The sequence below is a fragment of the Nansenia antarctica genome (assembly GCF_963989245.1).
Source record: "Nansenia antarctica genome assembly, chromosome: 20".
Classification (NCBI taxonomy): Eukaryota; Metazoa; Chordata; class Actinopteri; order Argentiniformes; family Microstomatidae; genus Nansenia; species Nansenia antarctica.
Genome location: NC_137693.1, coordinates 15,996,273 through 16,140,451, shown reverse-complemented (window position 1 = coordinate 16,140,451; position 144,179 = coordinate 15,996,273). Strand labels below are relative to the sequence as shown.

The following is a 144,179-nucleotide window of genomic DNA, read 5'->3' as shown; positions in this document are numbered from 1 at the left end:
GAGCCTTATAGTTTAAATTGTGTTGACATTAACAATATAGGGGTAGTGGGCAGTACAACATACATTTACAGCGCCTATAGAAAGTCGTCATACCCCTTCACTTTGTCCACATTTTGTTGTGTTATAGTGTGTTATTCCTATGCAAATCAGAGACACTATAAAAACAAAGATATCGATTACAAAATTACATGAACTATTATCCTTGCATTAAGATGGACTCAATTGATTGATTGATTATACTTTATTGTCCCCGAGGGGAAACTTGTCTTGGGCATGGTACTTTCATGCTTCAAGTGCAACAGAGACGATACATACAATATACAGTAGACAAAGTAAACAACAGGACAGCAGCAAACATTGAGTGACATTGGCAGCAGTTTCCACCTGGACATGGCATCATTTGGTATAAATATATATTGCACATAACCCTTCAAGTGGTGTTTTCGAATATTGCACATGGCCCTTCAAGTGGTGTCTAAGATAAAGTGCAGGTGCTGGTGATCATCAATTCTATAACACAACAAAATGTGGAAAAAGTGAAGGGTATGATGACTTTCTATAGGCACTGTATGTGCAATAATCTACAGTGCAAACATTGTAGCAGCAGTAGATAAATATTAATATACAAATCAATATACAAATTAAATGTAGCAGCATGTTGGTCAGTGGTCAACATTATAGCAGTATAGCATTATAGCATGATAGGAGAGCAGGGTGAACAGTCCGTGTGTTTGAGAATTGTGTGGGTCTTCTTCAGACACCTGTTGGTATACAATGGAAAATAATCCTGTTCATCACCTGAAATGTGAAATGCAGACGACTGCTGTAGATGGATAGAGATTTTAATCCAGGTTAACTGCACACTCCAACCAATTCAAGGGATCTGAATTCACAATAAGGTTTTTACAACTTTTTATTTTCAGTTTATTGATAAGTTGTTGAAAGTAACTGTCCTATCATACAAAGTATAATTTCTATTTAGTGCGTACATTTAATTGAAATTCAACTGACCCCAACCCTGCTAGTGACACCACATATCCTTTCTCCTCCTGTATTTGACCAGAGAAGTAACACTGATAGGCATTTATTTTCAAGTTCATTGTTACGTCACGTAGGCTTCGGTTCCTGACATTGCAGCACAAGACAATAAAGCAATAGGCACAATTCAAGATACAAATAATGACAATAGTACAGGACATAAGTGACAAATAAGACAGGATACAATTAGCAGTATCCAGACAATTTGAGCAGTACAACTAGTAATAAAATAGATAGTTCAAGTAGTAAAGTGGCTGTGAGTCCGTCTGCTTGGGGATGATAGTCAATAATTGTCGACAGTGGGCTTGTTCACAAGGCTGATCGCCTCGGGGAAGTAGCTGTTGGTTATCCTCTGACTTTTGGCCCTGAGGCTCCGGAAGAGGCTTTGCCTTTTGGACGGCATCGGTTCAAACAGGCTGTGGTTGGGTTGGCTGGGATCTTTGATGATCCTCCGGGCTTTGCTGACACACCGTCTGTCGTATATATCCTGGATGGAGGGAAGCTCACATCCACTGTTGCGCTTGGCATTCCGCGCCACACTCTGTAGCGTTTTTTCACACAAGACACCTTCATCTCCTCATCCTTGTTCCTCTCCTGACAACTCCATCCATAAACATACATCACTGATCTGGATGACTGAGAGTAACAGCAGAAAGGTATCCTGCAGCCCTTTTTGCCAATTGAAGGAACATGAAGGGGAGAGGAGTAGATGAGACAGGGTTTATAGAGAAAGAAAGGACCGGGCTTCTTTGAGTTGTCTAGGTAGGTGCAAAACGGGTACCAATACAGTACATGTATTTCACAGCAAGTTTATACAGGAAGGCTGTTGCTGCACATAGACACAACAAAGAGACAAAATACATTCTTGATAAGTCTTCAAAAACGGATTCTTAGTGAGCATGCATTTGTGGGGCAGTTTAGTTTCTTGTTTATTTGTGTCCATGTGTTGGGATGGATGATATTAGACCTACATATTTAAGGGATTTAACACAACAACAAATGAACACAGTGTCACGCTGTAATCCATTCAGATGTTTTATTCATGATTTATTTGCGGTCTACTTCTAGTCCTTATTTTTAGTCCTTATGTTTTCATTAGTTTTTGTATTTGTTACGATTTAATGATTTTACCCAAACACAGAAGACATATTCAGAGACCTTGGTTTCAGCACCACCCTCTGCACCTGGGTCCTAGACTTCCTAACCAACAGATCCCAGCTCGTCAAGTTGAACAACCGCCCCTCCTCCACCCTGACCCTGAACACCGGCCTGCCTCAAGGCTGTGTGCTGCTGAGCCCCCTCCTCTACTCCCTCTTCACCCACGACTGCGTAACGATGCACGGATCGAACTCCATTATCAAGTTCACAACACCACAGTGACTGCAACGTGTCCGACTGGAAGGCCCTGCAACGGGTGGTGAAAACCGGCCCAGCGCATCATTGGAACCAAACTCCCTTCCATGGAGTCACTCCAGGCAACCCAGTGTCGACGGAGGGCGGCAAACATCACCAAGCACACCTCGCTCACCAACCACGGTCTGTTTGACCCCCGACCTTCTAAGAGACTCAGGAGGTACAGGATCCTCAGGTCCCACACCAACAGTTTCTTCCACAGAGCTGTTCTCTGATAAACAATCCCCCCCTCCACACACCCCGCTGAACTACGCTGAACACACACTATGACTATGACTCTCAGTATCCCCCCCCACCTTGGGATACTATGACTATGACAATGAAAAAATGACAATACTATGATGACAATGACAATACTTTTACACATTGCATATGTCTCCTGATGTAGCTTCTTTTATACTTCTGCACATTAGTTACTGTACATAAACTAACTCACTGTACTAGCTACCCAACTGTACATAGCTCATAACTGTATAGCCCATAACTGCATATATCTATATCTATACTGTATATTGCATAGTTACCTATCACTACCATTCTTTGTTCTATTTATATCATGCTCTTCTATCACTATTTGCACTTTTGGTTGGATGCTAAACTGCATTTCGTTGTATAGTACTCGTACTCTGCGATGACAATAAAGTTGAATCTAATCTAATCTAATCTATAGTCGCTGAGGACAAAACTCCCCCCCCCCCCCCCCCCCCCCCCCGGCTCATGAGCTCGGCATCTGTCTACTGGCCCCAGCAGGAGTGGGATCTTTGTTACAAGCTTGGGAAGCACCTCTTTCTCACGTCTTGCGCTGCGTGTAAATCAGTGTGTGTGTGTGTGTGTGTCCATAGTTAGTTTAGAGAGCGCTATATGTAGGCTATTCCGTGTGTGTGCGCGTGTGTGTGTGTTTGTGGAGACAAAGAGGGAGGGAGGATGATGGATAGAGAGAGAGAGAGAGAGACACAGAGAGAGAGAGACACAGAGAGAGACACAGAGAGAGACACAGAGAGAGAGAGACACAGAGAGAGAGAGAGAGAGACACAGAGAGAGAGACACAGAGAGAGAGAGAGAGAGAGAGAGAGAGAGAGAGAGAGAGAGAGAGAGAGAGAGAGAGAGAGAGAGAGAGAGAGAGAGAGAGAGAGAGAGAGAGACACACAGAGAGAGAATGCCACTTGTTGAGCACAGACTTGCCTTCGCTTCCTCAGCTGTTGTGACCTGAGCCAGACTCAGAGCGGTGTTGCGGTCAGGTTGCGGAGAGGAGAACGTTGACCGATCGTCCCGAGGGGGTTTCGACATGTGGAGGACCGTTATCTCGAACATGGACAACTGACAGCAGAAAACACGGACAATGAGAACCGCAACAGTTTCGACTCCGAGACTGGATGTACCAGTTCTTTTACTGCTCGTTCACTTTACGGACACGGCGATCAGAGGTCAGTTAAAATCGGGAGTCCAACTTTCTTATGGGCTGCATAAACAGGTGAAATTGTTGTCCCCAATAATTTAGAGATTTAGTCCGATTCCCACATTTACAAATAGCATTTCACCTCTACCCTCATTTTGTAATTTCGACGCAGACGTTTATGTCATAGCCGAATGTTCCCATCACATTATTCAGATTCAGATTCAGATTCAGATAACATTTATTGCCATTATGCATATACACATATAGGAATTTGCTTTGGCGTTACAGTAGGTGCGTTTATGCTTTTTTCCACATGTATACATTAACAAAAACAAATGCAAAACGAGTCTAACATGTTCAAGAATTATATGATGTCCCAGACCTACAGCTGCTTTTCATCGTGCTGTTGTAATATCTGAACGGTCTCTAACTGAAGCTGAATGGCCCCTCACTGCCTCACATAGCTACATTATGTTTCCATTGGGGAATTTGTATCTACCCTTGAATGCTCTTGTTGGCCTTATAAAGAGCACTATTACATCCATTAGTCTATTAAATACAAATCCAGCACTATTTAGTCCATTAAAGGATTATAGCACCAGTTTATAGCCTATATTATTAATCGCATTGGAGTGAGTGAAGAGCCTTGCTGGACTTAATGGAGAGGAACGTTTGACCTCCTCAAGCATAATTCAAGCCTCAGAACATACTGTGCATTGAACTCTAATGTGCACCAATGTAGCAACATCGACCAACCTCAAAGAGACTTTATCAAACATTGTACTAATCCAGCAGTAACTCTGACATGAAAGGATTTTGAAAAACAAACAATTAAATAGGTCCACAGTCTCCTGATTTGTGTTGTTGATTGTTCTAACTATGTGTGTTTGACCGGATGCTCCGATGCCGTTGGTCAGATAGTAGTGGAGAGAGAACAGGGTGTGGCTGGGGTGGCTGTGGTCTTTAATAACCTTCCTGGTCTTCCTCAGACACCTGCTGGAGTAGATGTCCATATGGTTGGGAGCTCAGTCCCTGTGGTGTACTGTGCCGTTGTCACCACCCTGTGAAGGGCCTTGTGGTCATGGGAGGTTCAGCTGCCATACCAGGCAGTGATGCAGCCAGACAGGACCCTCTCCATGGTGCACCTAATAGAAGTTGGGGTGGCTATGCCGAATTTCCTCAGCCTGACTTTTTGTTTGTTTGGAGGAAAACACCAGTGTCACTGTAATAGAATCGACACAGTGCCACTTATTCAAGTCATGTATTCATTAGACAATTAATTAGTTATTAAAGACATGGTAACCATGGCAACTCAAGATGGCAACTCAACATTTGGGTAGCGAGCATTACCGTTGTTGTAGCAAACCAATAGGGAGTGGTGGGAACCCCTGACAGGTTCCATAAGACTTCTATAAGATGAGGGAAATGTGTAATCTATGGGGCAATATCCCTTTAAGAAGCGTACTGAGAAATGTCAGGATATTTTACCGAGCTCTGACTCAATCCAGGAATATTAATGAAGATGAATTCTAAGCTCCACAACTTTTGGCATTTTTAGTTCGCCTTGGAGCGTGGATTCTCTTACCGTGAGATTGGGGGATTGTTAATTTATGACCCCCCCCGTTTTGTTCTTTTCTAACGCACACACACACCGTCCTCATCAGAGACTGAGCTGATCGTCAGAGGCCCGTAGACCATCTACATGTGGCCCACCGAAGATTTTTTGTTTGTTTTTTTAAATGAAAAATATATGAAATATATTTTAAATAAATACTTTATTTATGACTGTCTTGTTACTCACGTTGCTTATTACATATTAAGGGTTTTTACCATCCTTTTTTTTTTTACACAAGGTGTATTACCCCAAGAAAAAGATGACACCTGGTGGTTGTTTTGCCGAGCCTGCTGTACTTGGTGGATTGGGAGGGTTAGATGATAGTAGAAGTAGGCCTACCGTGTCCCCCATGAGTGACTACTGTAACAACAACAATAATTTTACCACTTTGAGAGGAATTCCTCATATGTATCCTATTTGTCAGTTTTTGGAGTGTTTGTCATTGTATTCTAGTTGACCTGACATGGATGTTGTTTGTTTAAAACGTTTATATTGATCGCAGACTATAAGGGTCGAGGTTAGTTGCTAGCTCGAGTTGCTCAACAATGTGCATGTTTTTTTATTTATTTTACAAACATCATTGGCAACAGACAAACAGTTTGGGGGCAGGAGATGGGCACCTTAAGCTACTGTGTGCTGGACTGCAGAGTCGGCGCTTGTCCCCCTACTCATCCTGAACACGTCTGGGAGGAAAAGGCGGGAAAGGAGGCGCCCGCGCCAAGCGTCATAGCAAAGCTCTCCGTGATAACATGAGTGACTCCTGTGAGTAACAACCATAATCATGTTACCACTTTGAGAGGAATTCCTCATATATATTCTATTCGGCAGTTTTTGGAGTGCCTGCCTGTGTATTCTAGTTGACAAGACATGGATGTTGTTTGTTTAAAACGTTTATGCTAGCTCGAGAGCTTCGTAGAGCTAGCATCTGTATTTAGCTACTGTGCGCAGGGTTGCCAGATGGGGCGGATTACCCTCGAATGGGCTACTTTTGATCACACTGGGCCGGAAAAAAGCATTTGGGCAGTTGGGCTGGATAAATAACATTTAAGCGATATCAAAATGTCAGTACCTGAATGTTACAAAATGTGTTAAGTTAAAACACACACCCTAGTAGCTACATACAATGTGCATTTTTTTAAACGTTATTTTACAAACATCATTGGCAACAGACAAACAGTTTGGGGGCTGGAGATGGGCACCTGCCGAATAGTAATTAGTGGTTTTCTGACAATTATAGGTTTGGGGCTGGTTTTTGGTCGATTAGGCGATTTTTAGACTGTGGTTAGGCTGGAAAATGTCAACCTGTCTGGCAACCCTGGTTCGCCCTGTCACAAGGAAACAGAGGATGAGAAGGTGAATGTGATGTTGGAAGGTGAGATTAGCGAGGGACATGGTCTTTGCTGATCATTTCTGAGTTTGAGAGTATTTAATTGTACACCTACTTAGTAGCTGAAGTTTGCCAGCAATAGAGCAACTTTAATACGTTTGGAATTTAGCTGGCATAGCTATCAAGACATTTCTGAGGTGATTATAGCTAGCTAGCTAATTATCGTCATCATATTTGGCTTTTTTTCACTTGAGGTTTTTGGTGAGGAGGTGCGATGCGTTTGTCTAATTCTCTAAATGTGCAGGATGTGGACAAGGTCATCAAATCCATCCGTGACAATTGAAAAGTACAAAACATGCTGTCAATATTATTATATCTTTCTTGGATGATATTTGAGTGATCGTAAATGGCTCAACAGTGAACGTTCTTAGAGCATCAATGTTGAAGCAGCACAGTTATCACTGGGCATCACGGGAGTAATGCAGCTAAAAGCCTGAGCTCCAAAATGTCTTAAAAAAACCTTTTTAAACCTAAATTATATTTACACAGATAATGTCATATAGACAATGGCATACTAATACTTTTGTCTCTTTGTAAGACTACACTTTTGATTGTAAAACCACAAATGGAGGACACGGAATACGCTGAGGGGTGTCTGCAACCTCTTTCATCAATTGAAGCTCTCCTCAACGCCCCCAATCCCTCGCCTCCTCCCTGCCACCCATACCTAGAGCATTGGATGGGCCGTGAGACAGATGTAAATAGAGAGATAGGTGAGTACATTGGATGGGCCGTGAGACAGATGTAAATAGAGAGATAGGTGAGTACATTGGATGGGCCGTGAGACAGATGTAAATAGAGAGATAGGTGAGTACATTGGATGGGCCGTGAGACAGATGTAAATAGAGAGATAGGTGAGTAGCCGGGCCCACCTGTGTTGATAGTCACACACATCGTAGAATTAGTTTAAGACATGGTTGTTGTCTATGGGGGGCGTTTATGAATGAACGATAAGTGGACAATCCCTTGTTGTGTACCTTTTTGGGACTGATGTTTCTTATCTTCATTAGCAGCTGTCTCAGCCAATGCCCCATGTCCTTTAATGGCGGGTGAGGGCCCTCTGTTGGCGTCTGAGGTATGTTCACCAACAGCACCTGTCCGGATGTCACCTCATGAGTGTTCACTCTGTCATAAAATGTTTGGAACAGCCAATGCACTCAACAAACACCTGCTGAGCCACCAGCAGGGGAGACCACACGTCTGTCCCGTCTGCCAGCGAGGCTTTAAACGCCACGATCACCTGTGAGTCACAAACCCTTCCTCCTTTCTGAGAAGAAGTCATTTACCCTTTCTCCTGTCTGTGAATCATGTACCCTTTCTCCTGTCTGTGAATCATGTACCCTTTCTCCTGTCTGTGAATCATGTACCCTTTCTCCTGTCTGTGAATCATGTACCCTTTCTCCTGTCTGTGAATCATGTACCCTTTCTCCTGTCTGTGAATCATGTACCCTTTCTCCTGTCTGTGAATCATGTACCCTTTCTCCTGTCTGTGAATCGTGTACCCTTTCTCCTGTCTGTGAATCATGTACCCTTTCTCCTGTCTGTGAATCATGTACCATTTCTCCTGTCTGTGAATCATGTACCCTTTCTCCTGTCTGTGAATCATGTACCCTTTCTCCTGTCTGTGAATCATGTACCCTTTCTCCTGTCTGTGAATCATGTACCCTTTCTCCTGTCTGTGAATCATGTACCCTTTCTCCTGTCTGTGAATCATGTACCCTTTCTCCTGTCTGTGAATCATGTACCCTTTCTCCTGTCTGTGAATCATGTACCCTTTCTCCTGTCTGTGAATCATGTACCCTTTCTCCTGTCTGTGAATCATGTACCCTTTCTCCTGTCTGTGAATCATGTACCCTTTCTCCTGTCTGTGAATCATTTACCCTTTCTCCTGTCTGAGATGAAGCCATTTCAAATGATGAAACATACCCCTTGAATTTGATGAATATGACTTGTATGTTATTTACCGTAATACCTTACCATGACTTAATATATTACTCCATCATTTATGTTTTTATTTTTATGGGAGACTTTGTAAACAAGTGATGTAGAAACAGATAGTTGGTTCCAGAATTACATGAATCACAAGAAAAATAAAAAACAAGTCATTCCCTGTCATTCCACCTGAATACTTGTTCCATATAAATTAAATCTTATGGGGTGCATTTGTGTTGGCTGGTATGCTCTTAGATTGTGGCTTTGGTCTATAATATAGTACTTTAAAAAATAATTGTTTCATTGTAATGCACCTGATGCAATATCATTCTTCTTCACAGTAATGACCACATCTTAACTCATCAAAAACGGAAGCAGTTTCGATGTGTTGAACCTGGGTGCCGGAAGAGCTACTATGATTCTCACTCCCTGAAGCGCCACTTTATCTCTCAGCACTGTGCTTCCCTCATCCAGCCCACGTCTCAAAGCCTCCCCCATCCGGCCCACTCCACTATGGCACAGTGGAAGCCTGTGGATAGTGCTACATATTTGGGAGGCTCCGTAGCTCACAGTAATTCCCACTCCCACATGTTCCTCTCTCCGCCCAAGCTTGTGTTAGAGCAGAACGGCTCAGATTGCTCTGGCTCTGGCAGCTACAACAGTTACAAGACATTTGAACCTCAAAGTGGCCTGCAAGTGAACAACTACTCAGCGCAAAACCTTTCTCAAGCAGAATCGGTCTCCGTCCTGGACCCATGGAGGCCAGGGTCAGATAAAGGTCCTTGTAATGACTGCACAGGTGACCTACACCCAACACACTGGGCCCCTGGTAACACAGCTACTGCTGCATCACTACCTCCTGAAGTGGAAGGCCCCGGTCCTCACAGCTGGGAAAGTGGATTTGACTTCCCTGTGTCTGACCTCCAAGCGCTAGAAGAAATATTGTCATATCCCTGCGACGAGGCAGGTCATTCTAGACGAGGCAGCAACGAGGCAGTGAAGCCTTCCCCTGCAGCAGAGAATTCCTCTCAGATCAAACAACATCAGTCTGATGTGATGAAGGAGACTTGTGGCCAGACTGAAGGGAAAGCCCAAGTTCAACCTCAGTTTCATTCTTTGGGAAGTGTGAATCCCACAGCATCCTCTGACTCAAATGCAGCCTCCAAGTCTGTTCCCCATGCTGCTGTCGGTCGCTCCAGCTCAGCTCTTCCGACCAACCCTGTTCCACCTCCACCAGCGATTGTCCCTCCTGCTCTCTACAGTGTGGTGAAGTCAAAGACTTGTCCTTCAAGGGTAGAAAATAAGAGGAAGAGAGGGAGACGGAAAATGGTAAGGGCGGAGGATGTGCCTGCCCCGCCTCTCCCTTCACCTTGCCCCACGTCTCTCTTAGCTCGTCAACGTCCCCGCCCTCGCCCGCTCTACCTGGTCTCCCCGAGCCAGGTGGCCATGGCCTCTTTCAGCACAGAACTCACCTCCTGTCAGCCCTTCAAGGTATGTATCCTACTACTCATAGTGCTCAATGATCATCAATACTGTATGTCTCTGAAATGGTTTTAATTACTACATACTGCTAAATAATATTCCAAGGCTTTATGGGCGGTTATTTTTTTAGGATTAAACATCTGTCCGAAGTAGTAGTAGAAGTAGTAGTAGTAGTAGTAGTAGTAGTAGTAGTAGTAGTAGTAGTAGTAGAAGTAGTAGTAGTAGAAGTAGTACTAGTACTAGTAGTAGTAGTAGTAGTAGTAGTAGTAGTAGTAGTAGTAGTAGTAGTAGTAGTCAGGGCTGGACTTAGGGGGGTGGGGGCCCCTGGGCTTGAGTCATTGTTCGGGCCCCTACCTACACTAAAAATGATAAGCTACAACTACACCAACCAGAACCTATGACCAGAAACACACGTATCCCAATGGAGTATGTTATTGGCATAAAGCACATGAAGAAAAAGCAAGTGTTAGGCCTGAACCAAGCGGTCAAATGTGGCAGAACCCCAGAACAGACGGACACAGAGACAAGGGTGACAATAATAACATGTTTATTTAATAAAGACAGACAAAATAACAAACCTACACTAACAGGGCCTACGTGGGGGGAGTGTGTGGGTGCCTGAGACGAAATGTAAGTGAGGTGTGTATTGGACAGCTACAGTATGTGTCTGGGCGCGAGTGTCTGAACTCATGAAGCATCTACGACTGGTTTGAAAAACCCAGTAAGTTTTGGAGTTTTTCTCAGTGTCTCCCTTTCGCGTTCCACTTTTTCATTTTTCATTTTTCTTTTTTGCGCTCCACTCTCGTAATTCCTCCTGTCCGCCATGATCATGACATTGACAATCGCTCCACCAAAGATGATGCCCCTGCCCTGCGCGTGACGCGTCGATGTAAACCTCTCCATTGGCCTAAATATACAGTATAATTAAACAAATTAAAACACGTCATTCATCAGAGCGTCCAGTAGGAATAGTGATAGGGGCTGTATTTCCATGCCCGCGGGGGAGGGGGGGGGGGGCTGTATTTCCGTGCCCTGCGCTGCGACAAAACAATTTTTTCCAATTTGAACGTAATTTATGAATTCAAAATCAAAGAGCAAATATTTATTCATACATTTGGATTTATTTTGGGGCCCCTTGTAGCCCGGGGCCCCTGGGCTCAAGCCCAGGGTAGCCCATGTATAAGTCCGGCCCTGGTAGTAGTAGTAGTAGTAGTAGTAGTAGTAGTAGTAGCAGCAGCAGTAGTAGTAGGATAGTAGTAGTAGTAAGTAAAACGTTATTTATATAGCGCCTTTCGCACATGAAATGCAACTCAAAGCACTAGTAGTAGTAGTAGTAGTAGTAGTAGTAGTAGTAGTAGTAGTAGTAGTAGTAGTAGTAGTAGAGCTGTATTCGGTTCTGTGTTCCACAGGGAGGAAATGCCAGTATGCTAGGAGACGGACAGAAGGGTAGTGACAGGTAAGTTCATTTGAAATGATGATAACTGCATTACCGGTACATTATAAAATAAGAGACAGAAATAGGGAGATTTATCTGTCAAAATAAAGCAAAAAAGCAGTAATACTTTGTGTCTCTACTGGTGTTTTGTCCTGTCAGGATGCCCCCTAGCTCTCACCCCCCCATCAACCATGACAGCAAGGCCAGACTCTCAGATGGACCCTCCTTTAAAACAGAACCTCTCTCCCCTGAGGTACTGCTCTCCTGGTGGCCCGTACCCGAATCGCAACAGAGTTTAGACGAAGCCACGGCCATTTGACATACACGATGCGTGATGGAGGCAAGAGGGAGATGTTGATGCTGGATCACAGTTAGGGTTAGGGTTAATGTTAGGGTTAGGAAAATGTATGCTAGCTATGGTTAGGGTTAGGGTTAGGGTTACGGCCGAGAGCTGCGGTGTCCATAGCAACGCAGCAGGCGACGCGCACATCATGCGGAAGTGGGCGTGGTTTTGTCTAAACTCTGTTGCGATTTGTGTCGCCTCCCGGTGCTGTTATTGACATCCTGATACTAATACTTTTGTTAGAGGTAAAGGGCAATGTATAGGATGGCGAGTAAGCACATTTTTGTTAGGTAACTTCATTATGGCTGTATGGTGAATAGATCTGAAGCCCTGATGCCTTTATGTGGCAATGTGGATATTCCCTGCAGCCTGAAGAGAGAAGACCCACGTTTCAGATGTCTCCCTCTCGATCAGACCATGTGCCTCTGTCTCCACTGGTCATTCCTGTCTCAGTTCCAGTCTCTGCAAAGACTGACTCTGACATGGCACATTCAGATACACTACATGTAAGTATTGTAGAATTACAAATGAATAAGGTTACATTTCCAGTGCAAAGTTATTAATAATCAATAAACCGGGAAGTGAGATGAAAAACATTGAGCTTGCATCTTTATTTACTGGAGAGCAAAATGGGAAACAAAGCAATCAACTGGATATACTGAAACCTCTGGTTGTCTTAACAGACATACTGAAACCTCTGGTTGTCTTAACAGACATACTGAAACCTCTGGTTGTCTTAACATACTGAAACCTCTGGTTGTCTTAACATACTGAAACCTCTGGTTGTCTTAACATACTGAAACCTCTGGTTGTCTTAACATACTGAAACCTCTGGTTGTCTTAACAGACAGAGGAACCACAGGACAGTGCAGGGAGGCCGAAGACAAATTGCCGTTTTGACTTCCTGAAGAGTCTCATCATCCCTCCTCCCATGCTTCCCCCGCCGTCCCCATGGAGGCCCCTAGGCGAGGAGGGCGGGGCGGGTCTGTGGTGGCGTGCAGCGGGTGGCTACCACAGCCAGCTACGCTCCCCGTTGTACCTGGCAGATCACCTGGTGAACGCCGGCCTCCAGCCTCCTCCCTACACACCCCCGCCCATGCTGAACCCCCTGCGCCCAGGGACGGGCCTGTACTTCAACACCCTGCCTCCGCCTCCCCCCGGCCCTCCTCCTCCCACCTACACCGCCACTTTAGGTCTGTTTCTATCCACAATGGAGGATCCAGATACGGTTGTCATAGTTATAAGAATGACAGTGTGTTTGTATTTGTGTCGCTTCTGATCCTCAGATGGAACAGATGGGATTTCAATGGTGATGGATGACACAGTCGCCAGCATACAGCCGTATGTTTTTCCCCATGTTTGATTTCAAAGTTTGAATGTTTCAGTTGTTGAGACACAATCACATATTCCATATATACTGTTGAGCCTGTCATTTCTAGGAGGATCAATGTGGGCCAACGCTTCCAGGCTGAGATCCCACCTACTCGTAACGTGTTGTTGATGCTTTATGACGACCACCCTGCTCAGCTGGTGTGGGCTCCATGGGGAGACATATCCAGCAACCCGGAAACACAGAGAAGCGGTGTGTCTTTCTCTCCCATTCTCATGTGTGCTGTACGCATCATTGGGTGATACATTGGTCTAAAGCTAAACTGAGCGACTGTACTTGTAGTAAGTCCACCCAATGTTGGAAACCAAACATGATTTAAACTACACTTAAAGGTCCAGTATGTAACATTCAAGCTTTCTAAAAGCTTCAAGAAATATTTGATTTACGAACACTGTTTTGGTCTGGAAAAATCACCTTAAAAAATGTCCTACCCAACACTTGGTTTGCATACAAATACTGCCTGGTGTGTTTTAGGGGAGTGGACTTATTTTGAGCTTTCTGTCTCTGGTGGCTGCCTCTTCGAATCGCGCACGCACGCAGAAACACAGCAGCTAATGTCCGACACTGCAAGTCCATTTCGGGGGGTTATATTATTATTAGAGAGGGTGTTGTTGTTTGACTGCTTACTTCACTGTGTTTCCAGTGACTGAACTGATGGAGTTGAGCTGTTCCAGTGTGCTGCCAGGAGGGGGCACCAACACAGAGTTTGCCCTTCACTGTCTGCATGAGGTGCAGGGAGACATATTGGTGAGCAGTGAGTACAGCTATCTTAAGCTCCAAACAAAGAAAATCTTGATTCAGAATAAGTAATGGTCTAACATGTGTCCCTAGGCTGCACTGGATCTACTGTTAATCAGAGGAGACTTCCGTTCCTCAACACACCCCTTGAGTAACTATCACTATCCAGGTACCCAACTCCATAGCTCTGATGTCGTGGCACGATTGCTGTAAAACATGATTCTATCTTCTTAGATGTTAAGAAGAAACAAAGCAAGCGATATATTAAACAGTTTCAGTATGTGGTCCTCTTACCTTGGTTGTTATCAGTATTGAGCCTATGACTTACAGGGTCAGACCATTGGAGTTCTCATGAAAAGAGACTTATCCGTAAAGCTCTACTCACCCATGAAAAGGACTTCCAGCTTATTCACAGTGAGGTATGACAGTGAGGTACTGTGAGGTACAGTCAGTTGAACTTCAGCTGGACAGGGTTTAGACAGACAGAGGACTAAGTCAGTTGTCTACCACCACAGCTTCAGTCTAAGTCAGTTGTCTCCACCACAGCTACAGACTAAGTCAGTTGTCTATCACCACAGCTACAGACTAAGTCAGTTGTCTCCACCACAGCTACAGACTAAGTCAGTTGTCTCCACCACAGCTACAGACTAAGTCAGTTGTCTCCACCACAGCTACAGACTAAGTCAGTTGTCTATCACCACAGCTACAGTCTAAGTCAGTTGTCTCCCACCACCACAGCTACAGACTAAGTCAGTTGTCTCCACCACAGCTACAGACTAAGTCAGTTGTCTCCACCACCACAGCTACAGACTAAGTCAGTTGTCTCGACCACCACAGCTACAGACTAAGTCAGTTGTCTCCCACCACCACAGCTACAGACTAAGTCAGTTGTCTCCCACCACAGCTACAGACTAAGTCAGTTGTCTCCACCACAGCTACAGACTAAGTCAGTTGTCTCCCACCACCACAGCTACAGACTAAGTCAGTTGTCTCCACCACAGCTACAGACTAAGTCAGTTGTCTCCACCACAGCTGACTTGTTATGAATAAGGTTACATTTCCAGTGCAAAGTTATTAATAATCAATAAACCGGGAAGTGAGATGAAAAACATTGAGCTTGCATCTTTATTTACTGGAGAGCAAAATGGGAAACAAAGCAATCAACTGGATATACTGAAACCTCTGGTTGTCTTAACAGACATACTGAAACCTCTGGTTGTCTTAACAGACATACTGAAACCTCTGGTTGTCTTAACATACTGAAACCTCTGGTTGTCTTAACATACTGAAACCTCTGGTTGTCTTAACATACTGAAACCTCTGGTTGTCTTAACATACTGAAACCTCTGGTTGTCTTAACAGACAGAGGAACCACAGGACAGTGCAGGGAGGCCGAAGACAAATTGCCGTTTTGACTTCCTGAAGAGTCTCATCATCCCTCCTCCCATGCTTCCCCCGCCGTCCCCATGGAGGCCCCTAGGCGAGGAGGGCGGGGCGGGTCTGTGGTGGCGTGCAGCGGGTGGCTACCACAGCCAGCTACGCTCCCCGTTGTACCTGGCAGATCACCTGGTGAACGCCGGCCTCCAGCCTCCTCCCTACACACCCCCGCCCATGCTGAACCCCCTGCGCCCAGGGACGGGCCTGTACTTCAACACCCTGCCTCCGCCTCCCCCCGGCCCTCCTCCTCCCACCTACACCGCCACTTTAGGTCTGTTTCTATCCACAATGGAGGATCCAGATACGGTTGTCATAGTTATAAGAATGACAGTGTGTTTGTATTTGTGTCGCTTCTGATCCTCAGATGGAACAGATGGGATTTCAATGGTGATGGATGACACAGTCGCCAGCATACAGCCGTATGTTTTTCCCCATGTTTGATTTCAAAGTTTGAATGTTTCAGTTGTTGAGACACAATCACATATTCCATATATACTGTTGGGCCTGTCATTTCTAGGAGGATCAATGTGGGCCAACGCTTCCAGGCTGAGATCCCACCTACTCGTAACGTGTTGTTGATGCTTTATGACGACCACCCTGCTCAGCTGGTGTGGGCTCCATGGGGAGACATATCCAGCAACCCGGAAACACAGAGAAGCGGTGTGTCTTTCTCTCCCATTCTCATGTGTGCTGTACGCATCATTGGGTGATACATTGGTCTAAAGCTAAACTGAGCGACTGTACTTGTAGTAAGTCCACCCAATGTTGGAAACCAAACATGATTTAAACTACACTTAAAGGTCCAGTATGTAACATTCAAGCTTTCTAAAAGCTTCAAGAAATATTTGATTTACGAACACTGTTTTGGTCTGGAAAAATCACCTTAAAAAATGTCCTACCCAACACTTGGTTTGCATACAAATACTGCCTGGTGTGTTTTAGGGGAGTGGACTTATTTTGAGCTTTCTGTCTCTGGTGGCTGCCTCTTCGAATCGCGCACGCACGCAGAAACACAGCAGCTAATGTCCGACACTGCAAGTCCATTTCGGGGGGTTATATTATTATTAGAGAGGGTGTTGTTGTTTGACTGCTTACTTCACTGTGTTTCCAGTGACTGAACTGATGGAGTTGAGCTGTTCCAGTGTGCTGCCAGGAGGGGGCACCAACACAGAGTTTGCCCTTCACTGTCTGCATGAGGTGCAGGGAGACATATTGGTGAGCAGTGAGTACAGCTATCTTAAGCTCCAAACAAAGAAAATCTTGATTCAGAATAAGTAATGGTCTAACATGTGTCCCTAGGCTGCACTGGATCTACTGTTAATCAGAGGAGACTTCCGTTCCTCAACACACCCCTTGAGTAACTATCACTATCCAGGTACCCAACTCCATAGCTCTGATGTCGTGGCACGATTGCTGTAAAACATGATTCTATCTTCTTAGATGTTAAGAAGAAACAAAGCAAGCGATATATTAAACAGTTTCAGTATGTGGTCCTCTTACCTTGGTTGTTATCAGTATTGAGCCTATGACTTACAGGGTCAGACCATTGGAGTTCTCATGAAAAGAGACTTATCCGTAAAGCTCTACTCACCCATGAAAAGGACTTCCAGCTTATTCACAGTGAGGTATGACAGTGAGGTACTGTGAGGTACAGTCAGTTGAACTTCAGCTGGACAGGGTTTAGACAGACAGAGGACTAAGTCAGTTGTCTACCACCACAGCTTCAGTCTAAGTCAGTTGTCTCCACCACAGCTACAGACTAAGTCAGTTGTCTATCACCACAGCTACAGACTAAGTCAGTTGTCTCCACCACAGCTACAGACTAAGTCAGTTGTCTCCACCACAGCTACAGACTAAGTCAGTTGTCTCCACCACAGCTACAGACTAAGTCAGTTGTCTATCACCACAGCTACAGTCTAAGTCAGTTGTCTCCCACCACCACAGCTACAGACTAAGTCAGTTGTCTCCACCACCACAGCTACAGACTAAGTCAGTTGTCTCGACCACCACAGCTACAGACTAAGTCAGTTGTCTCCCACCACCACAGCTACAGACTAAGTCAGTTGTCTCCCACCACAGCTACAGACTAAGTCAGTTGTCTCGACCACCACAGCTACAGACTAAGTCAGTTGTCTCCCACCACCACAGCTACAGACTAAGTCAGTTGTCTCCACCACAGCTACAGACTAAGTCAGTTGTCTCCCACCACCACAGCTACAGACTAAGTCAGTTGTCTCCCACCACAGCTACAGACTAAGTCAGTTGTCTCCCACCACCACAGCTACAGACTAAGTCAGTTGTCTCCACCACAGCTACAGACTAAGTCAGTTGTCTCCCACCACAGCTACAGACTAAGTCAGTTGTCTCCACCACAGCTACAGACTAAGTCAGTTGTCTCCACCACAGCTACAGTCTAAGTCAGTTGTCTCCACCACAGCTACAGTCTAAGTCAGTTGTCTCCCACCACAGCTACAGACTAAGTCAGTTGTCTCCACCACCACAGCTACAGACTAAGTCAGTTGTCTCCACCACAGCTACAGACTAAGTCAGTTGTCTCCACCACAGCTACAGTCTAAGTCAGTTGTCTCCACCACAGCTACAGACTAAGTCAGTTGTCTCCACCACAGCTACAGACTAAGTCAGTTGTCTCCACCACAGCTACAGACTAAGTCAGTTGTCTCCACCACAGCTACAGACTAAGTCAGTTGTCTCCCACCACAGCTACAGACTAAGTCAGTTGTCTCCCACCACAGCTACAGACTAAGTCAGTTGTCTCCACCACAGCTACAGTCTAAGTCAGTTGTCTCCCACCACCACAGCTACAGACTAAGTCAGTTGTCTCCACCACAGTTACAGACTAAGTCAGTTGTCTCCACCACCACAGCTACAGACTAAGTCAGTTGTCTCCCACCACAGTTACAGACTAAGTCAGTTGTCTCCACCACAGCTACAGACTAAGTCAGTTGTCTCCACCACAGCTACAGACTAAGTAAGTTGTCTCCCACCACAGCTACAGACTAAGTCAGTTGTCTCCCACCACAGCTACAGACTAAGTCAGTTGTCTCCACCACAGCTACAGACTAAGTCAGTTGTCTCCACCACAGCTACAGACTAAGTCAGTTGTCTCCACCACAGCTACAGACTAAGTCAGTTGTCTCCACCACAGCTACAGACTAAGTCAGTTGTCTCCCACCACAGCTACAGACTAAGTCAGTTGTCTCCACCACAGCTACAGACTAAGTCAGTTGTCTCCCACCACAGCTACAGACTAAGTCAGTTGTCTCCCACCACAGCTACAGACTAAGTCAGTTGTCTCCACCACCACAGCTACAGTCTAAGTCAGTTGTCTCCACCACAGCTACAGACTAAGTCAGTTGTCTCCCACCACAGCTACAGACTAAGTCAGTTGTCTCCCACCACCACAGCTACAGACTAAGTCAGTTGTCTCCACCACAGCTACAGACTAAGTCAGTTGTCTCCCACCACAGCTACAGACTAAGTCAGTTGTCTCCACCACAGCTACAGACTAAGTCAGTTGTCTCCACCACAGCTACAGACTAAGTCAGTTGTCTCCCACCACAGCTACAGACTAAGTCAGTTGTCTCCACCACAGCTACAGACTAAGTCAGTTGTCTCCACCACAGCTACAGACTAAGTCAGTTGTCTCCACCACAGCTACAGACTAAGTCAGTTGTCTCCCACCACAGCTACAGACTAAGTCAGTTGTCTCCACCACAGCTACAGACTAAGTCAGTTGTCTCCACCACCACAGCTACAGACTAAGTCAGTTGTCTCCACCACAGCTACAGTCTAAGTCAGTTGTCTCCACCACAGCTACAGTCTAAGTCAGTTGTCTCCCACCACAGCTACAGACTAAGTCAGTTGTCTCCACCACAGCTACAGTCTAAGTCAGTTGTCTCCACCACAGCTACAGACTAAGTCAGTTGTCTCCCACCACCACAGCTACAGACTAAGTCAGTTGTCTCCCACCACAGCTACAGACTAAGTCAGTTGTCTCCACCACAGCTACAGTCTAAGTCAGTTGTCTCCACCACAGCTACAGACTAAGTCAGTTGTCTCCACCACAGCTACAGACTAAATCAGTTGTCTCCACCACAGCTACAGACTAAGTCAGTTGTCTCCCACCACAGCTACAGTCTAAGTCAGTTGTCTCCCACCACAGCTACAGACTAAGTCAGTTGTCTCCCACCACAGCTACAGACTAAGTCAGTTGTCTCCACCACAGCTACAGACTAAGTCAGTTGTCTCCACCACAGCTACAGACTAAGTCAGTTGTCTCCCACCACAGCTACAGACTAAGTCAGTTGTCTCCACCACAGCTACAGACTAAGTCAGTTGTCTCCCACCACAGCTACAGACTAAGTCAGTTGTCTCCACCACAGCTACAGACTAAGTCAGTTGTCTCCACCACAGCTACAGACTAAGTCAGTTGTCTCCCACCACAGCTACAGACTAAGTCAGTTGTCTCCACCACAGCTACAGACTAAGTCAGTTGTCTCCCACCACAGCTACAGACTAAGTCAGTTGTCTCCACCACAGCTACAGACTAAGTCAGTTGTCTCCCACCACAGCTACAGACTAAGTCAGTTGTCTCCACCACAGCTACAGACTAAGTCAGTTGTCTCCACCACAGCTACAGACTAAGTCAGTTGTCTCCACCACAGCTACAGACTAAGTCAGTTGTCTCCCACCACAGCTACAGACTAAGTCAGTTATCTCCACCACAGCTACAGACTAAGTCAGTTGTCTCCACCACCACAGCTACAGACTAAGTCAGTTGTCTCCACCACAGCTACAGTCTAAGTCAGTTGTCTCCACCACAGCTACAGTCTAAGTCAGTTGTCTCCCACCACAGCTACAGACTAAGTCAGTTGTCTCCACCACAGCTACAGTCTAAGTCAGTTGTCTCCACCACAGCTACAGACTAAGTCAGTTGTCTCCCACCACCACAGCTACAGACTAAGTCAGTTGTCTCCCACCACAGCTACAGACTAAGTCAGTTGTCTCCACCACAGCTACAGTCTAAGTCAGTTGTCTCCACCACAGCTACAGACTAAGTCAGTTGTCTCCACCACAGCTACAGACTAAATCAGTTGTCTCCACCACAGCTACAGACTAAGTCAGTTGTCTCCCACCACAGCTACAGTCTAAGTCAGTTGTCTCCCACCACAGCTACAGACTAAGTCAGTTGTCTCCCACCACAGCTACAGACTAAGTCAGTTGTCTCCACCACAGCTACAGACTAAGTCAGTTGTCTCCACCACAGCTACAGACTAAGTCAGTTGTCTCCCACCACAGCTACAGACTAAGTCAGTTGTCTCCACCACAGCTACAGACTAAGTCAGTTGTCTCCCACCACAGCTACAGACTAAGTCAGTTGTCTCCACCACAGCTACAGACTAAGTCAGTTGTCTCCACCACAGCTACAGACTAAGTCAGTTGTCTCCACCACAGCTACAGACTAAGTCAGTTGTCTCCCACCATCACAGCTACAGACTAAGTCAGTTGTCTCCCACCACAGCTACAGACTAAGTCAGTTGTCTCCACCACAGCTACAGACTAAGTCAGTTGTCTCCACCACAGCTACAGACTAAGTCAGTTGTCTCCCACCATCACAGCTACAGACTAAGTCAGTTGTCTCCCACCACAGCTACAGACTAAGTCAGTTGTCTCCCACCACAGCTACAGACTAAGTCAGTTGTCTCCCACCACAGCTACAGACTAAGTCAGTTGTCTCCACCACAGCTACAGACTAAGTCAGTTGTCTCCCACCACAGCTGCAGACTAAGTCAGTTGTCTCCACCACAGCTACAGTCTAAGTCAGTTGTCTCCACCACAGCTACAGTCTAAGTCAGTTGTCTCCCACCACAGCTACAGACTAAGTCAGTTGTCTCCCACCACAGCTACAGTCTAAGTCAGTTGTCTCCACCACAGCTACAGACTAAGTCAGTTGTCTCCACCCCAGCTACAGACTAAGTCAGTTGTCTCCACCACAGCTACAGACTAAGTCAGTTGTCTCCACCACAGCTACAGACTAAGTCAGTTGTCTCCACCACAGCTACAGACTAAGTCAGTTGTCTCCCACCACAGCTACAGTCTAAGTCAGTTGTCTCCCACCACCACAGCTACAGACTAAGTCAGTTGTCTCCACCACAGCTACAGACTAAGTCAGTTGTCTCCCACCACAGCTACAGACTAAGTCAGTTGTCTCCACCACAGCTACAGACTAAGTCAGTTGTCTCCCACCACAGCTACAGACTAAGTCAGTTGTCTCCACCACAGCTACAGACTAAGTCAGTTGTCTCCACCACAGCTACAGACTAAGTCAGTTGTCTCCACCACAGCTACAGACTAAGTCAGTTGTCTCCCACCACAGCTACAGACTAAGTCAGTTGTCTCCACCACAGCTACAGACTAAGTCAGTTGTCTCCACCACCACAGCTACAGACTAAGTCAGTTGTCTCCACCACAGCTACAGACTAAGTCAGTTGTCTCCACCACAGCTACAGACTAAGTCAGATGTCTCCACCACCACAGCTACAGACTAAGTCAGTTGTCTCCACCACCACAGCTACAGACTAAGTCAGTTGTCTCCACCACAGCTACAGTCTAAGTCAGTTATCTCCACCACAGCTACAGACTAAGTCAGATGTCTCCACCACCACAGCTACAGACTAAGTCAGTTGTCTCCACCACCACAGCTACAGACTAAGTCAGTTGTCTCCACCACAGCTACAGTCTAAGTCAGTTATCTCCACCACAGCTACAGACTAAGTCAGTTGTCTCCACCACAGCTACAGACTAAGTCAGTTGTCTCCACCACAGCTACAGACTAAGTCAGTTGTCTCCACCACAGCTACAGTCTAAGTCAGTTGTCTCCCACCACCACAGCTACAGACTAAGTCAGTTGTCTCCCACCACAGCTACAGACTAAGTCAGTTGTCTCCCACCACAGCTACAGACTAAGTCAGTTGTCTCCACCACAGCTACAGACTAAGTCAGTTGTCTCCACCACAGCTACAGACTAAGTCAGTTGTCTCCACCACCACAGCTACAGACTAAGTCAGTTGTCTCCACCACCACAGCTACAGACTAAGTCAGTTGTCTCCACCACAGCTACAGTCTAAGTCAGTTGTCTCCACCACAGCTACAGACTAAGTCAGTTGTCTCCACCACAGCTACAGACTAAGTCAGTTGTCTCCACCACAGCTACAGTCTAAGTCAGTTGTCTCCCACCACCACAGCTACAGACTAAGTCAGTTGTCTCCACCACAGCTACAGACTAAGTCAGTTGTCTCCCACCACAGCTACAGACTAAGTCAGTTGTCTCCACCACAGCTACAGACTAAGTCAGTTGTCTCCACCACAGCTACAGACTAAGTCAGTTGTCTCCACCACAGCTACAGACTAAGTCAGTTGTCTCCACCACCACAGCTACAGACTAAGTCAGTTGTCTCCACCACAGCTACAGACTAAGTCAGTTGTCTCCACCACAGCTACAGACTAAGTCAGATGTCTCCACCACCACAGCTACAGACTAAGTCAGTTGTCTCCACCACCACAGCTACAGACTAAGTCAGTTGTCTCCACCACAGCTACAGTCTAAGTCAGTTATCTCCACCACAGCTACAGACTAAGTCAGATGTCTCCACCACCACAGCTACAGACTAAGTCAGTTGTCTCCACCACCACAGCTACAGACTAAGTCAGTTGTCTCCACCACAGCTACAGTCTAAGTCAGTTATCTCCACCACAGCTACAGACTAAGTCAGTTGTCTCCACCACAGCTACAGACTAAGTCAGTTGTCTCCACCACAGCTACAGACTAAGTCAGTTGTCTCCACCACAGCTACAGTCTAAGTCAGTTGTCTCCCACCACCACAGCTACAGACTAAGTCAGTTGTCTCCCACCACAGCTACAGACTAAGTCAGTTGTCTCCCACCACAGCTACAGACTAAGTCAGTTGTCTCCACCACAGCTACAGACTAAGTCAGTTGTCTCCACCACAGCTACAGACTAAGTCAGTTGTCTCCCACCACAGCTACAGACTAAGTCAGTTGTCTCCACCACAGCTACAGACTAAGTCAGTTGTCTCCCACCACAGCTACAGACTAAGTCAGTTGTCTCCACCACAGCTACAGACTAAGTCAGTTGTCTCCCACCACAGCTACAGACTAAGTCAGTTGTCTCCACCACAGCTACAGACTAAGTCAGTTGTCTCCCACCACAGCTACAGACTAAGTCAGTTGTCTCCACCACAGCTACAGACTAAGTCAGTTGTCTCCACCACAGCTACAGACTAAGTCAGTTGTCTCCACCACAGCTACAGTCTAAGTCAGTTGTCTCCACCACAGCTACAGACTAAGTCAGTTGACTCCACCACCACAGCTACAGACTAAGTCAGTTGTCTCCACCACAGCTACAGTCTAAGTCAGTTGTCTCCACCACAGCTACAGTCTAAGTCAGTTGTCTCCCACCACAGCTACAGACTAAGTCAGTTGTCTCCACCACAGCTACAGTCTAAGTCAGTTGTCTCCACCACAGCTACAGACTAAGTCAGTTGTCTCCCACCAACACAGCTACAGACTAAGTCAGTTGTCTCCCACCACAGCTACAGACTAAGTCAGTTGTCTCCACCACAGCTACAGTCTAAGTCAGTTGTCTCCACCACAGCTACAGACTAAGTCAGTTGTCTCCACCACAGCTACAGACTAAATCAGTTGTCTCCACCACAGCTACAGACTAAGTCAGTTGTCTCCCACCACAGCTACAGTCTAAGTCAGTTGTCTCCCACCACAGCTACAGACTAAGTCAGTTGTCTCCCACCACAGCTACAGACTAAGTCAGTTGTCTCCACCACAGCTACAGACTAAGTCAGTTGTCTCCACCACAGCTACAGACTAAGTCAGTTGTCTCCCACCACAGCTACAGACTAAGTCAGTTGTCTCCACCACAGCTACAGACTAAGTCAGTTGTCTCCCACCACAGCTACAGACTAAGTCAGTTGTCTCCACCACAGCTACAGACTAAGTCAGTTGTCTCCCACCACAGCTACAGACTAAGTCAGTTGTCTCCACCACAGCTACAGACTAAGTCAGTTGTCTCCACCACAGCTACAGACTAAGTCAGTTGTCTCCACCACAGCTACAGACTAAGTCAGTTGTCTCCCACCACAGCTACAGACTAAGTCAGTTGTCTCCACCACAGCTACAGACTAAGTCAGTTGTCTCCACCACAGCTACAGACTAAGTCAGTTGTCTCCACCACCACAGCTACAGACTAAGTCAGTTGTCTCCACCACAGCTACAGACTAAGTCAGTTGTCTCCACCACAGCTACAGACTAAGTCAGATGTCTCCACCACCACAGCTACAGACTAAGTCAGTTGTCTCCACCACCACAGCTACAGACTAAGTCAGTTGTCTCCACCACAGCTACAGTCTAAGTCAGTTATCTCCACCACAGCTACAGACTAAGTCAGTTGTCTCCACCACAGCTACAGACTAAGTCAGTTGTCTCCACCACAGCTACAGTCTAAGTCAGTTGTCTCCCACCACCACAGCTACAGACTAAGTCAGTTGTCTCCCACCACAGCTACAGACTAAGTCAGTTGTCTCCCACCACAGCTACAGACTAAGTCAGTTGTCTCCACCACAGCTACAGACTAAGTCAGTTGTCTCCACCACAGCTACAGACTAAGTCAGTTGTCTCCCACCACAGCTACAGACTAAGTCAGTTGTCTCCACCACAGCTACAGACTAAGTCAGTTGTCTCCCACCACAGCTACAGACTAAGTCAGTTGTCTCCACCACAGCTACAGACTAAGTCAGTTGTCTCCCACCACAGCTACAGACTAAGTCAGTTGTCTCCACCACAGCTACAGACTAAGTCAGTTGTCTCCCACCACAGCTACAGACTAAGTCAGTTGTCTCCACCACAGCTACAGACTAAGTCAGCTGTCTCCACCACAGCTACAGACTAAGTCAGTTGTCTCCACCACAGCTACAGACTAAGTCAGTTGTCTCCCACCACAGCTACAGACTAAGTCAGTTGTCTCCACCACAGCTACAGACTAAGTCAGTTGTCTCCACCACCACAGCTACAGACTAAGTCAGTTGTCTCCACCACAGCTACAGACTAAGTCAGTTGTCTCCACCACAGCTACAGACTAAGTCAGTTGTCTCCACCACAGCTACAGACTAAGTCAGTTGTCTCCCACCACAGCTACAGACTAAGTCAGTTGTCTCCACCACAGCTACAGACTAAGTCAGTTGTCTCCACCACAGCTACAGACTAAGTCAGTTGTCTCCACCACCACAGCTACAGACTAAGTCAGTTGTCTCCACCACAGCTACAGACTAAGTCAGTTGTCTCCACCACAGCTACAGACTAAGTCAGATGTCTCCACCACCACAGCTACAGACTAAGTCAGTTGTCTCCACCACCACAGCTACAGACTAAGTCAGTTGTCTCCACCACAGCTACAGTCTAAGTCAGTTATCTCCACCACAGCTACAGACTAAGTCAGTTGTCTCCACCACAGCTACAGACTAAGTCAGTTGTCTCCACCACAGCTACAGTCTAAGTCAGTTGTCTCCCACCACCACAGCTACAGACTAAGTCAGTTGTCTCCCACCACAGCTACAGACTAAGTCAGTTGTCTCCCACCACAGCTACAGACTAAGTCAGTTGTCTCCACCACAGCTACAGACTAAGTCAGTTGTCTCCACCACAGCTACAGACTAAGTCAGTTGTCTCCCACCACAGCTACAGACTAAGTCAGTTGTCTCCACCACAGCTACAGACTAAGTCAGTTGTCTCCCACCACAGCTACAGACTAAGTCAGTTGTCTCCACCACAGCTACAGACTAAGTCAGTTGTCTCCCACCACAGCTACAGACTAAGTCAGTTGTCTCCACCACAGCTACAGACTAAGTCAGTTGTCTCCCACCACAGCTACAGACTAAGTCAGTTGTCTCCACCACAGCTACAGACTAAGTCAGCTGTCTCCACCACAGCTACAGACTAAGTCAGTTGTCTCCACCACAGCTACAGACTAAGTCAGTTGTCTCCACCACAGCTAGAGACTAAGTCAGTTGTCTCCACCACAGCTACAGACTAAGTCAGTTGTCTCCCACCACAGCTACAGACTAAGTCAGTTATCTCCACCACAGCTACAGACTAAGTCAGTTGTCTCCACCACCACAGCTACAGACTAAGTCAGTTGTCTCCACCACAGCTACAGTCTAAGTCAGTTGTCTCCACCACAGCTACAGTCTAAGTCAGTTGTCTCCCACCACAGCTACAGACTAAGTCAGTTGTCTCCACCACAGCTACAGTCTAAGTCAGTTGTCTCCACCACAGCTACAGACTAAGTCAGTTGTCTCCCACCACCACAGCTACAGACTAAGTCAGTTGTCTCCCACCACAGCTACAGACTAAGTCAGTTGTCTCCACCACAGCTACAGTCTAAGTCAGTTGTCTCCACCACAGCTACAGACTAAGTCAGTTGTCTCCACCACAGCTACAGACTAAATCAGTTGTCTCCACCACAGCTACAGACTAAGTCAGTTGTCTCCCACCACAGCTACAGTCTAAGTCAGTTGTCTCCCACCACAGCTACAGACTAAGTCAGTTGTCTCCCACCACAGCTACAGACTAAGTCAGTTGTCTCCACCACAGCTACAGACTAAGTCAGTTGTCTCCACCACAGCTACAGACTAAGTCAGTTGTCTCCCACCACAGCTACAGACTAAGTCAGTTGTCTCCACCACAGCTACAGACTAAGTCAGTTGTCTCCCACCACAGCTACAGACTAAGTCAGTTGTCTCCACCACAGCTACAGACTAAGTCAGTTGTCTCCACCACAGCTACAGACTAAGTCAGTTGTCTCCACCACAGCTACAGACTAAGTCAGTTGTCTCCCACCACAGCTACAGACTAAGTCAGTTGTCTCCCACCACAGCTACAGACTAAGTCAGTTGTCTCCACCACAGCTACAGACTAAGTCAGTTGTCTCCACCACCACAGCTACAGACTAAGTCAGTTGTCTCCACCACAGCTACAGTCTAAGTCAGTTGTCTCCACCACAGCTACAGTCTAAGTCAGTTGTCTCCCACCACAGCTACAGACTAAGTCAGTTGTCTCCACCACAGCTACAGTCTAAGTCAGTTGTCTCCACCACAGCTACAGACTAAGTCAGTTGTCTCCCACCACCACAGCTACAGACTAAGTCAGTTGTCTCCCACCACCACAGCTACAGACTAAGTCAGTTGTCTCCCACCACAGCTACAGACTAAGTCAGTTGTCTCCACCACAGCTACAGTCTAAGTCAGTTGTCTCCACCACAGCTACAGACTAAGTCAGTTGTCTCCACCACAGCTACAGACTAAGTCAGTTGTCTCCACCACAGCTACAGACTAAGTCAGTTGTCTCCCACCACAGCTACAGTCTAAGTCAGTTGTCTCCCACCACAGCTACAGACTAAGTCAGTTGTCTCCCACCACAGCTACAGACTAAGTCAGTTGTCTCCACCACAGCTACAGACTAAGTCAGTTGTCTCCACCACAGCTACAGACTAAGTCAGTTGTCTCCACCACAGCTACAGACTAAGTCAGTTGTCTCCACCACAGCTACAGACTAAGTCAGTTGTCTCCACCACAGCTACAGACTAAGTCAGTTGTCTCCCACCACAGCTACAGACTAAGTCAGTTGTCTCCACCACAGCTACAGACTAAGTCAGTTGTCTCCACCACAGCTACAGACTAAGTCAGTTGTCTCCACCACAGCTACAGACTAAGTCAGTTGTCTCCCACCATCACAGCTACAGACTAAGTCAGTTGTCTCCCACCACAGCTACAGACTAAGTCAGTTGTCTCCACCACAGCTACAGACTAAGTCAGTTGTCTCCACCACAGCTACAGACTAAGTCAGTTGTCTCCCACCACAGCTACAGACTAAGTCAGTTGTCTCCACCACAGCTACAGACTAAGTCAGTTGTCTCCCACCACAGCTACAGACTAAGTCAGTTGTCTCCACCACAGCTACAGACTAAGTCAGTTGTCTCCACCACAGCTACAGACTAAGTCAGTTGTCTCCACCACAGCTACAGACTAAGTCAGTTGTCTCCCACCATCACAGCTACAGACTAAGTCAGTTGTCTCCCACCACAGCTACAGACTAAGTCAGTTGTCTCCACCACAGCTACAGACTAAGTCAGTTGTCTCCCACCACAGCTACAGACTAAGTCAGTTGTCTCCCACCACAGCTACAGACTAAGTCAGTTGTCTCCACCACAGCTACAGACTAAGTCAGTTGTCTCCCACCACAGCTACAGTCTAAGTCAGTTGTCTCCCACCACAGCTACAGACTAAGTCAGTTGTCTCCCACCACAGCTACAGACTAAGTCAGTTGTCTCCACCACAGCTACAGACTAAGTCAGTTGTCTCCACCACAGCTACAGACTAAGTCAGTTGTCTCCACCACAGCTACAGACTAAGTCAGTTGTCTCCACCACAGCTACAGACTAAGTCAGTTGTCTCCCACCACAGCTACAGACTAAGTCAGTTGTCTCCACCACAGCTACAGACTAAGTCAATTGTCTCCACCACAGCTACAGACTAAGTCAGTTGTCTCCACCACAGCTACAGACTAAGTCAGTTGTCTCCCACCATCACAGCTACAGACTAAGTCAGTTGTCTCCCACCACAGCTACAGACTAAGTCAGTTGTCTCCACCACAGCTACAGACTAAGTCAGTTGTCTCCACCACAGCTACAGACTAAGTCAGTTGTCTCCCACCACAGCTACAGACTAAGTCAGTTGTCTCCACCACAGCTACAGACTAAGTCAGTTGTCTCCCACCACAGCTACAGACTAAGTCAGTTGTCTCCACCACAGCTACAGACTAAGTCAGTTGTCTCCACCACAGCTACAGACTAAGTCAGTTGTCTCCACCACAGCTACAGACTAAGTCAGTTGTCTCCCACCATCACAGCTACAGACTAAGTCAGTTGTCTCCCACCACAGCTACAGACTAAGTCAGTTGTCTCCACCACAGCTACAGACTAAGTCAGTTGTCTCCCACCACAGCTACAGACTAAGTCAGTTGTCTCCCACCACAGCTACAGACTAAGTCAGTTGTCTCCACCACAGCTACAGACTAAGTCAGTTGTCTCCAACACAGCTACAGACTAAGTCAGTTGTCTCCACCACCACAGCTACAGACTAAGTCAGTTGTCTCCACCACAGCTACAGACTAAGTCAGTTGTCTCCACCACAGCTACAGACTAAGTCAGTTGTCTCCACCACCACAGCTACAGACTAAGTCAGTTGTCTCCACCACAGCTACAGTCTAAGTCAGTTATCTCCACCACAGCTCCAGACTAAGTCAGTTGTCTCCACCACAGCTACAGACTAAGTCAGTTGTCTCCACCACAGCTACAGACTAAGTCAGTTGTCTCCACCACAGCTACAGTCTAAGTCAGTTGTCTCCCACCACCACAGCTACAGACTAAGTCAGTTGTCTCCACCACAGCTACAGACTAAGTCAGTTGTCTCCCACCACAGCTACAGACTAAGTCAGTTGTCTCCACCACAGCTACAGACTAAGTCAGTTGTCTCCCACCACAGCTACAGACTAAGTCAGTTGTCTCCACCACAGCTACAGACTAAGTCAGTTGTCTCCACCACAGCTACAGACTAAGTCAGTTGTCTCCACCACAGCTACAGACTAAGTCAGTTGTCTCCCACCACAGCTACAGACTAAGTCAGTTGTCTCCACCACCACAGCTACAGACTAAGTCAGTTGTCTCCACCACAGCTACAGTCTAAGTCAGTTGTCTCCACCACAGCTACAGTCTAAGTCAGTTGTCTCCCACCACAGCTACAGACTAAGTCAGTTGTCTCCACCACAGCTACAGTCTAAGTCAGTTGTCTCCACCACAGCTACAGACTAAGTCAGTTGTCTCCCACCACCACAGCTACAGACTAAGTCAGTTGTCTCCCACCACCACAGCTACAGACTAAGTCAGTTGTCTCCCACCACAGCTACAGTCTAAGTCAGTTGTCTCCACCACAGCTACAGACTAAGTCAGTTGTCTCCCACCACCACAGCTACAGACTAAGTCAGTTGTCTCCACCACAGCTACAGTCTAAGTCAGTTGTCTCCACCACAGCTACAGACTAAGTCAGTTGTCTCCACCACAGCTACAGACTAAGTCAGTTGTCTCCACCACAGCTACAGACTAAGTCAGTTGTCTCCCACCACAGCTACAGTCTAAGTCAGTTGTCTCCCACCACAGCTACAGACTAAGTCAGTTGTCTCCCACCACAGCTACAGACTAAGTCAGTTGTCTCCACCACAGCTACAGACTAAGTCAGTTGTCTCCACCACAGCTACAGACTAAGTCAGTTGTCTCCACCACAGCTACAGACTAAGTCAGTTGTCTCCCACCACAGCTACAGACTAAGTCAGTTGTCTCCACCACAGCTACAGACTAAGTCAGTTGTCTCCCACCACAGCTACAGACTAAGTCAGTTGTCTCCCACCATCACAGCTACAGACTAAGTCAGTTGTCTCCCACCACAGCTACAGACTAAGTCAGTTGTCTCCACCACAGCTACAGACTAAGTCAGTTGTCTCCACCACAGCTACAGACTAAGTCAGTTGTCTCCCACCATCACAGCTACAGACTAAGTCAGTTGTCTCCCACCACAGCTACAGACTAAGTCAGTTGTCTCCCACCACAGCTACAGACTAAGTCAGTTGTCTCCCACCACAGCTACAGACTAAGTCAGTTGTCTCCACCACAGCTACAGACTAAGTCAGTTGTCTCCCACCACAGCTGCAGACTAAGTCAGTTGTCTCCACCACAGCTACAGACTAAGTCAGTTGTCTCCACCACAGCTACAGACTAAGTCAGTTGTCTCCACCACAGCTACAGACTAAGTCAGTTGTCTCCCACCACAGCTACAGACTAAGTCAGTTGTCTCCACCACAGCTACAGACTAAGTCAGTTGTCTCCACCACAGCTACAGACTAAGTCAGTTGTCTCCACCACAGCTACAGACTAAGTCAGTTGTCTCCACCACAGCTACAGACTAAGTCAGTTGTCTCCCACCAGAGCTACAGTCTAAGTCAGTTGTCTCCCACCACAGCTACAGACTAAGTCAGTTGTCTCCATCACCACAGCTACAGACTAGGTCAGTTGTCTCCCACCACAGCTACAGACTAAGTCAGTTGTCTCCCACCACCACAGCTACAGACTAAGTCAGTTGTCTCCCACCACAGCTACAGACTAAGTCAGTGTCCCAGTGTGTGGAGTACTACTACGCCATGAAGAAACTCACAAACTTCAAGCAACACAACCGAGGTTCCGACAGAAAGGAAGGAGTTGGAGCTGAGTCTGTGAGTACAGTATTACATATGTTATAGAGACAACAATTAGATGCACCCTAGTTGGGTATACACTACATGTTACCACTGTTACTATGGATACACCAAATAGGCATACTTCGGGGGACTACCTATGGCCGGAAAGGGCAGAACCTATGACCGGATCTGGTAGGGTCGGAAAAACCTCCAGAGTCGGAAAATCCGGTACTTACACCGGCACAGAAAGTCTTGACGGAACGCAGCACCGGACCGTTCCGGCCCACTTTCACCTATGCCTACACATCAACCCACAAAATGACATTTTTACTCACCATTAGTAGAGCTGAAGGCGATGACTGGCTGAATTAAACTTTCTGAACACTTCAATCCTTCCATTCATTCCGGCACTTATTGGTCAAGTGTTTATCGAATGCAAGCTGTACGAGTCTCGCCTGCCTGGCGTGAAGCATACTGCGTCTCCGATCGGTGAACACACCAAGTGGAGAACGAGTTTTCACAAGTTTCAGTCGAGGCACCAAATACCAAGGCCAGTTGAAGTCCTGACAATACAGTCAGTCTGCATTGCGGCTTGGATACTTGTCCACAGGGTTCGAGTTATAAGCTGAACTCTGTGGGGGTCTCCAAAATAACAGTGCGAAATGTTCTCATGCACGCGCGAATCATGCCCACACAGCGATGGGACTTACAAGTTTTAATTAGCTATAGGCAGTAGCGGATTAAGGTGGTCAGTGGCCCTAGGCTACTCCTTTGTGTGAGGACCCCCCGCCCCCATACACAAGCCTCCCCCCTCCCCAAAATATACAACTCACGAGCACCCTGCACACACACACCACTCATAATGCTTTACCATAAAACACTTAAACACTTTAATAACACAATAACACAACAGTGTTAATAATGCAAAGAATAAAAAAAAGGTTCAGTGCATTCAGTTCTGTCTCTATTGCTCTCCTCTCCCGTTGTCTCTCTGTTACTGTCCTGTTGTCTGTCTCTCTGTTGCTGTCCTGTTGTCTGTCTCTCTGTTGCTGTCCTGTTGTCCGTCTCTCTGTTGCTCCCCTCAGCTCTAAATGAAAGAAATGAATTAGCTAATTAGTTGGCATGTAAACATATAGTTAGGGTTGGGTACAGTTTGGGTTTTATTCGATACCGGTGACAAATCGATACTTTAAAAACGGTACCGGTACAGAAACATCATCCTCATCCTCAAATCCCAACATATCCTGACGCTACAGCTGCAGGCTACTCATTTCACCACATCAACAGCCCCACATGAAACAACAGCTATAAAAGCGATAGTCACACATGTATCTCGGCCAATAATTTTGTTATTTTTGCTATACAGAAGGAGCGAAAAATACATTAGGTTAGTACACTAAGTTAGTAAAAAGTAAAAGCCACCTTACCTTTACGGAGACAAGATAGACCAAAGTGGTCTGTTTTCAGTAGGCTGAGTGGTCTGTTTTCAGTAGGCTGAGTGGTCTGTTTTCAGTAGGCTGAGTGGTCTGTTTTCAGTAGGCTGAGTGGTCTGTTTTCAATAGGCTGAGTGGTCTGTTTTCAGTAGGCTGAGTGGTCTGTTTTCAGTAGGCTGAGTGGTCTGTTTTCAGTAGGTAGCAGAGTCCTCAGTAGTAGCAGCAGCAGTAGTAGTAACAGTAGTAGCAGCAGGGCTAACGTTAGGTGTCATAGCAGGTTTCTTTGATAAAAACCCGACATTTTCTAGGCTTGATGACCCGGTCGGCAGCAGTGGCCTTTTTTTGGGCGGCATGGTAGCTACTGTATGTATATACTCCTGTATAGCTAATGAATGAATGTTTGCTTTTCAATAATAGGCTAGGTGCACGATCTCACTACTTCCTGAAAGGCAACTGGTGTCTCACTCTATTGGTTTAATTGATTAATCAGCTGTGCACTGTGTGTTCCAACGGTTTACCGCACAGCTGATTAATCAACCTTTTGCTGTTGCACAATATTCTACTGCGCCCCATGGTGTCTTGGTGGTGAAGTGCAGGCAGTCAAAGGCATACTGTCATTCACAGGAGATTAATGGTGCGCGTAGTTCTTTTGAAAAACGTGTTTATTTTACAATATTTATAATATAAATTAAATAATATTCATTACATTGACATTTTGATCAAATAATAGTTGTGGTAATGTATTATTAGCGACCCCCACAGATTTTTGATTTTACTGCCTTCATGGGAGCTCAGAGAGCCTCAGACCATCTCTATGGGAGCTCAGCTCCCATTGGCTCCCACATAACTCGAACCCTGCTTGTCCAGCTTTACCTGAATCAGGTTTTCACCACCGAGATCCTCAGGTGGACTAGTTGGTGGTGGTGGTGGAGGCTCCTTGTGTTAGCTGAGGAGGCTCCTTGTGTTAGCTGAGGAGGCTCCTTGTGTTAGCTGAGGAGGCTCCTTGTGTTAGCTGAGGAAGCTCCTTGTGTTAGCTGAGGAAGCTCCTTGTGTTAGCTGAGGAAGCTCCTTGTGTTAGCTGAGGAAGCTCCTTGTGTTAGCTGGGGAAGCGGCAGAGTTGCTAACGTTCTCGTCCTCGTTAGCTAGGCTAGCTTGCTGAGCGTCAGGGATGGAAACAAGTCGCCTCAGCCTGGGGTGAAATTGATGGAGGTTCCTCAGAGTTTGAAGGAGTGGACCCTGGAGCAGAGGCTGGGTTGTGTGGTGCAGATGGGGCTTTGAGACATTTTCGAATATCCATGTTCAAGTTCAACTGCTAGCTAGCTTCCACATGAAATGAATGAAACAGGTGTGCGGCCCGCGGTTGATGACGATGACGTATTTTCCAGTCAGGCGATTTGATTTTGCACTAAGAGGAGGGGGGGGCATTAGGGGGAATGCCTACTCATGGTCAGGCCATTATTTTATGTATTTCTAACGTGTTTTCAAAGTAATTGTTATAACAATAACAATACATGTTTATATTTTATGTAAAAATAATAATAATAATAATAATAATAAATAAATAAAAAATAATAAACATATATATATATATAAACCCCTCAAAAAAAGTTCTGAGACGTTATTTTGGTTGATTATTCCTCCCCTTTAATAATACCAATTGGTATTGTATTTTATATCGTTGGAAAGCTTGTAAGGATCATGCATTCGTGGAATGAGTTACACAGCTAAACGTGTGGGTAGCGGCCCAGAAATATTAGCCAAAATCCCCTATATTCTTCTGTTGGTATTCACTCTCGTTTTGAGTTGCTTGATGGATTGGATGATTGCACTCTCCCACAGTAATAAGGAAAACACAACACATATTGGCCATTTTTACACTTAATTAATTTTACACTGTCAGGGACCTCAGTAGCGTGTGGAAGATCCAGCTTGGCACCTCCTCATGCAGGTCACCAGCCTGGTCACACACTGCTGTGGGACGGCATCCCATTTCTCAACTAGGATTTGCCGCAAGTCAGCCAACATGGTTGCGTTGGTCACTCTGGCACGTACAGCACGCCCAAGCTGATCCCACAAGTGTTCAATTGGGTTGAGGTCTGGACTCACGGCAGGCCATTCCACCCTCTCCACTCCCACATTCTGGAGGTGCTCTGTGATGATCCTGGCTCTGTGGGGGCGAGTGTTGTCATCCTGGAGGATGGAGTTAGGTCCCAGATTCTGGAGATATGGGATCGCCACTGGCTCCAGAATATAATTCCTGTTAATTAGGTGCCATTCAGGTGCCAGTCACACACCTGTGACTGACATACACCTGCCAGCACTTGAAGCTCAAAACGAGAGTGAATACCAACAGAAGAATATTGCAGGGGATTTTGACAAAACAATTTGGGCCGTTACCCACATGTTTAGCTGTGTTACTCATTCCACGAATGCATGATCCTTACAAGTTGTACCTCGTTGTAAAGGTGACTAATCAGGCTTTCCAACGCTATAAAATACAATACCAATTGGTATTATTAAAGGGGAGGAAGAATCGACTGAAATAACGTTTCCAAACCTTTTTTGAGGGGTTTATATATATATATATATGTATGTTTATTATAATATCTGGCACAAAAGACTATTTAGGGCGGCATGACGCTGGGGCTGTGTGGCATCACAACCACCAGGCAATGTTGCCTGACAGGAAAATGGTCAGGAAGTAATCTGTAGTATTGTAATGAAGGTCTGAACACAGCTCAATGTGATACCAACTAAACAAAACCCAGCTAAATGAAAACTATCTGAGGCAAATAACTGTTTGGCCATAAGGAACCGAAATGTATGTACGTAGTAATAATAATAATAACAACAACAACAACAACAATAAAAACAACAACAACAACAACAATAATAGATGTAATTTAAAAGCGCCTTTCTAAAACTCAAGGACACTGTACAAAACAACTGGGGGGAAAAAGAACAAAAACAGAACAAAAACACAAAAAGATAAAATCATAGTCAAGAGTTTTTTTTTTTAAATGGTGTAAGAGCTCAGACAACTATGGGGTATAGTGTTCCTCAAGACCCATGCCATGCTGGAGGAAGGCGAGTCTGAACAGATGGGTCTTGAGTCTGGTCTTGAATATATTGAGAGTATCAGAGCATCGGCTCGCTGGTGGAAGGGTGTTCCCCAGCTTAGGTGCAGCATCAGAAAAGGCTTGGTCACCAAGAGAGGGTCGCCTAGTGCGGGGTATGGCCAGACCAAGTAGCCCGATCAATAGGAAGAGAGTTGCCTAATGCATTAATGCATGGCTGTTTTAAACATCTGTGGCTCCTATCTCTGTGTAGCATACTGGAAGATAGTGTCTGGGGAAATGAGCGTGGTCTGTATAAATGTATAGAATATAATGCTGTGTAATGCTTATTACTGCTGTGTAAGGTGTTTAGTGAAATACTCAAGAGAGATTGTTTGTTTTGGAAGGAGAGAGGGGAGAAGAGAGATCCTGTTGATGTGTGAGAGAGAAAGACACACACACACGCACATGTTTGTGAAGGAAGGGTGACAGGGAGAAAGGTTGTGTGTGTGTGAGACAGAGAGAGAGAGAGAGGGAGGGGGAGGAGGAGGAGGAGGAGGGGCAGGGAGGAAGTCCAACACACTGCCAATGAAGTGTGTCATCTGTTGATTAAAGGAGGCAGAAGTTCTTATAAGGGAAAGGAAGTGACAGTGAGAGTGAGAAAGTGGCAGGGTTTATATACACAAGTGGGACGGAGAGAGCCTCCTCTCTTCCGTGGAGCTTAAAGATGAAGAGCTACATCTCTAACGCCTTCTCTGACTTCTTCTTCGAGTACGAGACCCCCCGCCAGGTGCTGGTGAGGAACAGGAGGGTGGGGGTCGTATGTCGACTGATCCAGCTGGGAGTCCTGGGTTACATTATCGGGTAAGACCTTCTGTTTAAACGTAAAGCATTCTGATGACTGAAACAGGGAAAGTTACCAGTAGTAGAGGGAAACTGTTTCACAGTGCATGTTTCAGCATGTCACTGACTAAGACATTCCGAAAATGCATCACCATCACCCATCATCACATTGAAGAGACTCTTTTTCAATGTTAAGTCAAGCTGTTAACATTGCTTGTTGGAATGAAATGTAAACTAGAAACATTTCTGAAACATGAAGTGGCAGTCTTAAGTAGAAAACTATTGCCAATTACTCATGAGAGGCATTTGATTTTGAAGTGTTGATGACTTAATTCAAACATGAGCTAGCATTTGTAAGTAGGACAGGAACTATATGCTATTGTGGCAGCAGTATAGTGGTTATCAGGTAGCTAGTAAGGGATGATGCCTTGCAGCTGGTTCTGTTAAAAGCGGAGTAGGAGCCAGAGACTAGGAGGAGATATCTCTCTTATCACTAGTGTTGGCTAATGAAATGTTGTACTCCTAGACTCACGTCAAGACAATACATACTGCATGCTTGCTCACATAGATAGATACTGCTTACACTAGCTACCACAAGTAGCATTGCAAATAGTGTGATGCACAGCAATATAGAGGGAGGTAAACATGATTTGGTGTGTGTGTGTGTGTGTGTGTGTGTGTGTGTGTGTGTTTAGGCAATGTTTGCTCTTACTGTGGTCAACATGTCACGTCGTGTCAGGTCAGAGGTGCAGCATTTTTTCAAGACATTGTCTCAACTGGAAAAGGCTGGCCCAGGTGTTTCTACAACAACCTGTACTGCCCTAAGGTTGTAGACAGTTTGTGACGTTAGAATTATAAGGTTCTATCACCATCTTTGTCAAAATTGAGTTTTTCACATAATCTGATCCATTAGATGTTTATTAATGCCTGTGGGTGTTATTTTTAAAATGTTGACATTTTTTAGTTAGTGATTAATAAAATACAAAGGTTCCATCTCACAAAACATAATGGAATGTAAAAACTTTGAAGCTCAATATCTCTGAACTACCCTAGACGGAGATAGAACCTTATCATTCTAAACGGAGATAGAACCTTATCATTCTAAACGGAGATAGAACCTTATCATTCTAAGCTCACGAGTTGTTGATATGATGCTTATCACATGGTCCATGCAGAGCTTTGACACCAGGACATTGTCCTAAACCTTGCTGTCACCGCAAGTTTGACCAAAGTAGAGGTTGGAGGGGATTTGTCCCGTTGCTTGGTTATCTGTAGCCTCTTTTGATATCAATTACCCTTTGGCACACGACAGTGAAACTGACAGGAGAGCCCCCTTCTCCTCTGTCATCAGGACACAAGAGGGGGGGGTCTGATTAGGAGCCTGTCCAGGACTCTCCTCATTAGACTAGATTAGATTAGATTATTAGATGAGACTCTCGACAGACAGGATCAGAAATGACTGTGCCTTTCAACACCGGATCAGCCACGGCCCTGGTAGAGACCAGGAGACTTATCTGAACACGCTGCGCGCGTCAGCACATTCACACATCAGAGAGATGGTCTCTCTGTCTCTGTCGCTAGTGCACCAGCCTTGGGAAACAGGTCAGATACTGATCTTACTGATTTCTTACTGAAATATTACATTGGCTAAAGCTAATTTCATGCTTTGAAATGGACTGCACTTATATAGCGCCTTTATCCAAAGAGCTTTACAACGGCCTCTCATTCACCCACACATTCTCATTCACACACACATTCACACACCAATGACGGCAAGCTACCATGCAAGGCGCCGGCCCGCTCACTGGGAGCAATTTGGGGTTCAGTGTCTTGCTCAAGGACACCTCGACATGTGGCCAGCCGGGGCTCGAACCCCCAATCCGCCAACCTTGCGATCATTAGACGGCTCTACCTCCTGCGCCACAGCCGCGCCCTTCACCACTTCCTTAAGGTTGCCAACATTTGTAGCAATTTCCTTCTTGTTTCTTTTTGAAACACAATCAAAGAAACAAACAAGAGCTGTCTCTTTAATAGCTGGAAGACACACGCGGCGTCTGTGTCTCAGGAGGTAGAGTCGCCGTCTAATGATCGCAAGGTTGGCAGATCGGTGGTTTCGAGCCCTGGCTGGCCACATGTCGAAGTGTCCTTGGGCAAGACACTGAACCCCAAATTGCTCCCAGTGAGCAGGCTGGCGCCTTGCATTGTAGCTTACCGCCATTGGTGTGTGAATGGGTGAATGAGAGGCCGTTGTCAAGCTCTTTGGATAAAGGCGCTATGTAAGTACAGTCAAAAAAGACAGCTGGAAGATACAGTGGGAACATCCTGACTATGTGGTGTTTGATGCAACAGGGTTATTACTTTATATGTTCTTCATAAAACGCCGGTTTAACTCCTAATCACACTCTCAGGCTGCTGACCATCCTTACGGAGCAGGTTCATTGGTACACAGACTGACAGACAGACTGACAGACAGACAGACAGACAGACAAACAGACTGACAGACAGACAGACAGACAGGGAGACAGAAAAACAGACTGACAGACAGGGAGACAGACAATATGAAACTACAGTAGGTAATATTATTATTATCACATTCCATCCCACAGCTAAACATTTATTGCATTGGCTGTTTAGATATACTGTACTACTGTATATATCTCTGGCCTGTGGGTTGCATCAGCTTGCTGTAACAACTCTAGGAAATAGACAATATCAGTTATCAGGAGCTATCAGTTATCATTGGGATTACTGTGCCTCTTCTATCACGACGACTGCCAATGGCCCCTGGCCTGATCTAGATTACTCTTCCTGCTAGAACTGGTGGATTGATGATTCACTTGTACACAATGTATCGATTGTAAGTTGGAATAAGGCGTCTGCCAAACATGTCAAATGTAAATGCTTCTCTTTTCACTGGAGAGACATCAGTCAGTGTGGAAAACGCTTGAAGGGTCAGAGTGAAAATGTCACGTTGAAGATGCTGTCAGGTGCTGTCAAATCTAGCTTTCATAATGGGTAATTGACACAATGGGTGATTGACATAATTGGTGATTGACAATTAGGACTGGCAGAACTGGTTGTTACTTAAGTCATTGCCACATACACTGGCATGTGAAACGGTTGTACAGAGATGTTACTCAGAGATCTCTGTCCTTGCCCGGGGTCTGATAACTTGGCTGCTGAAAGCCCTAACTTCGTGTGTGTCTACTGCTCCATACAGGTGGGTGTTCTTCTATGAGAAAGGCTACCAGTCTACAGACACCGCCATCAGCTCCACCTTCTCCAAGATGAAGGGTGTGGGCTACACCAATGTAGACGGAGAGGAGAGAGTCTGGGACGTGGCCGACTATGTCTTCCCTCAGCAGGTGGGTGATTGGCATGCACAGAAGCTCCGCGCAAGATTTCTGACCGGGCAGTCAGACAGTTAGTCAGAAAAGTTAGTAGCCCAAGAGCCAAGGACCACTAGAGCAGAGCTCCAGAAAGACCTGGAAGTAGCGGGTACAGTTGTCACAAAAACAATACAACAATAGGCAATGCACTCTACCACCCGTTTGAGGTTTGCTACAGAAGCCTGTAGATTACTGGGAGAATGTAGTCTGATCCGACGAGACAAAAATCGAACTTTTCGGCAACAATGTGGCCATGTTTGGGGAGGAGAAATAGCTCTGTATATGATCCTAATAATAGCAAACCTACAGTGACGTTCGGAGGTGGAAGCATCATGGTATGCGGCTGTTTCTCTTCTCGTGGTACTGGTGGAATCCAAGTTATCGAAGGGAAGATGAATGGAGCCATGTACCGGGAGATTCTTGAGAAGAATCTGCTGCCATCCACCAGGATGATCAGGATGAGACGCGGGTGGATCTTCCAGCACTACAACGATCCAAAACATACTCCAAAGGAGACTGTCAATTGGTTCAAAAGTGAGAAAATAAAGGTGTTGGACTGGCCTAGACTTAAATCCAATTGAACATTTGTGGAGGGAACTGAAGATTAAGATTCACCAGCGGGGCCCCCCAGCGGGGAATCTTCCAGATTTAAAGACTGTCTGTGTTGAAGAATGGGCCAAAATCGCATGTGATCACTGTGAGAGATTAGTTTTTTCGTACAGGAAGCGTTTTGAAGCTGTCATTGGAAACAGTTAGCGTGTTCAATACTTCTTTCCTGTGTCATTCCCCTTTATGCACATAACTTTTTTTTTGTGATACAATTTCTTAAACTGTGTAGTTTTATTGAGTTTAATCCCAATGTCTGGTCTACATTTAATGTGAATAGCTGCAATGGAAATATGTTGAATTAGATTTTTTTTATGTGCTGAATACTTATTTCCCCTACTCTCTTATTTCCCCTACTCTCATATCATCCATTAATCTTACTGTTTAGGCAGCTCAGCTTAGCTAATGATTAAAACAAATCATCTTGTTTATTTAAATACAAAAGACTGCATTCATTAGGAAATGCGTATGACATTTCCAAAGTACGCAATATAGAACATTTGATTTAAATTCAAGTTTGAAAAGTTCTAATTCTAAATTCTAATTCAAATTCCAATGGTTGAAATGTTTCCAATAAACAGGTATGAGAGAAAAAAATAATTTAATTCCCCTGCTCTTATGAGTTATTGCCCCCATCCTGCATACAGATAGGCAAACACAAAGGCAAACAGGAAACTGGGCAAACAGACTCCATTGTTTACCTAGATGTAGAGTAGGATATTCCTGTTGGCTGTGCCAGAGAAGTCCTGTAAAGACGATATTGCTGTGTGCTTTGAGGTGTGGGTGTGGGACTGTTTAATTGAGAACTGGTTTAAGGAGATTGTCAGGTGATGTCAAACAAGAAAAAAAAGGTCAAGCATTAATACTAAATGAAACAGATTTCATTGTCTGGATTTATAAAACAACAAAAGAACGATGTATGGTTACTGCGTATATACTTATTAAATGATTAACATTGTGTTACGATACAATTTCCAATAATTTAACCAGAACTAAAATCAACATTTGTGAGAAAATCTAAACAGTATGAATGATGGACTTTCAGGTTTACTTTCAAACGTCTCTGCCAAACAAGGACGACTTCTCACAAGTCCAAAGTTTGATTGACCATAAAAATCTTCCTGGCATGTAACCACGTTCCCCCAAATTCTGTTAAATATCTGCTCTAAATGAAGAGTCAAACATGAGCAGATGTGTATCTCTTTTGGTAGTTGAGCTTCAGTAGGAGAAGTGGTTTACTGATAAGAGACCGATGGTAAGAGAATGAATGCTTGGGTCCCCACAGAAATGCTGAATTTCTGGATTTGAATGTCAACACCATGGAATTATCTAACCCAGTGGTTCTCAACCCTCTCCTCGGGGACCACCAGCCGTTCCACATATCTGATCTGTTCCACCACCAGCACACCTGATTCAACTAATCAAGTGCAAAGCAATTATGGTTTGTACTTGATTAGTTGAATCAGGTGTGCTGGTGGTGGTGGAACAGATCAAATATGTGGAACGGCTGGTGGTCCCCGAGGAGAGGTTTGAGAACCACTGATCTAACATGAATGCCACTGGAGCAGCATTTATAACATCCCAATGTTTAGTTTATTCATCTTAATCTTACCAATTATTCTTTGCTTACTTTGACCATGTTCAAGATGAACATGTACCAGAGTGATGGCAAGAGTAAAGTGTGGAGAAAAAACAATAACTGCCCAATATCCACAGCATACTGTATCACCTCATCTGTGCAATATGGTGGAGGGGGAGTTATGGCTAGGGCACGTATGGCTTCAACTGGAACTGGCTCAGGGTGTGTTCTCACTAGAACATTTGCTTCACTTGAAACAGAGTTTAGGATAAAATTTGCTTTGCTCTGCGTCATTTGGAGCTGTGAGAACGCGCATTCGAAGTCGCTCCCGGAGCAAACAACCAACGGATGCTCCGCTTGAAAAGGGTGGTTTTGCTCCGGTTAGAAACGACACATCGAGGCTGTCCATAGGAAAACAACAGCGCATGCGTGTTGTTCTGGATAAGAGCGGGACAACGGGCAATTTTCAATTTTTCTGACCAATCAACTACCATGTCTTTTGCTTCGATTGTATATGTTACTTCGTTTACATGAAGGGCTGTGAGAACGCAAATCAGAGAAATAATTTATGCAACAATGTTGCAAACTCATCCACTTGCTCCGGGTCCTGATTCAGACTTTCATGTGAGAACATGACCTTACTTTCATTGATGATGTAACTGCTGACGGCAGCATCAGGATGAATTCTAAAGTGCACAGAAACATCTTTGACAGCGTTTCATCATAGAGTAAGACTAGACCCAGAACATACTACAATAGAGACTAGGGAGTTTTTCAGAGCCAAAAAATGGAAAGATGTTGACTGGCTAAGTCAATCTTCAGATTTAAATCCTATTGATTCATTTCATTTGTTGAAGGAGACTTAAGAGACTTAATCCTGCTGTCAAATCAGCATCTGGATATGCCACACCTGTCAGGTGGATGGATTACCTCAGCAAGGGAGAAGTGCTCACTAACACAGATATAAACACATTTGTGAACACAATTTGAGAGAAATAGGCCTTTTGTGTACCTAGAAAAAGTCTTAGGTCTTTGATTTCAACTCGTGAAAAATTGGGAGGAAAAATAAAAGTGTTGCGTTTATATTTTTGTTCAGTGTGTATATGGCCTGTGAGTTTACAGCATGACTAGAGAATGATTTACATGAGGAGATGGGAATGGGAACGGAACACAAGGCTGAGGGCGTTAACAGAAACAGAAGGTTTTCTACAGGACACGCTGAAATGACCACGGACAACAAGCGGTCTGCGACGGGTCACACAGTAACCTTTCAAATGACAAGTGACTCTACCTCATGACCTCTTGGTGTGTTGACATTTACAAGTCAACCAAATCCAGCAAACAATAACAGAATTAGGATTGAACTTTGACCTCATTCTCATTCTTTATCCTGTTTTCTAGGGGTCCTCGTCTTTTGTTGTGATGACCAACTACATTATAACTGAGGGTCAGAAGATGGGGAAATGTCCAGAGGTTAGTTTACCTTTCTGTCTCTCTATGTTTCCTTGTTTGTTTAAAAACAACAACTAAATGTCTCAAGCAATAGTAATCTGCCACTGTTCAGCATTGTAATATGAAGGACAGTCATACAGCCATACAGTCATACAGTCATACAGTCATACAGTCATTTCCATATCTATTTGCACAGCAAATCATTACAGTTCTAAAGAAAGGGTGCACACACACATACACACTCGCACACGTACACGTACACATACACGTACACGTACACATACACACACACACACACAAACACTCACACGCACACGCAAACACAAACACACACACACACACGCAAACACACACACACACACACACACAAATACACACACACACACACACACAATCACAAACACAAACACACACACACACACACACACACAAACACACGCACACGCACACACAAACACACACACACACACACACACACACACACACACAAACAAACACTGACCACAGCTCCTTCTGTCCTCCAGCTGCCAGACAAGCACCGCTGCAACTCCACTGCTGACTGTGAAGAAGGGAGATACAAACGTACGGGACATGGTAAAGTCCTGGTAAAGTCCTGACGGCGTGACAGTGTCACCGCTGCTCGCTGACTAACGGTCATGTTGGCCTCATAGTCCAAACTAGCCTCCTCCCTCCCCTCCACAGTGACTTACACTTGGTTGTTTTGACCTTTGAAATGACCTCAAAAGGATAGATCTCTGATGATCAAAATAATAATAATAATAATAATAATAACTTTATTTGTATAGCGCTTTTTCTGCAAACGTTGCAGCTCAAAGTGCTTTAATCATTATATAATCTTAATTTAATTATTTAGTCATTTAAAGGCAATATTAAAAAGATGGGTTTTTAGTCTTGACTTGAACATATGTGACACAGCCCAATGAAAAGGGCTACCTGTAGGCGAAATCATTTTTCTGTTTTTTACATGTGCTTAAACTACAGATTGTAAGCTTTCAAATGATGCATCATACATTGAAATCGGAAACAAATTGAAGACGACATGAGTATTTGAAAGTTGCTACACCGGAAATCACTAAGCACAGAACATCCCCATCAAAGATAATGAATCCCCATCAAACAACAAGAAACGAAGTCATTGTGTTATAGATTACACTTATTTAATGAACGTAAAACTGTTCGGAAAAATAACGAGTGGGTACTTCACATCTTCGAGTTGAATGTTAGCTAAAAAAACGAAAATTAAAAAAAAAAAAAAAAAAATTGACGTCTTTCTCATTTCCGAGAGGTGTCCAGAAACACCAGGAGCAGTCACATATGTGCTGAGGTTGCATCCCTAATGTAAACTGGCAGTGCATTCCACAATCTGGGTGCATAAAATGAGAATGCAGCCTCACCAAATCTCTTCTTTTGTACATGTGGTACACAGAGAAAATGACATTAACTTAATCCTAGCTTTCCCTCTAGCATATTGTCTCTTTCAGGTTACATACCCGTGACATAAGAGCGATGAGAGATGGAGAGTTTTGGAGTACAGTATTTACAGAGGGCTGTTAGAACCACCCCCTCTGACTGTAGCTCTAGGCTTACGAGATAATATAAGCTAGCTCACTCAATCCTGACTAAACACATAGCCAGAGATAAGATAAACATTTGGACTATTCAAGCATTCCCCAACTCCTCCACAGAGGAAAAGTACTGCTTCATTAGAATCAACAACTTTCCATATTCTTCCCAACCGAGGGCGTGGCGAGTACCATGGATAACATCAATTTGTCAAATCATGCAAATACAGGTTACAAGTAAACGGCCCCACACACATTTAAATGTCAATGCACACAACCGTTAAATAACAGACAAACACAGAGACACAAGCATACGCACACAGAGACACAGATCCACAGGGCAGACAGACAGACGTAGACAGATAAGCCTATATAATATATATACAGCAGGCATAAATCAGGCAGTTCAAAGGCCGGTTATGTCAATTCATAACAGTCTCTATGTCTCTCTGTCTCTGGCTTACATCCTAGCCCTTTCAACCTCTCTCTCACTAACATCAGCTTCAATCAGTCTGGTGTTGGCGGAGGCATTAGATCTGTTGGCGTCAGAACATGCATGTTGACCTAGGGGACATAGATCTTTGAGGGATGTGTCGGGGGTAGGCCGTAGAGGTGGTAGAGAGGCTAGTGAACACACTTCACACTTGCTAAAGTTCGGCCCAAGGCCAGGGGGCTCTTGTCTTCGGTCCGGTCTTGTGTGACTGTGCCGTACAGTCCTCTTATCAGTGAATCTCACACTTCTCTTCCAATTTAGGATGAGAGGAACCGATAACACAGCTTATCATCCAGAGGAAATTATACTTTCAGATGAAAGATAGAAATTGCCATCTCAGCTCTTTTTTTTTTTTTGCGTGCTTAACAATTTCTTTTGGTGTTTCTATTGAGACACATTTTTAGATAAGATGTAAAAAAAAAAAAAAAAGTGTTCAATATTTGGATTAGACATCTGTGCTTATATGAAAGGCACCATCGTCTTAGTCCTACACCAGTGGGTTCAGTGGGGCTCCATTTTATGAAAGCTATCCAATGTGTCTTTTCTTTGTCTGTCCTGCTGTTGGCCAACCCAAGGTTACATGACAGGGATGTGTGTGAACGACACCCAAACCTGCGAGGTGTTGGCTTGGTGCCCAATTGAAGACGACAGACACATCCCAGAGTATGTAAAATCATTAAACATGTCAAGCTCTATACTGTATGGTACAGAATTACAGTATGAGTCTGTGGGTAATAGTTTAGAGGGGCATTATAATATATTCTTGTTGTTGGTTATGTTTTAAGCTTTCGTGACGTTAGAATTATAAGGTTCTATCTCCATTTTTGGTCAAAATTGAGTTTTTTACATAATCTGATCCATTAGGTGTTTATTAATGCCTGTGTGGTGTTATTTTTAAAATGTTGACATTTTTGGTTAGTAATTAATAAAATACAAAGGTTCCATCTCACAAAACATAATGGAATGTAAAAACTTTGATGCTCAATATCTCTGAACTACCCTAAACGGAGATAGAACCTTATCATTCTAAACTCACGCTTTGTTAATTCATTCTATTGTTTTCCGTGCAGTCCACCACTCCTGATGTCAGCAGAGAACTACACGCTGTTCATCAAAAACTCAGTGACTTTCGCACAGTTTGGTGTTACGAGGTGAGAGATCTTTGTTCTGGAACTTTCTGTTTTTCATTGTAGTCCTACTTGTCACATGATGGCCCAAAACTCTTGAGGGTATGTCAACCCTACAAGAAATAATGACAAAACAAAGTTTGGATTTTTGATGACGTGTGGTGGTGGTGATTATGTGCGTACATACAGTCTGCCAGATCACTCATTTAGGGTGAGGGAATGTAAGCAGCACTCGAGTTGAGGGGGGATGAGGGATGGCATCCCCCCTGAAATAAAAACAGTCAAAATCATCCCCCTTCTAAAACTGCCATCCCCCCTTTCCATCCCTTATGTCATTTTATCAATGAACGTGGTATTACTGCTATTTCAACATTTAGTTTTGCACATATTGAGTAAAATACTGTGGGCGAGGGAGGGGGCATGCACACATGCAATGACATTTTTACCAAGTCACTGACACTGAAGTCACTGACGCTGTGGGGATGCTAAAATTGTCCCCTTATGATCAAATCCACCATCCCCCCCCTGATTTTCTTTTACAACTTGAGTACTGAATGTAAGGGAATCAGAGGGAACATGAGCAGGGCCAGACTGGAGGGACTATCCATCAGGTGACAGGTCACTTTCATATCCACACATCTACATGTTTACGTGTTGGACGTCAGATGCTCAGGGTATATACAGGGGATACTAACGGGCTGGTGAATGCTAACCCATGCTAGGACAGATTCATTATGCTGATAAACCTGGAGCCAGACAGCCCTTATAAGGACAGGATAGCAGGGCAGGCAGACCTCACAGCAGTGCATCACATCAGAGACATGACATGGCATGACATTTACTATTCGATGGTAAATGGACTGACTTATATATCATTCACCCATTCATACACATATTCACACACCAATGGCGGCAAGCTACCATGCAAGGCGCCGGTCTGCTCATTGGGAGCAATTTTTGGAGTTAAGTGTTTTTTTCCCCAAGGACACCTCGACACGTGGCCAGCAGGGGTTCGAACCGCCGATCTGCCGATCTTGTGATCATTAGACGCCGGCTCTACCTCCTGCGCCACAGCCGCCCCCTTTTTAGTAACAGTAGAAATAGTCATCAATATATCCATCAAGATAAAAAATGGTTTCTCTTTCCAGGAGTAACCTGGTAGAGGGAGTGGATGCCAAGTACATCAGCGGATGTCTCCATCACCCAGACGGAGCCCCTCTGTGCCCCATCTTCAGACTGGGAGACATAGTCGCCTGGTCTGGGTTCAACTTCTACAAGATAGCCCAACAGGTAAACTGTGCATGGGAGGAGGAGGGAGTTACACTCGTTTAGTATGTGCATGAGAGAGGTGGAATGAGCTTCCCACGGCTGTCAGAACTGCAGAGTCACTACAGTCTTCCGTCGTAGACTGAAGATCTTCATCTCTTCAGGTTACACCTTAAGTGAAGTGAAGTGAAGTGAAACTTTATTTATATAGCGCCTTTCGTACACGGATGCAACTCAAAGCGCTTAACTGCTCCTCCTGAGACATCTACTGCCCCCCAGCACTGTGTCTCCTGAAGACACCCGCTTTTCCCCTCTACTGTGTCCCCTAAAAACTTCTATTTGCCCCCCTTGTACTGTTTCTCTGTTTCTCCAGTATCGAAAAAAAAGAAGAAAAAAAGGTTAGGTTTAGAAGAAGGTGATAGAAGAAGGTTTTTCCTTCTATCAATGGCCCCGGGCCTGAGCTGGATTACTCTTCCTGCTACGACTGGTGGATTGATGATTCACTTGCTTTGTCAAATGTATTGATTGTAAGTCGCTTTGGAATAAGGTGTCTGCTTAATGTCAAAAATGTAAATGCTTCTCTTTTCACTGGAGAGACATCAGTCGTTGTGGAAAACGCTTGAAGGGAATACAGTCAGAGTGAAAATGTCACGTTGAAGATGCTGTCAGATGCTGTCAAATCTAGCTTTCATAATGGGTAATTGACATAATGGGTAATTGACATAATGACATGTAAATTTAGGTGATGAGATCACCCGCGTGACACATGAAGACATGCATTTGGCTCCCCAAGCTAAAGCCTTGGTCACACAAGTGAACGTTTCGGCTTTAGCTTCGAGAGTTTAACGCGTGTCTTCCATGGGGTGGCCAGGGTTCAAACCCTGCCTCGGTCACACATTAGTGACAGTGATGTTACCTGGCTGTGGATGCGTGTACTGTTCTAGTTGGTGTTGGTATTGAGTGTGCTCCAATTGTTTCCCTCTACCTTGTTGGCTTGTTGTGGTTTATTGACTGGAGTGTGTTGTTGACAGGGTGGAGCCATTGGCATTGTCATTGACTGGTCGTGTAACCTGGACTATGATGTGTCAAACTGTCGTCCTAGTTACAGCTTCCACGGTCTCTATGGCAACCCCAATGAGACAGACAAGGCCAGAGCATCTGTGGGTTACAACTTCAGGTGCGGTCAAATCTCACTACAATACTGAAGCGTTTGTTGACCGTTCTTGTGAGGGCTTGACACCAGTGTTAATTTTGTCAGGCTTTTTAGTCACTTAGTCTTTGGTGTTTAGATGAAGATGCACACCAGTTCTAGTCACACCAAGTAACATCCATTTTTCTTAGTTCCAGTCCAGTTCCAGTTGACGAAAACTGAAAACATTCCAGTGCAGTCTCAGTCCACAAAAACTCCAAAACATTTTAGGGTTAGGTTTTCGTTGCTGACTACGGCTAGACTAAAATGTTTTGGGGTTTTTGTGGACTGAGACTGCACTGGAATGTTTTCAGTTTTCATCAACTGGAACTGGACTGGAACTAAGAAAAATGGAGGTGACTTGGTGTGACTAGAACTGGTGTGCATCTTCATCTAAACACCAAAGACTAAGTGACTAAAAAGCCTGACAAAATTAACACTGCTTGACACTGATTGATATTTTATCAGTTGATAAAATACTTCATTGGTTTCATTACATCTGAGATCACCTTAACTCCCCCAAAATAGGGTAGCTTGTATAATCACTGCTATGACATTGTTTTCGAAAAGATTTGAGACTGGAAAGTTGAGGGACTGAAAAGGAACTTGTGGTTGTAGGTATGCAAAGCACTATGTGGAGGACAAGACGGAAAAAAGAACACTTCTGAAAGTGTTTGGTGTTCGGGTAGATATTATTGTGCGTTCTCTGGTAAGTATAATCAGTCTTTGAATGTCCCAATGTTTCTGCATCGTATCGTGTCTGACAACTTTCAATGAAAGAGATTGCGATTGGTTCTCTATTGTTATTTCACAGGCAAGAAAATTTGATATCATTCCAACACTGACAGCTATAGGCTCTGGAGTAGGCATTTTTGGAGTGGTGAGTCTTGCATTGAGGAAACACTATATACAGGATTTGATGATAACTCATGTGTTTCCTGTGTAAACCCTGTACAATGTACAATTGTCTAATGTTTCCTAGGCCACTGTGGTGTGTGACCTGGTGCTCCTGTATTTACTTCCCAAGAGAGATTTCTATAAGAACATGAAATTCAAACAAACAAATACAAGTGCACAAGTACAGGTGAGTTTGTAGACGTTTTATAACGTTGATATATTCCTGATACTTCAGTTTAAACACAAGAGGGCAGTAGAGGGGCGTTCACACATTAGCTGTGAGGAAACCTGAGCTGACCTTCACAGTATCCCCATTAGTTTATGTAACAGTTTCTGCTCTCACAAGAAATCCACCGTGCTATTTTGGTATTTTGGCTCTTTTCAGTGATTAGATTATCCTTACCAAAATAGAAATGAAAGGGACACCCCTTCAGTGACCTAGCAGAAACCAATGCTGTGTTTTATATCCGTGACATGTTTCTGTACAGCACAACATACAATGTCAATCTCTGCTTCTGTATCCTGAGGCTAAAGCTCTCCATAGATATCCCTGCAGATAGTTACCAAGCAACACAGACAGTGTGCTGACAGAACCTGAGAAATCAGAGATCAACTTAACCCAATGTCCTCCTACTCAGCTATTCTCTTGAGGAACAGAATGAGACAGGCAGACTGTGTCTTTATTTGCAGTGCAACAGACTTGGTATAAAAACGTTCATCTATTACATCCCAGAGGCCAATGCAGGAAAAATAGTCCGAGCCATTATCCAAACCAAAGTAAGTGGTGCTTGTAGAAACATACATTAGATTGAAGAACGGACTCAAAATCCCTCTTAAAGGATGTACAATCATGGCCCAAAATATTGGCACCCCTGCACTTTCAATTACAAATGCTTTGGTATTCACATGTGTATTTATTTTGTTTGCATTGGAACAACACACAAAAGCAGAGGAATGCCAAATCTGATCATTGATCATTGATACAACTGATCATCATTCCACCCAGAACTCCAAAAATGGACTGGACAAAACTTTGGTAGCACACCCTTTGGAAAAAAGAACTGAAATCAATCGCTTCCTGTAACCATGAATGAATTTCTTACATCTCTACTGGAGTTTTGGACCAGTCTTCTTATGCCAACTGCTCCAGGTCTCTCACATTTGAAGGGTTCCTTCTCTCAACTGCTGTTTTGAGATCGCTCCACAGGTGTTCTATGGGATTTAGATCTGGACTTATTGCTGGCCACTTCACAAAGGTTGCGTCAACTTTTCTCCATTTAACTGGTTGCAAGTGTGATGTCTATATTGCCACCTGTAACTTGCCACAAATACAAATTAAAGGAGCATTACATGCGTGAAATACGATTATTTCTTACAATTTGGGAGTTCTGTGTTGATTGATATCAAGATTTGGCTTTTGTTCTCAGCTTGTGTTGTTCCAATGCAAACAAATGAAATAAACATGTGAATACCAAAGCATTTGTAATCGCAACAGTTTTCTGGGAGAAGTGGTGCATTACCTGACAGAAGTGCAGGGGTGCCAATATTTTTGTCCATGACTGCAGCTATGTGATCAATATTGTAAATCATATTGTTAATCACCATTAACTTTTCATATAAATCATTCATATTGCACCCTCGCTGGAAAACATGAAGCCTACAGTAGGGTTGAGACATAATAATTATATTTATTTAAATATTTAAATTATATTCTAATTAATTGTATTCTCATGCAGTGTTTAATAGTCTAACATCTTAATTTTGCCAGGTCTTGCGTGTGAGTGTGAGTGTGGGTCTAACTATGACTCTGTCTCTCAGGAACATGATTCAATGATCTGCACACCAGAGACAACAGAGACCAAGGTAAGACATGTATTCAGTGGCATACATTATTTCAACAACCTTACACAGGGTTCCTACAAGTTTCAACAAGTCAAATGTAATACCTTTTTAGACCTTTTTTAGACCTCTTTGAATGGAATTTTAGACCTATTCGCGACACCATATGATAGCTTTTTGTCATCCTCGAGGTGATGAAATTAGGGATTTCACTGCCATACAGACAAAAAAGGAGGTGAATTGGCATTTTTTGGGTTCCAGCTTGATTAATTTCTGCGTAAATAGATGTGGTCGGACTGATTTCCTTGCAGGATCTCATTTTTAAGACCTAGCACCTAATTTTGAGACCAAATAGCTGAAATTCGAGACCTTTTTAGGCCTTATAAATTGGATTGCTGGATTTTAGACTTAACAGCTTTTTAAGACCAGCGCGGGAACCCTGTTACAGCCTTCATGTCAACATATTGGTCGGGGGGGGGCACAATAAGACTCCAGTTGTGTGATACTGTGTGTGTGTGTGTGTGTGTGTGTGTGTGTCTGTTGTCCTACAGGAGTGACAGTTGGCTGACCCCGGGGCCGTGCTGCAGTCAGAGTGGGGGTCTGCCTGACACACAGGGATTGGAAAGGACATTATCAAAGGATATCATGTGGACTTTTTTTGGTCAAAGTTGGCAAAATTGTAAAAATTGCAAAGTTGGCCTCGATTGTTCTCCGCTCACCTTATATTGCTAAAGCTATGATCGCTAATTCACAAGCAACAGGTGTTTGCCCATATGAGGAGTGTGATGGTGTGATTGGTGGTTTGAGTTTGGCATTCTGAACGGTAGTGTTTTCCATGTGAACACAAGAGATTTTTTTTTATCAAGGAAGATTGTGAATTGAGAATTGTGTTAAGTGTTTTGTTAACTGTGTGGTTTAGAACCGCAAAACGGGTGAAAAGCAGGAAATGTGTTTGTCTTTGTGCAGAATTGGTGTGAGATAAGGTACACGAGTTTCAGGTTTTTGGTCATTGTGTCTCAAGTTCCGACGTTAGTGTGAAATAGATTGAGAGAAAACTGTAATACAGTACTGAACTGACAAAACACTGTTCCCTGGGGGTGGCAGAATGACCATAGTTACAGTATGTGTTTATGTTCCTTCAGAGCCTTACAGGAGGCCACTGACCAGGCAGACCATCTCTCTCCTCCAGGGACGACCCTGCTCATGTTGCCATGTCCAGTGCTGTGTTGTCATAGAAACCTAGAAACAGACGACATGGGACTACTTGTCTCTGACACACACCAGAAATAATAACCATTTACTGTAACGAGATGAAATCATTTTCATTGATGGTTCACGATTTGACAATTGTGAATTAAAATAAAACGTATGTATGTATGTATAGATAGTTTGGTTTGCTGTGTTGGAGGAAACACTGCTTAGTACAGCTATTAAGACAGAAAAAGGCTCGATTCCACAATGATTCTGATATTTTTATTGTCTTTGATAATGTCTAAGTGTACAAAAAGCATGCAAAAAATAGCTTCTTTATATATCGGTACATATTTACATTGTAACAGTTGCATTCAGTACAGGTGTGCCATGCTTTTTTGTTGTATGTGGAACTTGATGAACCTCAACAGATACATTCAGAAAGATGCAATACAGTACAGACATCTATGAACACATGACAGGCACCTTTAACACAGACCAGGACAGACAGTCACACACAGAGCAGCAATGCAGAAACCCAGACACTGTCCTTAACACTATGTACACACCTGCTGCTCCCACGGCCTTCTGGTTCATCTGGTTAAATGGACAATTATGTTTTGGTCAAAGAAATCATGGACAAAACTATATCTTTAAAACACATCGATCAAATTCATTGTGACGCATATGAAACCCATTGATAAAAGCATAATATGTCCTACAACATTTTCCCTAATTGAGAAAAGTAGATTTTTTTGCAATTCAAATGAGGTGTTGCAGGGGGCATAGATACTGATGCTTTGACACAGGTGCACTGAACAGTTAGGTCTGAATGGGTCATATGGAGTCATAGATGTACAGTTAGGTCTGAATGGGTCATATGGAGTCATAGATGGACAGTTAGGTCTGAATGGGTCATATGGAGTCATAGATGGACAGTTATGTCTGAATGGGTCATATGGAGTCATAGATGGACAGTTATGTCTGAATGGGTCATATGGAGTCATAGATGGACAGTTATGTCTGAATGGGTCATATGGAGTCATAGATGGACAGTTAGGTCTGAATGGGTCATATGGAGTCATTTTGCAATAGAGCACAGGAATGTAACCAGTGTCTGAGGGAATAGTAGCGAGTGCAGATTAGGGGGAATGTGCAATTCCATGTTATTGATTATCATAACAGTACCAATATCACTCACAACAACGTACCTGCAAATTAAAGATGCAAGGGTAGAGCCCCTATAGTGCCTAGGGGCAAGCTATGAACCAGGACAACACATATACTGTACAACACTCAACAATGACAACAATATTGCACTTCTGACACACACACACACACACACAGGTAAAATGGATACACCATAGACACCAATACAGATTCTCACAAATGCTTCAGACATAAAAACAGTGTTTCATCTTTCTTGCAGAATTCACTTCAGCTTGTTGCATCACTCTGTTAGATGAAATAAGAGTCACGATGATGACAGTTCAAAGGAGCCTGAACCCAGTGGAGACGCGTTCACAGCGTGTGCCTTCTGTTTTCTGTTCAAACAGTCCTTCAACAGAGTCTCAACCACATCAGACTGGTCCGTGTCACAGACAAACCTTTCAAAGCTCCTGTGGAGAACCGCCGTAAGCATGCGAGACTATACGCTCCACAGGCTGCAGACAGATGGCAGAACCAAAGCCATTGATAAAAAAAAAAATCAAAAGCTCCTCAAATGGCTGATTGATTGTGATCCTCCACAATCCTCCACCAAATTGCATGCAATGGAAAAGACATAAAACACTTGATAGTGAGAAGCACCATTAAAGATGGCAGCCATAAATAGGTGGATATTATGTAGCAGTGGCAACAGGAGGAAAACAAATAATAATCAAATAAAAAAACAGATAGATGAAGAGGAGTGAGGATGGAGGGAGAGAGGGCGTGAGATTAAACACTATCTGGCGCCATCTGCGTATGAGAGCTGGTACGCTGATATGTCCACGAGAGGACGAGAGAAGCAGCCATACTGCCTCTATCTCCAACCAAATAAACCTCTTAACTGGTTGCATCTTTTCACACTTTTCAAACATCCTCGGACACATTTGGCTCTGTGGGTTTCAAACCAGTGAGAATCATCCAGTAACGAATGCTGCTTTTTTAGTAAGAGAGTGATTCACTTTCCTCTGTTTTCTATGACTCTATTCATGGAATGAATTCCTCCCCCAGCATACCCCTTCCCGGAACCTGCGGTCCGCAGACATGGGAACTGCTATCCACCCCCTGCACCAACCTACGGACCTTTGGGGACAGAGCCTTCAGCGTGGCCGCACCTACTCTCTGGAACTCCCTCCCCATAGTGATCAGCAACGCCCCCCCCCACCCTGGACTCCTTCAAATTAGCCCTCAATTCTCCAAGGCCTTTGGCCCCTAGTCAATGTTTCAGTTTTGCTTTGTTTGTTGTTGCTGTTTTGTCTGTCTGACCATTTCCCGTAGAATTGTAAAGCGTCCTTGTTTTCTTTTGAAAGGCGCTATATAAATGAAAGTTATTATTATTATTATTATTATGGAGAATTAGCTGTTTGTTGTCGTTAACACTTCATTTAGAGGCGACCATCGCCTATCGCTCCTCTCTCATTCTCACCAGAGTGCTTATAGGTACAATAGAAGAGCTCTGAGTCTGAAGAGGGAGCGTGTGTCCTGTCCTGGGGATCTCTAATCACGCGGAGGATTCATTGATGTGAAAAGCGAATGTTTTGGTTAGCGGTCGGCCTAATCAACATATTGAAATAGTCCTATTCAGTCCTGTGAAAGTGATCAGCGCATCTGTCTGTCAACATGCTTTTAGTCACAGCACTAAGTGCCTGGGCTAGAAGAAAGGCGGGGGGGGAGAGAGAGAGAGAGAGATGGAGTGACTAACAGTCTTCTCTTCTCTGAGTACTGAACTAGTCACCTCCGACAATGCAGCTAACGCTCCATGATCGCTGACTGCCGTCTGAAAGCCCTCGCTGATTACAGCACCATCTGATCGCGCACGCACACTTACGTCACACTTAGTGTCCTGTAAGACTGACTAACTTTTATCTTGAGTTATGCTCGATTTATTACGCCTTTATTATGTCTGGTGCTGCAATGCAATGTCAGGATCCGAAGCCTACGAATTTTACTCCGTTATACTTGTGTAATGTGACGTAACGAATGAACTTGGAACTTGAAACTCGAAACGCACACACACACCCTGTGAATGGAGGGGCCTCCATTTTTGTTTATGAATATTCTAAGGCATTGATGAAAAGTGTAAATGAGAAGCATTAGAAGGAAAGGTCCAGACAAACACGCATAAAGGATGACAAAGGAGAACAGTTGCTTTAGGCGGGGGGGGGGGCTTTTAGAGGGCGGGCTCTAATGGAGGTTAGAGAGGAAAAGATGATGACACATCCTGTAACAAGGACTGTCACCTTGAAGCCAGCTCAAACAGAGAGCCATCGTTTCATAATTTCATGCCGATCGTTCTTGGAAGCTGATTTCTATCCTCCTATTAGCGGGACACATACCATCATAGCAGCTTATCTGTAGAACCAATCAAGCTTGGACGCCCCGCGTTGGGAGCCCTGTGGGACTGCATGTCCCAGGTGCAAAAGGCAGCTGAGGTGTGTTCTGATGGCACTGGGAAGGGACCGGGACAGCTTACCATGTTGGGGCAAGACAACAAGTCATGCTTCACTTGTGGTCAGCCGAGCCATCTTTGTATGTAGTGTCAAACATGCCTGTGTCAAAGAGATGACTTGGGCAGATAGTGATTTTGGAATGTAACAAGCATTCTGATAGGCTGATGGCATCATAGGCAATAATGCCCAGTGAATCAGCAGTGTTAGGAGAGTAGAGTTAGGCAGATATCTCAATTTGGCCAAAATATGACTTAGGCAATTATGCTATGAGGCTAACGATATGTAGAATCTCTGTTATGGAATATTTTCCTTTTTCAGTGTGCTATATTGCTCTAAGTGGGGGCGGGAGGGATAGGATGGGGGAGGGGGGTGGGGGAGGGACTGGTTTTTGTTTAAAAAATAAAAAAATGGAAGGAAAATATTGTTTTACTGCCCATTGCATGTTTTCCAGCTTGTCCTTCAATAAAAAACATTATTAATAAAAAAATGAATTTAAAAATAAAAACCACATAAAAGAAGGAAGGGCGAACGAGGAGACAGAGAGAGAGAGAGAGATTAAAGCCAAGGAAAGAGAAGAACGAGAGGTAGCCAAGTGTTCGACGAGAGAAGAGAGGAGTATACTTGTAAGGGGTGCGCCAGGACAACGGACAGGATTATAAGAGAGGAGTGTGTTCTAGATTTAAAGGGAGAGGCGTTGTGCGGGTGGGGGTTTAAGAGGAGGAGCGTATGGGGTTTAAAGGGGAGGGGAAGGTGGGGCTGCTCAGAGGGCCGTAGAGCTGGGCTGGGTGGGGGCTGGGCTGACTGGAGGAGCGGGTTCACTCAGGAGAAAGGCTCGTCTTCATGCAGGTCCTCCAGCTCTCCTTCTCTCCCCTCGCCACTGCTGCCCTTCCTGAAAGAGTGGAGAGACAGAGAGAGAGACAGAGAGAGAGAGAGAGAGAGACAGAGAGAGAGAGACAGAGAGAGAGAGACAGAGAGAGAGAGAGAGAGAGAGAGACAGAGAGAGAGAGACAGAGAGAGACAGAGAGACAGAAATGGAGGTAAAGAGAGAGAGAGACAGACAGACAGAGAGAGAGACAGAAATGGAGGTACAGAGAGAGAGACAGACAGACAGACAGAGAGAGAGACAGAAATGGAGAGACAGAGAGAGAGAGATAGAAATGGAGGTACACAGAGAGAGAGAGAGAGAGACAGACAGAAATGGAGGTACAGAGAGAGAGAGAGAGAGAGAGAGAGACAGAAATGGAGGTACAGAGAGAGAGAGAGAGAGAGAAGGAGATTAGTAAGCATAATTGTTGACCATTCAGCCTGCCATCACATTTTCATCAGCTTACAATGTTGTTGGGCGTGTGACAGTTTGGCTGGCTAACACTGTCAACATAATAAGAGTAATAAGAGTCATGATTCAGATGCAACAGACACCAATACTGTCAATCTTATGAATACATGTTCCAGAGAAGTCTACTACTCTGTCCATAGGACACGTGACGTGTCTGCAGTCTCCTCCTCTTTATGTCCTACGACAGGAGAGAAAGGAGCCACCTAAAATCTACAGTAATGGCTCCAGTCACTGCACTGATGAACGGACCAAAAACACCATCACACCAATATGTGTCACATATACAATATGTGTCACATTTGAATGACAACAACGACAACGACGACAACAACAACAACAAGACGTGTGACAAGGAGATGACAGAGAGCTCAGTGGGGAGGAAGGCTGTTCCCCTCGTTCCCTATGAACGGCGGAGGACAACTGGTTGTTCCCACGGTTACTTCTCGTATTGTTTTACGTGACTCTGTGTCTTTTGGTGCTGCAGAACAGGAACCTGCTGTGAACCAGTTCTAACGGAGTCAGGCCCAGTCTAACTGTAACACATCTGAACATCTGTCATGTGACTTTGAATCTTTTCCTGTATAATAAGAAAGAAAGAAAAGAAAGAAAGAAGAAAAGAAAGATGGAGGGTGGTTTTGACAGACAGTCTGCGCACAGCAGACAGCACACAACTTTACCTTAAGGAGGGGTGGAGCTTAAAAGAGGGGCGAAACGGCCATGCATCCCTGCAGCAGATAGAGTAGGGGAGAAAATGGAGACAAGGTCAGAGGTCACAGGGGGCGTGGCTCACAAGAGAAGGAGGGAGGGGCCATGGTAAATGGTAAATGGACTGCACTTATATAGCGCCGCCCTTTTTTGCTGCTCCAAAGCTGCTCCAAAGTGCTTTACAACGGCCTCTCATTCACCCATTCACACACACATTCACACACCAATGGCGAGGTAGGCAAGCTACCATGCAAGGCGCCGGCCCGCTCACTGGGAGCAATTTTGGGGTGTTCTACCTCCCGGTTCTACCTCCTGAGACACAGCCGCCCCACACTTCCCGGTGGGAAGGGCCAGAGATGAGGGGGCCATACTAACTCCACATGGCCTTGTCCTACTACGGCCCCTCTCAGCTGGTCTCAGAGACGGATGGTACTAGAACAAAAAAGAATAATAATTTTTAAAAAAAATCTTTGTTCTTCTATAACTGAGACTGCCAATGGCCCCTGGCCTGAGCTAGATGACTCTTCCTGCTACGACTGGTGGATTGATGATTCACTTGCTTAGTAAGTCGCTTTGGAATAAGGCGTCTGCTAAATGCCAAACATGTACTACCCGCAGACACTGATCTGAGGTCATCATACATTTTCCCCCTAGTGGTTAATGTTAGGGTTCTGGGAAGGTAAGGCTGAGCCCAGATCTGTGACTAAACGGACCAGGCTGTTATGTCTCTTATCCAGCGTTATATCAGGGTTCCTACAAGTTTCAACAAGTCAAATTTAAGACCTTTTTAGACCTTTTTTAGACCTCTTTGAATATAAATTTAGACCTATTCGCGACACCATGTGATGTTTTTTGTCATCCTCGAGGTGATGAAATTAGGGATTTCACTGCCACACAGACAAAAAAGGAAGCGAATTGGCATTTCTTTGGTTCCAGCTTGATTAATTTCCAAGTAAATAGATGTGGTCGGACTGATTTCCTTGCAGGATCTCATTTATAAAGACTTAGCACCTCATTTTTAGACCAAATAACTGAAATTTGGGTCCTTTTTTAGGCCTTATAAATCGGATCGCTGGATTTTAGACTCAAGGCTTTTTAAGACTAGTGCGGGAACCCTGTAGACACAGCCCAGCCAGGTCTGATTGCAGAGGGACAGTCAGACGGTCAGAGATGAGCCATTTCCCCCAACAGGGGGCAGTAGTGCTCCCTCTCAGTGATGCACAGGGCATCTAGACACATCCACGTCACTTGTGAAGTTAGCAGCCCCTCCCCTCCTAGCCTTGTCCATCAGAGAGACCCTCCCCTCCTAGTCTTGTCCATCAGAGAGCCCCTCCCCTCCTAGCCTTGTCCATCAGAGAGACCCTCCCCTCCTAGCCCTGTCCATCAGAGAGACCCTCCCCTCCTAGCCTTGTCCAACAGAGAGAGAGAGACCCTCCCCTCCTAGTCTTGTCCATCAGAGAGAGAGAGACCCTCCCCTCCTAGCCTTGTCCATCAGAGAGCCCCTCCCCTCCTAGCCTTGTCCATCAGAGAGCCCCTCCCCTCCTAGCCTTGTCCATCAGAGAGAGACCCTCCCCTCCTAGTCTTGTCCATCAGAGAGACCCTCCCCTCCTAGCCCTGTCCATCAGAGAGAGACCCTCCCCTCCTAGCCCTGTCCATCAGAGAGACCCTCCCCTCCTAGCCTTGTCCAACAGAGAGAGAGAGACCCTCCCCTCCTAGTCTTGTCCATCAGAGAGAGAGAGACCCTCCCCTCCTAGCCTTGTCCATCAGAGAGCCCCTCCCCTCCTAGCCTTGTCCATCAGAGAGACCCTCCCCTCCTAGCCTTGTCCATCAGAGAGAGAGCCTCCCCTCCTAGCCCTGTCCATCAGAGAGAGAGACCCTCCCCTCCTAGTCTTGTCCATCAGAGAGACCCTCCCCTCCTAGCCTTGTCCATCAGAGAGACCCTCCCCTCCTAGCCTTGTCCATCAGAGAGAGAGAGACCCTCCCCTCCTAGCCTTGTCCATCAGAGAGAGAGAGACCCTCCCCTCCTAGCCTTGTCCATCAGAGAGAGAGAGACCCTCCCCTCCTAGTCTTGTCCATCAGAGAGAGAGAGACCCTCCCCTCCTAGTCTTGTCCATCAGAGAGAGAGAGACCCTCCCCTCCTAGTCTTGTCCATCAGAGAGAGAGAGCCCCTCCCCTCCTAGCCTTGTCCATTAGAGAGAGAGACCCTCCCCTCCTAGCCCTGTCCATCAGAGAGAGAGAGACCCTCCCCTCCTAGCCTTGTCCATTAGAGAGAGAGCCCCTCCCCTCCTAGCCCTGTCCATCAGAGAGAGAGAGCCCCTCCCCTCCTAGCCTTGTCCATCAGAGAGAGAGAGACCCTCCCCTCCTAGCCCTGTCCATCAGAGAGACCCTCCCCTCCTAGCCTTGTCCATCAGAGAGAGAGACCCTCCCCTCCTAGCCTTGTCCATCAGAGAGAGAGAGAGACCCTCCCCTCCTAGCCCTGTCCATCAGAGAGACCCTCCCCTCCTAGCCCTGTCCATCAGAGAGAGAGAGACCCTCCCCTCCTAGCCCTGTCCATTAGAGAGAGAGCCCCTCCCCTCCTAGCCCTGTCCATCAGAGAGAGAGAGCCCTAGAGAAATGCTACAAGGCAACGAAAGAGAAAAACCACCGGTCCACTCTACACAATGGGGGATTATGTCACACAGGTGGTAGTAAATGAGTTAAGTGCAGCTAGCTACATTAGACTGTCACATAATACACATCAGATTAGTGTTCAGAGGCCATCGGAGAGGTAGACATAACAACAACATGTACAGCGCAATGACCTAACCCAGAACAAGCAAACAAGAAGATTATTATATTATGGCTTCCAAAAACACAAAACACAGGTCACGGGTCTTGACAACAGGGCGCCCAGAGAGAAAGTAAGTGGCGGAAGGTTCTGGTATGATGGTACTAACACTAACTGGCAGCTCCTGGGTTTACCTGCTGTCAGACAGAGATGTGAGGGGTGTGTGAGAGGGTGTGTGTGTGAGGGGTGTGTGTGAGGGGTGTGTGTGAGGGTGTGTGTGTGAGGTGTTAGGGTGTGTGTGGGGTGACCAAGGAGCCTCTGCTCCAGACGGGAGGGACAGAGGTGATATGGGGTGTGAGTGTGAGGGGTGTGTGTGAGGGTGTGAGTGTGAGGGTGTGTGTGTGAGGGGTGTGTGTGAGGGTGTGTGTGAGGGTATGTGTGAGGGTGTGTGTGAGGTGATATGGGGTGTGAGTGATGTTGAGGCGTAGGTTCACTCAAAAGGGGCAAAGGTCAAAGGGAGGTGAACAGAGGGGGTGTAGTGTTGGACAGGAGACAGAGGGGGTGTAGTGTTGGGTTGGAGGGGGTGTAGTGTTGGGTTAGAGGGGTGTAGTGTTGGGTTAGAGGGGTGTAGTGTTGGGTTAGAGGGGTGTAGTGTTGGGTTAGAGGGGTGTAGTGTTGGGTTAGAGGGGTGTAGTGTTGGGTTAGAGGGGTGTAGTGTTGGGTTAGAGGGGGTGTAGTGTTGGGTTAGAGGGGTGTAGTGTTGGGTTAGAGGGGGTGTAGTGTTGGGTTAGAGGGGGTGTAGTGTTGGGTTAGAGGGGTGTAGTGTTGGGTTAGAGGGGGTGTAGTGTTGGGTTAGAGGGGTGTAGTGTTGGGTTAGAGGGGGTGTAGTGTTGGGTTGGAGGGGGTGTAGTGTTGGGTTAGAGGGGGTGTAGTGTTGGGTTAGAGGAGGTGTAGTGTTGGGTTAGAGGGGTGTAGTGTTGGGTTAGAGGGGTGTAGTGTTGGGTTAGAGGGGGTGTAGTGTTGGGTTAGAGGGGGTGTAGTGTTGGGTTAGAGGGGGTGTAGTGTTGGGTTAGAGGGGGTGTAGTGTTGGGTTAGAGGGGTGTAGTGTTGGGTTAGAGGGGGTGTAGTGTTGGGTTAGAGGGGTGTAGTGTTGGGTTAGAGGGGGTGTAGTGTTGGGTTAGAGGGGGTGTAGTGTTGGGTTAGAGGGGGTGTAGTGTTGGGTTAGAGGGGGTGTAGTGTTGGGTTAGAGGGGTGTAGTGTTGGGTTAGAGGAGGTGTAGTGTTGGGTTAGAGGGGTGTAGTGTTGGGTTAGAGGGGGTGTAGTGTTGGGTTAGAGGGGGTGTAGTGTTGGGTTAGAGGAGGTGTAGTGTTGGGTTAGAGGGGGTGTAGTGTTGGGTTAGAGGAGGTGTAGTGTTGGGTTAGAGGGGTGTAGTGTTGGGTTAGAGGAGGTGTAGTGTTGGGTTAGAGGGGGTGTAGTGTTGGGTTAGAGGGGGTGTAGTGTTGGGTTAGAGGGGTGTAGTGTTGGGTTAGAGGGGTGTAGTGTTGGGTTAGAGGGGTGTAGTGTTGGGTTGGAGGGGGTGTAGTGTTGGGTTAGAGGGGGTGTGGTGTTGGGTTGGAGGGGGTGTAGTGTTGGGTTGGAGGGGGTGTAGTGTTGGGTTAGAGGGGGTGTAGTGTTGGGTTGGAGGGGGTGTAGTGTTGGGTTAGAGGGGGTGTAGTGTTGGGTTAGAGGGGGTGTAGTGTTGGGTTAGAGGGGGTGTAGTGTTGGGTTAGAGGGGGTGTAGTGTTGGGTTAGAGGGGGTGTAGTGTTGGGTTAGAGGGGTGTAGTGTTGGGTTAGAGGGGGTGTAGTGTTGGGTTAGAGGGGGTGTAGTGTTGGGTTAGAGGGGTGTAGTGTTGGGTTAGAGGGGGTGTAGTGTTGGGTTAGAGGGGGTGTAGTGTTGGGTTAGAGGGGGTGTAGTGTTGGGTTAGAGGAGTGGTAGTGTTGGGTTAGAGGGGTGTAGTGTTGGGTTAGAGGGGTGTAGTGTTGGGTTAGAGGGGGTGTAGTGTTGGGTTGGAGGGGGTGTAGTGTTGGGTTGGAGGGGGTGTAGTGTTGGGTTAGAGGGGTGTAGTGTTGGGTTAGAGGGGGTGTAGTGTTGGGCAGCAGACTCACATCAGCAGGTTTCCAGGTGCAGACATGGACCTCTCCTCCCTCCGGCTGGGACACTCAAAAGGGTTACTGAAGGATCGCTTCCTCAACATGGCCTTGACCAGGATCTGACACACACACACACACACACACACACACACACACACACACACACAGCATCAAATCAGGTGGTGCATTATACACACACATACACACACACACACACACACACACACACACACACACACACAGTTAGAGGGTCCTTACCACGGCAGACAGGCTGGGGACAAACTTGACAGAGTTCTGCACCTCCTCCTCGGTCACCTCCACCACGGTGCAGTGTTCCTCCTCCAGAGGGAGCGGGTCAGAACCCTCCAGGGTCACCCAGGGGTCCATCTGACCCAACGGAACACACAAGGGTAACTTATGAGCATTCAGCCATCACACAGCGCAATGTGGTACTGTGACCCAAAGCTTACACTACTGAGCAAGCACAACTTACCCTATGTAGAGTTTATAGGCTATATATGACTGCATCTGTCGGCAACCAATCAAAATGTTCAGACTTTCATTCTGAAAAATGTCAAGAAATGTCAACATTGTTGAAAATCCATGACATGCTCGCTAGTCGAACCAAAACATTGCAATGCCATGGATTCGGTGAGTAATCCCCACTACTCTACACTAACGAGCTAATAGTGGGGATTACTCACTGAATCCATTGCATTGCAACGTTTTGGCTCGACTAGCGAGGGCGTCGTTGATTCTCAACAATGTTGACATTTATTGATATTTTTCCGAAGAAAAGTCGGAACATTGTGGTTGGCTGACGACTTGTTCCCCGCGTTCACCAGCTGCTGTCACATAGAAACACACAGGGACCACGAAGTGGGCCTGGCGAGGTACTGTCACTTTTCCAGCTTTTTCTTCCAGGATCTCGAGCTCCCAGATCCTGTAACACAGGTCTGTAAAGACTGTCTGTCTGCTGGCAGGCTTGGCCAGCTGTGACAGGGGACACGGCCCCACCGTGCCCCAGACAACAAGGCCAGGATGTCAGGGTTTTCTTTAATCAAAGGTCTGGCTAGTTAGGGCTTCCTCTCTCTGTGGTGTCAAGGGCTTTGTCTGGGCTTCTAACCCCAGCAGGTAGTGTAAAAGGAGGGAGAGGGGGCAGGGGAGGGGGGGGGGGGGAGGTGATGCTGTGCCTGGCAAGCTGGCTAACGTTAATTAGCCCCTTTCCACAGACACCAGAGACAGACACACACACACACACACACACAATCTCTGGAGGGAGGGATCGTCTGACGTCAGATCAGATTACAGCTCCCTCTCCATCGGAGGTACTGCAGGGACGGGGTGTTTCAGCCTCCACCGCTGGTCTGGGGACTGAACTATCCTGTCCTGCTAAGCAGAGGTGTTTCTGTGACTGTCTGGTCGTCTCTCGGGACAACAGGTTCAGTCACGTTCATGACCTACAGCTCCATAACCAGTCCAATTGTGTTGAGATAATGTATCCAGGTTAGCTCCAAAGACCAGTCTTTTTTTTTGCATTTATTTTTTCTTTATTATTTCAACATCGTCAAGGTATAGACAATACAACATTTTGCCAAATACATTTTGATTGTCAGATATCCCTCTACCCACACCCCTATCCCCCCAACCCTCTCTCCACCTCCCAACCCTCTCTCCACCCCTCTCCACCCCTCTCCACCCCTCACTCCACCCCTCTCTCCACCTCTCTCTCCACCCTTCTCTCCACTTCTCTCCACCTCTCTCCCCTCCACCGCCAACCGACAGAACAATACAGACATGTAATACAGACAGGTTTAGCAAGTGTAAAACCCCTATTTAGCCAGAAGATCTTTTTAATCAGAAATCAAACGGGTCCAGATTAAAATTGTGTTTGGTCGTGCATCTTTGATTCTTGCTGATGATACTTCCAGGTAAAAAAAAAATGTCCAAAAAGCTCAGGAACCAGTGAGTTTTTGAGATATCATGAGGAGGTTTCCAACACTGGACTACCATCTTCTTTGCTGCAGTCAGACCAGCCAGCCAGACCGTGCCTTCTCTCTCTCCATCCATGTTGTTTCCGTGAGGGAAAGGTGGGAGTCGTCATCTAGAAGATGTACTGCAGGATCCATTGGCAGTTGTACTCCTGGTAGTTCTATAAGGTTTTAATAACCTTCCCCAAAAAATTCAAAAGACACTCCCATACAACATGTATATGTTGTACAATATGGCGCAGGAGGTAGAGCCGCCATCTAATGATCGCAAGGTTGGCAGATCGGCGGTTCGAGCCCCGGCTGGCCACATGTCGAAGTGTCCTTGGGCAAGACACTGAACCCCAAATTGCTCCCAGTGAGCGGGCCGGCGCCTTGCGTGGTAGCTTGCCGCCATTGGTGTGTGAATGTGTGTGTGAATGGGTGAATGAGAGGCCGTTGTAAAGCGTTTTGGATAAAGGCGTACCAAACCCATTCTATGTCTAATTCTCAGTGTTAGATATGCTCTATGACAGAACTTTTACTGTATATACTGATGATTTGGATTTTTCAAAGCACTAGTAACTCACAGTAGCACAGTAATGATCCCCAATTGCATCCCAGTCTAAGTCTTGTCCCAGTTCAGACATATCTCATATCTCTATCCCAAGCTGTCACTCCTGAAGTAGGCCTATGTCTCTGGGAGTTTAGATGATCATAGATATATGACACTATCCGTTTTGGAGCAAACTGTATCCATCTTAAAATAGGATGTTCTTTTAAACCTGACCCCCAGGGAACCCTGGAGGCTCTACAGGCTGACCTTATTCTGAAGCAGAAGAACAGAGAGTTCTTATCAATATTGTATTGAGAGACGAGCCTTGTTAATGGATGGTTTCCCCCCAGATAGAAGGTGATTATGGTTCCATATCAGAGACGACTTACACTATGTTCTTTTAACTTTAAGGAGTTTTCCTGCTGCTCTAAACACTTGTTCACTCATATTATGAGTAAAACTAGGACCATAATACTGGGAGCAATTTGGGGTTCAGTGTCTTGCCCAAGGACACTTCGACATGTGGCCAGCCGGGGCTCGAACCGCCGATCTGCCGACCTTGCGATCATTAGACGGCGGCTCTACCCCCTGAGACACAGCCGCCCCTCATTTATAACATCAATCTGGGGAGGGAGGAGGGAGGGACACCTGACTCTTGTCTCTCATTACTACTGACTGACAAACTAACCTTGTATCCTGATAGACATCCAAAGTGTTCCAGTGTTTTTAGAACGACAGGGAGAGTTTGCTGAACATCTGCCACATAAACTGAAATGTCCTCCGCATAGAGTGATACTGAGTGTGACGTTGCACCTGTTGTGACCGCCGATGGATAAAGGCGTACCAAACCCATTCTATGTCTAATTCTCAGTGTTAGATATGCTCTATGACAGAACTTTTACTGTATACCGCCGGATAGTGTCATATATCTGTCTTCATTTCGAAGACAGCGCCTCAGCCTGAGCACATTTTCTAATGAATTGTGTAAAAGTGTCTGGATGGATATATCTAAAACATCAAAGGAGAGAGAGGATGCACCCCGCCGTGCGCGCCGTTTCATGTCTAATAACTCAGAGAAGTCAGGCTCCTCCCACACACACCCTGGCTGAAGGATTGGTATACAGCGTTTGAATCATGTTATCATTTATCTTCCAACTTTAAACACGATCAAAGGCCTTTTCCGCGTCCGAGAAATCGCAGTCCGCAGGCAGGCGGAATGTATTTGTTGCTCTCAGTATGTGTAGGAGCCTGCGAATGTTATCAGGAGGCAAGACGTCCCTTAATAAAGCCTCTTTGATCTGGACTAATTATGTTCTCCACCAGACTGTCTCCAGGCTACTAGTTAGGACTTTGGAAGATATTTTTAAATTGGCGTCAATTCCAGGAGATTGGACGATGATTGGCACACTCCAGGGGGTCCTTTGCCGGGTTTGGGTATGACAGTAATCAAGACTGTATTTAGATCTCTATGGAAACTGCCATTTTCAATAGCAGAGTTTAGTGACTCAACCATACTGGTCCAAGAATATCCTAGAATGCTAGATGGAGTTCCACGGCTGGTATGCCATCTATACCTGGGGTGCAGCCCTTGTTTGTAGCGTTGACTGCTTTAAGTAGCTCTTCCAGTGTAATCAGAGAGTCTAGTGTTGGTGTCCTCTAATGACAGTGTAGGGAGGTCCAATCCACAACAAAACATTGGTGAAGTCCTCTTCAGAAGGGACTGAGCCACTTGTGTACAGTTCTTTGAAGTCGTTCTTGAATGTCTTGTTTATTTCCTCTGTTGAAGAGGACAACACTCCTTGTTTAGCACATCTGATCCTAGATAGACCTTTCAGCTTCCTGTTGTTTAAGGGTGTGTTCTTACATTTGCTTCACTTGAATCGGAGTTTAGGATAAAATTCGCTTTGCTCTGGGTCGTTTGGAGCTGTGAGAACGTGCATTCGAAGTCGCTCCCAGAGCAAACAACCAACGGATGTTCCACTTGAAAAGGGTGGTTTCGCTCCGGTTAGAAACGACGCATCGAGGCTGTCCATAGGAAAACAACAGCGCATGCGTGTTGATCTGGATAAGAGCGGGACGAACGGGCAATTTTAAATTTTTCTGACCAATCAACTACCACGTCTGTTGCTTCGATTGCGTATGTTACTTCGTTTACATTATCGTTTCTCAACGGGGGCGTTCAGACAACATCGGGGGGCGCTGGAACAAATATTTTTTAAAGGGGGGCGTTGAGGTGTTCTTGGGGGGCGGTGACGCATAAAGTATTTTTCTCATGAAAAACAGCTGTCAGCAGTGTTATTACGGGTACGTTCGTAAAAGCACGAACGGTCAGTTCGCTCGGACAAACCGTCTTTTCAAAGGTAGTATGGGTAGATCGCATGGCATTGAACAAAACCCAAAAGGAGAAGAAAAAAAAAAAAAAGTTCGCCTATCATCCATCCTCACTATGGCTTTTGCCACTTGATTGACATACAGGTAAGCCAGTCTGTGATCTGATCTTTTCACCTAACACACGGTTCACCACGCATGCGCAGTCAACAGCGCCAACTACAAAATACCGGCGAGACTAATTAACTAGTTAGCCTTCCAATTTCTACTATTTACTATATAATACTAAAGAAAGGGTATACAAATGAGTGGGGAAGCTGGACCAAGTAAGAAACCAATAACGTACAACTTCCATCCAGAATGGGAGGAGGACTTTTTTACACGATGTGATATTGGAAGTGCGTCTGTCTGATCTGCAGATCTACGATGGCTGTTTCTATGATGGCTGTTTCTATGATGGCTGTTTCTATGATGGCTGTTTCTATGATGGCTGTTTCTATGATGGCTGTTTCTATGAAGGCTGTTTCTATGAAGGCTGTTTCTATGATGGCTGTTTCTATGATGGCTGTTTCTATGATGGCTGTTTCTATGATGGCTGTTTCTATGAAGGCTGTTTCTATGATGGCTGTTTCTATGAAGGCTGTTTCTATGAAGGCTGTTTCTATGAAGGCTGTTTCTATGAAGGCTGTTTCTATGATGGCTGTTTCTATGAAGGCTGTTTCTATGAAGGCTGTTTCTATGATGGCTGTTTCTATGAAGGCTGTTTCTATGATGGCTGTTTCTATGAAGGCTGTTTCTATGATGGCTGTTTCTATGAAGGCTGTTTCTATGATGGCTGTTTCTATGAAGGCTGTTTCTATGAAGGCTGTTTCTATGATGGCTATTTGGAAGAAGGGAAATGTGGCAAAAGAGCGAAAACGTACGGCTGCAACGATAGCTTCTTATCGCGTCAGTCACGTTCTTGTTAAACACAAGAAGTCATTCAAAGACGGCGAAATTGTGAAAAAAGCGTTTCTCGAGGCTGCAGATTGCCTTTTCGATGACAGATCCACAGTGGCTGATGACACCTTGCAGCCTGCCTACACCTTACAACCAGCTCCTACAGCCCTGACTACTAGAAACTAGCTGCCTCCTCCCAGTGCCAGGTCTCCCACTAAGGTAGAGAAATGCATTTATTTCCTCCTTTCAAACTAGGGAACTACCTGTTTTGTATCTGGTTTACTTTTCTGTTTGTTGGATCAGTAGTTGGCTATGGTACTGCAGACTGGCTGTCAGTGTGTGAGTGAGAGAAAGTGACTGTGTGTGTGTGTGTGTGTGTGTGTGTGTGTGTGTGTGTGTGTGTGTGTGTCTGTGTCTGTGTCTGTGTGTCTGTGTGTCTGTGTGTGTGTGTGTGTGTGTGTGTGTGTGTGTGTGTGTGTGTGTGTGAGAATAGCAAAGAGGGAGGGTTTGTGATGGTCTTCTCATGTGTGGCTGTGTGACAGAGAGAGAGAAAGTGTATTGTACTATGCAGGCTGGGAACTGTGTGTGTGTGTGTGTGTGTGTGTGTTTGTAGTACGTGCGTGTACGTTTGCGATGTTTAAACTAGACTGGTAGATCTTGGCAGACTGGCTACTTGAAAAGTAGATCTTGGTTAAAAAAAGTGTGGGCACCCCTGCCTTATACTATACCACCATACCAGAACATCACAGCCGGAACAACCTATCTCAAAAAAGCGATCGTATTGTAATAAACCAGTCCGGAAAGGGCTCTGTCGCTTAGCAATAATCGAACCTAGAGAAATCAGCTACGAATGTCCCCTCCCCTCGCAGGTTCATTACAGTATATTACATAAATGTATTACTGTTAAGTGTTGTTGTGGATGTTATCCCTAGTGCCATTCTGAGGTTAGCATTGCGATGTGTTCGTCTTAACGTTTACAAACTAAAATATACGATCGCTTTTTGTGATATGTTGCTCCTCTGATGTCCTGGAAACGAACACATAAGCACTCCGAACAGCTGTCAGCGTCTTTTGTTGCTATAGGAAACCACTACTCTGCTTGCGATTGATCAGCTGTCAGCAGTGTTATTACGGGTACGTTCGTAAATGCACGAACGGTCAGTTCGCTCGGGCAAAACCGTGTTTTCAGTCAGAGCGCCCATCTCTGAGCGCTCCCAGAGCGCAGAGCTCTGAACTTTGGAACTTTGTTATGTTTTGATATGAGAAATTCGAACTAAGTGGTCAGTTTATGAAAATAATACCATAGAATACTAAATAAAATATAAAAATAATAGCCCCCTAGCGTTTGCCGCCATATTGTGACACACACACCCCCCCCCCCCCCAAGTCCAATCAAAAATGAATAAATATTAGCATCATAAAACAGCAATTTGGCAAAATGCAACACCAGCACACTTAAAAAACAAACAATGTTAGTTGTAATATACAGTTTTGTAGCCTACTGTTTGTTCTGCACCGGACATGTGTGAAATCGCTGCTGTGTTATTGTTGTTCTGTGATATAACACAGAATATTAGTCAACATTAATATTCAGGGAAGAAAATAAGCCTACTTTTTTTTGATGGGGGCGGTAAGAGACCTGGATAATGGACAGGGGGGCGCTGGCCCCAAAAAGGTTGAGAACCACTGGTTTACATGAAGGGCTGTGAGAACGCAAATCAGAGAAATAATTTATGCAACAATGTTGCAGACTCATCCACTTGCTCCGGGTCCTGATTCAGACTTTCATGTGAGAACATGACCTCAGAGGGTCAGAAGAAGGCTCCATCTTCTGCCTTGTGCATAATACTTATGTTTGGTTATATGGATCATGTATTCTGCCTTGCGTCTCAGTAAATCATTAGCTGCAACGTTTGCAGGAAAAGTGCTATACAAACAAAAAGTTAATATTATTATTATTCAATTTGGCTTGTTTTATTTTTAGCTCGTTTTCTTTTGTTATGGAGTATCTCCTGTTAAGATCATTCTCCAAAACGTGACATTGTTCTTCTAAGGTGGCATTATTTCGTAGGAAACCCTTGATAGAGGCCCAAACTACCGTCTGTAGTAATAAAGTTGAAGTTATAAATTCAGTCAGTTTTGTTCTCATTTGTCTTCGTTAAGTCTCGTTAAGTCTCCATCTGGAGGCCTTACTTTTGATATCCCCATCATTGAAAGTAGATATTGGGTTATGATCAGATAGATGTCTAGGTCAAAATTCAATTGAGTGTACTGAAGTCCATGTGTATATGCAATCCAGTGTGTGCACTACTCTCCCCCAACATCCTCCTCCTCCTCCTCCTCCCCCTCCTCCTCCTCCTCCTCTCACCTTGACCTCTGGCAGGGTGATCCTGTTGTCGGGGTTCTTGTCCAGCATCTTCAGGATCAGAGTTGTCAGCTCCGCGCTGATCTCTGGCCTGGAGAAACACAGCCAGGAGTTTGAGCAGGTACAACACGGGGCTCCAGCACCCTGTGACTGTACTCAAGATGGGCAGGACTGAACACACTGACATGACGTTTCGGGCATTTAGCAGACGCCTTAGCGGACGCATGCAAAGCGACTTACAACAACACCTTCATTTTTATTTTTTTACATATTTATCTATGCTTTCATACTTGTACCTCCATATGAAATGTACAACACTGTTCATTTTAGTGTCTTAAGTTAAATAAATGACAGTAGGCCTATTGGATGTTAGTGTGATGTTATGATATTAGGAGCCAGGGCAGACCTGACAGGCCTTGGTAGGGAGATGAGCATGTAATGTGATGTTCTGTCAGGAGCGTGCAGTGTGCCATCTTCCCACACAAGGAGACATTAGCAATGGATGACACCCTTTCAATGGATGACACCCTTTCAATGGATGACACCCTTTCAATGGATGACACCCTTTCAATGGATGACAGCCTTTCAATGGATGACACCCTTTCAATGGATGACATCCTTTCAATGGATGACAGCCTTTCAATGGATGACACCCTTTCAATGGATGACAGCCTTTCAATGGATGACACCCTTTCAATGGATGACACCCTTTCAATGGATGACATCGTTTCAATGGATGACACCCTTTCAATGGATGACAGCCTTTCAATGGATGACACCCTTTCAATGGATGACACCCTTTCAATGGATGACATCCTTTCAATGGATGACACCCTTTCAATGGATGACAGCCTTTCAATGGATGACACCCTTTCAATGGATGACACCCTTTCAATGGATGACAGCCTTTCAATGGATGACACCCTTTCAATGGATGACACCCTTTCAATGGATGACAGCCTTTCAATGGATGACACCCTTTCAATGGATGACACCCTTTCAATGGATGACAGCCTTTCAATGGATGACAGCCTTTCAATGGATGACACCCTTTCAATGGATGACACCCTTTCAATGGATGACATCCTTTCAATGGATGACACCCTTTCAATGGATGACAGCCTTTCAATGGATGACACCCTTTCAATGGATGACACCCTTTCAATGGATGACAGCCTTTCAATGGATGACACCCTTTCAATGGATGACAGCCTTTCAATGGATGACACCCTTTCAATGGTTGACACCCTTTCAATGGATGACAGCCTTTCAATGGATGACACCCTTTCAATGGATGACAGCCTTTCAATGGATGACACCCTTTCAATGGATGACAGCCTTTCAATGGATGACACCCTTTCAATGGATGACACCCTTTCAATGGATGACAGCCTTTCAATGGATGACACCCTTTCAATGGATGACACCCTTTCAATGGATGACAGCCTTTCAATGGATGACAGCCTTTCAATGGATGACACCCTTTCAATGGATGACAGCCTTTCAATGGATGACACCCTTTCAATGGATGACACCCTTTCAATGGATGACAGCCTTTCAATGGATGACACCCTTTCAATGGATGACACCCTTTCAATGGATGACACCCTTTCAATGGATGACACCCTTTCAATGGATGACACCCTTTCAATGGATGACACCCTTTCCTAACTGATACTTCAGCTGCCACTCAGGCCTTTTCTACTACTGTTTCTTTCTACTGTCTTCACACTTCCACTTGTATGTGTGTGTGTGTGTGTGTGTGTGTGTGTGTGTGTGTGTGTGTGTGTGTGTGTGTGTCTCTCTCTCTCTGTCTGGCACAGAGAAAAACAGTACCTGTCTCTATCAGAGCTGCCTGGCGGTAAACCCTCACCCTGCTCCTGTGTGTCTGGTAGAGGGTGTGTGTGTGTGTCTGGTATAGGGTGTCACGCGTGTTCACTGGTAACATGAACACACGGCTGTTGAGCCTTCCAGTGAGTGGGAGGGAGAGAGCAGAGAACCACAATGTGTCCCCAGGCAAACACCACTGACACTCCAGTTTGGCTCCAAGTTGTTTTTATCACATGAAGTTGACATATTTCGTTGAATGGTGTGTGTGTGTGTGTGTGTGTGTGGGGGGGGGGGGGCGGTGTGTGTGTGTGTGTGTGGGGGGGGGGGGGGTGTGGGGGGGGGGGGGGGCGGTGTGTGTGTGTGTGTGTGTGTGTGGGGGGGGGGGGGGGGGGCGGTGTGTGTGTGTGTGTGTGGGGGGGGGGGGGGCGGTGTGTGGCTTCTGGGTATAGACACTTTGATGCTGAGCCAAGCTGGCAGGATAACATCCTTCTCTGTGCAAGTTCTATGCACAGATAGAACCGGAGACTTTCGCCCTATTTGGACGAGATTAGTATTATCTGGGGACCTCATGTAATTAAAAAATTACCCCCCGACATCTGTGTTTCGTGTGGCACATTCACACTGGATAAGCGAAGTCTGTGTTTTACTTGAATTTACGGACATTCTCCCAGATATGTCGTCATGGCCCTGTGTAACATCTGGTTCATGAACGACAAGCGCAACAGGCATTGCTCTGTATGTATGCTTCTAAAGGGGAGGAAGAGGAGGAGGAGGGGGGAAAGAAAGAGATAGAGGTAGACATCCGCAAGAGACTTACGATTCTGGGAACTCTACACCCTTGGTCCTTATCTTGTTGTGTAAAGCCAGGATGTACTCGTCAATGAAGGGACACTGCAAGAGGAGAGGAGAGAGAGAGAACTAAAAATGGTGACAGCTTCAAGTTACATCATCTGATAAAAACTAGAGATCAGCTTAATGTTCCTACAATGTTATTACAACGTTGGCTACAGCTGACATGGTCCAAGCCTTCAGAACCATCCCGTAGAGGTACATACAGCTGTTCTTGCAAAGATCTGTCTGTCCACAGAGAAACGCCTGTTCCACCACCTCTCCACAGGGCAGTGTTAATTTTGTCAGGCTTTTTAGTCACTTAGTCTTTGGTGTTTAGATGAAGATGCACACCAGTTCTAGTCACACCAAGTCACCTCAATTTTTCTTAGTTCCAGTCCAGTTCCAGTTGATGAAAACTGAAAACATTCCAGTGCAGTTTCAGTCCACAAAAACCCCAAAACATTTTAGTCTAGCCGTAGTCAGCGACGAAAACTCGACTACATTTTTTTGTGGACTGAAACGGCACTGGAACGTTTTCAGTTTTCATCAACTGGAACTGGACTGGAACTAAGACGAATGGAGCCGAAGACTAAGTGACTAAAAAGCCTGCCAAAATTAACACTGCCACAGAGCTAACGAGATGTTGGGCCAGCAGCTGCTAACAGGTGATCAGATGCAGGGACGGCCAGAGGAACCAGGTGACTTGCCTTCCCAAACACAAAGCAGTAGAGGGTCACTCCCATGGCCCACACGTCCAGAGCCTGGAAAACAACAGCAGGGCGAGGGGTTAGTGGTGGTACAGAGATAGAGATAGACATTGAGAATAGAGACACAAACGCACACACAGCACACCCACACACCCAGGAGTGTTGCAGTCCTTTGCTTTAGTCTCTAAAGTGGATTCAGATAGAAAACACAGAGGCAGTTTGCCTCCAGCCATCTATCATCAGAGTCACCCTGCCTCTCCAGCTGAGGCCCAGGGGGCTGCAGACTGACCACACCAGGACACACTCTCTCTCTCTCTCCCTCTCCCTTTCTCTCTCTCCCTCTCTCCCTCTCCCTTTCTCTCTCTCTCCCTCTCCCTTTCTCTCTCTCTCCCTCTCCCTTTCTCTCTCTCCCTCTCCCTTTCTCTCTCTCTCCCTCTCCCTTTCTCTCTCTCTCTCTCTCTCTCTCTCTCTCTCTCCCTTTCTCTCTTTGTCTCTCTCTTTTTGCTCTCTCTTTGTCTCTCTCTCTCTTTCTCTCTCTCCCTTTGTCTCTCTCTTTGTCTCTCTCTCTTTCTCTCTCTCCCTTTGTCTCTCCCTTTCTCTCTCTCTCCCCCTTTCTCTTTCTCTCTTTCTCTCTCTCCCTTTCTCTCTCTCGCTTTCTCTCTGTCCCTTTCTCTCTCTCTCTCTCTCTCCGTTTCACTCGCTCTCTTTCTCTCTCTCCCTTTCTCTCTCTCGCTTTCTCTCTGTCCCTTTCTCTCTCTCTCTCTTTCTCTCTCTCTCTTTTTCTCTCTCCCTTTCGATCTCTCCCTTTCTCTCTCTCCCTTCCTCTCTCTCTTTTTCTCTCTCCCTTTCTCTTTCTCTCTCTCCCTTTCTCTCTCTCTCTCTTTCTCTTTCTCGCTTTCTCTCTCTCTCTCTTTCTCTCTCTCTCTTTCTCTTTCTCGCTTTCTCTCTCTCTATCTGTCTCTCCCCTCTCTCCCTTTCTCTCTCTCTCTGGCTGACTGGCTAGCTGCCTGCCACTCTGATTGATATAGCCACCCCTCTGACCCCAGCCACTCTATCACAAAGCCACAGCCACAAACCCGATCTCTCTTATCTCTTATCAGACGGAGCGCTGCTCCACAGAGCTCTGCTAGAGCCAGCCTACTGAGCTTTCTGGAGGGTTTTTTGCTTCCTGGGAGAGATTCCAGGGTTCCTACAAGTTTCAACAAGTAAAATTTAAGACCTTTTTAGAGGAATTTTTAATATAATTTTTTACCTATTCACGTCACCATATGATAGCTTTTTGTCATCCTGCCGTAGCTTCGTTCGCCAATGTCTCCCGGGGGAAGCGAATTGGCATTCTTTTGGTTCCAGCTTGATTAATTTTTTAGACCTAATAACTGGAACGTTAGACCTTTTTAGGCCTTATATGAATGAATGAATGAATGAATGAATGAATGGTCTTTATTGTCATTGATATAGTACAGGTACCAAACAACGACATTTGGGATTTATAAATCGGAATGCTGGATTTTAGACTTTAAGGCTTTTTAAGACCAGCGTGGGAACCCTGGATTCACTTAAATGTATGACACAGCAATCTTCTGCTGCTCTACATGAGAATTGAACGCTAATTGTTTGTACTCTTTGTAAGCATGAGGACATTTTCTATCTCAGTTTTTATCTCTTTTTGTTATTAAGATCTCCCTTTGTTTTTATTGATTTTAAGCACATTGTATTGCAATGTTGTATGAAATCAACAATTCAATACAGAACAGGAGTGGTTGTACTATATACTCCTGCATGTTCCTTGATGATATTAACAAATAGCAGGAGCCTAAAGCACCTAATAAATTCAGCGCAGAGCATTTTTGCCTCTCCCACAATTTTTTGTTCAAGTCCACCCGTGACCAAATCCATCAAATCAAACTGCTATCGGGGTTTACTGGCAAAAAGGCCTGAAATTAATTCTTGTAAAAGCGACTGGACTGATTAAACAGAAGCACTCTGTCAGAGCAGCGCTGTAGTACGTCAGTAGAAAGTACTGGATTGTGCTGGTGTAGCACTTGGTTCTGGGTGACGGTTCAGGTTGTTCCTAGATCAGCACACAGGGAGGGGTGCGGAGAGACAGACCTGCTCCTTGCGCTGGCAGACCCACAAAAGGTCTTTGCTGCGGCGGCTCATTTTCATTTCATGATTTCTATCCCTCCGCTCGCCTGTCGTTCCGCAGATTAGCTGGGTCAGATTTGCTGGGTCCCACCCAACATCTGCTGCGGTCAGAGCGCCGTGGATCTACAGCCACGCGTGTGCTGCACAGCTAATCACAGGAGTCACACTAGCATGGAAAGGGTACATGTCTGTGTTGATGTTAACCGGAACAAAGCACATGTTGTTGTTTATGTCAGCATGGGTAAAGATTGGCAGGAGCTAATGTTAAGATTGGAAAAGCACACTCCCATGATTAAAAACCTGCAGGCACCTAACAGTTAACCCTGTCACCTTTTTATCGCTTAGGCTGGTTTATCGCACGGACACGCACGGACACGCACACACACACACACGCGCACACGCACACACAGACACAGACACAGACACAGACACACACACACACACACACACACACACACACACACACACCAGTGGCGGCTGGCCAATAGAGGGCGCTAGGGCACTCTATGGCAGTCCAAATACTTTTGGCTTACACGTGAGCTGTAGCAGTGCTCCAATTGGCTGTCTCCTATTTCTCGGTCGGGGCGCAAAAAATGCGCCCCGAGCATGCGCAGATTATAGGCTTACCTAGGCTGCAGCCTAGGGCCACTACCACTAGGGGTAGTAAAAATAAAAAAATGCGTGAGACTTGAGAGCCCTGAATATCCGGTTGTTAAGTCTGACGTCAAACGTGACGTTTTGCAATTTCCGGGTCCAAACCAGAAATTCTCCGCACCAGAATACCAGTGTACTACAGCGGTAGAATGACAGTTTAATCGTTTTTTAGACTCGGATCTATTCATACAACAAGGGACACAGCACTTTCCTGTTTTCCCCATATTGTCAGGGTATTTGAGCCTCGGAAAAGCGCTATATAAATATAATTAATTATTATTATTATTGCGGCATTTCGAAGACAGCGCCTCAGCCAACTTTGGACCCGGAAACACGTCGCGACTTAACAACCGATATTCGGACAGACAACAGGAGAGGAGAGCAACAGAGAGACAGACAACAGGACAGCAACAGAGAGACAGACAACAGGACAGCAACAGAGAGACAGACAACAGGACAGCAACAGAGAGACAGACAACAGGAGAGGAGAGCAATAGAGACAGAACTGAGGTGAGGTGAGCAACAGAGATAGTTCAGGATGATAACAAACAGTTCAGTATGACAGAGACAACTAATAGAAAGACAACTGTATGATTATAGAGTTTACATGTTCAAGGAAATATTGTATGATAATAGAAAGGTAAAAGTAACAAAGAACACATTTATTATCACAATTGCATTGTGTTCCATGTCTTTCTCCATTGAATAAATAATGCCTAGTTGAATGGCTAAACAAGACAACTGTCTGGACAGTACTGCTAGAATTATTCACCTTACCGCTGCACAGATAGACAAAGGGTATAAGTCCATTCTGTTAACATTAGGTCTACTCTTCTAACAAAGACTATTCCAGTTGATTTGTCAGTTGTTGTGCATTATATTTTTGTTGTGTTTGCAGTTTGCCCTTTAATGTAATTAATTAATAATACTTTTGCCATTTAGCAGACGCTTTTAATCCAAAGCGACTTACAATTACGAATTACAGGGACATTCCCCCTGGAGTAACTGAGGGCTAAGTGCCTTACTCAAGGGCACACTAGTAGTGGTGTGGTTTCAGGCGGGATTTGAACTCACAACCTTCCGATCACAAGTCCAACTCACTATCCACTAGACCACCACTACCCCCTTTAATAAGTTATATATAAAAATAATTAAGTTATATATATTCTCATGCTAAAATCGACTGTAAATCCAGATTTTAAAGTTGATATTCTTCCCCGTGGAGCATGCCCCCATAACCTGTGCCCCACCCAACATTTTTATCACCAGCCGCCACTGGCACACACGCAGACACACGCACACAGGGGGGTTGGATCCCACCTTGCCACTGAAGCTCTTGCGGTGGTCTGACAGGGTCTCTGGGGCCATGAAGGCAGGAGTACCAGCCGTGCTGGAGAGCAAGGCGTCGTTGCCCTCAAACTGGTTACTGACGCCAAAGTCAGCGATCTTCACGTGCCCGTCGTCCCCCAGCAGCAGGTTGGACGGCTTGATGTCCCGGTGGACTATCTTCTGGTAGTGCACTGTGGAGAAGAGAGAGAGAGAGAAAAAAAATCTTTCTTCTTCTATCGCGACTGCCAATGGCCCCTGGCCTGAGCTAGATTACTCTTCCTGCTACGACTGGTGAGATTGATGATTCACTTGCTTAGTCCAATGTATTGATTGTAAGTCCCTTTGTGTAAATTGTAAAAGAGAGAGAGAGAGAGGGAGAGTGAGAGAGAGAAAGAGAGAGGAAGAGAGAGAGAGAGAGTGAGAGAGAGAGTGAGTGAGAGAGAGAGGGAGAGAGAGAGAGAGTGAGAGTGAGAGTGAGAGTGAGAGAGAGAGAGAGAGACACAGAGAGAGAGAGACACAGAGAGAGAGAGAGAGAGAGAGTGAGAGAGGGAGAGGGAGAGAGAGAGGGAGAGAGAGAGGGAGAGAGAGAGAGAGAGAGAGCGAGATAGGAATAGGTCTGCGTCCCACTCAGCCAGAGGGACCAGGGTTCTGTTCTTCTACAGGCCATGATGACACAGCCTTTGTTCAAACAATCTAAGCTCTTTCAATTTGATCTTTAATTTCAATTTAATCACATCTCGCATCTCACTCTCCCCACAGAGAGCGGGTCGCTCGCCAAGATGATTTGTGCGACGGTGAAGACGTCAATGGGTTTGACCTGGGAGTTGATGGAAGTGGGATAAAAGCTCTGTGCGTTCTGCAGGCCTCGGCTGACGGCCGCAGCTCTCGGGCACCGCGGCTCAGGGAGACAGGCTAACCCCCACGCCCATTGGCTGAAGAAGCCGTCTTCTGATTGGCTGGAGTGGTGCCCCTAAGTGGCCTAATCAAAATCTACACTTGAAAAGCCCTTGAAAATGTGAACGACTGTTTGGCCTGATGACGGGGGAACAATAAGGACAGAAAGCAGGGAGGGTTTGAGGACTTCAATCAATATGCTGGGGGACGACAGACTCGATGTTGCCTGATAACATTTACATAGGGCTAGCTTTAGAAGCTGTTAGCTCAGGAGACTGCTCCAATATTGGGAGACCATTGTAAATGGACTGCACTTATATAAATGGACTGCACTTATATAGCGCCTTTATCCAAACGGCCTCTCATTCACCCATTCACACACACACCAATGGCGAGGTAGGCAAGCTACCATGCAAAGCGCCGGCCCGCTCACTGGGAGCAATTTGGGGTTCAGTGTCTTGCCCAAGGACACTTCGACATGTGGCCAGCCGGGGCTCGAACCTCCGATCTGCCGACCTTGCGATCGTTAGACGGCGGCTCTACCTCCTGCGCCACAGCCGCTCCATTGTGAGTCATAGAAACAGCACACCGCTCGTCCTACGTGACACAGCATAGCCTCTCCTGCCATGCTAGCGGTGCTAACAGAGAAGCCTATATTGATGTATTGATTGTGCTCCGGCTCTATGAGGCGAGTCACCCTAAGCTAATGAGGACACAGGCAACGGATAGCCTCTGATTGAGCCTGAAGATCAATAGTGATGAGGAGAGCATGTCACATTAGAGCCCCCCCCCCCCCCCCCCCACACACCCCTCTAGGGACTAGACATCACTGGGGGGGGGCGCAGAAGGGTCAGATGGAAAAACACAGACAGGAAATGGGAACTCAAGTCTGTCAGGCACCCTGCTTGGTCATCTCAAACATCCTTTTTCTGAGGCGAGGAAGAAGCTGCCAGCCAGCGCAGCTCTGTGTAACGACAGACAGACCCAGCAGTCTCTCTGCACTGAGCTTTAGCGACACACAATGAGCAACACACAATGAGCCACACACAATGAGCCACACACAATGAGGGACACACAATGAGCCACACACAATGAGGGACACACAATGAGTGACACACAATGAGCCACACACAACGAGCAACACACAATGAGGGATACACAATGAGGGACACACAATGAGGGACACACAATGAGCCACACACAATGAGGGACACACAACGAGCCACACACAATGAGGGACACACAACGAGCAACACACAATGAGGGATACACAATGAGCTACACACAATGAGCGACACACAATGAGCAACACACAATGAGTGACACACAATGAGCTACACACAATGAGCTACACACAATGAGCTACACACACTGAGCAACACACAATGAGCTACACACAATGAGCAACACACAATGAGTGACACACAATGAGCTACACACAATGAGCTACACACAATGAGTGACACACAATGAGCTACACACAATGAGCTACACACAGTGAGCTACACACAATGAGCCACACATAGGTAGAGTAGTGTTGGATCTAATGGGGTTTTCTAAAACATATATTCTTATGTCACACACACACACACACACACACACACACACACACACACACACACACACTCTCTATCTGTGTCTCTCTCTTAACAAGAGTATCAGGCTAGGTCACTGCGAAGGTCAGGATGTACCTTTTTGGACCTAAGCTGTTAGCAGCTGACACTACAAATAGGCAGATTCTGGGGTGTTATCTGAAGGAGCAGAGACGGTCCCACTAAGACCTTGGGGTTCGTAGGTGCCAGAGATGGCAGGGGAGTGTGAGGTAAGTCACGACGTAACAGCTGTGATAACATGAAAAGTACTTAAACCTGTTTGTGTTCAAGAATGAGTTGTCTAATGCTTGTACTCTGTTGGGAGAACCTATTTGAAGAACTAAAGGTGCCCAATAAAATATTTAGAGTAATCATTACGACCCGTGTTGGATCTCTATTCCTTGTCAATTCGTGTCTGCTGCACACCTGATCTATAGAGATGACACAACACATTTAAGATCACGAAATCCTCAATAGATTGATCCATTCCATCTTTTAGTCCAAAATGCAGCAGCGAGAGTTTTAACCAAAACAAGCAGACAAGCTCATATAACTCCTATTTTAGAGACTCTACACTGGCTTCCTGTTAAGTTCAGAATAGATTTCAAGATCCTTCTGCTTGTTTATAAAGCTCTCACTGGCACAGCACCAGAATATCTGAAATACCTTTTGCTAGCATATCAGCCCAATAGAGCTCTCAGGTCTTGTGCTAGCATATCAGCCCAATAGAGCTCTCAGGTCTTTTGCTAGCATATCAGCCCAATAGAGCTCTCAGGTCTTCTGACGCTGGTTTTCTCTGTGTACCACATGTACAAAAGAAGAGATTTGGTGAGGCTGCATTCTCATTTTATGCACCCAGATTGTGGAATGCACTGCCAGTTTACATTAGGGATGCAACCTCAGCAAATATGTTCAAGTCAAGACTAAAAACCCATCTTTTTAATATTGCCTTCAAATTACTAAATCATTAAATTAAGATTATATAATGATTAAAGCACTTTGAGCTGTAATGTTTGCAGGAAAAGCGCTATACAAATGTATTATTATTATTATTATTATTATTATTATTATTATTATCTTTGCTGGTACTCACAGTACTCCATGCCCAGGACGATGTCCCTGAAGTAGAGACGCGTCTGCTCCTCAGAGAACGGGCTGTCCGTAGGCACCTCCATCACTGGCCTGGACCAGACACACACACACACACACACACACACACACACACACACACACACGGGATATAGGTACAGAGAGACAGACACTCATCATCAATATAGTTTCATTCCATATGGTCTTTTCTGCACATATAATAAAATGACACGATAAAAAAAAAGAAGAAAAAAAGGACAATAATATTCAAGGATGACACACTGTGGGACATGATCCTCAAAAACAGCAACATGGAAACATATCCATGTCTAATATCTGGCTAGTTGTAGATAGGAATTCACACAGGCATGACCAATCACCCCATTCACCAGCCCACACATTACACACGGTTCTGAAAGAAGCCTTCTACAACAGCATGTTTGGATACTGGATTCTGATTGGCTAGCAACAGTGGTAAATATCCCAACAACCCACAGTTCAGACCGCATTTCCAGTATCCATGCGCCTCCCAATCAATCTGATTAAGAACACCTGTGCTGACCTACAATGCAATGGTTGATCTGGTTTATGGGACTATATTCTGTGGCGGAAGGATATAATATGTATTCTGAAACGATTAATGATTGTAAATACATGAATTTAATGTTACAACTGTGTATTTATTTGTTATATTATGTGGTGGCTGTTGTAGAAAAGCAATGTACCATTGGAGGGCGGGGGTTGTGGACTCATTTACAAGGTACAGGGTTTTCCCCCTTCCTCTCATGGTAAATTGCTTCCATAACCATCAGCTGCCATTTTAGTCAAAATGCCAATATACTCTGAGCATGGACGGCCCAGGATTAATTGAATTAATAGGCAGAGCATATTTCCATCTCCCAACAGAAATAGCCCCTTTGTAATTATGCAGAATGAAAAGCTCATCTATTCTTCCCCTGGCGGTGTTCAGGTCAGCTCCTGAGAGATGAAATAACCATGTCTCTCCTCTCCCAGTAACAGTGAGAAAGACTGTGTGTTCGCTATGAAGAGGTCGGCATTCCATTGAAACACAAAAATGTCACCTTTCAAAAATAACTGTCTTTTCACAAAGTCGTTAGTCTCAGATGAAGGACTTTTACAACGGAGCAAAAGAGGGGGATGGCTGATATCTGGACATGAAGGAGTTAACAGAGCCCAATCATTCCTGCTGCCTCTAGAACAATCCAAAGTGACGAATGAAAAACACAAGAAGCTCTTCACGGGGGAGTGGAACAGGGCAGGGACAGGAGGCCTGATAATGGTAATAACTGTCGAGTGCAAACACAAGCACATAATGAATCCCTTTAGAGGGGAAGCCAGCAGCCAGCAAGCTTGGAGTAATGAAGGAGAACACTGAAGAGAGGGGGATGAGGGGATGAGGGGAGGATGAGGGGAGGAGGGGAGGATGAGGGGAGGAGGGGAGGAGTTGAGGACAGGGGGGTCAAGCTTTAATTATTGATGAAAACAGGGCACATGCACACGGTACTCACCCCTTCGGCATTAGCTCAAACACTGTCAGGAAACAGACACAGAAAAGAATGCATCAATCTCTGTCTCCCCATGGAGCGACATGGGGCTGGGCACCTGACAGAGGGTGACAGTGTGGCCAGCTCCTTTCTCTAATACTGAAGAGGGACAGTTTCAATTGTACCCAGATCTTCTGAAGTTTACCATCGAGCTCTGGGGAATGTCTTGAGGTGTCAACAACTGATGTCATCAGTTCAGAGACTCGCTAAGATGAATGGTTGGTGGTCTCCTTATGGACAGGATCCTAGTTTACATATACTGTGGTTTTTAGGATGATATAGGTTCTCATCATTGTTGTGAGTAGCGTTGTTTTGTGATGACCGGTGGTCATGTCTCTCTCTCGCATTTAGCAGACGGTTTATTCCAAAGCTCTCTCTCTCTCTCTCTCTCTCTCTCTCTCTCTCTCTCTGAGAATGTAATAAACACATTTTCCTATTAAGTATTGTAATTGCCTTGTAATACATGTACAAGTCTACAGTATTATTAAAGCCTCATTTGATTAATTCTATTTGACCTTTCTTGCACTACAGAAGCACAGACTCAATTCGAGTCAGATTATCAATATCGGATATTCCAATCTATACTATCAAGAAAATATAGCCGAATGTCTCTATGGCCAAGCATAAATGTGGAAACAGATTTTAAACATGAATCCCTCTACAACACTATCATACAGCGGTTGACAACCAGAAGTCCTGACTGAGCTAAATAAGATGATTGAGCATGCTGGACAAGATGAGGAGGTCTGACGCCCGTCAGCCTGGTTCTCTCCTGCCGTGACCCACCAGCCCTGAGGGAAGCTCTCCCGCCAGTCTGAGCCCTGAGGTGTCGGGGTGTAGAAGAACATCTGTCTGCATTACTCAGCCTCAAGTCTATGACACACTCATGACGTCAGCTGGGCAGCCTGCTACAGGCACAGAGAGAGAGGAGGGGAGGGAGGAAGTCCAACGCTACAGCACACCGCCTCGGAAGTGTGTCAGCTAGTTGATTAGGAGGTGGAGAATCTCTGTGTTACGAGGGAGAGGAGATAACAGGAGAGGGAGAGGAGATAACAGGAGAGGGAGAGATGAGGAGAGGAGATAACAGAGAGAGAGGGAGAGATGAGGAGAGGAGATAACAGAGAGGGAGGGAGAGATGAGGAACGTACCCATGTGAAGGTTGTCCTCAGAGGGGTCGTCCAACACCTGCAACATCGACATCATGTCAGGAAAACATCCCATCTGGGCAAGGCATTGGTATTCAAACTTGAGGACAGAAGTATGCATTAGTGTTATTAAGAGTTCTTTTCTGGACTTCCGGTGGGCGGGCAATGGAGTAGAACGTGTTTCGCTTGAGCTCCCGTCGGACTTTTGTTTTATTTAATTTAATAAGCTTTCTACATGACAAAATACTGGGAAACCTGTCTCTAACATATTCCTAAAATCAAAAGTCTGTGTATTTAGGGGTCAATGGCTGCAAATCTGCGCAAATATAAGTACACTCCGTCCACTACTAGGCCAAAAGCCACCGCGACGCCGAGTCCCACAGCTACCCCGGCTCAGACGGTTCCGCCCCGGACAGACAGCCCAGTGATGGACGCTGAAGCGCTGAAAACAGAGATCCTCCTCTCGCTGAAATCCGACATTGCCGAGGTGATAAAGACAGAGATTAAAAATGCACTAGCCGAAGATTTCAACTATATTAAAAGTGAACTTCAAGCAGTAAAATCGGAAATCATTAACAATACTGCGGCGGTTAAGTCTGAGATTGACCAAATAAAGGCTACAATCACGGAGGTGGAGGGCGGCCTGTCAACGTGGTCGGACGAGGTGGTGGACCTGCGGACTACGGTGACGGGCTTGAAAGCAGAGGTAACCGGGCTCAGAGAGAGATGCGACGACATGGAGGGAAGAATGAGGAGATGCAACATCAGAATACTAGGGGTGGCCGAGACGAATGGATCATGCTCTACTGCATCGGTCTCGAAACTACTGAAGGAAGTGCTACAACTGGATAGAGATGTGCTTGTGGATCGTTCACACAGAACCCTGGCTCCGAGGGGACCGGAGGGGAAACCACGCGCCATCATTGCTAAACTCCATTACTACCAGGACTGCGTCGAGGTGCTGAGCTGCGCGCGCACTCGAGCTCCTCTCCGGGTCAACGGGCAGACCATCGCCATCTTTCCGGATTATGCTGCCAACGTCGCCAGGGCCAGGGCTGCGTTCACGGAGGTCAGGAAGCTGCTGCGCAACCGTCAGGGCATTCGGTATGGTATACTGTTTCCAGCCCGACTCCGCATCACACACAACGGAGAAGAAAAGGAATTCACAGATGCAGACAAAGCGATGGACTACGTTAAGAAGAACGTCATGCCGGCAACAGGTTCAGGGTAGGTCTCCCCCAGCCACAGACCAGTGGGTCTCAGTGGCATTACAAGACCAACTTTGACGGGACGATATCTGCTTAAATATATTACCATCGTCAATGCCACCCCTTTGTTGTTATTGTAGTTCTTCACAGCAGTTTATATGCAAGTGTTGAAGGAGACTGGACATATGTTAGTTCAATTTAAAACTTACCCCAAGGGGGAAATAATCTATCTGTTTATTCATAAGGGGCAGGGAAGTTAAAATTACCTGACCAGGAGACTGTTTTTATTTGTTTCTTAATTTCCACTGCGTTAATGCTTCTCTCCGATCCTTTTATTTATTTCTGCCTCTAGACATCATTATTATTACTCTTATTTCTTTATATACACATATACAATGTAAAATATATTCGACAATGTCGAAATTAAGGTTAATTTGTTTTACCTCAAGGTTCGACGGGAGCCTGAAATGTTAACAAACTACTCCTAGCTATTCTGTTTGGTACTATAACCAAGCAAAGGCGAACCCTCTTAAAGGTCGTTCGCACAGCTGCCTGTTCAGACTCGCAGCCTGGGACCATGTCCCAAAAGTCTGTCCAGACACTCATGTCGGTTGAGTGTCCGGATTTTTCATTTTTATTTCTATGTTCAGATCCCACTGTTCCACAGGGATCATACCGGAAGAATAAGAGCAACGTGTATGTTTATGTATTTTGTTTTCTCTTGCATTATTTTGTTTTTTTCCCTTATATGTACTCCCCAACTCCCCCACACCTCCTACCCATACCCACCCCTCATATATCCACACACCCACACTCACACAATCACACACATAGACACTGTACTACATGCAGTTCACAATCTTCTCCTATTCATGTGCCTATCCTTGCCATCACCATGCCTACAGGTAAAATTAAGATCCTCCCTAATTCTTACTCTGAACCATGGGATCACTTAAGGTCATAAGCTATAACGTTAAAGGCCTTCACAATCCTATAAAACGAAAGAAAATCCTTAATCAGCTAAAAAGAGCCAACTGTCAGATAGCATTCCTACAGGAGACCCACCTGTCGGATATGGAACATGAGAAACTAAAGAAATCCTGGGCAGACAGCGTGTTCTACTCATCACATCAGTCAGGTAGAAAGAGAGGAGTGGCTATATTGATACATAGGCAGGTTAACTTTACACCAACAACGGTCCACAAGGACATTGAGGGAAGATTCATTTTAGTGAATGGATCTATAGATGGGATACATGTATCCCTCATGAACATATATGCTCCAAATGAGGATGAGCCTGGCTTCATTAGCACAGTCATTAACACAGCAATACAACACAGCTCCGGTATCCTACTGTTGGGAGGAGACTTCAACTGTGTTATGTCCCAGCTAATGGATAGACAACCTACCTCCAAAACTCCCACTTCTAGAATGAGTAGAATGCTTAAACACTTGTCGATAGAATCAGGCCTAGTGGACGTTTGGAGAAGCAGATTCCCTAAAGGAAGAGATTTTACTTTCTACTCGCACAGACATTCATCTTATTCGAGAATTGATTATTTCTTTACACCCAAAGCAGAACTACACAGGATAGAAGACATAAAGATCTTACCAATTACTCTATCTGATCATGCACCTCTTGCATTATCATGGAACATAGGTCACAGGCCAAAAACCAAACAATGGAGATTAAATACATCACTTCTAAATGATGAGGAATTTATCACATTTGTAACAACTGAACTAAAGTATTACCTAGAAACTAACGACTCACCTGAAATATCACCTCTCATCCTATGGGACTGTGCTAAGGCATACATTAGAGGTCGCATTATCTCATACGCGAGCGCGAAAAAAAAGAATAGAGAAGCAAAACAAGGAGAATTAGAGGATAAAATAAGGCTGCTTGAACAACAGCATAAAAGAACACCAACCTCCAATCTACTTAATGCTCTCAAACAAGCACGCAGGGATCTAAATAGCCTAATCACTGAAAAGATTGAGGGCAATTTAAGGTTTACCAACCAAAAATATTATGAAAATGGAAACAGAGCAAGTAGATTATTAGCACTAAGACTAAAAAAACAACAATCATCGAATATAGTACAGAAATTAAAAACTCATAACTCGACTCTCACAAAACCTGATGAAATCTCAAGGTCTTTTGCAGAATTTTACAAATCTCTTTACAAAAATACGGACACCTGCACAGATGATAATGAATTGACAGCATTTCTGAAAGACATCAAACTAAAAGAGCTATCTGAACCTATGGCAAAGGAACTAGATGAACCAATTGAAGAATGGGAAATACAAGAAGTGATCTCTACACTAAAAAACAATAAAAGTCCTGGACCGGATGGGTTTAGTAATGAATTCTATAAAACATTTAAAGAGACAGTATGTCCCTTATTGCTAAAAGCATACCACCATACATTGCAATCTGGAACCACGGCCCCCTCATGGAGGGACGCAACAATAGTTGTAATACATAAAGAGGGCAAGGACCCCACCCAATGCCAATCATACAGACCCATCTCACTTTTATGCACCGACCTACGTATATTAACAGCCATCCTAGCAAGACGCGTCAATAAAATTATCACACAAGTTATCCACCCCGATCAGACCGGGTTTATAAAGGGAAGATACTACGGGGACAACATAAGAAGATTACTAAATATTATGACTCACCCTAAAGCTAAGGAGGAAGAAGCAATGATATTATCCCTCGATGCCCAGAAGGCATTCGATCGAGTATCTTGGCAATACCTATTTCAAACTCTAAAACGACTCAAATTTGGCCCCAATTTTATAAAATGGATTCAAACACTATATTCAAATCCACAAGCTGCTGTAAAAGTGAATGGATTTCTGTCGGACCGATTTACTCTAGAACGGGGTTGCAGGCAGGGGTGCTCTTTGTCGCCCCTGCTGTTTGATATCAGTATTGAACCACTGGCACAGCTCATTAGAGACGACGACAACATAAAGGGACTGACAATAAATGAGGAACAACATAAATTATCATTGTATGCAGATGACGTGCTTCTTTATCTAACTGAACCTGCAACAACAATCCCACGCCTAAAAGATCTTATTTCCAACTATGGATACTTCTCGGGTTATAAAGTAAATGTTGATAAAACAATGGCTATGGACATAGGAGGTAGAATTCCACAAACTATCAAAATCCAGAGTGAGTTTAAATGGCCCAAGGATGGTATTAAATATCTTGGCATTCAAATCCCCTCACTGTTAGAAAACCTAAGTGATGCAAATTACAAAAGCATAATCCAAAATATCAGTAAAGATCTAGACCGCTGGTCAACACTTCCCCTGTCTCTATTGGGCCGTATTGAGAGTGTACGCATGAATGTGCTGCCTAGGCTTCTATACCTGTTCCAGATGCTACCCATCGATATCCCCAAATCCACATTTGATAAGTGGGATAGACTCATCTCCAAATTCATATGGCAAGGAAGGCGCCCAAGAATCAGACTTAAAACACTACAACTATCTAAACCATATGGTGGGCTGAAGCTCCCAAACCTAAGATACTACTTCTGGGCGGCCCAGCTAAAGCCTCTAACAGCATGGATCCAAGACTCTTCATATACACGATGGCTCAACATTGAAAAAAGTTTATGTTCGATGCCCTTACAGACCTTGCCTTTCATAGATGTCCCTCTAAAGGAAACTCAACTAGGTGAATGGACCAGAGTCACACTAAAGATTTGGAGGAAAATAAAACTGTCATTTGGCTTACCTAAAGCAATCTCAGCATTATCCAATATTGGTCTTATGAAAAATTTCGAACCCTCCAATACAGATATAGGGTTTAGAAATTGGTCGGATCATGGACTTACTAACTTGCACCAACTCCATAAAGACGGTAGCCTTAAATCATTTGAACAGTTAAGAGAGGAATTTAGGCTCCCTAACACAGACTTTTTCAGATATCTACAATTAAGAAGCTTCCTAACAAAACATAGAGAATGGAATAAAGTCTTGGAGCCCACTGAAATCGAAGAGTTCTTGATAAAGCTGCAAAAAGGAAACGAGAATAAGAAAATTATAGGTGACCTTTACCAAAGGTTTCTATCCATGGATTTGAATAATACACTACAGAGGAAAGAGAGATGGGAAACTGAAATGAATACTGACATATCACAGGACATATGGGAGGAAATATGCACTGAAGCACACTTAGTGACCAATTCAAATACATGGAGGGAATTCAAATGGAAAGTGGTTATGAGATTCTTTAGAACCCCAGAAATAATGGCTAAAATGGGCCCAACACACTCAAATAAATGTTGGAGAAATTGCAGTACGCAAATTGGCAACCACACCCACATATTCTGGTCATGCCCCAAATTAAGAACATTTTGGGAAGAGGTGTTTGAGGCCCTTGAAGCAGTATTCCACCAAAAATTTACCAAAGATCCAAAGATGGCACTACTGGGAGTTATACCTGAAGGCATTGATGGAAGGGCAAGAATATATCTCTTACAAATATTACTAACGGCAGCAATTAAATGCATTACAATTAAGTGGTTAAAACCAGACCCCCCTACATACAATATGTGGACAGAGAAAGTATGGGAAATCTACCAGATGGAACAAATAACATACACTCTGAGACTCCAGAAACATCTATTTATTAAAAGATGGAGCCCGGTTATGTCCATATTAATACAGTGAACCCCTCCACACATCTCGACTCGTATATTTCTGTATTCTAGACTCACTTCATATCACTACACATAGATATATGCCTGCATTGCATTCACACACATACACACACACACACACACACACACACACACACACACACACACACATACACAACCCCCACCTGACCCAACCCCCCCCGACCCTACCCTTTTTCTTTCTTTCTTTTCAAAATCTTTAATTTTATTCCGTCATTGACATCTCAATGTTTTTGTTGATCGCTCTTTTTTGCTTTGTGTGTCATGCTTTGAACCACATCCATGGACCATATGTGTACAGCTATAAGAATGGAAAGAATTGTAGACAAAACATGACATGATTGTACAAGTTGTTGAAACTGAAATAAAAACTAAGTTCCAAAAAAAAAGAGTTCTTTTCTATGGGGGCATTCGATATAGCCTAATGCTTGTTTATTTATTTTTATTTAACTCCCGTCATTTATATATATATATATATATATATTATTTTATTTTATTATTATTATTATATTACTATTATTATTATTGTTATTTATTTTGTTATTATTATTTTCTATTGGCAATAGGTGTTTGGTTGATGGGTGGGTGGGTGGAGAGAAAAGAAAAACTAGAAGGACCTTCATTCCTTATTTGTGTACCCATAAATGTTGTACTGTATTCTACTTCCTTCTAATAAAATATTGTAAATTTTTTTTTAAAAAAAGATCCAACACCTGCAACATCGACATCATATCAGGAAAACATCCCATCTGGGCAAGGCATCAAACTCAAACATTGGTATTCAAACAGAAGGATGTATTAGTGTTATTAAGAGTTCTTTTCTGAAGAAGATGCCAGCTGTCTGTTCAGCCCAAATGGATAACAGGAGGGGATGTTTATGTTTTAAACTGATCTCACAAACCATCTGTGACAAATTGCCATAACACATTTGATGTTTTCATCCAGCATTAGGGTGGTAAAACGGTAATACAGTATACCGCGGGATTTGAAAATGCCCAATCAAGACACTAAACCCCAAATTGCTCCCAGTGAGCGGGGCCGCCATTGGTGTGTGAATGTGTGTGTGAATGGGTGAATGAGAGGCTGTTGTAAAGCGCTTTGGATAAAGGTGCTATATAAGTCAGTCCATTTGTATGAGGACGGTATAAATGTATCCAGGTATCCATAGTAGTTACTATTTTATAAGAGAAAAGTTCTGTTCCTCGCCTAAATGTATTTTACTTTACTGACTAAGCTCCAATATTGGCTTCGAGAGTTACACTGAATATGCACCCAGACCCAACAGCCTGTTACATGGACGTGGAGAGAACGGGAAGATTAGAGAGTACACTTGTGAGAGTGTGGAGGAGAGGAGGAGAGGAGGAGGGATGGGTAGCTGTTCCAAGAAAGGGCTGAGGGGTTGAACATTAGAGAAGCTCCACTTTCACTCTAAACTCATTATGACTGCCAGGCAGAGAGCCCCAGAGATACGCATGGCTCCGACTTCCCTCTCTACCCCCCCACCACCCACCTACATACCTCCCCAGCCCCCCCCCTCTCCTACGCTAATGAGGCCCAATTATGTTACGGGGCCCCCGCTGTCTGGCTCTGATTGAAGAGCACTCAGATAATGTCAATGGGTAGGAGAACATGATGCTCATGTCGCCTCTCTGAATCAGCCTCCCCCCCCACGCTCTCCTCTCCTGCCTCAGCCTTCAACAGAAGCCCCTGAGGTAGCCCCTGAGGTAGTCCCTGAGGTAGCCCCTGAGGTAGCCCCTGAGGTAGCCCCTGAGGTAGCCCCTGAGGTAGCCCCCGAGCTGCTCTCTGTTAAAGACTTGGACACGTTCGAGGTTCTCCTGCAGCATGCTGGTAACGAGGAACCACCCATGTGTTGAATTGCAGCCCTCTGAATTCTCCCCGAGTCGCCGTGTGGGTAAATAAGCAGTGTTGCTGGTTCTTCTACATTATTAATCACATGTATTGTTAGGCAGGTACAATGTATTGGGTTGCAAGGAGCTACAGGGTTGGGTTGCACTCCTCTATGCAGTCCTACAGACAGGTAGTCAGAGACTTTCTGCACCAGGACACAGATAAAATCCTTCTTTCACTGCTGGTTCATTGTGTGGTTGTCGCCTTTGACAGGCATCAAGCTAGTGTTTGTAGAATTAATTGATTCTTAATAGATTGAGTAAAACTTATAAAGCACAAAGAGCTTAGATCAATTGTCTCCAAAGAGGCCTTTTATTAAGCAAAGTTACATGAGCGCAGAGAGAAACGAGCAGACAAATAAGCCAGAAGCAATAGCCAAAAAGCAAAAAGCCCCCAACGATGTGTGGGACTCATATTTATAGAACTGTCCTTGGTCATGAGGTCACTAGTCTTGGGAACCATACAAATCTGTGATTCCACAAGTTATGGGCCCTGTCCATAGTCAGAATTATTCACTGAGCCACAGATCTTGGCCCATCCCTTACAGGAAGGAAATGGACCTTCCTTGAGTGCTAGATTCACCAAACTGTAGAGAGACTTATATTCTCAGTATAAAATGATATAAAACCACAACACTAGCCTAACTTTAGCTCCAACTGGTCAGAGTTAGCTCGCTACAGTAACTCCCTTTACTTGCTAGCAAATCACTTTGCAAGAGACATTTTGCAAGTTTGAAGCCCGTCAACGGGGACCAGGACCACCACTCAACGAACAATCAGTCAGTGAAAGAAAGATTTGATGAAACTATTAAAACTGTGTCTTGGCGGAGTCATTTTTCTTTTGATACATGGCAAAGTCTGTCTGTCCATAGACTGCATAGAGGAGGATTCTATTCGCTAGGAACAGACAGGCTTTAGGCTTTTCCACTTCCCCTTATACCAATTACTGTGAAAGCCCTGATTGGAGCTGTAATTACCAGTTAATAGCTTACTTTGCTGAATGCAATCTAGCCTGAAAGCATGCAGATGCACAGCTGACACTCATTCAGACAGAGTGTATAGCTCCACGTCCAGCAGCACGTCATCACCCTGGTCTGGCTTGTTGTTTCTCAGAGCTAGCGAAAGAGAGAGAGAGAGAGAGAGAGAGAGAGAGAGAGAGAGAGAGAGAGAGAGACAGAGAGAGAGAGAGAGAGAGAGAGAGAGAGAGAGAGACTCACCTCCACCAGTTTCACTATGTTGAGGTGGTCCAGCTTTTTGAGGATGGCGATCTCTTGGTAGACCCTCTCCAAGGGTCCTAAGACTTTGGGCTGCTCCCCCTGGGCCGCGTTGGGTCCTCTGGGAGGAGGGCGACCTGCACACCAGGAAAACAACAACCTTGAGAAACCGTCAGCTGAACTTCACACCAATTCAGTTCAGTTATTCTCCCGAATTCAAATAGAGACAAAGATTTAGAGCAAAAGAATCGTTGTGTGTGACAGATCTGCCATGTAAGGGCGTAGGGTCGGAAACACATACGTGGGAATCCATACTGCTTCATCAGCTTCTTCTTGGACACCACTTTCATGGCCTGGGAGAGAGAGAGGGGGGAGAGAGGGGGGAGGGTGGAGAGAGGGGGGGAGAGAGAGGGGGGAGGGTGGAAGTTACACACCATAACATATCCTACCTGGTTGAGGGAGAAACCAACAACACATTTAGTTTTGTCGGTCAGGCCTATTAGAAAACAAGAAAATACATACAGCTGTTCTTGAAAGGTGTAAATAATTACTTGAATGAATGAATGAATGATCTTTATTGTCATTGTAACAGGTCATTTTGAGGCCATTGTAACAGACATTTCAACCTCCGGTTAATGTCATACATTAGCAGTAAGTACGCTAGCTTTTTGGTGACACATTTAAAGGATCCTGATGTCACTCTGAGCATGTTGAGTGGGTGACATAACTGTCTGACTTCCCCCCATTTCAATGTTCATCAAAGAAAGGCTTTCATAAACTTTTCGATTGCAGCTCTGCACTGGTTTCTTTTGTTAATGACACACTTAAGATTCCCGGCAGCACTCTCTGCCTCTGAGTAAGTGATTGCATAAATGAACAGTGGCCATGGAAGTGATGGCTGGCAGATTCTATTAAGGCCTGACTGTTAACTTGACAAGTTTTCTTCACGCCATAAAAAGAAACATAGCTCCATAAGACACATCATGTTGAGTCGGATCCTAAACTGACACTATCCTACCTGTCACCTGTGCTAGGTGGTCCTCAAGACTTCCGACACTTACTTACTTACTTTCTTCTGTATCCCTGCACAGTGGCGGACTCAGGCTGTTTGAAGGGCAGGGGCGAAAAGAAAAAAAGGGCACCTACTGCACAACATGGGACCCCATCAGTGCACATGGTCAAGTTTAGACCATTGGAAGGGCAGCCAATAGGGCACGTCATCTAATTTTGCCACTCAAAAGGGCACTTTAGTGCGACGTTTTTCAACTGTGGGGGCACATGGTCAAGTTTAGACCATTGGAGGGGCACCAATAGGGCACGTCCTCTAATTTTCGCCACTCAAAAGGACTTCAGCTCCGCCTTCAACACCATCCTTCCAGACAGGCTAGTGACCAAACTACTAGACCTGGGTCTATCACACTCTATATGTGCGTGGATCAAGGACTTCCTGACCGACCGCCCCCAGAGGGTGCGGGTGGGCCCCCACACCTCCACAGCCCTCAGCCTCAGCACTGGGTCCCCCCAGGGCTGCGTGCTAAGCCCCATCCTCTACAACCTCTACACCCACGACTTCACCCCCGTCCACCCCAGCAACTACATCGTAAAGTTTGCAGACGACACCACCGTGGTGGGATGTATCTCGGGGGGGGGACAAGGCGGCGTACAGGGATGAGGTAGAGCAACTGAGCAAGCTGTGCAAGGTTAACAACCTGCTGCTGAACAAGTCAAAGACCCAGGAATTCATCGTAGACTTCAGGAGGAAAAAGTCCGAGATCCAGCCCCTGCTCATCGACGGAGAGAGCGTGGAGAGAGTCTCAACCCTCCGATTCCTGGGACATCACATGCGGGATGACCTGACCTGGAAGGACAACACAAAAGGCACCATCAAGAGGGCACAACAGCGGCTATACACCCTGAGATGCCTCAGGAAAGAACACAACAAGCAGGAGATACTGGTGGCCTTCTACCGCGGCGCAGTGGAGAGCATCCTCACCTACGGCATCTGCAACTGGTTCTACAGCTGCACAACAGCGGAGAGAAATGCGCTACAGAGAGTCGTGAGAACAGCACAGAAGATCACCGGCGCCCCCCTCCCCTCTCTGGAAGAGCTGTACAACACACGCTGTCTCAGGAAGGCCTCCAAGATCTCCAGGGACCCGACCCACCCTGGGCACGTACACTTTATCAGGCTGCCCTCGAAAAGGAGGTACAGGCCCCCGGCCGCTAAGACAAACAGACTGAAGAACTGCTTCTACCACAGGGCCGTCAAGGCCCTGAACACAGCAAAGACCTAAGTTCTGGGCCCAGGACAGTCTGGACGGATTGTATGGCAGCTAGTGCTGAGGCACAAACATGTACATTTCAAGCCTGCAAACTGTGACACTTTAAATAACGTGAAAAAATACTATTGTGCAATATGACAACCCTAGTTGACTATCTGTGCAGTATAGTACAGTGGATTGTGTACATAGCCTTTATTTATGTAAACCAGCTCCTTACCTTCTTGTGAATTTATTCTTTTTCTAAAAGTGTTTTTTTTTTCCCTTTCCTAACACCAGGGGAGCCACCCCTCCTAAATTTCGTTGTTTGGTACCTGTACTGTAGCAATGACAATAAAGTCCATTCATTCATTCATTCATTCATTCATTCATTCATTTTTGCCACTCAAAAGGGCACTTAAGAGAGACGTTTTTCAACCGTGGGGGCACCAGGAGGGGCGGTTGCCCCCCCTGCCCCCCACCCTGAGTCCGCCAGTGTCCCTGCACCTCAGTGCTGAATTAAGAGCACTTTCCATCACTTCAGAGAGAGCTAGCGCTAGCCGCTAGTGTGGGAGCAAAGTTCATTGTCTCCTACAAGAGCAAGCTGTGTGAGACCGCCCGTCTCCCAGACACCGCTCATTAACGTCTCCTCGTTAAGACTAATTAGGTTAATTCCTTTATCTACCTGTGGAATAATTGTTTGTTTCCTAGTGAATAGAAGCCATCTCAAAGCATCCACAGAGCATTCATGTAAAAGTCCCTGTGTAACATTCAAAACATCAGATGCTATACAGCCATGAAAAGGATTCTTTTTTAGAAAATACTTAGACGCTTTACAAACAGAAAAATAAAAAATAAACAAAAAAATAAATTAATGAAAGTATAGGGGTCTAATTAATTTAGACCCCTATATCTAACCCTAAATCTAAGTGTCTTTGTAGGACAATCTACTCTGTATACTGCAAGTATATCTAGATTTCGGGCGGAGAAGCGGCGAACAAGCAACGCCAGCGTCCTCTCTCGACTGGCATTTTTATGGCACTATTATTTACTACAGGACTGTTGCTAGCTTAGCCCTGTCTGCGCCAAAGCTACAAAGCATTAGAGCTTCAGCAACTGATCACCATGTCTCTTCTACTACACAACATGTCCTGGGGTGGTCCTGATGACTATCCCAATAGATACAAGTCCCATTGAAAAGGAGAGAACAGCAAAGCATCTGCATTTCCACAGAGCTCTGAGCATCTTTCTTCTCAAGGACAGCCACGCCCCCTGTGGCGACGGCCACGCAGAGTCTTTGTAGCGCTGCCGTGTTGAGAAGAAGAAGAAGAAGCAGTTTGTCAGAGAGGAGAGAAAGAAAGTCATGAATATTCATCATGTGTGTCAGGGGACAGCTACTGTGCAGGCAAAACCGCTGTTAGCTAAAACACTGCCACACTGCCACAATGACTACTCCTACTACTGGGCCGAAGAAATGTGACAGGGTTTGATTAATAGGTCCCCATCTCGGCAATTGTGAAACCTCACAATCGAGCCAAACAAGTATTGTTGTGAAAAAATGTGTTTTCCGGTTTTTGGCATAGGACGACAAACGAAGCGATGAAGAACCCACTCGATGTCTTATCCAACAGTTTTACATTCACTAAATACCTACATTTAGTTAGCAAAGTCGGGTGGGGGGTATTATTCGTATTAGTGTGGCAGTGTGTGTAGCCACGCCCACCCCAGCTGTATGTAAAGAGCCATGTGTGTGCGTCTGGACCTGTTGACAAATTTACAAGATGGAGCTGAAGCTGAACCTCTCGCTAATGCTATCAACAGAATTTCAAAAGCAGGCAAATATCGACAGTGGGCAATTAATGAACTCCTTCATACTGGACTATACATAACGGGAAATCCGAACTCCGAATCTGACGATGACAGATGACAACGGAATTTCAGACATTGATCTCCACATCAGTTCACTATTCTTGGGACAGTCGTCTGCACAGACCTTCTGCTGCGTTCTTGGGTAAGTTTTAATGAGTTACATGTGTTACGTGTGTTGTTTACTAGGATTTTGTATTGTGAATGGACTTTATTGTCATTGCTACAGTACAGGTACCAAACAACGAAATACTGTTGTTTACTTAGGATAGCCAAACAGTTATTTGATGTTTTGTGAGTAGGGTAGATAGCCCCGTTGTTAGCATCAGTTATCAGACCACTGAAACTGCTCACCACAATTATGCCACCCCTCTACAAAACTAATGAGATGGTGGGAGGAAGAAATACGTTGTCAAAGATAAAACATAATGAATAAATACATTTGTTGGAGACCTACTAAACATGCAACATAGTGTAATATGTTTCATGCACCATTTTAGTGTGTTTGTGTGTACCAGCTAGCCAAACAAGTGTTAGCTTGTTAGCTAGCTAGCTAGCTTTGTCAGAGATATATTAGATTATAGAAAAAGTAAATGCCTTTGTAATGAACGCTAATGTTGTCGCTAATGTAATCCTTATATCAAAAATAAGGATTAATTCATTGATATGTAGATTTGCTGTAGAATAATACTGTGGATTGAAATGATTTCACTAGCCTACTCCTTACAGTACAACAATAGTACACTGAGAGTCTATGGAAAACCTACACTAGCAGTGTGTCCACACCTCTGACCTGACATCTTTGTTACAGAATGACGAGGTGAGAGGTTCTGAGAGATGACACCTTGATGAGAGTCACCAGCACTTCAGGTATTTGTCATTGTCATTGTATAAGCAATTCTAATTTATGAACATAGTAGTATTGTGTAAAAGTGGTGTGTTGGTAACAGTGGGCAATCATTTTAAATGTACTGTCTTCTTTTTTTATTAGGCTACAGCTTTGATGCCCGGATGGGAAGGAACTACACCAAGTCCCACTAGATTCTTTATGGACTATAATGATAAATGCATACACACAGACACAACATTATAATTTTTTACCATTCTATTATTGTATTGCTCAATTGTATCTCCCCACGGCTGTCAGAACGGCAGAGTCACTACCCATCACTACCCATCCTTCCGTCGTAGACTGAAGACCCATCTCTTCAGGTTACATCTTAACTGCTTCTCCTGAGACATCTTCTGCCCCTCACCACTACGTCTCGTAAAGACACCCGCTTTTCCCTCTACTGTGTCCCTAAGAACTTCTATTGCCCCCCTTGTACTGTTTCTCTGTTTCTCCAGTGTAAAAAAACAGGTGATAGGAGAAGGTTTTTCCTTCTATCAGTGGCCCCGGGCCCGAGCTAGATTACTCTTCCTGCTACAAATGGTGGACTGATGATTCTCATGCTTAGTATTCAAATGTATTGATTGTAAGTCGCTTTGAAATAAGGTGTCTGCTAAATGCCAAAAATGTAAATGTAAATGTTGTATCTTGCCTAATTTTTTCCATTGCCATGAATTTTACTCTCTTGTACTTGGGACGTAATACACTTTTGGCACACATGGCAATACAATGATGATGAATCATGAATTTTGAATTATTATTATTATTATTATTATTATTTAGCTATTTAAACGTGTCAGCCCTGCAATTTTGCTTCCTGAGGGTTAGCTGACAACCCCACAGACAGATGACAGGTAGGTAATGACAGGTAGTGTAATGGGGGAGTGGTTGTCTTGAGGGAGTGATTAGGGTGGAGTTAACCAGCTATTGTTCCCACCCATTACCTCTGTGAAAAATGTCTCTGAAATGTCTCTGAAGACTTATCTCAGTACGGTGGTTCAGGGGGTATCAACATTCAAATATCCATGACTTCTTCAACTTGTTTCAGATTTCAATGTATGACACATCATTTTAAAGCTTACAATCTACCCTTTCATAATCTGGAATTTTGCCCTAGTTGCGGACTTCTTAACCATGCCCTGTCACAAATGATTCAGAGCCGACAAGCTGACAGTGGAGTTCGGCCTGATTCCAAACGCAGGGAGAGAGATCCCTGCTTCACTCCAATAGCCGGAAACAACACTGATGACACCGGTGAATTGATCTACTAAACGGACTGCACTTATATAGACTGACTTATATAGACTGACATATATAGACTGACTTATACAGACTGACTTATATAGACTGACTTATATAGACTGACTTATATAGACTGACTTATACAGACTGACTTATATAGACTGATTTATATAGATGACTTATATAGACTGACTTATATGGACTGACTTATATGGACTGCACTTATATAGCACCTTTATCCAAAGCGCTTTACAACGACCTCTCATTCCCCCGTTCACACACACATTCACACACCAATAGCGGCAAGCTTCCATGCAAGGCGCCGGCCCGCTCACTGGGAGCAATTTGGGGTTCGGTGTCTTGCCCAAGGACACTTCGACATGTGGCCAGCCGGGGCTCGAACCGCCGATCTGCCAACCTTGCGATCATTAGCTCAGCAGCTCTACCTCCTGCGCCACAGCCGCCCACCGCCATCTACTACAGTAGAGTCTCATGGACCTGCCTCTGGTAAACAGTCTCACCCTGCCCCCTCCTGTGGAGAGCCTCACATGGGAGGCTTCCAGTGTTCATGTCACCCTCATCCTTCTGGACGATGAACTAAAAGGACAACAGGACACTTTAATGGCCCCCTGCCAGTAGACAGTACAGCAAGCCTGTTTGAAGACAGTCAGTCGACAACCACCATGCTGTAGTACACCATTACTGCAGCAGTGGGGGGTGGGAGGTTGCTAGTCATTAGAGGAGCTAACAGACTATCAGTCCCAGGGACCTGGTGTCTCTCTCACACACCCGCTCAGCCTCATGGTTGGGAGGAGGAGGGAGGAGGAGGAGGAGGAGGAGGAGGAGGGAGGGGGCTCTTAGACATCTGTAAGCCTCTTGACTTAGCTCCCAAAAAGCAGCATGGAGGAGACCCAGCCAGAGAGCCGCAGAGTCATTAAGAGAATGAAAGGGGAAGGGAAAGTGAAGAGAGGGGGGGGATTCCTTTCCTGCCTCTTGGGGCGACTGGACTGCTAATAATGAACTTCTTAATTCCGTGCTCCAGTGATTTGGGTCGAGCTGAGCGAGTGTTGCAGACCGGAGGTCGGGCCTGCTCCTCTAGTACTGGCAGACCTCAACACGACTGGATGTCCGCCAGGCAAGTTGGCTGTGAAAAGGTAACAGCTTTGTCAGCATATAATTACACAACATAGGCTAGGAACACACACACACGCACACACGCACACACACACACACATACACACGATAATCTTCCCCAAAAAAATCTAAACTGGACCACTAATAAAAAAAACACACCTTTTGAAAATAATAATAATTATAATAATAAGGTTGAAAAACACAGACTTTCTCCTTGTTGTGTCTGTGATTGGCTGTGTGAGGCGTGTCTGTGATTGGCTGTGTGAGGTGTGTCTGTGATTGGCTGTGTGAGGCGTGTCTGTGATTGGCTGTGTGAGTTGTGTGTCTGTGACTGGCTGTGTGAGGTGTGTCTGTGATTGGCTGTGTGAGGTGTGTCTGTGATTGGCTGTGTGAGGTGTGTCTGTGATTGGCTCGGTGCCAGAGCATGTGATGATCTCACACGGTGGACAGATGCACAGACCGAGTCAGGACTGTGTGGGTCCAAAACGCCAGGAAATGGAATTAAACGCTGGCAGGTGTCCTCCTCCTCCTCCTCCTCCTCCTCTCCATCTTTCATTCCCTCCTCTCTCTGTTTTCCGGTCTGACCAGGCCGACACTAGTTTGAGGCCCGTAGGGAAGGGTCTGACAAACATGCAATCTGTCCATTTCTTTCAGACAGTATGCGCACTAACGTGGAGGACGGGGAACTTCATATTATAGTCATAATATATGACACTTTTATACATTTTTCTGTATATACGGTCCCAGCGGGAATCGAACCCACAAGCCAAGCGTTGTGTTAGCGCAATGCTCTAACGACTGAGCCACAGAGGACAAACTTTTCCTTTTGACGTGATCACTTAGCATCGACACCATAACACACACACACACAGACACAGACACAGACACAGACACAGACACAGACACAGACACACACACACACACACTCCACTGCCAGTAGGCAGGCAAATAAAAAGCCTTGAGTTGGTCCATTAACATTTCAAGCCACCACTCCACCAAGAGCTGAAAATAGTTAATGGATCATAATCAACCTTTTATAGGGAGAAAGCGGGCTGCATGCACCACAAACACACATGCACACGCACACAAACACACACTCCACTCTCTGGTAGAAGACCCTGAACAGAGGGGCTCTGTTCCTAGCCCTATGCAGCCCTACACGTGTTTGGAACATTGTTGCATTTCATTACTTTAGGCTCAGAGTAAACCTCCTGTCTGCCTGTCATGGTTGTGGAGACACATTACACTGTTGAACCTTTCAATGAGACATATAGGATGATGTTTATTCATAATAATAATAATAATAATAATAATACATTAGAATGATATGGCGCTTTTCTAGACACTCAAAGACGCTTTACAAACTGAAAAGGTCGAGTAGTAATAATAAAAACACACAAAAAATAAATATCCTATCGGGGCCCCCAGGTCCGGTAACGATAACGACATGTTGATGTGACTTACGTAGTTTTTGTCGTCATCCTCGTTGTAGGCCAGTTTGACCACCCCGTAGGAGCCCTGCAGACACACAGCAGAGAGATCAATTCAGTGTTTGTTCCTCCGCTGAAAAGATATTGATTCTGTATATTTTTATGCAGAACACTACAAGAGCCGTGGTTGGCGGTAGATAGATGACCATGCCGTGGGCTAACTGACTGTTCCAGTGAACATCCAATCACTGAAAAAAACATGAGCCTCTTGTATGGATGGCCATTCCCTTTAACGGTGGTGAATGTCCATTAAAGGGAGGGAAAAACAACTGTTCTATGTTCCATAACACAGAGTGACCCTGTGACACAGGGACTGCACAGGACTCACCTTCCCAATCTCACTCTTCAGCTTGTACTGGTTCAGCTGGATACAGTCCTGCAGGGGGGGGGGACACGGGGGCGACATTTACAAACATTAACATCCAAAACAAAGAGACCTAGGGAGTCTTACACGCTATCCCGCCCACCAGAGAAGAGGAAGAAAACATTTGCTGACAAAACACAGACCTTGGACACACTCGAACAAAATGTTCTCTGTCACACTCGCTTTCAGACACGTTAGTAGCGGTGCGCTCGGAGGGTTTCTGTTTACAGTGGACACATCCATTACGGGTTGTGTTTAAACGGATGAGTCGCAGTTCCATAGCAACCGGTGACTCCATACAGCAGGCAGGGGGCAGGGCAGAGGAGGCCAGAGGGGGGTGGGTGGGTGGGAGGGAGGGAGGGGGTGGTAGCGAAAGAGAGAGAAAAGATGGTAAAATAAAACAAGCTAGGGTATAGAGAGAGAGAGAGTTAGCGGGAGAGGGAGAGTGAGACAGAGAGAACAGACTGGGGGGGTGTGGAGGGAGTGTGGGGGAGTGTGGAGTTCCCTCATTACAGAGGGGGAGCAGACAGCACCGCGGGCGTCTCACTGGAGCTCAGAACACGTCTGCAGACGAGAGGAGCTGGAACACACCCAGGAGACACACAGCTGGTTAGGGCAACGTGTCGTTCAGGATAAGTTAGATACCGTGCAACCGCACGAGTTTAAAGGCACTGAGGTACACTTTGAGATCCTCTATGTCAGGGGTGCTACATCATGGAGTGAGGCATAGGGTTAGGTGTAAACTGCCAGTTTACATTAGGGATGCAACCTCAGCAAATATGTTCAAGTCTAGAAACCGATCTTTTTAATATTGCCTTTAAATGACTAAATAATTAAATGATGATTATATAATGATTGGAGCACTCTGAGCTGCAACGTTTGCAGGAAAAGAGCTATACAAATAAAAAGTTATTATTATATTGTTATTATTAGGTGGGACAGGCTGGATACAGAGAAAGGACCGCTTTAGACATGTGGGATATATGGGGGTTGTGAGCAAATATACTGTTCAGGAAAGATATAAATAGGCCTGGACTGAGGAGAGGGGAGAGGAAGGACTTTTGGAGGGATAGAGAGAGGAAGAGAGAGAGGAAGAGAGAGAGGAAGAGAGAGAGGAAGAGAAGAGAGGAAGAGAAGAGAGGAAGAGAGGACTGTTCTGTTGGGTCTAGACGGCCGTTGGCACATGCTCAGTAAGCTCTGCAATGCAGTAAACACTTTGTCTGAGCTGATGGAGACAGACGGCCCAGCACACACACACACACACACACACACACACACACACACGCACACACACACTCAATGAATAACTTCCTGCATCTCAATAAATCACACCGGCCCTCATAAATCACAATGTGTGTTATTTCATTGCCTTCCCATTAGCAGTGCAGTGGTGCCCCCCCTCCTCCTTGACTTCCAAACCAGAGGACACACCCACCCCCCCCCCTCCCCCAAACATCGCCCCATCACCCCAATCCCCCCCCCCCCTCCTTGACTTCCAAACCAGAGGACACACCCACCCCCCCCCCTCCCCCAAACATCGCCCCATCACCCCAACCCCCCCCCCCTCCTTGACTTCCAAACCAGAGGACACACCCACCCCCCCCCCTCCCCCAAACATCGCCCCATCACCCCAACCCCCCCCCCCCCTCCTTGACTTCCAAACCAGAGGACACACCAACCCCCCCCTCCCCCAAACATCACCCCATCACCCCTACCCCCCCCCCTCCAGGCCAGAGATTTGCTGTGCTGTCATTTTTATCCATTCTTCTCTCCAGTCAAATCTCCCTGCGTTGCTGTCTCCCATCTCCCAGACAGACACCACCTCCTCTCTCATCTTGACTAGCATTAGCATTAGCATTTACTAGCATTAGCATAGTCATATTCCTCTTCTGAATAACTACCAGGTGGGCAGTCTGCATGGAGGTGAAGGGAAGGATACAGGGCTCCATGTTGTTCTTTGTTACTGAAGAGGAAGGAGAGACTGGTCGATAGGCGCAAAACCACCTAAGCGAGGGCACAGCGGCTACACAGCAGTGCACTGTGGGAGAAGCAGACATACCTCATACCTCACTGAGTATTGGGTGACTAGCCAACGAACACAGAAGTGAGATTCATCTGTGCCATACTGCATTAGAACATGCTTGTAACAAGTGAGCTGTGAAGGCAAAGCTGTCACTCTGCTCCAAAGAGGAAGAGAGAGGGGGGGGGAGAGAGAGAGAAAGAGAGAGGGAGAGAGAGAAAGAGAGAGGGAGAGAGAGAAAGAGAGAGAGAGGGAGAGAGAGAAAGAGAGAGGACGAGAGAGAAAGAGAGAGGACGAGAGAGAAAGAGAAAGAGAGAGGGAGAGAGAGAGAGAAAGAGAGAGAGAGACAGTCCCAATTCTATATAGACCAAATCTGAAAAATGTGAGTGACAACAAAGGATGCCTTGGTATTGAGGATGTGCTGTGATCATGTTTGAACGGTCTGTGAACAGGAGAAGCATCACGGCGTTGTTTTCCGTGTTTTGGTCGGGTGTCCAGATTATAGCCATCCGTCCTCATTTGAAAAACAAGAGACACCGAAAGGAAAGCGACACAAGCGTCCTCCGATGTCCTCCAGAGCGAGAGGGAGAGGGGAATAGAGAGAGGGGGTGATGGGGAAGAGACAGACAGACAGACTCTCTCTTACTGCGCTAGCAGGTCAACAAAAACTACCTCTATGTCCCACACTAGAAGGAGAAGCCTTCACAGTCGCCCATCCTCATAGTAGCATTCCTCCACATTCTCTCTGTCAGTCAGGGGCGCTGCCTGTCATAAGCATGTAGCTGTACAGTGATCTACCGCCTAGCTGTCCATCTACGGCCCTCTAAAAGAGAGACACCGTAACAAATAGAGCAGTGGACCCAGGCGTTGGTGTTGGAGTGTCAGAGTGTTCTATGCTTCAGTGGTAGAGCTGCAAGCACATCATTTATTTATTTAGGTTTTCTTTCTGAGTTGGGCAGTCCCACTCATGTTTTTCATTTTATTGGACAGATACAGTGAAGACAGACAGGAAAGTAAGGAGAAGAAGAGAGAGAGAGAGAGTTTGATTTGAACCCATGCCGACATGGGCACATGTGTGCACTGTAGACCGCGGTGCTAAACCACTGGACCACCCCAGGCCATGGTGCTAGACCACTGGACCACCCAGGCCATGGTGCTAGACCACTGGACCACCCCAGGGCCAGGCATTTACATTTTTGGCATTTAGCAGACGCCTTAGTCATAGCAGTAGAAGTCATAGGGGACACAGTAGAGGGGGAAAGCAGGTGTCTCAGGAGACGCAGTGCTGGGGGGTAGTAGATGTCTCAGGAGGAGCAGTTAAGGTGTAACCTGAAGAGATGGGTCTTCAGTCTCCGACGGAAGATGGGTAGTGACTCTGCAGTTCTGACAGCCGTGGGGAGCCAGTGTTGTGAAGAGACGTGATCGGGCAGTGCGACTTACACTTCAGTAACAACTCTACCAGTCCGTCATACTAAATCTTGAGTGTAAGATACACTGACGGATGTCAAATCTTTTTCAAACCAACTGCCACCTAGAGGAAACTGCAGAGCATCATGGGATTCCTGACCCCCACTGCAGAGGTCCTGAACCAACGATAATCACAGACAAACCATCATTATTGGAGTATCGAATGAATCTCTTTACCAAAATACGATTCCTTCCTTCCTTCCTGCGACATCCAATATGACCTGTCTACACTGTCCATGTGCTGTAGATCCTCTATGGCCTCCCTATGGACACACACGATGTACTGCTCACTATGGAGATCACCACCTGCATACCACTATCAATACGTAGACAGCATCACTGGCTTATTTACATTTATAAAGCAATGATTGGATTGTTACCATCTTACTTACTCAGTTTTTTCAATGGCAGTAAACAGTAGATATAACCTCAGGTGTAATAACAGCATTCTCTTTAATGTGCCAAATGTCAGATCTGAATTTGGTAAAACTGCATTCTGTTAGATGCTCCTTCAACTTGGAATGTACTTCAGAAAAAGTTTAAACTTAACCTGTTCATTCCACTCACTGGGCCCTATTATGCACTTCTTAACTTGCCGTCTTAAGTCTTAATTAAGACGCACCGCCAGGTTAAGACCTACCGCCACCCTTATTATGCGCTTCATACGCGCTACTGCTATTATGCAGGTGTCGCTAGGCGCCCACACATAAGACGTAAGACTCCTGTGCATATATTACTCATTGTGGGAGTGTTCATATGTTAATGAAGTGCGCTAGGCGCCCCTGCTATTATGTGATCTGACTTTGCGCCTAGCGCTAAGAAGTGGTTTGAAAAGTTCTTAGGCGCTAGACTTCATGCACGTTTTGAAACACGAGCGCGCCTCCGCGGTTTGCGCATGCGCGCTGACCCACTTCGGCGCGCATGCGCAAACCGCGGAGGCGCGCTCGTGTTTCAAAACGTGCATGAAGTCTAGCGCCTATGAACTGCATAATAGCATAGCGCTTATTATGACTTAACGCAGACGGTTCTTAAAGGGAATGGCACCTGCCACGCTGATTGGGTTGATTGAGAAGATGCCCAAAACACACCCATGACTAATTTCTGGGCTTAGCGCCGGGTCTTAGGCGCCCACTACCGCACGCATAATAGCAAAGTGGCCTTGACCACGCCTCCACGTCTTAAGTTTAGATCTACCGCCTCGTCTTATTGCTTAAGACTTATGAAGTGCATAATAGGGCCCTCTGTCTTTAAACTGTGTTACAAAGACTTTGAATCATACATGCAAATGTGCTGAGGTTATCTTTTATAGCCTGTATCTGCTCACTGTTTCTGTTGCTTGTTTGTTGTTATTTTATGTTGTATATTGTATGTTTTTATACTGTATGTGGTGTCTTTTTAACTATGTGCTGCTTTTCTTGGCCAGGGCTCATTTGAAAAAGAGGCTACTGTCTCAATATGACTACCCTGGTTAAATAAAGGATTAATAATCATAATAATAATATTAATAATAATAAATGGATATATCTTACTGTAACTAAATCAATGAAATTACTTTATATAACAGTTTTGCTCTATTTATACATTTGACATCTTAAGAAACTAAATGATTGGTGGCTAGCACCCTCTGCACAGTGTGAGTGAAGTGTGAGGCCAATCAATGACATTTCTGCTCTCCAAAGAATTGAATTACCTCACCTGAAACAGGTCTCAGCGGTGTGGGAACTGATATAGAAGGGCAACAGCACTTCAAATGAACCAGATTCAACTGACTAAATACAGAGCTGGGAAGAGCAGCGCTTGAATACAGTTGCAGTATCTACACTTGTATCTAGATATTTTTATTCATTGTCTTATTATGTTGTTACATGTTTATCTATTTATTTTCTGTATCTATATGTATCTATTCTTGCCATTTTTATTACTATCCTTCTCTTTTTCTGTATTTCTTTTAATTCTATATGTAAAGCACTTTGAATTACTCCTGTTGTATGAAATGTGCTATACAGATAAACTTGCCTTGCCTAGCTGGATAAAAAGTGAAATCTAAAAGATCTTCCTGTAGTTTGACCTTCCTACTAATAGAGATGGTGTTGTACAGCCAGGCTGAGGGCTGGGCTCTGAGTCTCTCTCTTAGTGGTCTGGTTCCCTGCTCTCTACGGCCAGATGGTAATACAGCCACAGGCAGAAACACACACACACACACACACACACACACACACACACACATACAAATACAGAGGGATTTAGCATTTCAACTCATTAACCGCCGCTAAGCTCAGAGAAGCTCCTGACCCGTCTGTCTGATCACCCAGGGACATGAAACAGTCCAGCAGCACTCAGAGAAGTCAAATGAAAACACTGATACAAATCTGTGCTGCATAAACACAGATCACAAAGGCATTCGGTGGGTCACAGTCCTCCTCATCCCCTGATCTCTCAACACGTCACACAGCTGCTCACGTCAGCCGGGGCCTGACTACCACCAGGAGACAAGTGCTCGTTCAGTGTTCCTCTCCACACCAGAATATCAGCCCTCTAACTCTGCCACTGTTTATTTATTTTATTTGTAAACGGACAATGCATATTAATGAACATATTTTTTTTTTTTTTTTTAAATACACCAGATTTAGCCAGAAGGCTAATGTTCATCCATAGTCCCTCGCCAGTTATAAAAAGATAAAATAACATCACACAGTAAAACCGTACTTAGCAAACTTAATACTGTACATGAAATTAATAAGTCAGCAAACACAATACAGGTCATTAAAAAGATAAATGGATAAGCCAATACAATAACAACACAGTACAAGCAGTAACACACAGAAACACAGCTCAGACATATAGACAACACAGTACAGACATATAGACAACACAGTAACACAGTACAGACATATAGGCATTCAGCATAGACAACAACGAACAAGCTGACCTGACACAGAAACATAGAACGTGTAGCATGCAGCGCTGGCCGACCGTGAACTCACCTGGGCGTCTGTGATGGACACATGCTTGGACTCGATGGTGGGTCTGCGCGCCACGCGGGGGGAGACGTGGGAGTAGCCTCCGCCCCCCCCCGAGGTCCCCCTCTCCTGCAGAGACATCTTCCTCCCTGTGAGGTGGGGGGGCCGCGGGGCGGGGCCCTTCTTAGCCGCAGCCGCGCCCTGTCGAGCCCCGTTCCTCACGCCGTCGGCCGAGGCGCCGTCCGTCTCGTCGGTGGTCACGGCGACGGCGGCCATCATGCCGGCGAGGTCGCCGGGCTGTCGGTCGGGGTCCGGGTCGGCCCCCCCCGAGCAGCCAGAGTCACTGCTGGCGGCCATCGCTGGGCGGAGGGAGGGGAGCGCAGAAGGAGGTGCGGAGGGAGAGGGGGGGGGTCCCACCAGCATCAACGTGGCTTAGAGGCCACCCTCGGGGGCCAGCACACCCACCCTGGAGCCTCACCAGAGCTGTGAGGGAGGAGAGGAGAGAGGGATGGAGAGGAGAGAGGGATGGAGAGGAGAGAGGGAGGAGAGGAGAGAGGGATGGAGAGAGGGATGGAGAGGAGAGAGGGATGGAGAGGAGAGTAGAGAGAGATGGAGAGGAGAGAGGGATGGAGAGGAGAGGAGAGAGGGATGGAGAGGAGAGAGAGATGGAGAGGAGAGAGGGATGGAGAGGAGAGAGGGATGGGGAGAGAGGGATGGAGAGGAGAGAGGGATGGAGAGGAGAGAGCGATAGAGAGGAGAGAGGGATAGAGAGGAGAGAGGGATAGAGAGTAGAAAGCGATAGAGAGGAGAGAGGGATGGAGAGGAGAGAGGGATGGAGAGGAGAGAGGGATGGAGAGGAGAGAGGGATGAGATCATTATGTGACATGTTCTAATGCTTCGGTCCTCATGTCGGGATCCGATGTAACGATCAGACTTTTCTTTCGGAAAAATGTGAATACATTTCTGGGTTGTTGAAAATCAATGATCGCTAGTCAACTAACACAGCTTGTTTCGTGAGCCTGCAGACAATGTAAAGTAGTGTTAGGGTGTGTTCTCACTAGAACATTTGCTTCACTTGGAATCAGAGTTTAGGATAAAATTCGCTTTGCTCTGCGTCGTTTGGAGCTGTGAGAACGCGCATTCGAAGTCGCTCCCGGAGCAAACAACCGACGGATGCTCCGCTTGAAAAGGGTGGTTTCGATTAGAAACGATGCATCGAGGCTGTCCATAGGAAAACAACAGCGCATGCGTGTTGATCTGGATAAGAGCGGGATGAACGGGCAATTTTAAATTTTTCTGACCAATCAACTACCACGTCTGTTGCTTCGATTGCGTATGTTACTTCGTTTACATAAAGGGCTGTGAGAACGCAAATCAGAGAAATGATTTATGCAACAATGTTGCAAACTCATCCACTTGCTCCGGGTCCTGATTCAGACTTTTACGTGAGAACATGACCTTATAGTTAACTAGGTAGCAGTGGGGGATTACTCACCCAATCCATTATGTTGCAGCATAAGTGAAAATAAAAACAAGTAACAGACAACAGGTGTAACAGCATCAGCAGGACACAGAAAGACAGGCGCTAGGGGCTATCCAAAAGCCTGTCTGTACAAGACAGTCTTTAGCTGTAATCTGAGTCCAGTTGAACATTAATGCGTTACGAGGATGTCACCGGGCGGTTAGTCAGTGTGAGTGTGTGACAGGGTCCTACAGGCGTGTTTACAGTGCTGGCTGTCTCCTCTCTCTCTCTGTGTGACGTCCCAGCGGCCTCGCCCTGGCGGATGAAGCCGTCCAGGCGTGGGCTCTTAATTGAAATAAATGTCCCTGTGATGACACTCAATTATGGGCCAGCAGAGTTAATTATGATCCATGCCTCTGGATGTGTCCCTCTGCATGCCCATATCCCCTGCTGAGTGGACTGGCTAGCTTTATGTGTGTGTGTGTGTGTGTGTGTGTGTGTTTCCTTGTGTGTTCATGGTGGGGGGGGGGGGGGGGGGGGGGCGAACCACACCCCACACGATGAACAAACAAAGAAACACACACACACACACACAGACACAGACACACACACACACACACACACACACACACACACAGACACAGACACACACACACACTCACCTTTCATCCCAAATGGAAATCAAGGGAACCAATTGTCATAGTCTCATATTAAGCATCAAAGCAAGGTGTTACAGCTGCTCCAGAGATGAAAGAGAAACACAAAATGCAAAGCGGATCGACTCAATCTGTAATCTATCTGTAACGCACAGCAGAGAAATGGAACAGGTGAAATGCCTCATTAACCTCAGAGAGCCCCTGGCACCTATCTGAGTATCTATCTGAGTATCTATCTCAGTATCTATCTCAGTATCTATCTCAGTATATGCCGTGCGAAGGAGATGAATGCTTTAGGGTCAATAACCTTAAGACAGGGACTTGATTGGATAAAAAAAACTATACATCTTAATACAGCAGTGCAACAAGCCTTTAATTTAGTCCAAGTCAGAATGCTGTATATATATATTCTAAAATAAAACGCTCCCCCACCTTTACCAGGGGGGATAATGAATCCATGCAGCATTTTATTTCCTGCCGGGCAGTCCTGGCTCAATGTCATCCCACAGAAATATGAAACATTACATAAAGCCTTACACAGCACACTGACTTCTACTGTGTGAGGTAAGCCTCGCCCCCACGCATGCATGCACACAAGCACACAGTGTGGGGATATCTGTGTGTGTGTGTGTGTGTGTGTGTGTGTGTGTGTGTGTGAGAGAGGAGAGAGAGAAGGTGGAGTCTTACTTCATACAGTACAAGTCAAAGTACTGTGTAAGGCAACCCCAGTCTTAGAGGGCTGCTGGTTGCCCGTGACAACCATTAACGTGGAGGCCTTGACGCACACGCGTACCCGCCACAACAAAGCCAGGCTTCAGTCTTCATACCTCATTACTCCACGCAAAAACAGTAATCACACTTCATACACTGGGAACAGCCTCTTAATTGATTGCGATCACGGTTGAAAAAAAAAAAAAACATGGCTGACTCTTAACTGGCTGACTCCTGACTGGCTGACTCCTAACTGGCTGACTCCTGACTGGCTGACTCCTGACTGGCTGACTCCTGACTGGCTGACTCCTGACTGGCTGACTCCTGACTGGCTGACTCCTGACTGGCTGACTCCTGACTGGCTGACTCCTGACCCCTCTGAAACAGTCTGCCAGCACATCCTGCCAGACCAGGGAAACTGACGGTACAATAGACCTCCACTGTACATGGCCATTCACATAGAGAGAGCCAATCAAATGGCAGGAAGAGAGAGGAGTGTGTGTGTGAGTGCGTGTGTGTGCGTGTGTGCATGCGAGTGTGTGTGTGTGTGTGTGTGTGTGTGTCTCTGTGCGTGTGTGCGCGCGTGTGTGTGTGCGTGTGTGTGTGCGTGTGTGTGTGAGTGCGCATGCGTGCGTGTGTGTGTCTGTGTGCGTGTGTGTGCGTGTGCGTATGTGTGTCTGTGTGTGTGTGCATGCGTGCGTGTGCGTGTGTGTGTGTGTGCGTGTGTGAGTGCGTGTGTGCGCGCGTGCGCTTGTGTGTGGGTGTGTGTGTGATGTAGTAAGAGGGGGAGGCAGGGGCGGGGGGGGCAGGGGAGTGTTCACACCATCACAATGTGTCGTTCCATACGGTTCCATACGGTTGGTTGAACAGATCAGATCTGCTGTCTGACAGAGGAGCCAGATGCATATGACTGAATGCTATTGAGTAATGATCATGATGATTGAATGAAGTATGAATGATTGCGTGAACTATTAGAATATGATGTATGATGGCTCCGCCCTAGTGCCCATTGGTCTGAACTGTGTCAGGGACGTTGTTTAAATAGCAGGAAGTGAGGCTAGCAGGCAGGAAGTCTTGGCAGGCTTGGGTAAGGGAATCATTTTTTGACTAATTGTAGTAGTGGCTTCAAACAATTAAGTAACCATCGTCCAGGCAAGGCTGGGGTTTTGACGCACATCCGATATTCAAACCAACAAAATCTTATATCTAGTCCAGGTAGAATTGCAACTGTCGTGGATATAATTGATTCTTAATAGATTTAGTAGAACTTACAAAGCACAAAGAGCTTAGATCAATTGTCTCCAAAGAGGCCTTTTATTAAGCAGAGTTACATGAGCGCAGAGAGAAATGAGCAGACCAATAAGCAAGAAGCAAGCAGGAAGCCCCCAACGATGGGTGCGACTCATATTTATGATGTCACTATTCTTGGGAACCAATCATGTTATACAAATCTGTAATTACACAAGTTATGGGCCCTGTCCACAGTCAGAATTATTCACTGCGCCACAGATCTTGGCCCATCCCTTACGGGAAGGAAATCACCCTTCCTTGAGTGCTGCTAGATTCGCCAAACTGTAGAGAGACTTACATTTCTCAGTATAACATGATATAAAACCACTACACAACAAGAATATGGATTTAGAGGGGCTGAGGATAACCTCCATGAAACACCTCATCTCACGCTGCTGGTTCTGTGTCTCCCCCAACGTCTGAGCGTCAACAGGAGGCCCAGCCTTCTCCCTCACCCCCACAGCCTTCTCCCTCACCCCCACAGCCTTCTCCCTCACCCCCGCTTTGAATCAAATGAATAAAAAACGCACAGTGAAATCCTTGTGAGAATGAGAAAGTAAGTCTTTCCCCAAAAATACATAGTGAAAGAATAATTCACCAAAAAACAATTATGGGTAAAAGCAGAGAGCGGGGCGTACTGACTGGGTCAATGGACGGATCAATTTTCCTCTATTAGAGAGCACTCCTGCATGGCCTCCATCTGTCTCTGCCTGTAGCAAACAAGGACCCGCATGCCAAAACGGAAATGAACAAATGTTTTCAGATAGAAGTAGAAAAGAGTGCGGTAAATACAGGGTATTAATAAGCCCAAATCGATCCTTCAGAATCAGAATGAGGTTCTGTGACCATCCCGCGTTGCAGCAGGATACAAAAATCGACAATAACAAGAATCAAGTAAAAGAAGCAAAGTAAGTATTAATGAAGTAGAATAAAGTGATTTAAACTTTAAAGTGATTTAAAGTGATGAGTTGTTTATACGCCTTCGTACAGGCGAGTGTTTTTTTAGCGCTTGTTGCTCTCAGGTATGGTGGAGGTCCTTGAAATACCTCTGGGTCCACCTACGCTACGCATGCTTCTGAACGCCTCCCACCACAACCTCCCCCGAGCTGAAACCCAAACCTCCCCGGCTGCTATAGAACCTTCCAGGCTTGGAGTGAATTGATTGAGTTTTCAGAGGAAACACAGTCTCGGTTATACAAAGACAAACTCCCCGGTGCTGTGGGGAGGGAGTATGAAGGGCAGTGAAGGCCATGCAGCCTGCCTACGCTCCGCCTGCCTACCTTCCCTCTCCCTCGCTCTCCCTCGCTCTCTCTCTGTCTCTCTCTCTGTCTCTCTCTCGGTCTCTCTCTCTCTCTCTGAGTGAAGGCTGTAAAGATAAAGCTTACTCATAAAGTATGGGGGTGTCAAATTACACCAAGCCTGCCATAAGTGTGACCTCACCTCCCACGGACTGTTTTAAAGACACCACCGCTATCCCACCCTGCTTTGACTGCTGAGGGGGGGAGACCCCTTTGAGGTGGCCTGGGGAGGAGGGGGGCTCCTGGGGAGGAGGGGGGCTCCAGGGTGGATGTGATGGATACTGACAGGGTCAAACTCCTGAAGCATAACTGGGCTCCCACTGATGCATAACATGTACTGTATGTGTGTGTGTGTGTGTGTGTGTGTGTGTGTGTGTGTGTCTGTGTGTGTGTGTGTGTGTGTGTGTGTGTGTGTGTCTGTGTGTGTGTGTGTCTGTGTCTGTGTGTGTGTGTCTGTGTGTGTGTGTGTGTGTGTGTGTGTGTGCGTGTGTGCATGTGTGTGTGTGTGTGTGTGCATGTGTGCGTGTGTCAGGGTTTCCGTTAACCGGTAATTACCGGTCTTTGTCCGGTAAAATCTATTGAAGTCCGACAAATTGAAACCTCTTCGGTCATAATGTCCGGTGAAAATAATTCCCTCTAAGCACAATTTGAATACAATTCGCTAAAGTTGAATTGTCACATTCTGATTCCTTCTATATTAAAAAAGACGAATATATAGGCTATATTTCTTTTATTATTATATGATTTGACGCCGGCCTGATGATGACTCCGCGAAACAGCGGTGGCAGGGTTGCCAGATGGGATTTTACAGCCTAACCAGTCTATTACCGCTAAACCCAGTAGCCCATTCGGCGATAACCCGGCCCATCTGGCAACCCAGCTTTTAACCTGCAAACGTTGCAGCTCAAAGTGCACCATAGCCAGCGAGAGGTAAACATGGCAAGACAAAGTAAGCTTAACAATGACTTCATGAAACCAAGCTACAATGAGTCTGAGGAGAAGTCTGACTCTGAAGAGATGTAGTGGCTCCTCCAGCCAGAAAGTCTCGAGGGTTCCGAGTTGAATGGAAAGAACATTTCCCCTGGCTGCGTTTAGATGGGGAAGGAAAAATGTTCTGCTCACCGTGCAAGAAATAGAGAAACGAATATGAGAATGTCGGCTCTCACTGATCACAGGCGGTGCAGTGACCACATATTGGCGGTCAGGCCACTGTGAGCAGGCTAATGAAACGGCTAACAATAAGCTGCACTCTCAGCTACAAGTTGCATTTCACATGGCAAAAAATGGCATCGCATGTCATCAGTATGTGGGACTGACTGAGCTACTGAAAGCAGTTAAGTTCATTTAAAGCCTATTTATTTTCAAAGAGTTTTATTCTATTTTATTTTATCTGATAAAAGGCATATGAACGGAAATTAGGCTAGCCTATGTGTCACGCCAGAAGCCTACATGTAACCTCTTGCACTTTTCAATAAAATGTAATAAATCTAGACATTGTGGTATTTCTTTATATACGTATCCCAGCCTGCCTATCAATCGTTTCTCAATAAACAGTTATGTTCTCCTCATTGTCATACTCGCGAGTCCGATTAAGTATGATTTGACAGGCAGTTAAACTAAATGCCTTCCCAACCAGCGAGACCTGGTTATAGAAATGACGTTGTTTTATTGATAAAAAAGGGTAAAACTGGAAAGAGAAAATAGAAAACTCACATTAATCCCAAACAATTTAACAGACTTCAGTTAACGTAATGTGGAGTCCGTTCATTGATCGATGCAGTCTGTTCAGTTCCCAGTGTGGCGCGCGTTCAGCGCTGGACATAATGGCATAGCGCATGCGAATCATGAAAGCCTATATTATATAGCTCGCATCTAATCGTATCGGATGAGAAATAGACATTAAACAGTAATCACCGCGACAAACAGCTATATTATATTTTAATATGATGACCGGAATATCTCACGTTTGTCCGGTAAATTGAAATCTTCCCGGACACGTTGACCTGCACACATTTTTTCTAACGGAAACCCTGGCGTGTGTGTGCGTGTGCGTGTGTGTGTGTGTGTGTGTGTGTGTGTGCCTGCTTAGACTATGGACTAGTATTACCCTGGGACCAATTAAACCCAGTATGCCTTACACCCTGGTTGTAGTCTACGTATCGGCCTACGTCAATGTGAACTGTGGCGGTAGTGGTGTCAGTAGGGAGCGTGTTACTATGGTCATCTATTGCATGGCCTCAGGCAGTGTAGTGATAGTAGAGGGGTAGTGTAGGATGGTAAATGGATAATGGTAAATGGACTGCACTTATATAGCGCCTTTATCCAAAGCGCTTTACAACGGCCTCTCATTCACCCATTCACACACACACACATTCACACACCAATGGCGGCAAGCTACCATGCAAGGCGCCGGCCCGCTCACTGGGAGCAATTTGGGGTTCAGTGTCTTGCCCAAGGACACTTCGACAGCCGGGGTTCGAACCGCCGATCTGCCAACCTTGTGATCATTAGACCGCGGCTCTACCTCCTGAGACACAGCCGCCCCGGATGTAGTATCACCGCCCCGGATGTAGTATCACAGGCTTTTTAAGACAGGCGCTCCACTCCCTATCTTTCCCATTCAAGTGGCCGGCTGTGTCTCAGGAGGTAGAGTCACCGTCTAATGATCGCAAGGTCGCCAGATCGGCGGTTCGAGCCCCGGCTGGCCACATGTTGAAGTGTCCTTGGGCAAGACACTGAACCTCAAAATTGCTCCCAATGAGCGGGGCCGGCGCCTTGCATGGTAGCTTGCCGTCATAGGTGTGTGGATGTGTGTGTGAATGGGTGAATGAGAGGCCGTTGTAAAGCGCTTTGGATAAAGGCGCTATAGAAGCCTGTCCATTTACCATTCAAGAGAGTACGACTTGCAGCTCCTCTGGCAGAAGAGATCTGATTTGATGTGATTTACGGTGTTAGGATCCCCATGGGTGGTTTTCAATGGTTTTAGAAAACAGCAACGGTATTTGTCAACACCCTCATAAAACCGTCCTAAATGGCGATATATAATAAACGCCTTAAGGGTATTTGTCCAACAGACAGTCTGAACGCTATTGAAAGTGATGAGAGAACGTTTTGTAAAAAATTATATTTGTCCAATACATAGTCGAGTAGAGGTCCAAGCGAAGAGCCCTGCGGAGTCCCACGCTGTATGTGTCTCGCATTTGAGAGGTTTAGGTCATGTTCTCACATGAAAGTCTGAATCAGGACCCGGAGCAAGTGGATGAGTTTGCAACATTGTTGCATAAATTATTTTGTCGTATACAGCCCTTCATGTAAACGAAGTAACATACGCAATCGAAGCAACAGACGTGGTAGTTGATTGGTCAGAATTTTTTTAAATTGCCTGCTCTTATCCAGATCAACACGCATGCGCTGCTGTTTTCCTATGGACAGCCTCGATGCGTCGTTTCTAATCGGAGCGAAACCACCCTTTTCAAGCGGAGCATCTGTCGGTTGTTTGCTCCGGGAGTGACTTCGAATGCGCGTTCTCACTGCTCCAAACGACGCTGAGCAAAGCGAATTTTATCCTAAACTCTGATTCCAAGTGAAGCAAATGTTCTAGTGAGAACACACCCTTAGAGAACCTTCTGTGTTCTATTAGTCAGGTAGCTTTCTATCCACGCTAAGGCAGATGGAGTAAAGCCGTAACATTCAAGTTATGATCACTGACATCAAAGGCAGCACTGAAGTAGAACTGCTCCTACAATATTCTGTTCTGTTTCTGATCTTACAGCCAATTATCCGTCATCTGAGTGAGGCAGGCTGAGTGGCCTTCCCTATAAGCGTGCTGCTAGTTGCTTGTTCACTTGTTCATAGAGAAATAACATTTTTATCTGGCCAAATAATAATTTTCCAACAGTTAGGTAACAAGCTGATTGGTCTGCTGCCTCTTTCTAGGTTAGTGGACACATTACCCTAGCCTCTCTCTAGGTTAGTGGACACATTACCCTAGCCTCTCTCTAGGTTAGTGGACACATTACCCTAGCCTCTGTCTAGGTTAGTGGACACATTACCCTAGCCTCTTTCTAGGTTAGTGGACACATTACCCTAGCCTCTCTCTAGGTTTGTGGACACATTACCCTAGCCTCTCTCTAGGTGTGTGGACACATTACCCTAGCCTCTGTCTAGGTTAGTGGACACATTACCCTAGCCTCTCTCTAGGTTTGTGGACACATTACCCTAGCCTCTGTCTAGGTTAGTGGACACATTACCCTAGCCTCTCTCTAGGTTAGTGGACACATTACCCTAGCCTCTCTCTAGGTTAGTGGACACATTACCCTAGCCTCTGTCTAGGTTTGTGGACACATTACCGTCAAGACTAGATTGAAGATGTGGCATAATGGTCTCAGAAGAGGCAACATGGAGGAAACAGAGCAGATGAGACCTCATCTCTAATCATCTCCATCGGCTTACCTCATGTTTCTCTGTCTACTGATATTGACACACAACATCCTTTTATTTCTATGTAAGATAACAGTCTTTTGTTTCTATGTAAGATAACAGTATTTTGTTTCTATGTATGATAACAGACTTTTGTTTCTATGTATGATAACAGACTTTTGTTTCTATGTATGATAACAGACTTTTGTTTCTATGTATGATAACAGTATTTTATTTGTGAGATCAGACTTTTGCAACACTGCTAGTACTAGGCTAAGTGAGACTAATTGCACAGCCCTTTTACCAATTCCTCACTAAACTGAATACTGGAAAATACTTGAGTTAGCATAAAATAACCAACATTCTCTGGTAATATCTTCCAGTGGCAGTAGCAGATACAGTACAGTGTACTAGTAGCAGACAGTAGTAACACCACAGTCCCACTTACCTCAGTGTTCCTGGGCTTTCCTCAAGAAGAACCTGTCAAGGAGAAAAGAAGGTGTATTACAAGCCTGGTACACATGAGAAGGATTAGCATTGGCATAGCACTCTTTGTAACATTTTCAAAACAATATAAGACACAAATAAAAGAATACAAAATGATATGCAACCAAAGTACTGTCCATGGTAACTGTCTGCTCTATAACCTGTCCTGCACCTGTAAATATACTGTTGTGAGAGTACAGATAGAATTATATTTAGCAGTAGCGATATTGGGGCAGTTCTTATGCGCTCTGCCCTGCTGGTTGCACGATGCAGGACAGCTGTGAAAGGAGACGGCCCAGGCAATAACCAGGGTCCATTCAGACATGCAGCGACCCTGCAAATTGCATGGAATTATACATGGTCTGGACCAGGGTAATTATACATGTCTGGACCAGGGTAATTATACATGGTCTGGACCAGGGTAATTATACATGTCTGGACCAGGGTAATTATACATGTCTGGACCAGGGTAATTATACATGTCTGGACCAGGGTAATTGTACATGTCTGGACCAGGGTAATTATACATGGTCTGGACCAGGGTAATTGCCTGTGCGGATTTCCCTGGTCAGTCCCATTCACACTTACGTCGACCCTGGAAATTGCATGGAATCTACTGGGAAGGCTTGCATGTGTGAAAGGAGCTTTAGATAGAGGGAAATAAGAGAGATAAGATAGAGGGAAAAAAAGACACACAAACACACACACACACACACACACACACAGCATGAAATCAGGTGGTGTATTATACACACACACACACACACACACACACACACACACACACACACACAATGCCATGCCTTTATCTCACACTCACACTCACACATTCCACAGCCAAGGCCAAGGCCAAGGCCAGCACGGTTCAACACGCTCATAGGCTCAGTGAAAGTGTCAACAAATCAACACCAGACCACAGGCACGGGCCAATAGGGCAAACCAGGCAACTGTGTGGTGACTGATAAAAAAACGTCACAGACTAAAGTTCTGAGTGACGCATGGCTTCCTACCGCCCCCCGCACGGCGCCATCCCTGTGATGCAAACAACAGAGCTGAGAAGTGATAATATCACTACTGATATCTACTTCTTGTTGTAGAAATAACCGAACAGCAGGGTAATACACTGACTGTATTCAACCAACTAGAAAGCAGATAGGCTAGATGTTTAGATGTTTAATGTTTAGATGTTTAATGAGTCAAGGCGGTGCAAACATGTTTGGAGGCGGTAGTCACCCCATAACCTGGGATTTACAATGTTGGTAGCCTGAGATAGAGCGTATCAAATGTATTTATGCCGGCTAGTGACTCACTGCCTAGTGATATTGTGTGATCCAGCCAAAATAGGTAAGAAGGGGTAGCACTAGGCTAGCAGACTGAGAACCAGCAAAGTATCAGAACCAAGAGACCAGAACAACAGAGGGCTTGCTGCCTGTTTTTCAGCCCAGGCAAAGAGCAACATCCCAAAACAAACAACCAAAAGGATTTCTCCAAAGCCGTTTTAAAGGACAAACGTCAGGAACGTGAGGGAGGATTAAGCGGATCAAACTCGCTCTCCTCAAAATGGCATAAAACTTCCGCTTTCAGTGACGGCATGAATACATCATCCACGGACAGACTCACAAAGGCCCTTCGAATCACTTCTCACACAATAGAAAACATCCAAAGGCAGTGTCGGTTGAATGCTGAGAGCTGAGAAGTCGGAGGTTGTGAAATGGAGCTGGGTGTTCCACACAGAGAGAGAGAGACAGAGGAGGGAGGCTGGGTGTTCCACACAGAGAGAGAGAGAGAGAGACAGAGGAGGGAGGCTGGGTGTTCCACACAGAGAGAGAGACAGAGGAGGGAGGCTGGGTGTTCCACACACAGAGAGAGAGACAGAGGAGGGAGGCTGGGTGTTCCACACAGAGAGAGAGAGAGACAGAGGAGGGAGGCTGGGTGTTCCACACAGAGAGAGAGACAGAGGAGGGAGGCTGGGTGTTCCACACAGAGAGAGAGACAGAGGAGGGAGGCTGGGTGTTCCACACAGAGAGAGAGAGACAGAGGGGGGAGGCTGGGTGTTCCACACAGAGAGAGAGACAGAGGAGGGAGGCTGGGTGTTCCACACAGAGAGAGAGAGACAGAGGAGGGAGGCTGGGTGTTCCACACAGAGAGAGAGACAGAGGAGGGAGGCTGGGTGTTCCACACAGAGAGAGAGACAGAGGAGGGAGGCTGGGTGTTCCACACAGAGAGAGAGACAGAGGAGGGAGGCTGGGTGTTCCACACAGAGAGAGAGAGACAGAGGAGGGAGGCTGGGTGTTCTACACAGAGAGAGAGACAGAGGAGGGAGGCTGGGTGTTCCACACAGAGAGAGAGAGACAGAGGAGGGAGGCTGGGTGTTCCACACAGAGAGAGAGAGAGACAGAGGAGGGAGGCTGGGTGTTCCACACAGAGAGAGAGAGAGACAGAGGAGGGAGGCTGGGTGTTCCACACACAGAGAGAGACAGAGGAGGGAGGCTGGGTGTTCCACACAGAGAGAGAGAGAGACAGAGGAGGGAGGCTGGGTGTTCCACACAGAGAGAGAGAGAGACAGAGGAGGGAGGCTGGGTGTTCCACACAGAGAGAGAGACAGAGGGGGGAGGCTGGGTGTTCCACACAGAGAGAGAGAGACAGAGGGGGGAGGCTGGGTGTTCCACACAGAGAGAGAGACAGAGGAGGGAGGCTGGGTGTTCCACACAGAGAGAGAGACAGAGGAGGGAGGCTGGGTGTTCCACACAGAGAGAGAGAGACAGAGGAGGGAGGCTGGGTGTTCCACACAGAGAGAGAGAGACAGAGGAGGGAGGCTGGGTGTTCCACACAGAGAGAGAGACAGAGGAGGGAGGCTGGGTGTTCCACACAGAGAGAGAGAGACAGAGGAGGGAGGCTGGGTGTTCCACACAGAGAGAGAGACAGAGGAGGGAGGCTGGGTGTTCCACACAGAGAGAGAGAGACAGAGGGGGGAGGCTGGGTGTTCCACACAGAGAGACAGACAGAGGAGGGAGGCTGGGTGTTCCACACAGAGAGAGAGACAGAGGAGGGAGGCTGGGTGTTCCACACAGAGAGAGAGAGATACAGAGGAGGGAGGCTGGGTGTTCCACACAGAGAGAGAGAGAGACAGAGGGGGGAGGCTGGGTGTTCCACACAGAGAGAGAGACAGAGGAGGGAGGCTGGGTATCCACACAGAGAGAGAGAGACAGAGGAGGGAGGCTGGGTGTTCCACACAGAGAGAGAGAGACAGAGGAGGGAGGCTGGGTGTTCCACACAGAGAGAGAGAGACAGAGGAGGGAGGCTGGGTGTTCCACACACAGAGAGAGAGACAGAGGAGGGAGGCTGGGTGTTCCACACAGAGAGAGAGAGAGACAGAGGAGGGAGGCTGGGTGTTCCACACAGAGAGAGAGACAGAGGGGGGAGGCTGGGTGTTCCACACAGAGAGAGAGACAGAGGAGGGAGGCTGGGTGTTCCACACAGAGAGAGAGACAGAGGAGGGAGGCTGGGTGTTCCACACAGAGAGAGAGAGACAGAGGAGGGAGGCTGGGTGTTCCACACAGAGAGAGAGACAGGGGGGGGAGGCTGGGTGTTCCACACAGAGAGAGAGACAGAGGAGGGAGGCTGGGTGTTCCACACAGAGAGAGAGAGACAGAGGAGGGAGGCTGGGTGTTCCACACAGAGAGAGAGACAGAGGAGGGAGGCTGGGTGTTCCACACAGAGACAGAGACAGAGGAGGGAGGCTGGGTGTTCCACACAGAGAGAGAGAGACAGAGGAGGGAGGCTGGGTGTTCCACACACAGAGAGAGAGACAGAGGAGGGAGGCTGGGTGTTCCACACAGAGAGAGAGAGACAGAGGAGGGAGGCTGGGTGTTCCACACAGAGAGAGAGACAGAGGAGGGAGGCTGGGTGTTCCACACAGAGAGAGAGACAGAGGGGGGAGGCTGGGTGTTCCACACAGAGAGAGAGACAGAGGAGGGAGGCTGGGTGTTCCACAGAGAGAGAGAGAGACAGAGGAGGGAGGCTGGGTGTTCCACACAGAGAGAGAGAGACAGAGGAGGGAGGCTGGGTGTTCCACACAGAGAGAGAGACAGAGGGGGGAGGCTGGGTGTTCCACACAGAGAGAGAGACAGAGGAGGGAGGCTGGGTGTTCCACACAGAGAGAGAGACAGAGGGGGGAGGCTGGGTGTTCCACACAGAGAGAGAGACAGAGGAGGGAGGCTGGGTGTTCCACACAGAGAGAGAGACAGAGGAGGGAGGCTGGGTGTTCCACACAGAGAGAGAGAGACAGAGGAGGGAGGCTGGGTGTTCCACACAGAGAGAGAGAGACAGAGGAGGGAGGCTGGGTGTTCCACACAGAGAGAGAGAGACAGAGGAGGGAGGCTGGGTGTTCCACACAGAGAGAGAGAGACAGAGGAGGGAGGCTGGGTGTTCCACACAGAGAGAGAGACAGAGGGGGGAGGCTGGGTGTTCCACACAGAGAGAGAGACAGAGGGGGGAGGCTGGGTGTTCCACACAGAGAGAGAGACAGAGGAGGGAGGCTGGGTGTTCCACACAGAGAGAGAGACAGAGGAGGGAGGCTGGGTGTTCCACACAGAGAGAGAGACAGAGGAGGGAGGCTGGGTGTTCCACACAGAGAGAGAGAGACAGAGGGGGGAGGCTGGGTGTTCCACACAGAGAGAGAGAGACAGAGGAGGGAGGCTGGGTGTTCCACACAGAGAGAGAGAGACAGAGGGGGGAGGCTGGGTGTTCCACACAGAGAGAGAGAGACAGAGGAGGGAGGCTGGGTGTTCCACACAGAGAGAGAGAGACAGAGGAGGGAGGCTGGGTGTTCCACACAGAGAGAGAGACAGAGGAGGGAGGCTGGGTGTTCCACACAGAGAGAGAGACAGAGGAGGGAGGCTGGGTGTTCCACACAGAGAGAGAGACAGAGGGGGGAGGCTGGGTGTTCCACACAGAGAGAGAGACAGAGGAGGGACGCTGGGTGTTCCACACAGAGAGAGAGACAGAGGAGGGAGGCTGGGTGTTCCACACAGAGAGAGAGAGACAGAGGAGGGAGGCTGGGTGTTCCACACAGAGAGAGAGACAGAGGAGGGAGGCTGGGTGTTCCACACAGAGAGAGAGAGAGAGGAGGGAGGCTGGGTGTTCCACACAGAGAGAGAGACAGAGGAGGGAGGCTGGGTGTTCCACACAGAGAGAGAGACAGAGGGGGGAGGCTGGGTGTTCCACACACAGAGAGAGAGACAGAGGAGGGAGGCTGGGTGTTCCACACAGAGAGAGAGAGACAGAGGAGGGAGGCTGGGTGTTCCACACAGAGAGAGAGACAGAGGGGGGAGGCTGGGTGTTCCACACAGAGAGAGAGACAGAGGAGGGAGGCTGGGTGTTCCACACAGAGAGAGAGAGACAGAGGGGGGAGGCTGGGTGTTCCACACAGAGAGAGAGACAGAGGAGGGAGGCTGGGTGTTCCACACAGAGAGAGACAGAGGAGGGAGGCTGGGTGTTCCACACAGAGAGAGAGACAGAGGAGGGCGGCTGGGTGTTCCACACAGAGAGAGAGACAGAGGGGGGAGGCTGGGTGTTCCACACAGAGAGAGAGACAGAGGAGGGCGGCTGTCTGTCTTAAGCAGGCAGGCTGTCCCTGGAGCGCCCACCCCGGCCTCTGCAGTCTGGATCAGGTCTGCTCGGCTGCCTCATCTGTCACATTTCATTCCGCACAGGGGGGCGGATGTGACACATTAGGTGCTTGGGGACAGGGTGGGAGAGAGAGGGAAGGGAGAAGGTCGACGGGAGAGAAGAGATACAGAGAGAGAGAGAGACAGACAAAGTTGGTCCTCCTCCATAAATAGCCAGTGAGGATAGGCCCATACACAGGGTTCCTACACGTTTCAACAAGTAACATTTAAGACCTTTTTAGACCTTTTTGAGACCTCTTTGAATATAATTTTAGACCTATTCGTAACACCATATGATAGCTTTTTGTCATCCTCGAGGTGATGAAATTAGGGATTTCACTGCCATACAGACAAAAAAGGAAGCAAATCTGCATTTTCTGGGTTCCAGCTTGATTAATTTCCACGTAAATAGATGTGGTCGGACTGATTTCCTTGCAGGATCTCATTTTTTAAGACCTAGCACCTCATTTTTAGACCGAATAACTGAAATATGGGACCTTTTTAGGCCTTGTGAATTGGAATGCTGGATTTTAGACTTTAAGACTTTTTAAGACCAGCACGGGAACCCTGCATACAGTACACTGCACATCCAACGCAGGCAGTCGTGTGTTGTCTGTAAAGCAGTGAACAGTTGAGTGTCGTACTGCCTTGGGTAAAAAAACCTACAGAGCGTTTTGGAAGCTTATCCCTGCTGAGCGACTGGACCTCATCTCACCCATTGTGATCCACAGTGATGGATTTATCTGGGCCCGGGAAAGCATGGAGACCGGTTTCCCTTACTGATGCTGACCGAGATAGCACTAATCACAGACAGGGTTGCCAGATGGGGCTGGGGTTACCGCCGAATGGGCTACTGGGTTTAGCGGTTATAGATTGGTTAGGCTGTGAATTGTCGATCCCATCTGGCAACCCTGATGGCTGAAGATAGACTCACAACGGAAGCAGGGGCAGCAGCGGACAATCCGGCTATGATATGTGAGGGAAAAGTGACCCTGAGGAACGAGGATTACTGTGTTCGATTACAACGACATGCTCACGGTTAATGACTAGGACATAGTGGTCACAGCTTATGTGACCATAAGAACAGGATGACCTTAGCCAGTAGATAGGTTCCTAAGTACTGGTATTGTAATACTGCGCCATAGCTGTTTAGGGCTGTGTGCCTGTTTAAGTTGTTGTACGACATTCTTGCACGGCGAATTTCCTTCCAGTTGATCACATTGACATACAGTAGGAGATTCCAAGGCAAGAGGATGAAGATCCTAATCAAAACTAGCCTCCTTGAAAAAGAATGATTTATCTAGTCCTCAACCGTATGAACTGAAAGGTACATCTAGGCCTAACATTCAAGCTTTCTAAAAGCTTTCTAAGGGTTGTAATAACTGTGTTTAATCGGTAGCGATCGGGTGCGACACTCCGGTTGTACGGAAACATGTTGTTACTGGCCATAAGTGTTCTAGGGGAGTGGACTCATCGATTTTTCCCTTTCTGTCTCTGGTGGCTGCCTCTGGGAATCCTACACACATGCAGAAACACAACAGATCATGTCCATTTCAGGGGGTTATATTATTATTAGGGTGGATGTTGTTGTTTGGAACGTCAAATTGAATTTCGCCATGGTGACCAGAGGTGGCAGATTTGGGATGCAGTGTAGTAATTTAACCTGCTACACTAGTAAGTAAGTGCTGCTACTGTCAGAGTGTCTGTGACATTACCATAATAACAAGCTGTGAATACGCCGGTGAATATGTTTTTAAAGCGTCCAAAAAACATTGCATATGGTGTGGATCTGAGAACACACACTGGTGTAGCAGGTAACATTGATAGAATATCAGCTGTGGCTGTGGCGCAGGAGGTAGAGCCGCCATCTAATGATCGCAAGGTTGGCAGATCGGCGGTTCGAGCCCCGGCTGGCCACATGTCAAAGTGTCCTTGGGCAAGACACTGAACCCCAAATTGCTCCCAGTGAGCGGGCCGGCGCCTTGCATGGTAGCTTGCCGCCATTGGTGTGTGAATGTGTGTGTGAATGGGTGAATGAGAGGCCGTTGTAAAGCACTTTGGATAAAGGCGCTATAAGTCAGTGCATTTACAATATAGTCAATATATATGTAGCCTTATGGACGTGCATTTCACAGGCTTGGTGTAGCAGGGCTGCTAACCCCTGCTCATTTATCAGCTATAGACTTTCGCTTGCTTAAACCTGCCAGAGACTAATCTCGTTTCTTAATTTAATCTGGTTAAGAAGATAAAACACAGGCTGGACATTAAGCTTTCTCAGGTACTTGTCCTTCGGACAAGTGAACTTATCTTTTACTTACTTATCTTTCTCAGAGCTCAAGTTACTTGTCCAAATATGATGACACGTGTGAGTGTGTGTGTGTGTGTGTGTGTGTGTCTGTCTGTCTACTAACACACCACAAGCCAGTAATACATTACATTCCTACATGCATGCCAGACAACGTTCAATTTCAAATTTTAAAGTAAAGTGGTCGTGCCATTTAATTAATGTGTGCTCTGCCAGCATTCATGTTTTGATGATTCAAAGCATGATTTGCCAGATTCTCTAGGCATGATTTTTTTAAATGTTGAGTTATTTAATGAAGTTGAATTTGTTATAAATTCTAATTAATTATTTGTGTTCTTATTTGTTGATAATCCAATGTGACAACTTGCCCGACGTCGTGTGACAATTTACCCACTGATGGGGCACATTGTCAGAAATGCACACTGTCTATTTAACCCTTACTGAAATAAGATATGAAGATATAATCAGATATTATAATCAGATATTTATCAAATATGCACCCAAGACTTCCTTCTTTCATTTAGTATGACATTTATACCATTGTGATGTATTGTGCAGAGTAAATGTTAGACAGCATGTGACAACATACCCTGCGCTCCCCTACTCAGCGGACATAGATTTTTGACAAGGCAGCATACATTGGCAGAACACAGCAGTGGTGCTGGTGTTTCATCCGATGACATTTTGCGTTTCCCCGCTTTCCCTGGCACCTGGCCAGTTTTAGATGCTTGAAGGAACATCGTGCTTGCTGGTTCGAATAACGTGTCGGTTTCTTTTACTACAGACTTAAAATCTCCACAAGCCAACTTCACGGTCAAGAAGGTTGCCATGTCCCGGACAAGCGGACAAGCCTTAATGTCGAGCCCTGTTGTACATGACACCACAGTGGCTAACCTGGGCAGTGGACCTGTTGAACCTGTAATAGATCCCTAAACACTTAAGTGACCAGACAGAAATAAACCCTCAGACAATCCCAGCCAAATCCAGGCCTAACCTCTGTGGCTGACCCCTGGCTCCTAAATCCAGGATCAAGGAGAAGGATATGAGGGTGTGAAGAAGGGAAAGGAGGAAAGTGCTCTTGCTGTACTCTCCTGACCTCTCAGGGTAGCTCCAGGGTAGCTCAACAGAACAGAGGTCCCTCCTTTTGGGCCCTCCAACAGAGACAAGCAGGTCGAGGTTAACCCCTCCAGTGACTAGTGTCTGATGTCAGACATCTCTCCTGCCCCTCCCCAGGTGGCGGACCCTCACACAAGCCTGCAGGGGAACGGAGGATCCAGAAGGAGGTTGGATCAGCTGGGGCCGACAGGAAGGTAGCTTCTACAACAGCATGTTTGGATACTGGATTATGATTGGCTAGCAACAGTGGTAAATACCCCCAACTCCCTTCAGTTCAGCTCCAACCGCATTTCCAGTATCAATGCGCCTCCCAACCAATCTGATTAAGAACACCTGTGCTGGCTCTGAATCTGGAGTGTCATTCCAAGGCAACAATTAGGTTATGATTTGTTTTTGGCTCAAAGGCATTTGTGAATGTGGCCTAGCCTACAATGCAATCGTTGATCTTGTTTATGGGACTATATTCTGTGGCGGAAGGATATATGTATTCTGAAACAATTAATGATTGTAAATAAATGAATTTAATGTTACAACTGTGTATTTTTTATATTACGTGGTAGCTGTAAGTAAGCAATAAGTAAGCTGTAAGTAAGCAATTTACCATTCGAGGGCGGGGGAGAGGACCCCCCTTCCTCTCATGGTAACTAGCTTACTTCTACTTCCTTCTCCCCCTTTCCTGTTGCCACCTGAGTGGCAGACCAATGGAAGTGGCGTGATTCCAGCGCTAGTTGTCTAGACGAGTTGTCTATTAAAAGGGGTTAACCCATGGGCAGAGAGAGAGAGAGCGAGAGAGAGAGAGAGAGAGATTAGTAGGAAGTAATCACACTTGGAGGTTGGTGGGAATCTCATTAGGTCTCTCTCCGTCTCTCTCCGTCTCTCTAAGTGACGGTTGGGAGTCTGGGCAGAGCTTGGAGACACACAGCAGCATCCAGCCTCCATTTCATTACATTACATTTTTGTCATTTAGCAGAACTGTAATGTAACGTAACCTCCACTTTACACATACGCATAGAGTCACAGCATGTATCATCGCCGTTTTAATCATCATCTACTGTACATAGTTCACATGGCAAGCTCTCCTCTAAGGCCAAGGCCACTCGCAATGGTAATACTGTATGTCTCTGAGCATGTGACGTATGCACACACACACGCACACACACACACACACACACACACACACACACACACACACACACACACAGGCTTGACGAACACACACACACACACACACACAGCCTCTGTCGCTGTTGGGACCATCACACACACACACACACACACAGCCTCTGTCGCTGTTGGGACCATCACACACACACACACACACACACACACACACACACACACACACACACACACACACAGGCTTGACGAACACACACACACACACAGCAAGGTCTCTCTAAACCCATGAAGGCTTAATCTGTGGCTTCCACAAAGGAGGATCGCTCTCTCTGTGTGATTCCTCCAGGGAGTGATGCTTTGTGTCCTCCTAAACCCTCTCAGTGGCACAACACCATCCTCCCTCATCCCCGTTAGCATTAGCATTAGCCACGCTAGCTAGGCATCAGGCTGCCACGTCAGTCCTGATGGACTTTGACCTGCTATCAAGCGGCTCTGGACAGGAGGTTTATAGGAGCTTATCCTGTTCCTTTAACTGGCTGGCTGATCATCTGACTGACTGGTTGACTGTCTGTGGGGAGAGGGGAGCGGAGACTGCTAATGCTGGCAGGCTGTGGAGGTTTCATCAGACACACCTCCATCAATCCCAAGTCCAAGTAATTTCTCTGACAGGGCTCGTAGAGCGGGATTTTACTACAGTCAATTTCTGTCTGTTTTATATGGCTGGAGATTTGTGGCTAATGTTCCCTTCGTAGTAAAACATATCTCATGTTGATAATCTGACTCCAAATGAATGATCACTGGGTGCGTAGAAATGTTGACTCGGTGCTTGTTAGGACAAGGTAGGTGAAATAGAATGAATCAATGAGGCTTTAATACTAATATAATCTAGTACACGGCAAATATTTGATAAAGAAAAGTTACATTCTAGTACAGGGGAAGAGAGAGAGAGAGAGAGAGAGAGAGAGAGAGAGAGAGAGAGAGAGAGAGAGAGAGAGAGACAGAGAAAGAGAGAGACAGAGAGAGAGAGAGAGACAGAGAGAGAGAGAGAGACAGAGAGAGACAGAGACAAAGAGAGAGAGAGAGAGAGAGAGACAGACAGACAGAGAGAGAGACAGAGAGAGAGAGAGAGAGAGATGTCCAAAGATCATTACAATACCCTTGATACTTACAACATGAAGACCAACAACTAAGGTGACCCCACTCACAGAAGCCCAGGACAGAAGACCTCTAGAACTATCCTCTCACTTCCACCTTCCTACCATCTTGAATACCACAGCATTGAAATCAGGAGCCAATGATAAGGACCAGCCAATCATCATTCATCTTATTGAACTCAACTCATGACATCACAGGTTTGACACCTCAGGAATTCCCCCTCTGGGGAACAGTAAATTTGACTTTGGGGAATTTGTCCTCCTCTAGGCTCACTATGCCTGGGAATTAAGTATTTCTAGTTTGGTAACTTACATGGAGGCAGATTGAGGAATGGTCCTTAGGGTTAAATGGACTTATATAGCACCTTATTCCGAAGCACTTTACAACGGCCTCTCATTCACACACACATTCACACACCAATGGCGGCAAGCTACCATTTTAGGATCAGGAAACACCACAGGTGCAGTAATCAGTGATGTACAGGGGTGTTCAGGACTCACTGACATCTGAACTGGCTATAAGTGAAACAAAAAAGAATATAAACGTCAACAACCATGAAGCATGTCTTCATCTTAAAAATAGGAACGCTCCAAAAGACGCGGACAATCAGCAAGTGTGTGTGTGTGTGTGTGTGTGTTTCTGTGTAACATTTAAGGCTGCCAAATCCAATTAAGAATAAAAGGAGCCATTTCAAGAGCAGAAGTGAGAAATCAAATCAGCCACAGCCGCCAACCACCACCGCAGCCATGAGAGCTGACAGGTACAGCGTGCGTGCGTGCGTGCGTGCGTGCGTGCGTGCGTGCGTGTGTGTGTGTGTGTGTGTGCTTAGCCCTGAAATATTTGATTCCCTGTTTGTATAATATAATTTGTGGAACCAAATAAAGTATTCAAATGTGTGAGACCTGAGCTGTAAAGGTGCCAGGCGTGAGGCATCCATCTGTTCTCCACCATCACACACACACACACACACACACACACACCATCACACACAGCAGAGGGAAACACGCAAACATGTTCATGTTCTCTGACTTTGCTGTTGGTTCAGTAAACTTAAGGTCTTTAATTGCAATTCTACAACAGAATGTTTGGATACTGGATTCTGATTGGCTAGCAACAGTGGTAAATATCCCAACAACCCACTGTTCAGACCGCATTTCCAGTATCAATGTGCCTCCCCCAACAATTACCGGTATGCCTTTGCTGTTAAATTGCATCAGCTATCCTTCATTTGCTGAACTGGGATTGAACTCTAAGCACAGTCTAATCTGGTATTTCTGAACATTTCCGCTACCCAATCGATAACGCACTCGCCTAGATTCTTCCAGGTAAGATTGCTTAGATTCTTTCCATCTAATTCCCGAAGCTTCTTCAAAACACGAAAGAACAGTCTGTTTCTGAGTTCTTATCTTGTTGGAACCAGTCTCTGGACAGCCAGTCCATGGTGAAAGCAGACACAGGCAGACAACAACTGGAATAGTTTCTAAGGGACGAAACAAGACCTCCGGTTCCGTTGTTTGTCTGAGGTAAGGTCAGTGTCAGAGCAGGACTATGACCAGCTACAATAGCTTGCTTTAGCGCTATCGCCGGTAGCAAATAACCTTTCCATGACTCACCTTCCTATCCCCTTAATAAATGATGTTGCTGTTCTAGCAAGCACTCTTTTTAGACTTTTCTATTTGGTCAACGATTTCTATTTACAGTGCCGTGATTCTCTACCTTGTGAACAGGAACACAGACCTATCAGCCCCAGACCAGGGCAGGTAGTGGATCTATCAGCCCCAGACCAGACCAGGTAGTGGATCTATCAGCCCCAGACCAGGGCAGGTAGTGGATCTATCAGCTTGACCAGGGCAGGTAGTGGGGGTAGTGGGGGTAGTGGTGGTCTAGTGGATAGTGAGTTGGACTTGGGATCGGAAGGTTGTGAGTTCAAATCCCGCCTGAAGCCACACCAGTACTAGTGTGCCCTTGGGTAAGGCACTTAGCCCTCAGTTACTCCAGGGGGGGGGGAATGTCCCTGTAATTCGTAATTGTAAGTCGCTTTGGATAAAAGCGTCTGCTAAATGGCAAAATTAAAAATGTATTAGTGGATCCATCAGCCTGACCAGGGCAGGTAGTGGATCTATCAGCCCCAGACCAGGGCAGGTAGTGGATCTATCAGCCCCAGACCAGGGCAGGTAGTGGATCTATCAGCCTCAGACCAGGGCAGGTAGTGGATCTATCAGCCTCAGACCAGGGCAGGTAGTGGATCTATCAGCCTCAGACCAGGGCAGGTAGTGGATCTATCAGCCCCAGACCAGGGCAGGTAGTGGATCTATCAGCCTCAGACCAGAGCAGGTAGTGGATCTATCAGCCCCAGACCAGGGCAGGTAGTGGATCTATCAGACCAGGGCAGGTAGTGGATCTATCAGACCAGGGCAGGTAGTGGATCTATCAGCCTAGACCAGGCAGGTGGGGGGGGTTCCCTGGAGGACGTGGACTGAGGAAAGAAAGAGCGGACATCCAGATACTTTATAAGCTCACTGATACTGTGTTTTTGTAGTTTTATAAGCTCACTGATACTGTGTTTTTGTAGTTTTATATATATATATGTTACGGTACATGTGGGAAAACGGTTTATGTTGGCATTTCCGGGGACAGCATAAAACATTGCTTGGTACATGCTGGCATGTCTAACCCTAGTTGTCCCACATGTACTGTAACATATATATATATATATGATATATGTACATATCATTATATAACTAACTCATTAAATAACTATATTTCCCAATTAATTAGCATGTTCATGTTAATTTTGAAGGATTTGTCCAATTACCTTCCCAGCATTAATATTGCTGTAATTGTCTTACAGAACGTTTTTCTCGTGCCTGAGCATTTTATTCATTTATTTCTAACTTGTAGATAAGTGTAAAATTGGGCTCTTGGAAGCTCTTAAATGAGTCGATGCCTTTATCAAGTTCTCAAATGAGTTAATGCCTTGCTCTGGGCCTTATAATCATTCTCCTCAAAAAGTACCAAAGAATAATCCAAAGGTTTTTCACAGGGCCCTTTTCCTTTTTAATAATTTTAACCTTTAACTCAGAAAAATTAAAATTAAAATAAAACTTGCAGAAAGATGTCATGTTTAACTTTGTAGCATTTAGTGGTCAGGGTGGGGTGGTAGGGGTGGTAAGGGTGGTAAGGGTGGTAGGAGTGGTAAGGGGTGGTAAGGGTAGGAAGGGTGGTAAGGGTAGGAGGGGGTGGTAAGGATGGTAAGGGGTGGTAAGGGGTGGTAAGGGGTGGTAGGGGTGGTAAGGGGTGGTAAGGGTGGTAAGGGTGGTAGGGGTGGTAAGGGTGGTAGGGGTGGTAAGGGTGGTAGGGGTGGTAAGGGTGGTAGGGGTGGTAAGGGTGGTAAGGGGTGGTAAGGGGTGGTAAGGGTGGTAAGGGTGGTAGGGGTGGTAAGGGTGGTAAGGGGTGGTAGGGGTGGTAAGGGGTGGTAGGGGTGGTAAGGGGTGGTAAGGGTGGTAAGGGGTGGTAGGGGTGGTAAGGGGTGGTAAGGGTGGTAAGGGGTGGTAAGGGTGGTAAGGGTAGGAAGGGTGGTAAGGGGTGGTAGGGGTAGGAGGGGGTGGTAAGGGGTGGTAGGGGTGGTAAGGGGTGGTAAGGGTGGTAAGGGTGGTAAGGGGTGGTAGGGGAGGTAAGGGTGGTAAGGGGTGGTAAGGGTGGTAAGGGTGGTAAGGGGTGGTAAGGGGTGGTAAGGGTGGTAAGGGGTGGTAAGGGGTGGTAAGGGTGGTAAGGGGTGGTAAGGGGTGGTAAGGGGTGGTAGGGGTGGTAAGGGGTGGTAAGGGGTGGTAGGGGTGGTAAGGGTGGTAAGGGGTGGTAGGGGTGGTAAGGGGTGGTAAGGGGTGGTAGGGGTGGTAAGGGGTGGTAAGGGGTGGTAGGGGTGGTAGGGGTGGTAAGGGTGGTAAGGGTGGTAAGGGGTGGTAAGGGGTGGTAAGGGTGGTAAGGGGTGGTAAGGGTGGTAAGGGTGGTAAGGAGTGGTAAGGGGTGGTAGGGGTGGTAAGGGGTGGTAAGGGGTGGTAGGGGTGGTAGGGGTGGTAAGGAGTGGTAAGGGGTGGTAAGGGGTGGTAAGGGTGGTAGGGGTGGTAAGGGTGGTAAGGGGTGGTAAGGGTGGTAAGGGTGGTAGGGGTGGTAAGGGGTGGTAGGGGTGGTAAGGGTGGTAGGGGTGGTAAGGGGTGGTAAGGGGTGGTAAGGGTGGTAGGGGTGGTAAGGGTGGTAAGGGGTGGTAGGGGTGGTAAGGGTGGTAAGGGGTGGTAGGGGTGGTAAGGGGTGGTAGGGGTGGTAAGGGGTGGTAAGGGTGGTAAGGGTGGTAGGGGTGGTAAGGGGTGGTAGGGGTGGTAAGGGTGGTAGGGGTGGTAAGGGGTGGTAAGGGGTGGTAAGGGTGGTAAGGGTGGTAGGGGTGGTAAGGGTGGTAAGGGGTGGTAAGGGTGGTAAGGGTGGTAAGGGGTGGTAGGGGTGGTAAGGGGTGGTAAGGGGTGGTAGGGGTGGTAAGGGGTGGTAAGGGGTGGTAGGGGTGGTAAGGGGTGGTAGGGGTGGTAAGGGGTGGTAAGGGGTGGTAAGGGGTGGTAGGGGTGGTAAGGGGTGGTAAGGGGTGGTAAGGGGTGGTAAGGGTGGTAAGGGGTGGTAGGGGTGGTAAGGGTGGTAAGGGTGGTAAGGGGTGGTAAGGGGTGGTAGGGGTGGTAAGGGGTGGTAAGGGTGGTAAGGGGTGGTAAGGGGTGGTAAGGGGTGGTAGGGGGTGGTAAGAGGTGGTAAGGGGTGGTAGGGGGTGGTAAGAGGTGGTAGGGGTGGTAAGGGTGGTAGAGGTGGTTGGAGTGGTAAGGGTGGTAGGAGTGGTAAGGGGTGGTAAGGGTGGTAGGAGGTGGTAAGGGGTGGTAAGGGGTGGTAGGGGTGGTAAGGGGTGGTAGGGGTGGTAAGGGTGGTAGGGGTGGTAAGGGGTGGTAAGGGGTGGTAGGGGTGGTAAGGGGTGGTAGGGTGGTAAGGGTGGTAAGGGGGTAAGGGTGGTAAGGGTGGTAAGGGGTGGTAAGGGGTGGTAAGGGTGGTAGGGGTGGTAAGGGGTGGTAGGGGTGGTAAGGGTGGTAAGGGGTGGTAAAGGGTGGTAAGGGGTGGTAAGGGGTGGTAAGGGTGGTAGAGGTGGTTGGAGTGGTAAGGGTGGTAGGAGTGGTAAGGGGTGGTAGGGGTGGTAGGGGTGGTAGGGGTGGTAAGGGGTGGTAGGGGTGGTAGGGGGTGGTAGGGGTGGTAAGGGGTGGTAAGGGGTGGTAGGGGTGGTAAGGGGTGGTAGGGGTGGTAAGGGTGGTAAGGGGTGGTAAGGGTGGTAAGGGGTGGTAAGGGGTGGTAAGGGTGGTAGGGGGTGGTAGGGGTGGTAAGGGGTGGTAAGGGGTGGTAGGGGTGGTAAGGGGTGGTAGGGGTGGTAGGGGTGGTAGGGGTGGTAGGGGGTGGTAAGGGTGGTAAGGGGTGGTAAGGGGTGGTAAGGGTGGTAGGGGTGGTAGGGGGTGGTAAGGGTGGTAAGGGGTGGTAAGGGGTGGTAGGGGTGGTAAGGGTGGTAAGGGGTGGTAAGGGTGGTAAGGGGTGGTAAGGGTGGTAAGGGGTGGTAAGGGGTGGTAAGGGTGGTAAGGGGTGGTAAGGGTGGTAAGGGGTGATAGGGGTGGTAGGGGTGGTAAGGGGTGGTAAGGGGTGGTAAGGGTGGTAAGGGGTGGTAAGGGTGGTAAGGGTGGTAAGGGGTGGTAAGGGTGGTAAGGGGTGGTAGGGGTGGTAAGGGGTGGTAAGGGTGGTAAGGGGTGGTAAGGGTGGTAAGGGTGATAGGGGTGGTAAGGGGTGGTAAGGGTGGTAAGGGTGATAGGGGTGGTAAGGGTGGTAAGGGGTGGTAAGGGTGGTAGAGGTGGTAAGGGTGGTAGGGGTGGTAAGGGGTGGTAGGGGTGGTAAGGGTGGTAGGGGTGGTAGGGGGTGGTAAGGGTGGTAAGGGGTGGTAGGGGTGGTAAGGGTGGTAAGGGGTGGTAAGGGGTGGTAAGGGTGGTAAGGGGTGGTAAGGGGTGGTAAGGGTGGTAGGGGTGGTAGGGGGGTGGTAAGGGTGGGTAAGGGGTGGTAAGGGGTGGTAAGGGTGGTAAGGGGTGGTAAGGGGTGGTAGGGTGGTAGGGGGTGGTAAGGGTGGTAAGGGGTGGTAAGGGGTGGTAAGGGGTGGTAAGGAGGTGGTAAGGGTGGTAAGGGTGGTAAGGGTGGTAAGGGTGATAGGGTGGTAGGGGTGGTAAGGGTGGTAAGGGTGGTAAGGGTGGTAAGGGGTGTAAGGGTGGTAAGGGTGGTAAGGGGTGGTAGGGGTGGTAAGGGGTGGTAAGGGTGGTAAGGGTGGTAAGGGGAGGTAGGGTGGTAAGGGTGGTAGGGGTGGTAAGGGGTGGTAAGGGGGGTAAGGGTGGTAGGGTGGTAAGGGTGGTAGGGGTGGTAAGGGGTGGTAAGGGGTGGTAAGGGTGGTAAGGGTGGTAAGGGGTGGTAAGGGGTGGTAAGGGTGGTAAGGGGTGGTAAGGGGTGGTAAGGGTGGTAAGGGTGGTAAGGGGTGGTAGGGGGTAAGGGGTGGTAAGGGTGGTAAGGGGTGGTAAGGGTGGTAAGGGTGGTAGGGGTGGTAAGGGTGGTAAGGGTGGTAAGGGGTGGTAAGGGTGGTAAGGGTAGGGGGTAGGGTGGTAAGGGTGGTAAGGGGTGGTAAGGGGTGGTAAGGGTGTAGGGGTGGTAAGGGGTGGTAAGGGGTGGTAGGGGGGTAAGGGTGGTAAGGGGTGTAAGGGTGGTAAGGGTGGTAAGGGTGGTAAGGGGTGGTAAGGGGGTAGGGTAGGGGTGGTAGGGGTGGTAAGGGGTGGTAGGGGGGTAAGGGGTGGTAGGGGGGGGGTAAGGGTGGTAAGGGGTGGTAGGGTGGTAAGGGGTGTAGGGTGGTAAGGGGGGTTAGGGGGGTAAGGGTGGTAAGGGGTGGTAAGGGGTGGTAGGGGTGGTAGGGGGGTAGGGTGGTAAGGGGTAGGGGTGGTAGGGGGGTGGTAGGGGGTAGGGGGGTAAGGGGTGGTAAGGGTGGTAAGGGGGGTAGGGGTGGTAGGGGTGGTAAGGGGTGGTATGGGGGGAAGGGGGGTGGAGGGTGGTAAGGGGTGTAGGGTGGAGGGGTGGTAGGGTGGTTTGGGGGTGGTAAGGGTGGTAGGGTGGTAAGGGGTGGTAGGGGGGTAGGGGGGTAGGGGTGGGAAGGGGTGGTAAGGGTGGTAGGGTGGTAAGGGGTGGTAAGGGGTGGTAAGGGGGTAGGGGTGGTAGGGTGGTAGGTGGGGTGGTAAGGGTGGGTAGGGGTTGGTAGGGGGTGGGTGGTAGGGGGTGGTAAGGGGGGTTGGTGGGGGTAGGGGTGGGGTGGTAGGGGGTAGGGTAAGGGGTGGTAGGGTGGTAAGGGGTGGTATGGGGGGTAGGGTGGTAGGGGGTGGTAAGGGTGGTAAAGGGGTGGTAAGGGGTGGTAGGGGTGGTAAGGGTGGTGTAAGGGGTGGTAGGGGTGGTAAGGGTGGTAAGGGGTGGTAAGGGGTGGTAGGGGTGGTAAGGGGTGGTAAGGGGTGGTTGGGGTGGTATGGGGTGGTAGGGGTGGTTGGGGTGGTAGGGGGTTGGGTGGTAAGGGTGGTAAGGGGAGGGTGGTAAGGGGTGGTAAGGGTGGTAAGGGGTGGTAAGGGTGGTAAGGGTGGTAAGGAGTGGTAAGGGGGTGGTAAGGGGTGGTAAGGAGTGGTAAGGGGTGGTAAGGGGTGGTAAGGGTGGTAGGGGTTGGTAAGGGTGGTAAGGGGTGGTATGGGTGGTAAGGGTGGTAAGGGGTGGTAGGGGTGGTAAGGGTGGTAGGGGTGGTAAGGGGTGGTAAGGGGTGGTAAGGGTGGTAAGGGGTTGGTAGGGGTGGTAAGGGTGGTAAGGGGGTGGTAAGGGGTGGTAAGGGGGTGGTAGGGGTGGTAAGGGGTGGTAAGGGGTGGTAGGGGTGGTAAGGGGGTGGTAAGGGGTGGTAAGGGTGGTAGGGGTGGTAAGGGGTGGTAAGGGGTGGTTAGGGGTGGTAAGGGGGTGGTAAGGGGTGGTAGGGGTGGTAAGGGTGGTAAGGGGTGGTAAGGGGTGGTAAGGGGGTTGGTAAGGGGTGGTAAGGGGTGGTAAGGGTGGTAGGGGTGGTAGGGGTGGTAAGGGGTTGGGTAAGGGTGGTAAGGGGTGGTAAGGGGTGGTAAGGGGGTGGTAGGGGTGGTAAGGGGTGGTAAGGGGTGGTAGGGGTGGTAAGGGTGGTAAGGGGTGGTAAGGGGTGGTAGGGGTGGTAGGGGTGGTAAGGGGTGGTAAGGGTGGTAAGGGTGGTAGGGGTGGTAAGGGTGGTAGGGTGGTTGGTAGGGTGGTAGGGGTGGTAAGGGTGGTAGGGGTGGTAAGGGTGGTAAGGGGTGGTAAGGGGTGGTATGGGTGGTAAGGGTGGTAGGGGTGGTAGGGTGGTAAGGGGTGGTAGGGGTGGTAAGGGGTGGTAGGGGTGGTAAGGGGTGGTAAGGGTGGTTAGGGGTGGTAGGGGTGGTAAGGGGTGGTAAGGGTGGTAAGGGGTGGTAAGGGTGGTAAGGGGTAGGAAGGGTGGTAAGGGGGTGGTTGGGGGTAGGAGGGGGGTGGTAAGGGGTGGTAGGGGGTGGTAAGGGGTTGGTAAGGGTGGTAGGGTGGTAAGGGGTGGTAGGGGAGGTAAGGGGGTTGGGGTGGTAAGGGGTGGTAAGGGGGTTGGGGTAAGGGGTGGTAAGGGGTGGTAAGGGGTGGTAAGGGGTGGGTAAGGGGTGGTAAGGGGTGGTAAGGGGTGGTAAGGGGGTGGTAAGGGGGTGGTAAGGGGTGGTAGGGGGTGGGGTAGGGGGTGGTATGGGGTGGTAGGGGTGGTAAGGGTGGTAGGGGTGGTAAGGGGGTGGTAGGGGTGGTTAGGGGTGGTAGGGGTGGTAGGGGTGGTAAGGGGGGTGGTAGGGGTGGTAGGGGGTGGTAGGGGTGGTAAGGGTGGTAAGGGGGTGGTAAGGGGTGGTAAGGTGGTGGTAAGGGTGGTAAGGGGGTGGTAAGGGTGGTAAGGGTGGTAAGGAGTGGTAAGGGGGTGGTAGGGGTGGTAGGGGTGGTAAGGGGTGGTAGGGGTGGTTAGGGGTGGTAAGGAGTGGTAAGGGGTGGTAAGGGGTGGTAGGGTGGTAGGGGTTGGTAGTGGTGGTAAGGGGGTGGTAAGGGTGGTAAGGGTGGTAGGGGGTGGTAAGGGGTGGTAGGGGTGGTATGGGTGGTTGGGGTGGTAAGGGGTGGTAAGGGGTGGTAAGGGGTGGTAGGGGTGGTAAGGGTGGTAAGGGGTGGTAGGGGGTTGGTAAGGGTGGTAAGGGGTTGGTAGGGGTGGTAAGGGGTGGTTGGGGTGGTAAGGGGTGGTAGGGTGGTAAGGGTGGTTGGGGTGGTAAGGGGTGGTAGGGGTGGTAAGGGTGGTAGGGGTGGTAAGGGGTGGTAAGGGGTGGTAAGGGTGGTAAGGGTGGTAGGGGTGGTAAGGGTGGTAAGGGGTGGTAAGGGTGGGTAAGGGTGGTAAGGGGTGGTAGGGGTGGTAAGGGGTGGGTATGGGGTGGTAGGGGTGGTAAGGGGTGGTAAGGGGTGGTAGGGGTGGTAAGGGGTTGGTAGGGGTTGGTAAGGGGTGTAAGGGGTGGTAAGGGGTGGTAGGGGTGGGTGGGGTAAGGGGGTGGTAAGGGGTGGTAAGGGGTGGTAAGGGGTGGTAGGGGGTGGTAGGGGTGGTAGGGTGGTAAGGGGGTGGGGTAAGGGGTGGTAGGGGTGGGTAAGGGGGTGGTAAGGGTGGTAAGGGGTGGTAAGGGGTGGTAAGGGGTGGTTGGGGGTGGTAAGAGGTGGTAAGGGGTGGTAGGGGGGTTGGGTAAGAGGTGGTAGGGGTGGGTAAGGGTGGTTGAGGTGGTTGGTGTGGTAAGGGTGGTGGAGTGGTAAGGGGTGGTAAGGGTGGTAAGGGGTGGTAAGGGGTGGTAAGGGGTGGTTGGGGTGGTAAGGGGTGGTAGGGGTGGTAAGGGGTGGTAGGGGTGGTAAGGGGGTGGTATGGGGTGGTAGGGGTGGTAAGGGGTGGTAGGGGTGGTAAGGGTGGTAAGGGGTGGTAAGGGTGGGTAAGGGGTGGTAAGGGGTGGTAGGGTGGTAGGGGTGGGTAAGGGGTGGTAGGGGTGGTAAGGGGTGGTAGGGGTTGGTAGGGTGGTAAGGGGTGGTAAGGGGTGGTAAGGGTGGTAGAGGTGGTTTGGAGTGGTAAGGGTGGTAGGAGTGGTAAGGGGTTGGTTGGGGTGGTAGGGGTGGTAGGGGTGGTAAGGGGTGGTAGGGGTGGTAAGGGGTGGTAGGGGTGGTATGGGTGGTATGGGGGTGGTAAGGGTGGTAAGGGTGGTAAGGGTGGTATGGGGTGGTAAGGGGTGGTAAGGGTGGTAGAGGTGGTTGGAGTGGTTAGGGTGGTAGGAGTGGTAAGGGGTGGTAGGGGTGGTAGGGGTGGTAGGGGTGGTAAGGGGGTTGGGTAGGGGTGGTAAGGGGTGGTAGGGGTGGTAAGGGTGGTAAGGGGTGGTAAGGGTGGTAAGGGGTGGTAAGGGGTGGTTGGGTGGTTGGGGGTGGTAGGGGTGGTAAGGGGTGGTAGGGGTGGTAGGGGTGGTAAGGGGTGGTAAGGGGGTGGTAGGGGTGGTAGGGGTTGGGGTAGGGGTGGTAGGGGGTGGTAAGGGTGGTAAGGGGTGGTATGGGGTGGTAAGGGGTGGTAGGGGGTGGTAGGGGGTGGTAAGGGGTTGGTAAGGGGTGGTAAGGGGTGGTAGGGGTGGTAAGGGTGGTAAGGGGTGGTAAGGGTGGTAAGGGGTGGTAAGGGTGGTAAGGGGTGGTAAGGGGTGGTAAGGGTGGTATGGGGTGGTAAGGGTGGTAAGGGGGTGATAGGGGTGGTTAGGGGTGGTAAGGGGTGGTAAGGGGGTGGTAAGGGTGGTAAGGGTGGTAAGGGGTGGTAAGGGGGTGGGGTAAGGGGTGGTAAGGGGTGGTAAGGGTGGTAAGGGGTGGTAAGGGTGGTAAGGGGTGATAGGGGTGGTTGGGGTGGTAAGGGGTGGTAAGGGGTGGTAAGGGTGGTAAGGGGGTGGTAAGGGTGGTAAGGGTGGTAAGGGGTGGTAGGGGTGGTAAGGGGTGGTAAGGGTGGTAAGGGGTGGTAAGGGTGGTAAGGGGTGATAGGGGTGGTAGGGTGGTAAGGGGTGGTAAGGGTGGTAGAGGTGGTAAGGGGTGGTAGGGGTGGTAAGGGGTGGTAAGGGGTGGTAAG

At 46.8% G+C, this 144,179-nt stretch overlaps 2 protein-coding genes across 2 annotated transcripts; one reads left to right on the top strand and one right to left on the bottom strand.

Moving 5' to 3' along the window:
- Window positions 1-37,172: 37,172 nt before the first annotated feature.
- Window positions 37,173-53,913, top strand: p2rx1 (purinergic receptor P2X, ligand-gated ion channel, 1; the record flags this gene model as incomplete). Its single annotated transcript, XM_080549460.1, has 14 exons — window positions 37,173-37,351; window positions 40,551-40,695; window positions 44,306-44,377; window positions 44,881-44,950; window positions 47,008-47,095; window positions 47,503-47,583; window positions 48,708-48,849; window positions 49,857-50,002; window positions 50,633-50,723; window positions 50,829-50,894; window positions 50,997-51,092; window positions 51,602-51,688; window positions 52,730-52,774; window positions 53,893-53,913. The coding sequence occupies exons 1-14, from the start codon at window positions 37,215-37,217 to the stop codon at window positions 53,911-53,913; spliced, it is 1,287 nt and encodes a 428-aa protein (XP_080405586.1). The 5' UTR covers window positions 37,173-37,214.
- Window positions 53,914-57,879: 3,966 nt separating this feature from the next.
- camkk1a (calcium/calmodulin-dependent protein kinase kinase 1, alpha a) lies at window positions 57,880-111,563 on the bottom strand (the record flags this gene model as incomplete). The annotated part of the gene is made up of 16 exons (XM_080549394.1): window positions 57,880-58,486; window positions 59,611-59,658; window positions 64,552-64,655; window positions 64,795-64,923; window positions 72,695-72,782; window positions 75,339-75,412; window positions 76,060-76,113; window positions 80,179-80,378; window positions 83,767-83,855; window positions 85,292-85,313; window positions 86,476-86,512; window positions 95,520-95,653; window positions 95,818-95,869; window positions 104,370-104,423; window positions 104,724-104,771; window positions 111,231-111,563. The coding sequence occupies 16 exons, from the start codon at window positions 111,561-111,563 to the stop codon at window positions 58,417-58,419; spliced, it is 1,536 nt and encodes a 511-aa protein (XP_080405520.1). The 3' UTR covers window positions 57,880-58,416.
- Between the last annotated feature and the right edge of the window lie 32,616 nt (window positions 111,564-144,179).